Source organism: Molossus molossus, unplaced genomic scaffold (genome assembly GCF_014108415.1).
Source record: "Molossus molossus isolate mMolMol1 unplaced genomic scaffold, mMolMol1.p scaffold_m16_p_17, whole genome shotgun sequence".
Classification (NCBI taxonomy): domain Eukaryota; kingdom Metazoa; phylum Chordata; class Mammalia; order Chiroptera; family Molossidae; genus Molossus; species Molossus molossus.
This window is the reverse complement of record NW_023425352.1, coordinates 60012640-60136958: the sequence shown is the minus strand read 5'-3', so window position 1 is coordinate 60136958 and position 124319 is coordinate 60012640. Positions and strand designations below refer to the sequence as shown.

The window sequence follows — 124319 nt, the reverse complement described above, 5'->3', positions numbered from 1 at the left end:
ATACTACTTTTCCTCCCACTTTGTATGTTCTGGCTGGGCTAATCAAAAGAACAGAGACATTAACAGGAGAAAACCAAAGTTTTAAAATATGGTCATGAGGAATTCACATACGCATGAAAATTCAAAGACAGTGAGGCAACCTTGGTTATATAGGACGTTTTGGATGAAGGCGAAAGTAGGGGAACGGAGTATTTAGATTGATTTACAGGTAGGTGAGGAAGAGAGGAATATACCTGGCAGGCAAATTCTTGCTAAGCATCTCAGAAACAATGGGACTCAGGGTATCTAGCTAACAGGCACCTGCCTGAAGCCCTGTTGTTTACCATTCTTTTTTTTTTTTATCCTCACCCGAGGACATTTTTCCATTTTTTGTTTAGATAGAGCGGGAGGGAGAGGAAGAGAGAGAGAGAAACATCGATGTGAAGGGACACATCGAGTGGCTGCCACCCGCACGACCAACCAGGGTCGGGGACAAACTGCAACCGAGGTACATGCCCTTAGCGGGAACTGAACCCGGGTCTCTCTGTACCACAGGCCGACGCTCCAACCGCTGAGCCAAACCAGCCAGGGCTGTTTACCATTCTTAATTCAAATTAGGGTTAAGGCCTAATTCATCCTTAAATCTCCTTCCTGAAGCAGGTTTCCTTGTCTGAATCTCTTGGGCAGAAAATGGGGGAAGAAAAGGGGTGAGGGGTGTCAAAGTTTCTCTCTCAGTCTTGTTTCTTTCTTTTTAAAAAATTTTTCTTTATTGATTTTAGAAATAGAAGAAAGGAGAGGGAGAGTGAGAGACATCAATGAAAGAAAACATCAATTGATTGCCTCCTGCATGCCCCCTACTGGGGATAGGGTCCACAACCCTGGCATGTGCCCTGACCAGAAATCGAACTGGTGACCTCTTGGTGCATGGGTCGATGCCCAACCACTGAGCCACACTGGCTGGGCAGTCTTTTGTTTCTTAATGAACAGTTTAATATCCCAAAAAGCAGCTTCAGGGTGGCACAGTTTTAATTCCCAACCACTTCCATGAGGCAGAATAAAAGCTAGAACCCAGATGTTTGAACACCAAGTTTAGAGTCTTTTTCCGCACACAGTGTTCTCATCTAGTTAGGGAGGAGTTAACATACGTTTGTTGAAAATAAATCAGTTGGAAATCATAACGGTGAGCACAGTGGTAGCTACTGAAGGAGCCAAAGTTTTACTACCTTGAAGCTGGGGCTGAAGTGATGCATTCTTCTAGACCATAAAATCAAGATGATTTCTAAAAATCTGTGAAATAAGCCTTGCTTCATTGCTTCTCAGGGCTAATACAAACACTATTGTGGAGAGGAAGAATGAACCCCCACAACCCTTCTTTAGTTCTTGTGTTACCAGAACCCCAATGGTTGTGTTTTTTTTGTCCACCTGTCTGTGAGCACTGTCCCAAAGAAATGAGCAGGAGCTTGTAGTATAGAAAGAAAAATATAGTTTGATATTGAATTGGCCAATATGGAGATGGAGAGCTTATGTTCTAAAGACCTAATTTCTTGATGGCATATAGATTATAGCTTATATAGGGCAAAATCACAAGACAGTCATGTGTTGGGGGTTGGGGTTATGCTGGGAGCTGATTGCTCAGAGATTAGGTAATAAGTCATTTCTGCAGATCTTAAGGACAGGTCCCTCTGTCTGGTCTCATAAGAAAGTAGCCAGGGGGTCATTCTGTTAGCAGTGAGACAACGAGACCTCGGTTCTTGTCTTCTTGAAGGAAAGATTTCAATCAAGAGACAAAGTGTAGCAAAGTAAGAAAGAATTTTTTGGCCAAAGCAAAAACACACTTAGGACAGTAACCGAGGGAGGGCTTAGAAGGAGCAACAGGAGAGCCTGGGTTGGGCTGCTTTGACTCACTGAGAAGTCAGAGAGAAGGGGGCCTTGGAGATAGGTTCAGGGGCTTAGCCCTGCATGAGCTGCTGCTGTCCATTGCTCCCCTGGTTGCAAGCCTCATGGGGACCCTTAGAGGGAAGAAGGGGGAAGGGAATGGAGCTGGTGTGCTCCCCTGGGGGAGAGGGTGCACTGGGTCCTTCATCCTGAGTGTGCTTTATCTCTCTCTTGCAGTGGAAATCTTAGGGGAGGTCTCAGGGGAGAGTCTCAATAAAATATTCATTAGCTTTCCAGCTGTGCTTTTGCAGGGTCATGGTGTCCATTGATTGGTCTGGTGCCACGTCAGGGGGTTATTAGTCAATGCAGCTGGTCCTGAGGTCTGCCACGATGTCCCCTGTCTGGTTTTGCTGCTTTTCCAGGTCTGGAGCTGAAATATAACCGAGGACTAGATGTTTTCTTTAGGGAAGAAAAGGTCAGGGGGTCTAAACCGCATGACTAACAATATGAAAAGTCAGAGGGTCCAAACCCATGTGACCAGTGATATGCTAGGGGAAGGTAGGTTACCCTGGGGGTGAGGTTCTTGTTTCCCCAGTTTTGCCCCTTGCTAGGCAACACGGGCTTTCTGCCCTGGTGAGTTTTTGACCTGGCCCCTCATCCTTGCTCTGCATGTCTATCTAACTGCCTATAACAGTTCCACCTTAGGGCTCAGAAGCTGAAACATAACTTTGGTCAAGATGTTGCCTTTAGCCTGCCAGAGGTCCTGACCTTGTGACCATTAGTCAGGTCTGGGCTACCCTTCTGCTGTCTGGAGGCTGCTGATTATTCTGTGGAAAAGGTAGGACTCTCCCCCACCCCAGAGGGAGAGAGATTTCTAAAGCTAGAATTTAATCAAAGTCATAAGGACCCTCAATTTCATTTATGGATGAAGTAGTTACGATAAAATTGGAACAAGACTAAATTAACAGGAAAAAAAAACCAACATGTGCACATGGGAGAATCACAATATGATGCTCAGATCATAAAATGAGGCTCAAAAAAGTGATTGAACCAGATTCCTTCTTATTTTTTAGACAAATTTGTGAAAACCTGACAAGACAAAGAAAGTGCTCATTAGAAAGGAATCTAAGCAAGGTTTGAATATTTGTTGATGAGAAAACGAAACAAAGCTTGGCTTTGGGTAGTAAAGGAGTAATAGAGTTTGCTTTATACATGCTTTTTTGACTCTGGAATGTTCTATTTCTTATTGACTTTAGAGAGAGGAAGGGGGAGAGCGAGCGAGAGAGAGAGACAGCAGTCAGTTGCCTCCTGAATGAACCCCGATAGGGAATCGAACTAGAAACCTGGGCATGTGCCCTGACTGGGAATCAAACCCATAACTTTTTGTTGTACAGGATGACAATCCAACCAACTGAGCCACACCAGCCAGGGCTTAATTTTGTTGTTGTTGTTGTTAATCCCCACCCAAGAATATTTTTCTATTGATTTTTAGATACAATGGAAGAGAGGAAGGGAGAGAAAGAGAAAAACATGGAAATGAGAGAAATACATGGATTGCTTGCCTCCCACACTACCTTGACTGGGGCTGGGGACTGCACCTGCAACCCAGGTTTGTGCCCTTGACCAGGAGTCAAACCCAAGACCCTTTAGGTCGAGAGCTAACACTCTAACTGCTGAGCCAAACCGGCCAGGGCCAGGGCTTAATTTTTATTTAAGAGAGATAGGAAGAGAGAGAGAGAGAAAAAAACATCGATTTGTTGTTGCACTTACGCATTCATTGGTTGTTTCTTGTACATGGCCTTACTAGGGACTGAACCCTCAACCTTGGCCATATTGGGACGACACTCTAACCAACTGAGCTACCTGGCCAGGGCATGGATTTCATACTTCTTGTGGTAAGGTTGTCTCTGTCCTTCAGGAGCAAGTACACCTATCCTGGTGATTTGTTTCCAGCTTTAAGAGGAACTGAGGAAGGTCCGAGAGCTTTTTCCGCTCTTGCTGCTTTTGGTGATTTTAATTTGAAACAATAGGCCACCGTGGAATATCTTGGGGCAGCCTTCTCTGGGCCCCAACACATCAAATGAGATAAGGAAAGGTAGGTGCCATATAAAAAGGTCACATGCGGTAGAACTCTGAGTACAGAGTTATAATCTTTCTTACATTGATGCCTTCGACGGACAGTGGCTGCCCACCGCCCACGTGACTGGCCCTATGCTTGTGCCACTGGAAGAGGGTCAAAGGAAAACCCTTTGCTCTAAATGAAGGTCTTTGTCTAAGGGAAAAACAAAGTGCAAATACCTCACCTAAGAGGCTTGCAGGGGTCCCTGGTGTAAGTGAGGGGCAGGTGAGAGGATGGTCAGAAAGGCTTGCAGACTGCAAAGAACTGACTTCACTTTTTAAAATAATTTTTCTTTATTGATTTTAGAGAGAGAGAAAGGGAGAGGGAGGTAGAGACATGAATGAGAGAGAACATCAATCAGCCACCTCCTGCACACCCCACCAGGGATCGGGCCCACAACCTGGGCTTGTGCCCTGACTAGAGGAACTGCCTGGCAAGTCTTAGGCCTCAACCCTTGCAATGTCAAAAACAGGGCAAAATAGCCTTTAGGCTGGGCCTAGAGCAACCTTCTGTCCCAAAGCACTGTTTGCAAAGATAACAAGAAAGCAGTTATTGTGACTACTGGACTGAAATTAAAACACTGTTTAGAATCGACATTTCTATGTTATATTATCTGTACCAGTAGAAATGTTGGTGGTGAGTAAACTGTCACCAGGTGTTAGACCTCGGTTCGGCTTGGTACTTGAGTCCTAGCTAAAAAGAATTTAGAGCCAGACTCAAACTGTAAGAGAAAGTTTATTTAGGAAGTCACAAAAGTAAAAAAAAAAAAAAAAGTGAGCGCAGAAGAAATGGGTCCAGGAAATGAGTTTGAGAGAGAAAGTGGCCTTGAAAGATGAAAGAGGGAGGAAAGGCACCGCCTGCTCTGGAGAAAAGGGGGGTTGGGGGGTGGCGTGGAGCAGAGGGGAAGAGAGGGAGCGGGAGAGGCCTTGTCTTAAGGGCTTTTATCTGGAGGCCTCAGGGAAGGATCTTAATAGAATATGCATCAGCTTTCCAGTCATGCCCCCTCAGGGTTGTGGTCTCCACTGACTGGTTGGCACCAGGGGGTATTAGTCAGTGCAGCTGGTCCTGAAGTCAGCCATGGGTATTGCTCAGTCTGATTTTACGGCTTCTCTGGGCCTGGAGCTGAAGCAGTACTGAGGCCTACTTGACATCTGCAGGGATTAATGCTTAAGGGAGTGGTCATTAGAGGGCTTGTAGTTTTGCCGTTGCTAGGCACCAAATCAGATTGCATCTTAGCTCATCTAACATATCTGACACTTATGAACCTCTAAATTTCTAGATGGACACACTAAGGAAAGGTTAAATTTTATGATGACTTGACGTGAAATACATCTGAAGTACCACAAAACTCAACTCATCACTTAAGAATATCCACGGCAAAGTAGATCAATTTAAGAAGTGTATCAAGTCAAGAAGTATTTAAGAGACACTGCACAAGAAAACTTAAAATGCCCTGAAATCTAATAGCTTATACATGAAACTTAAAAAAAATTTATCTTTATTATTGAAAGAATAACAGAAGTGCCTCCTTCCCCCTCCCCAAATTGACAACACCCTCCTCCCTTTACCGGTTTGGTTTACCTCTTCTCATCCCCCTTCCCTCTGAGGTTTGTCAGTCTGTTTCCTACTTTCATCATACATGAAACTTGATAGAAGTATTTCCTCTTTGACAATAGCTATAAAGATTTGTGTGATATTACCAGCGGTATTCACTATTTGCAACAAAAATAGCTTACCTTTGCAAATTTAACGAAAACATCAGACCATACTGGAGGAACTGGAGTTTCTTTCTAGTTCATCCAAAGAAAACAAATACTATTAGAAAATTCTCCCCATCTACAGGTTTTTCTTTCTAACAGTTTCTTGCATCAGACCCCTACTTTCCACACCTTAAGTACCACTGTCCTCATTTGCACGTCCTAGGGATTTCTAGTCTGGATTTCTGCGGGATCTTTCTAACTAGTCCTCCTGACTCTAGTTTCGTTCCGAGATCTGTCCTTCAGAGTGGTACAGCATGCACATATGACCGTACCACTCCTCAAGAACCATCAGGGGCTCTCCAGGATAAGGTTAAGCCTCTTAACCTGACACATAGGACCATGTCTCTTTCTGTTTGTAGTCCATGTATCTATTGACTCTGGAAACGTCCAGTTGCTTGTGATCCCTCCTCACCTCCTCGCCTCCTGTGCTGTGTCATGTCCCCATACCTTCGCTCATGCTGTCTCCTTCTGTAATGCCCTTCTCTCCCGTTTTTACTTGGCAGCTCCTTCTTATTCTCCACAATACTGCTTAATTGTCTTTTTTTAAAAAAATGGAATAGAAACTCTCCGACCTCTATTTTCATGACAGTGGACTAACACATGCTGTAGTCTCTCCTCGGCTCCAGACCTCAGACATGACAGGAAAGGGAATAATTTAACATCACAGCCCAGCTTATGAGCAGCAGTCAAGAATACAGTATGGGTGCATTAGCTTTCTGGGGAGCACACCTGCACCTTTCCCCCTCTTCTCCCCCCACCCCAGGTGCATTACCTTTGCTTTTCTCTCTCCTAAGCTCCAAGGGCCCTCTTCTGCCTCTGCAACTTGTTTCCTGAGCCCACGCAGCCCAGCTGGCTCACTTCTACTACCTCTATAACTTTCTAAATAAACTTTTCTCTTATAATTAGGGGAAAAAAAGAATAAAGTGCATATATGTACTACAAAAGTGGGAGCAGAAACAAGGGCATGCATGCCCAGAGGCAGGGGAGGCCTGGAGCAAGAGGGGGCCAACAAGGTACTGATTGGTGGCTTAAACAAGCACTTCCATGGAAGAAGCTAAATGAGTTGACTCCTGCACATCACCCTAAACCCCACCCTTGCAGACAAGATGGCCAAAACAGAAGCGTCTGTCTCCAGGTTCAAGCTGCAGTAGAGAGTGAGAGACAGGGCAGGGCCCTTATGGATGGTAAAACCAGGGAGTAATGGGCAGCAGCTAAGCCCCAAAAGCCAACTACAAGAGCATCCACCCAACAGTGTATCCTGCCCATTCTGTATTCTCCCTGAAAGTAGTATGGAGCACACACTCATGAGATGGTTTTACCCCTCTGCCATCGTGAGTCATGCAAGCAGATATTTGCAGGAAATCTCATGGGGAAACATGACTTTACCATCAAAAAATTAAATATTTGTTGGAGAAACACCAGCATCACCAAAAGGAGACCTTTAAAGGAGGAAATGGAATAATAATAACTAATATTTACTAAGCATTTTTATGTCAGGCACTATTCTAAACATATTGCATATTTTAAAAAAGTTAATCTCTAACAGCAATCTTTAAAGGTGGCACTATTTTCATCCCTGTTTTACACATGAGGCAACTAAGATGTAAGTAATTAAGTAACTTGACACAAAATCATACAGCTTGGTGTGGGAAGCCGAAATTCTTCCCCAGTCTGTCTGTTTCCAGATTCCAAGATTAAACCATAATAAACAAGACCGCCAGTACTGGGCTTTGAAGTAAGTATAATTGATATTTTCAAATAAGAAAAAATAAAGCCTGGCCGGTGTGGCTCAGTGGTTGATTGTCGACCCATGTACCAAGAGGTCGCCAATTCAATTCCCGGTCAGGGCACATGCCCAGGTTGTGGGCCTGATCCCCAGTGGGGGGCATGTAGGACGTGGCCAGTCGATGTTCTCTCTCATCGATGTTTCTCTCTCTCTCTCCTTCTCCCTTCCTCTCTCTATAAAAATCAATAAAAGAAAAAAGAAAAAAGAAATGGAAGGTGAGTATAAAGGGCTCAGCCTAACCGCTGGCACACAGTGAGTGCCAGTAAATGACAGCCATCAGGGTGGCAATCAAACGGGGTGAGGGAGGGCAAGTAGCTACACCAGGTGTGCATCTCCTATTGATCGGTAGACTGCCTGAGTGCTGTGTTGACATGGATTCTGCACACATACCGTGAAGTAGTGGGGTCTGCTCTTCGGAGCCCCAACTCTCTTCTCTTTAATCCTCACCAGAAGATTATTTTTCCATTGATTTTTAGTTAGTTAGGGAGGGAGGGAGGGAGGGAGGGAGGGAGGGAGGGAGGGAGGGAGGGAGGGAGGGAGGGAGGGAGGGACGTCAATGTGAGAGAAACACATTGATTGGTTACCTTCCTCATGACCCCACCCATGGATAGAACCAGCAACAGAGGTATGTGCCCTTGACCAGGAATCAAACCCGAGACTCTTTGGTCCGGGGGTGGATGTGCCAACCTCTGTGCCAAACTGGCTAGGGCTCAACACTCTTTTCTGTGCTGTTCCTTTATTAGTCACAACATAGCATTTTGGATTATTGTTAAACTTTCAGACCTCCTGTCTGTACACATAGGCTTTTGCCTTTGAGATCTAACATAGTAAAGCAGAAAGTGCACTGGGTTAGGAGTCAGAAAATCTGACCTTGCTGTGTGTGTGACCTTGAGCATATTGTCTTGCCTCTCTGAGCCTCAGTTTCCCAACTGAAAAGGGAATCTTTTCTTTAAATTGATTTTTAGAAAGAGAGGAAGGGAGAGGGAGAGAGAAACATTGATGTGAGAGTGGAGCATCAACTGGCTGCCTCCTGCACGCCCACTACTGGGGATCAAGTCCACAACCTGGGCATGTGCCCTGGCTGAGAATCTAACCAGCAACCGCTCCGTACTTGGAACTTCACCCAACCAACAGAGCCACGTTAACCAGGGTTGAAAACAAGGATCTTAAGATGCCTTCCCTGCCCACTGTGCCCCAGGGCTGCCGTGGGCATCAACCTTCCATCAGGCTCTGAAGAGAGTGGAAGGTTCATGTTCTTACGGCATATCCCCGTGGTCTCTGCCACCATGTCTAAAACTGGAACTTCTGCGGATGCTCAGCGCATTTTCTCAGCAGAGCAGTAGGAGGGTGAGTGCTTCAAATGGGAGCAGTGGGCATTCCAAAGGCACTGACAGTAGGGTTCGTTGAATGGAAAAAGAAAAATCAACTCTTCTCCCGGCTCACCAGCAGTTGGGAAGTTAGGAGCTGGGAAAGCTAAATGTTGCCATCTGCTGGTCATGTTCTGTGGCGCAGCATTAACATTTTAATAGTTCTGCAATGCACTTATTTTAACTTAGCTGAGAGATGAGGAAGACCTGGTGGGTGGACTAGCACCCCAAGGGAAGAAGTTACAGGTCCTGAGAAGGAAAGGAGGAAGGTGTCCTGGGCAGACTAAGAGGAGGGTTTCAAGACATGGCCTTGGAAAGCCTGGCATGTGTGCCCTTCCTTCGTCTCCTTGTTTGTGAAGCTGAGGGTGGGACTCCAGATCTCAGAGGACCTGTTCTCTTCTGACATCTGCTCAGGGGAAGGGACAGAAGCATTGAAAGACTTCTGGAAGGAAGAATGAAATAAACACCTGCATAGTCTCCACCAATTTGAAGAAATAGAACCATATTGTTACCTGAAAAGCATTCTATTCTATGAATATATTATCATTTATTTACACATTCTACTGTGAATGGACGTTAGAATTGCTTCCCACTGTTTCCAGTATGTTGCTGCCTTGGACATCCATGCGCAGCCATTTCTGTCAAGTATGTGCCCAGGGGGTGGAATTATTGGTTTGTAGACTGTGTGCATTTTCAGCTTTGTGGATGATTACAATTTAGTATCCCAAGAGGTTGCATCAACTCAAACTCACATCGGAAGTGTGTGTGTGAGTCCTTATAACTCCAAACTCACTACAGGCACTTATTGTCAGATATTTTAGAGTTTTAATCATTTGGTAGGATAAAATGGATTTCTTTTTACTTTCCCCCAATGAATAATGAGCATGTTTTTGTTTGCTGATATTTTGAGTTGCTTCTGTGCAATACCTGTTTATTTCTTTTGTCTATTTTTCTATTGTTATGTCTTTTTCTTATTAATATGTAAGTGTTTTAAAATATCTTCTAGATACAACTCTATCATTTATGTATATTGTAAAATGTTTATTCCATTCTTAGCTTACCTTTCCACTTTCTTATGTGTCTCTTATCTTATCTTATTTTATTTTATTTTTTCCATCACCATTTATCTCCTTTATGCCCTTTTCCACCTCCATGCATCCCACTCCCCATCCTGTAATCACCACACTGTTGTCCATGTCTATTTCTCTTTTTTTGCTCAATCCTTCCAACCCTCACCCCCGACCCAACACATACCAGAGCTGTTGCCTGCTGTCTATGAATTTGTCTCTATTTTGTTATAAGTGTCTCTTAAAGAACAGAAGTTATTAATTATAACATAATTGTGGTAAACAAAATTCTAAGATGATCCCCACCCTGGTATAATGTCCTCCCAGCCCCCCAGAGTGGACAAAACCTGTGAATATGACAGGTATCATGCACGATCTTGGCTGTCAGTCGGATCTGTTCTGTCTTTAGAGACCACCTGCACTGCCACACACCCCTTCGTCCTCAAGCTAGCGGTGGGAGGTCAGCTCCTTCTCATGCTTTGATCCTCTGACTTTTTCTGTTTCTGTTCTCTAGGCCCAGGTTTGAAGGGATCCTGTCACTTGGTCAGGCCCATCTGGATAATCTCACTCGAGGAACTCATACTCAGTTGATTAGTAATCCTAGTTATATCCTCAAATAAGGACCTCAGTCCCACAACCGAAAGGAGCTAAATCTGCCACAACCCCACGAGCTGGGAAGAGGACCCAAAGGTTCAGAGGAGACCACAGTCCAACCAGCCTGTGTGACCTGAGCAGAGAATCCAGCAACTTCACGCTCAGAGTTCTGGCCTGTGAGCAAACAAATGGGTATTTCAAGGGGCTAACTTTGTGACATTATTCACAGGTTAGACCTTTGCAACATGTCGCCTATCTCTCACTCACTTTTCCATATTTTCCATTCTTTTTCTCGCTCTCTCTCTCTGAGCTTCAATTTTAGTGTTTTCTACTGACCTGACTCTTACTTCCCTGTCCCTTCTGTTTTGTCTAACTTGCTGTCAAACCATCTGTTGGATCCTTAACATCATTATTCTTCTCAATCCTCTAATTTCTATTTATGTTTATTTGTTTGCAGTCACTACAGGTTTCCCTGAATTCGCTCCCCCTTCTACTCCTTTAAAAAAAAAAATTTGTTTCTTTATTGATCCTAGAAAGAGGAAGGGAGAGGGAGAGAGAGAGAAACATCAGTGAGAGAGAACATTGATTGGCCGCCTCCTGCATGCCCCCCACTGAGGATCAGGCCCACAACCTGGGCATGTGCCCTGACTGGGAATCAAACCGTTGACCTCTTGGTGCATGTGTCGACGCCCAACCACTGAGTCACACCAGCCGGGCCTTTATCTCCTTTTTTAAATTGAGATATAGCTGATATATAACACTGTGTAGTCTTAAGGTGTACAGCATGTTGCTGTGATACATTTGTATATTATCATATGATTACCACTGTAGCTTAGCTAACACGGCGATTGTGTTGCATAATTATCCTTTCTCTTTTGTGGTGGGAACATTTGAGACCTGGTCCATGAGCATATACTCCAGCACTGCTGACCATGCTACCGTGCTATGTGTTGCCCTCCAGACATGCTCGTCATCTTCTGGTGGCAAGTTGTATTTAATTCCTTTAAAAAATTAATTCCAGGTGTTGGTGAAATTCTCCATATTTTCATCTGTTCTTTCTGACTATTAATCATGGTTATGTTTAAATTGGTATCTGGTAACTTCTGGTAAAAACCTGAATCAGCCCTGGCCGGTTTGGCTCAGCAGTTAGAGCGTTGACCTGTGGTCCAGAGAGACCCCGGTTTGGTTCCCACTAAGGGCATGTACCTCGGTTGCAGTTTGTCCCCGGCCCTGGTTGGGTCGTGCGGGTGGCAACCACTTGATGTGTCCCTTTCACGTCAATGTTTCTCTCTCTCTCTCCCTCTCTCTCCTTCCCACTCTATCTGAACAAAAAATGGAAAATTGTCCTCTGGTGAGGATAAAAAAAAACCCAAAAAACCTGGATCATTTGTGGATTGCTTGCTATTTTTCTCCCTCTTGGTTTTCTATTATTTGGTCCTCCCTCCTGGTAGACCAGGTGTAGGACACACTGTAGAGACTGAGGATGGCGTTACTTTCTACAAGAGATGACAGTTGTCCTCTGTCATTCAGTGAGAGCATGGGCAGACCGCCTTGCTCCAGCCAGTGACTGAGATGGTTCAAACTGGGCGTGGGACGTGGCGAGGGTGGTCTGTGTGCGGCGTTTTACACTGCAGCCCTCTCGGTCTGCCCTATTCCAGAAGCTTTCGATTCTCTCTATAAATATTTGTTCAGTTTCTTTTAATTTCTATTATGTCTTGGGATATATTTCCCTTATATTGGATGTTCTTCACCTGTCTTTTATATCTGCAATTTGTTCGGTGTCGAGGATATAAAGTGTGTGAAGGTTATGCTCAAGGCCAGGAAAGCGACGGCGCCGAGGGTGCCGTGGGACGAGCGCCCTGGCTGGGGACAGGCAGTGCTCTGGAACTGCAGGACTGGAGCCATCAGGGAGGGGCGTCGGGAGAGCTCCCCAGAGACCGCACGTCAGTTGACGTCTGGACGATAAGTAGGAGCTCTATAGAGGGGCATTTTAATCCAGATGGCCAAAATGGATGGGAGGTACCAGGAGAGTCATGAGGAGAAACAGCACGTGCAAAGCCACCGAGTCAGGAGCAGGGCAGCCTGGGACTCAGCAAACCAGGTTCGAGCAGCGACGCTGCAGGTGGTGACCGGAGAGTGCACCGTCTGGGACACTCCACTGGGAGCCTGGAGGCTACTGAGCGAGTCTGGGCAGGTGCCAGGATCATTCTGGAGAGAGAGGAAGAGAAAGGTGAAGCAAGAATGAGACAAAGGAACTGTGGAGGGGAAATCAGAAATGTATGAAGGGAAATGTCGTCAAGTTTCTGCTGCGTGAGGTGAGTTGTAATTCTCCCTCCAGGAAACATTCTGCAAAGAGTCTGGTCAAGGTTAGGAGGGAAGGAGAGGTGGAGGCCGCGTGAAGTGCCTGGAGAAGAAAGTCTTTGAAGGGCTGATGTGTGGAGAAGGAACAGACTTGTGTGAAGGTCACAGCTGCATCCTGTGGGTAGATATAGAGGGAGGCAGACTTGATTCTAATTAATTATTAGACATTTAGAAATAGGATTAATGGCTTCCAGAAACGCTGAGCTCCCCACCACTGGGAGCACACAGGCAGAAACTGGCCGGTCACCTGCCACACAGGAGTCCTGGACGAGCGACTCTGAGATCCCTAAGCTTTTGATTGAGGCCGAGGAAGAGTCCCATCCGCTTGGGTCCTCCACTCTCAGCCAATTCCTTCGGGCACCGAGACAATCATTTTTCATTCAGTGGAGGGTGTTAAGCCCCACTATGTGCTCAGACCGAGGCTTGGGGGCCCACGGCACGTCTAGAAAGCAATGTGGTAGGAGAAGGCAGCATTTTCACGGAGAGATGAGGGAGAAAGGTTGTTGATGATTCAGAGCTTAGACCCCAAGAGTAAAGAAAATTCCATCTGGACCCAGTCAGTGTGGCTCACTGGACTGAGTGTTGTCCCTGCACCAAGAGGTCACTGGTTAAATTCCTGGCCAGGGCACATGCCAGGGTTTCATGCTTGATCCACAGTAGGGGTGTGCAGGAGGCAACCGTTCAACGTTTCTACCTCTCTCTCTCTCCCTTCCTCTCTCTCTAAAAACATTAATAAAAAACATATTGAAAACAAAAGAATATTTTAGCTGGACCTGATGTTTATGTATCATTTTCCTTGAGGACTGTATTCATTAGGGCTTCTAAATGAACAGGGTCGCCCCAGTTGGGTCCCATGGAGATGCTGCAATAAAGAGGCTACTGAGAGAGGTGTGGGCAGGCTCAGGGAACAGACAGGAAGGGAGGGGCCAGCAACAGTGGAAAGCCTCTACCATCCACAGGCTAAGGGATTAGGACAGGAAACTGTGTTCCGGACTCCTTGAGAGCCGAGCCGTGGAGAAGGCATCTCCTGAAGGAGCTGTGATCATGGAGGTCACACTGCAGACGGAGACGTGTGGGGAGAAATACCCCCAGCACTCTGTCCCCCCGCCATCCAGGAGCACACTGTGCCTCCTGTGTTAACCCAGCAGGGGCCGGGGCAAGGGAGCTGGAGAGCTCGTTTGCCGGGTGAGCAGTCCCCAGGAGAGCAGAGACAGGTGGAGAAAGGCAGTGGAAGGCGTGACCAACAGAAGGACCAGCGTGAGGTCCTTTCCCTGCTCGTCCTGTGGGAGAGGCTGCAGGCTGCCGCACAGTAGCCTGCTGCCTGGAATGTGGCCATTTGGGACCAGGAAGAAGAGGGGAAACCGCAGCGTGACAGAGAGACTACAGTAAGCCTGGTCCCCAAAGCCACGCCCCAGCCCCGGCGGCTCCATCAGGATCATTACACGAGGGAGACCCCTAGCAGCGGTGGCTCGAAGCCACCAAAGTGCGCCCACTCAATCTGTCACAGCCCCGGTAGATTTTGAGGAGGCAGAGAGCCTCAGGAGGCTCTGAGAGTTCACTGCTCGTTTTTACAGGGGGCACAAGGTCTGCTTCCCTTCTGGCCAGGAGCCCAGCCCTGCCATTGCTCCGAGAACCTCTGTCAGCACAGGAGGCAGCCCTGCGCAGGCCGGCAGGCTGGGCTGGGTGACGGGGACGGCCACTCTCCGGCTCTGCCCTGCACTGGTGTTCTGTCACGGCCGCGACCTCTCCGTTCTAGACAGCTGTGGGAGGGCAGGAATGACTTCCTGCGGGGTCCTGAGGTGAGCAGGGATGGCTGCTGTGTGACGCCAGCGAATCTCCAGGGAAGCAGCAGGGGACCTTGTCAGACCCCATAGCGCGGAGGATGCCAAGGACCCACAGGAAGTGGGGAGGGAGACAGGGGACAGCGAAGAGGTACACACCCTTTGCAGGAATCACAGGTCACCCTATTTTGTATTGTATTTCATCAGGTTACAAAGCAATTCTACAGTGTTGCACGCCATCGGAGAAGTTTGGAAAAAGCAGTTTTCATTCTTGTGCACGTAGAAAGAACTGAGGTGTAGAGGGTTACACCATTTCCTGACGTTTACGCCAGTCTGCCCCTCGTTCTGGAGAGCTCCGTGTGGTTCAAGGAACACCCCCTTCTCTCGGGTGTTTTATGAAGCGATGTGTAGAAAATTCTGGCCTTCTCTGTCCTCCTTGCCCTGGGACAGAGATAAAGTCGTCAGGCGGACACTTCATAGGGACCAGGTCAGGAAGTTGGAAGCCAACCAACTCTCTCAGAGAAAGAGCCAGACTCGGGGAGCTTGTGTAGATGCTCGTCTCAGACAAAGTGCAGGCATGTACAGGATGCGTGCTGTGTGTGATGGTGGGTGGACATGGATGTGATGTGTGTCTGTGGACTGGTGTGTGGCAGGTGTGCGCACTTAGGGTCTGTAGGGGTGGGTGTGCAATGTGTGTGATGTGACGGTTGGTGTATGTGATATACTGTATGTATGTGTGTTGTGTCTGCACTGTGTGATAATTGGTGTGTGTGGGGGACATATGTGTGATGTGCAACATGCAGGAGTCTGCAGTGTGTGAGTGTGGGGGAGGGCAGGTCTGGACGTGAGTGGCCGGGACAGGACACTCCTGCCTCTGCAGCTCAGGCCCCGGCACCCACGGCCTCACTGCTTGGCTAGGTCACGCCCAGCCAGGCCGCTCCCATGTGTCCAGGGTGTGTTCTTTTGTTTTAAACAAGGCCTAATTTCTGGCACAGATGGGGATTTCCCACTGGCCCCATCCCTGCCTCCAGACTCCATCGCAGCTGCCCCAGCTCCAGCAGGACCTCCACCCACAGAAGAGCCTCGGCTGCCCAGGACCGAGAAGCTGCTCGCCAGCCTGACCGGAAGAGCCACGTGACATCTCTGTCCTCCGCCCAGCAAACAAGTCAGACCGCGCCGACGCCAGCCTCAGCATGTGGGCCTTCAGTGGGGACTCTGGTGGCCGCTTCGCCTGCTTCCTGTCAGGGAGACCCCCTCTTTCAGATCGCAGAGCCACCCTCCCCCACCTGCACTGTGACCCCCTCTGGTGGCCCCTGGTCCTCTTTTTAAAATTTTTTTAAATTAATTAATTTTTGTTACAGATGTTGCTCCTTTCCCCCCCTAGACGCCCTCCTCCCGATCCCGCCCCCCTGTTGTCTGTGTCCATTGGTTACGCACACCTGCATATAAGTTCTTTGGTTTATCTCATCCCTCCCTCCACCCCGTCCTCCTTTTTTAAATAGCACCTATCATTCTGGATAGTTTACTTCGCATTTATTATTTGTCCCCCTCACTAGAATGTAAGCTGCCTGAGGGCAGGGCTGGGGGGGGTACTGAACCCCGACATCCCGCCTGGGTTTAGGCCTATGGTGAGGGATCCTCCTGTTTACCACCTGGGGCAGCCAGAGGCGGAGGGCAGCCTCTGGGGCTGCAGATGGGGGGCCCGATGGGAGGGCATAGCTGTGGGGAGAGGGGAGCAGGAGGGAAAGGTGCTCAGTTCCTGGCCTGGGATAGACTTACTGGGGCCCAAGTCTGGCCCAGCAGGTGGATTAGTGCGGAAAGAGGCATTTTCCTCTGGGGCTGGAGGCTGCGGCTGGGGGCCAGGGTTTGGTTCAAGTGTTTCCGGGCCAGAGGGACCTGAAGGCAGGCCGGGGAAGGGGTGGGGGTGAGGTCAGTACCCCCTGGGGACAGTCCTTGCTCCAGCAGGACAGGACAGCTGGGCTCACCTGCCCTGGGCCACAGTGAGTCACAGTAGATTTAGGGCTGCACCCTCAGGCCCCTTCGCAGGGAGGAGAGGGAAGTGGAAGAGCAGCAGCTGGAACCAGGCTCCAGACCCAGCCCTGGCTCTTCCGTCTGAGAGGAGGAGGCTGACTGCCCTGGCTCTTCCGTCGGAGAGGAGGAGGCTGACTGCCCTGGCTCTTCCGTCGGAGAGGAGGAGGCCGACTGCCCTGACTGCCTCGTCTGAGAGGAGGAGGCCGACTGCCCTGACTGCCTCGTCGGAGAGGAGGAGGCCGACTGCCCTGACTGCCTCGTCGGAGAGGAGGAGGCTGACTGCCCTGGCTCTTCCATCTGAGAGGAGGAGGCTGACTGCCCTGGCTCTTCCGTCTGAGAGGAGGAGGCTGACTGCCCTGACTGCCTAGTCTGAGAGGAGGAGGCTGACTGCCTCGTCGGAGAGGAGGAGGCTGACTGCCCTGGCTCTTCCGTCTGAGAGGAGGAGGCTGACTGCCCTGACTGCCTCGTCGGAGAGGAGGAGGCTGACTGCCCTGGCTCTTCCGTCGGAGAGGAGGAGGCTGACTGCCCTGACTGCCTGGTCTGAGAGGAGGAGGCTGACTGCCTCGTCGGAGAGGAGGAGGCTGACTGCCTCGTCTGAGAGGAGGAGGCTGACTGCCCTGGCTCTTCCGTCGGAGAGGAGGAGGCTGACTGCCCTGGCTCTTCCGTCGGAGAGGAGGAGGCTGACTGCCCTGACTGCCTTGGCCTGCGGAACGGCCCCTGGGAGGCGGGGCAGCCCCCAGGCCTGCAGCCAGGCTCCATGCTGATGTCAGGAGGCTGGGAATCAGTCTCGAGGTTTGATCCCCAGTTTGGCTACAGATTGGGCAAGCCACTGCTGCTTCCTGGGACTCAGTTTCCCTACCTGGACACCCAAGGCTTATCCACTTGATGGTGCCCAGGTGGGCTTCAGGGACACTCAGACAACATTAGGCTTTTACTCCATAGACTCCACTCACTGACCAGAAGCTTCCAGAGGCTTCCGCAGGAGCGCATTCTCACCCTTTCTCTCTTTTTCCATCTTCCCTTTCTCCTCCCATCCTCTTGTCCCTCTGCCCTGGGTCATGTGACCGGAATAAAGGCCAGTCTTCAGGGCCCACCACCCAGCAGGCGCCCCAGTGAGCCACCGTGGACCCCAGGCAGTCCCCATGACAGAACTGATGCCTTATGATGGGGGAGCTCGGGTGGGATTCTGCTCACCCCGAGGTTTGAGTACTGTCAATACTTTCACTTCAAAATGCAGCCAAGAGCCCTGACCAGCTTGCTCAGCGGTTAGAGCATGGCCCGCAGACCAGAGTGGCGGGTTAGATTCCCGTCAAGGGCACGTACGTAGGTTGTGGTTTGGTCCCAGCCCTGGTCAGGGTCGCGTGAGAGGCAACCAGTCGATGTGTCTCTCTCACATCGATGTTTCTCTCTCTCTCCTTCGCATTCTTTCTGAAGATAAATGGAAAAATATCCTCGGGTGAGGATTAAAAAAAAATGCAGCCAGTGTCCAGCAATGGAGGAATGAGGAAACCCCATGTGGCAGATCCACGCAAGGGAAGGTCAGCCATGAAAAAGAGGGAATGCCGAGTCATTCCCTGATGCGACTGAACACTGGCAACATCATGCTAAGTGGAAGAAGCCAGCCACAAAAAGTCACATGTGTGTGAATCCACGTGTCAGAAACAGTCAGAGCACGTCAACCCAAAACACAGAATGCAGAGCTAGTGGTGCCAAGAGCGGGGGAGGGGAGGATGGGGAGCTGCTGCTTAGTGAGGACAGGGTCTCTTTTTGTTCTGATGAAAATGTTCTGAAACTAGATAAAGGTGGTGGTTGCACTAAATTATAACTCTAAATTGTCCATTGTATGTTGCCTGAATTTTACTTCTATTCAAGAAAGTGGGGTTGATGCACTAGCCCCAGGGTGCCTGCCCCTGCCCTCCCACTCCAGCCTCTGTGGCCCCGGATCCCACTGAGCCGTTTACAGCCTCCTCTACCCCCCTCCTCCAGAGCTTCAGCCCTTCAGTTCCAGGCCAGGTGCCCATGGACCCCACTACCCTTCATGCAGCAGGCCCATCAGCTAGCACCCCTGCCGGGCAGGAACTGTCTCCCCATTTGACAGTGAGGTGTGAGGTGCCCAGTGCTGAGACATTGCAGCTCTTGTGGGTGGCTAGACCTCAGGCCAGGCCCCTTGCACTGCCACATGTGGCCTGTCACCCCCAAAACCACTCCAGATACCCCAGCACAAGCTTCCCTTCTGTCCTTCTCCCTAAGCCCTGCTGCCAGCTTGCTGCCATATACAGGAGCCCAGGGGCACAGGCCTAGACCTCAGGGGGCCACATGACTGTAGCCCCCAGGCCGCACCCATCTACCTTTAGCCTGCGCAGTGGCTAGAGAATGTTCCAATGCTTGGGCAAGGCCAGGCTTTCCTTGGACACACACCTACGATCAGGGCTTGACTCTTCCCGCTAAGATAGAAGCCCAGGACAGTAGAGATGACAGTGCTCCAGTGTCAGCAGGAAGACCACCGGACGTGATAACTTTGATACAGTGAGGTTGTGGGGAAAGAGCTGCCACTCCTTTGCCAAGTCCTTTTGCACTGTTATCTCCCTGCAGCCTCGCCAAGGCCCCAGAAGTACAAACAACCCAACAGGAGCCTCTGCAGCTGGAATTCCTGGTTTCAGCCCCAGTTCCCCCACTTCGTCACCCTGTGACCTTGAACAAGTTACCCCTCCTTTCTGAACCTCGAGCTCCTCATCTCGAAGACAAAGGCTCTCATATCACCGGCTTATGTGACTACTTGGTTTTCAGCCTGTTTCATGGGAAGCATCAACACAAAGTAGCTTCCTGAATTACCCTCATTGCTGCAGCCCCTATTTCACATATGTCAAAGCTAAGACGCAGAGAGCTGAAGCAACCTGTCCAAGGTCACCCAGCTGGTGCGAAAGGGCAGTTGGATCCATGATTATTTCAAGCCAAAACATTAACTTTTGAAGCAGAGAAAAAGAGCAGGAGCAATTCTTTGGGTCATGGGGACATTTAGTTGGTTTGGGGGAGACCTGTGAGGACCTGAGACTGAGGTTCAGCAGAAGGGCAGGCCTGGGTAGGATGGTGCCAGAACAGGGGGGCTTCAAACCAGGGGGGCAGAGGGAGGGTGGAGTTGTTAGGAAGGCCAGGGAAGGCTGCACAGTCTCCGCAGGCAACAAAGTTGCTTTTCTCACCTAGAAAATGAGGGGATGACACCTCCTAGCAAGCAGATCCAGTAGCCAGCCCTGAACCAGAAGTAACTGCTAGCGGTGGGCAGAGGTTTCAAGAGGCCCCAGGCAAGATACAGTTGGTACTGCAGTCAGCGTTGGCCCCTCGCCAGGGTCCTGAGCCTTCCCGAGCCCAGGCGGGGTGCCCAGGAGCCTCTAGCATCTCATCAGGATGCTTGTCCAACAGCCACTTCTGACAGGTGTGGTAACTGGGGCCCAAAGGAGGTATAGGTGATTTGTTCAGGGTGCTACTATGCAGCTGCATTGGGACCCAGATCTCATTCCCCACCCAACACTCCTTCATTGCACCACACCGAAAACCTAAATGGGGAGGGACAACGGGGAGCTTCTGGGACCTCACAGTACCAGTTAAAGGTCCCATAGGCCCCAGGTTCCCTATCCCAGAATCTTACCATTAGAGGCGATTTCCCTAGTGGTAAGGGACGTTTGGGGTTAGTTTGTAAGCACAGGCAGAGACTGTGTTAGAGTCAAAGATTATCATCAAAAACATCTTAAGAGACACCTGGCAGACCCATCCACACAGTCCCTCAAAAAACCCATGAGGGCAGGTCACCCCCCAGCCCTGCCCACCCACTGTTTCTTTGGCAGGCACCAGACAAAGTAGCTGACTTGTGTTTCAAGGTCACACAGAACAGCACCTTTATGCTCACCTGAAATCACTCCCATCACAAAAAGGAACGTGTACTATGCCAGAGGCTGGGGACCTGTCCGAGGGCGGCACACTTCCTCCTATCATACAGTATGGGGATCGTGGGGTCTCCTGCACCAGCTAACTCAGTCTCATTCCTAGCCACACATGCTCAGCTGAAATGGCTCAGGTCCAGGGCTCGCATGGGGCTCAGCGTCCAGGTGGAGGTGCTCCTGAGCTGATAGGACTGGACTGGTCTTTACTAGGGACATGGTTGAGGGGGAAAAGCATGGGTTCAAAAGTCATCAGAACATGGGAACTGGGTTCAAGTCCTGGCTTAGCTAGATCATATTTCTGTGAGGAGATCAAGCTTCTTGTCCTCTCTTATTCCGTATCCCCTCTTTGTCAAAGAGAAAAGCAAGAGAGTTGAGGATAAAATGAAACAAGTTTTTCATGTAATAAGTATTGTGCATATACGTGTACACACATACACACACACTTATACACAGACATACATGCATACACATACACATAGACACAGACACACATGCATACACATACACACACAGACATACATGCATGCACATACACATACACATAGACACACATATACACAGACACACATGCATACACATACACAGACACACTCCCATCTGCTAGGTGGCAGGTATTGATGGGGACGTGGAAAGGGCGGTCCCAGATCTGATGCCTGGAAGGTCACACCTAACAGTACCTTTATGTAGGAAGACAGCTGTAAAAGCCATTTAGGGACCTGGGTGGGGTGCTGCGGAACAAAGAGGCTCCACCCCAATTCCAGTCCTGCCCCCACACTGGTAGAGGTGTCTTGGGAAGCCCAGCCAGCCAGGGAGCAAAGGACAAGAACCCAGACATCAAAGCTGGGGCCGAGGCTTCGGCCAAATGAAGAGCAGCAGGAAATGTGTTTACGAGTTGAAAGGCCCAAGAAACTGTGTGTATCTGAGCTCCCTGTGGCTTCAGAGACCTGGACTGAGAGGCTGGGAGCCTTCTGGATTCGGTCCAGACCCCTGGCTAGCCCTGCTCCACTGTCTATTTGGCTCATGTTGGGGGAAGGGAGGAGAGAAAGCCAAGGCAGGGGAGGGAAAAGCACGCAGCTGTTCCTGAGCCGAGGGCCTCAGAAATTCGAGCTGCTACAGGCAGGAGAGGGCCTCTTGGAAGCTGACTTCTGAGGCACTGTCCCAGCCTCACCAGCAGCCCCGGGATTAGCTCAGCAGCCTTCTCTGAGCTCTGAACATCTGCAGCTGGAGTCCACCTCCCTCTCTCCCAGCCCCATAGGGCAGCCCTCGTAATGGGGGGAGGGAAGCAGACAGCTGCCACCTAGACTGGGGGCAGGAGGGGCCCCAAATGGCCTGAGACTCAGGGATTAGGACACAGCAATGGTACAGGAACTGCCTGGGGCCTCATTCCAGGAATGCTTTCCCCTTTCCCCATCTTGTGAGCTTGAAGGAGATGGGACAAGAAGTAAAGGACCACTAGATCCCAGGGAGGCGCTGGCCGCTTTATCTGGTACTTGTACCTATCTCAAGGTTGGACTCATTATTTCCATCCTTCATTTGAGAAAACGGGTTCAGAGAGATTAAGTAACTTTCCCATAGTAGCCCAGTAAGTTAGTAGCAGGGCCAAGATAAAAACCCAGGCCAATCTAAATTAAAATCCTGAGCCCTCTCTTTATTAGGTCAGAGGGAAGCCAGGATGGGGCTGGCCTGCCCAAGGCGCAGGTCACGACTGGCTGCGTTACCAAGGGAGAGCCCTGAAAAGGAGACTTTGCAAATTGTTCCCGGACCATCAGGTCCAGTTCCCACATTGCATGCTGTCCAGAAGAAAAGATCAGGAGGAAAGTTGACTAACCAAGTCATAGGGGGCTCGGCTGAAAACACCAAGGGTCTCTAACTTAGAGAAGACGTAAAAGATGCTGAGTTGCCGCAGGCCCTGAGCAGGCTTGTTCTGTGGCACCGATTCAGCCAGATAGTTTAGTTTTTGCTGCAATAATTACGATCCCCAGCCCTGGCCAGTTTGGCTCGGCGGTTGGAGCATCGGCCTGTGGACCAGAGTCCTAGGTTTGGTTCCCGCTAAGGGCACGTAACAAAAAGAAAAAAAAAGAAAAAAAAAAAAGACTTCCGGTCAAGATGGCGGGCAGGTAAACGCGGTAACGCGTCCTCCCACAACCACATCAAAGTTACATCTAAACTACAGAACAACCATCATTTAAAACTGCCTGAAATCAAGCTGAATGGCAGTCCTACAACTACGGAATTAAAGCAGCAGCCACATCCAGACTGGTAGGAGGGCGGAGGAGACGGGCTGGTCCCACACCCACACATGGCGGATAAAAATCAGGAGGACACCTCGACTGGGAAGGTCCTCCCTGAGGACTGAGGGGTCCCCGTCCCACACCAGATGCCCCACTCAGGGTTCCAGTGCCAGGAAGAGAATCCCCATAACTTCTGGCTGGAAAAACCAGCGGGAACTGAGGCTCAGGGAGGCTGAGGCAGCTGGAGCCCCAGGCAGCTCCTTAAAGGGCCCGCGCACGGACTTATCGGACTCTCTCCCTCTGAGCTTGGAGGGGAGGCAGCTCGAGGGGCGCCAGAGAGATACAGGGAAGGACTGAGCTGTTTGGCACTGAAGCGAGGGCTGGAGAGGGGGCTTTCTCTGGGACAAACGTGCTGTCAGAGGCCTTTGTTCCTTTGGTGAGCCCTTCCCTGGGACAGCAGACAGCTGCCATATCTGGGACTCCAGCACCTGGCTCACACTGGTTGTCCCGCCCTGCTGACTCCCTGAGGCCCCACCCCGCCCCACCCAACTTTCAGGCCCACCCAAGCTGTTGCCACTTGCTTAAACAAAGGATTGACCTGTCTTGGATCCTGCTTCAGGTTATTCCTAAATTCTTTCAAACGAGCAGCATCTGGTCTCAGCTAGCCCCATACCTCTCGTTAAGTAATACACAGAAACAAACACAGGCAGGCAGCCAAAATGAGGAGACAAAGAAACAGGTCCCACATGAAAGAACAGAACAAAACCCCAAGAAAAGAACTAAGCAAAATGGAGATAAGCAACCTAACAGATGCTGAGTTCAAAATACTGCTTATAAGGATGCTCAATGAACTTAGTGAGGGCCTCAAGAGCATAAAAAAGGACCAGTCAAAAATTATGGATGCACAGTCAGAATTGAAGGAGGCATTAACTGAAATAAAGAATAATTTACACAACTTCAATAGTAGAGTACGTATATCCAAGAAGCAAACCATCGATTTGGAATATAAGGAAGCAAAAAACACCCAATCAGAACAGCAAAAAGAAAAAAGAATCCAAAAAAATGAGGATAGTGTAAGGAGCCTCTGGGACAACTTCAAGCATGCCAACATTCGCATCTTGGGGGTGCCAGAAGGAGAAGAGAGAGAACAAGAAATCGAAAACCTGTTTGAAACAATAATGGCAGAAAACTTTCCTAACTTGGTGAAGGAAACAGACATACAAGTCAAGGAAGCACAGAGAGTCCCAAACAAGATGAACCCCAAGAGGCCCACACCAAGACACATCACCATCAAAATGCAAAAGGTTCAAGACAAAGAGAGAATCTTAAAAGCAGCAAGAGAAAGGCAGCTAGTTACCTACAAGGGAGTTCCCATAAGGCTGTCAGCTGATTTCTCAAAAGAAACTTTGCAGGCCAGAAGGGAGTGGCAAGAAATATTCAGAGTGATGAAAAGCAAGAACCTACAACCAAGATTACTCTATCCTGCAAAGCTGTCATTTAGAATCGATGGACATATAAAGATTTTCCCAGACAAGAAAAAGTTAAAGGAGTTCATCACCACCAAACCGTTATTATATGAAATGATGAAGGGTCTTTTTGAAGAAAAAGATAAAATATATGAACCAACAAAATGACAATTAATACATATCTATCAACAATGGAATCTACAAACAAAATGAACAGGTAGAACAGAAACATTCTCATAGATACAGAGAACATTTTGTTGGTTGCCAGATGGGAGGTGGGTTGGGGGAATGGGTGAAAAAGGTGAAGGGATTAAGAAGCACAAATTCATTGCTAGACTGACAAACCTCAAAGGGAAAGGGGTTGGGGGTGGGTGGGAAGAAATAAACTAAAGAATTTATATGCATAACCAATGGACACAGACAATAGTGTGGGAAAGGCGGGAGGGGGGCGGGAGTGCGGAGGAGGGGGCCAATGGGGGGAAAATGTGGAACATTTGTAATACATTTTACATTCAACAATAAAGATTTTTTTAAAAAATTTTTAAAAAAAAGAAAAAAAAATTACAATCCCCAAATCTCAGTGGCTTATACAACCAAGGCTTATCTCTTGCTCATATCATATGTTCAGCACAGGTCAGGAGAAAGCTCTGCTTGTTCTAGTCACTCGGGGATCCAGTCCAAGTGGGGTTTCCTCCATACGTGAGTTCCCCAAACTGCAGCGTAAGAAAGAGAACTGTGCACTGGCGTTTGAAGCTTCCCCTTCCACTGGCTGAAGGAAGTCACGCAGTACTCCTGAACCTCAGAAGGCCATGGAACTCGGTCCCATCCAGGGCCTAGAAGCAGATGGAACCATCTGATGGGAGTACTAGCGACTATCTCAGGGCCCAAAGGGGTAACTGGGGCTACATGTGAAAGTATTACAAAGTTGACTCTAAGTCCCTTTAGCATGAGCTTCCCAGGGAAATAGTGAGTACCTGCCAGAGAGGTGTGCAAGTCAAGGCAGGATGGATATATTGCAGGAAGGTGGTGGAAGAGACCCCACCATCACTGGGGTGATGGGAGATGACGTGTGTGGCAGTAAAAAGCAGTGGTGGTTAAGGGCACGTGCTGTGGAGTCAGAGGTCCCTGTGTTCAAATCCTGTTCTCTTATTAGCTGTCACTTTGTGAAAATTACCTAACATCTCTGGCTCCAGTCTCCTCCTGTTATGTGGGGGTAATAATAACCCCATAGGATTGTTGTGAGGATTAAATGAGAAACGATACATAAAACCCATAGGACACCATGCTGGCACATGGGAAGCTCTAATCAAGTCAGTTGCTTTTGTTGTTCTCATTCCTACCCAAGATCCTGTGATCTGCCTCTCCCAGAATCCTTGGCTGCATCCCTTCCTGGGCCTCTCACATCCATCTCTAAGACATTAGTCAGCGGCCAGGGCAGAGCTAGGAGAGTTCTATGCACTGGACAAGGAGGCTGCTTTTTCCACAACTGTCACGTGGTTTACAGAGGCAGGGTGCTTTCTGGGACTTTCTCTAACCTCTTCCCCAGTATATTTCCCTTTCCTCTTGCCTCCAAGCCTGACTGCAAAGCAGTTACCTTCTTTAGCTCATCCCCAAATCTTCCTTGACAACAATTAATGTAACTGCAGTCTCCATGATTTTAAAAGCCTCTTCCACAATGTCATATTAGTGGACCTCACAGTATGTAGTCTTTCTGTTGTCTCTTGATTTATCTGCTTTATTTTATTTTTTTATCCTCACCCGAGGACATTTTTGCATTCACCTTCAGATAGAGCGGGAAGGAGAGAGAGAGTGAGAGCGAGAGAGCAAGAGAGAGAAACATCAATGTGAGAGAGACACATCAAGTGGTTGCCACCCACACGACCCCAACCAGGGCCAGGGACAAACTGCAACCAAAGTACGTGCCCTTAGCGGGAACCGAACCCAGGCCTCTCCGGTCCCTGGGCTGATGCTCTAACCGCTGAGCCAAACCGGCCAGGGCTTATCTGCTTTATTGAGGTTTGGCCATATGAGATAGGAGATGACTCTATCTCCCCTCCAGCTTTCTCCTGGTCCAGCCAGGTCACTGGTATTTGCTTCTTGGTTGCTATTTCTGTAACTCTAATTAATATGTGTGACCTTTAGCTGTAGACATTATCCCTCAGGCTCCACACTTTCTGAGATAAAGCTATCTGTCTCCATGAGTTCTAAAATGATCACTTTAGAGACATCAGGAGGAGATACGGCAAAGTGAGGTGGTGTGTTTCAGAAATAAGTGCTGTAGGGGCTTGATGAGGAGGAAGTTAAGAGAGGCTTTCTGGAAGAGGGAGGGTTTGGGCTGAGCCTCATCCACTTACTTTTTGCCAGGCAGCTGCTGGTCAACCTGCTCTCTGGGACTGCAAGCTTTGACCTGCAGTACTACATCTGGACGCCAGGGGGAAGACAAGAGGCTTTGCTGGAACCCTTGCTCTGATGGAAAGAAGGCCCACTGAGCTCAGGCGGGGAGCTGACTAGGTTCTCAGGGCTCAGCCCTCTATCCCACAGAGGCTTGAATCCACGAATATGGTCTAAACTGTAATTTTCAGGCCTTCTGTCCATTGATACCGACTCACCTGCACTCCCGGTTCTCAAACTGTGGTCCCTAGACCCCTTGTATGGGAATTAGTTTGTAGACATGCAGATACCTGGGCCCTGCTCTAGACCTCTTGTCAGGAGATGGGGTCTGGAATCTGTATGTTAGCACTTAGCTCACGTTCCTCTCATAAACGGAAGAGACTGAACCTCAGGTTTGAGACTCCATGATTTTAGCCCATCAAACCTCTTCCCCCTTTTCTCCCCTAATTTCCAGAGCAGTTTCTGTAATTTGGGGAAACATGGCATATCTGATTCTTGGATAGTCATAGTTCATGTCACCATGTTAAAAGTCCTGTAAGGCCCTGGCCAGTTTGGCTCAGAGCGTCGGCCCGTGGACGACAGAAGTGTCGTGGGTTCCATTCCTGGTCAAGGGAATGTGCCTGGGCTGCAGGTTTAATCCCTGGCCCTGGTTGGGGCGTGCAGAAGGCACAGGAGGCAACCAATTTCTCTCTCTCTCTCTCTCTCTCTCTCTCTCTCTCTCTCTCTCCCCCCCCTTCCTCTCTTCCTCCCTCCCTCCTCTCTCTTCCCTCTCTCACATTCTATCTAAAAAAAACAAACAAAAAAATCAATGGAAAAATATCCTCAAGCCTAAACGAACCCCACATTCTATCTAAAAAAAACAAACAAAAAAATCAATGGAAAAATATCCTCAAGCCTAAACGAACCCCAAAAGGATTCCTAGATCTCTGTAGCAGGGCTTTTCAGGGCTACAACTTCAATCCCCACCTCCCTAGTATTGCATTTTTTGTCACTTCCTGGATTCTTAACTCTAACCATCTTAGTGTAACAAAACCTCTTCCTTCCATTCATTCTTGAGGAGAAGTGTAGACACAGGCCCCTCTAAACAACATCTCCAAGAGAAGAAAAGGCAAGATTCATTCCAATCCCCCAGAAGTTCAACTCATTCCATAGCCTGAGCCCAGCAAGTGAGCTTGGTCCCTTCCCAGTTCACCATCTCATCAACCATGCTGCCTAATGCTGGCCACCAGCTCCCTCATCACTGCCCTGGACTGATCTCCAAAGCAGCGAAGGTCAGTGCATGTGCTCAGAGGGAACCAAAAGTCACTGCATCTGAAGTCGGACCACCTGGATTTCTACTCTCCATCCAGTTAGCCCCGTGGTTCCCATACTTTTTATTTCAAGTGCCTGTAGGTAACTCTCAATTTGTAGGGCCAAATCAAGTTCCCAACTTCTAAGCTTGCCAAGAAGCCCATTAAAATAGTATCTGATCTGCCCCTGGCCGGTTGCTCAGTGGTTAGAGCCCTGGCCCGCAAACTGAAGGGTCATGGGTTCCATTCCCAGTTAAGGGCACATACCTGGGTTGCAGGATCAATCCCTGGCCCCAGTGGGGGTGGTGTGGGAGGCAACCAATCAATGTGTCTCTCTCACATTGATGTTTCTCTCTCTCTTTCTTCCTCTCTTTCCCTCCCTCTCTTCCACTCTATCTAAAAATCAATGGAAAAATATCCTCGGGTGAGAATTAACAACAACAACAAAATGATCTGATCTGCACGTCTTTTTTCCCCAAAATGTAGTTTCTGAAGTCTTTGAATGGGAATAAGTCGTCATTTTATAAAACAATTTTATTACAGATTTAATTTTATTTATTTTTATTAAATATTTTAGAAGCATTCCTCTTATTATGTTTTATATATGTTTTTGATCCTGACCGAAGGGTGTGCTTAGAGAGAAGAAGGGGAGAGAGAGAGAGAGAGAAACGTCAATTAATTGCCTCTCGTACATGCTCCAACCTGGAATTGATCTTGCAACCCAGGTATGTGCCCTGACTGGGAATTGAACCGGCAACATTTTGGTGCACAGGACAATGCTCTACCAACTGAGCCACTCTGGCCGGAGACAAATTTTAATATCAATATTTTTACTTTAATGCCAAATAAGAAAGAGAAACAAACTGTCCAAATAAAGAAAAGTCTTCTAAATTAATAAACTTAACTTTATGGAACGTTCATTATATTGTCCTCAATTTTCCTATTTTGCACAAACAAATGAAAAACTCACCACAAACAGCTTGTGTCCTTGGGCCAGAGTTTGGGGAGCAGGCCGTGGACGCACCTGGTTGGAGCACAGCCCCAGCTGTGCTGGGGTTGCAGTGCTCAGGTGGTGTCGGTGTTGGGCTTCCACTACATATTTCACGAAATACTAAGACCTGACATTTTAAATGAAAGGAGGTATCATTGCCATTGTGTTCTATATTGGGTCCTGGTGCTATTCCAAAGATTGAGAGTCTAAGAAAATGATACCCTCTGTACCCCTAGTGTCTACTGCGAAGGCAGAGATGGGCTCAGCGTCGGTGGACAGTGTTAAGCACTGCCCTTTGGGCAGCATGGTCAGGATGGTGCAGGAGGGAACCTGCGTGGTGGGGGCGGTGAAGAGAAGAGCGGGGAGTGTGCTCTGAAGAAGATGAGCCCCAAGAAGGTAATGATTTGGCCTTCTGTCTCTGAAGGACTGGCCCAGGCAACTGTGAGCTGTCTGTCACTCTGAGACCCTAGAGAAAGGAGCTAGGCCCAGTGGCAAGAAAGTACAGAGGCAACTTCAAGCTTAATAGAGGAAAGAAGTTCTAGCAATCAGCGATGCCTAAATATAGAAAGTGAGCTTCTCATTATGGCGTACAGAGGTTGAACGGTCATTAGTCTGGGAGGTGATGGAAAGGATTACCACATTTAAATGAAAATAATAAAATTAGCCCTGGCCGGTTTGGCTCAGCGGTTAGAGCGTCGGCCTGCGGTCCTGAGAGACCTGGGTTCGGTTCCCGCTAAGGGCACGTACCTCGGTTGCAGTTTGTCCCCGGCCCTGGTCGGTTGTGCGGGTGGCAGCCACTCGATGTGTTCCTTTCACGTCGATGTTTCTCTCTCTCTCTCTGTTCCTCTCTCACCCTCCCACTCTACCTGAACAAAAAATGGAAAAATGTCCTCGGGTGAGGATAAAAAAAAAAAAAGAAAATAATAAAATTAAATTAAAAAAATAAAAACAGCCCTGGCAGGTTTTACTCAGCAGTTAGAGCGTCGACCCGCGGACCGGAGAGTCCCGGGTTTGGTTCCTGCTAAGGGCACATACCTGGGTTGTGGTTTGTCCCCAGCCCAGGTTGGGGTTGTGCGGGTGGCAACCCATCGATGTGTCTCTCTCACATCGATGTTTCTCTCTCACTCTCTTCCTTCCTTTCTCCTTCCCACTCTATCTGAAAATAAAAAAATGTCCTCAGGTTAAGATAAAAGAAAGAAAATGAAACCAATAATTTTTAGATTACATTACTTGCCATCTAATAAATAGTTTTGGTACAACTGAGTTTTAAAATAGTTTTAAGAGGTAGATGAGAAGTATTCTGACTTCAGGTTCAAGAGGGCAGATTGAGGGTGCACAGCAGCGAACACCAAGCAGAAGCTCCAGCCCTTGTGGGGCTCACAGTCTAGGAAATGGACAGGTTTTATATTACCCTCCAGACACTGGAGAACTTGAGAATAGGGTAGACTAAGACAATGCAAAAAGAAAGAAAGGCAATCATAAACTCCAAGGGGGAAAAAGACAAGAAAAACAATGAAGGCAATGTAATTATAACATACTATTGATTACGTTGTAAATATTACATAGTTATAAGAATATAAACAGTTTCTTATTTTTGAAAAAACTTATCAACAAAGCATAGAAGCTTAGTGATGATTAAAAAGAGAATGTAGGCCCTGGCCAGTTTGGCTCAGTGGTTAGAGTGTCGACCTGCAGACCAATGAGTTGTGGGTTCGATTCTGGCCAAGGGCATGTACCTCGGTTGTGGTTTGTCCCTGGCCCTGGTCGGGTTGTGTGGAAGGCAACCAGTTGATGTGGCTCTATCACATTGATGTTTCTCTCTCTCTCTCTTCCTCTCTCTCCCTCCCACTCTATCTGATGATAAATAGAAAAGTATCCTCGGGTGAGGAATAAAAAATAAATTTAAAAAGAGAGAGAATGTAAATGTTAACACTCTTGATGATATAAACATAAATGTATAATAAATGTATACTTGAGTTAGAGGTGAAATGAAATAAAGACAGAGGAGTTAATTGTCGGATCCTCATACAGGCTTGTTGAGATACTGCACTGAATTGTTAAAACAAGGACTAGAAATGTAAGTACATGGTTTAAATGTTCAAATGTAACCAGTAGAAGACATATCTAAATAGATGATAGGTAGGTAGGTAGGTAGGTAGATAGATAGATAGATAGATAGATAGAACAGGGCTGAAGAGAAAGAGGAAGGAATTTATATGAACAAAATTCTCATTTTTGTATACCATGGAGTCAATAGATTACCTAAAGTTGGTAAATCAAGAAATAGATCCATAGCATTTTATTTGGAATTACAGAGTCTAACTACCTAAATAGGCAAAAATACAACTGGCTAAATGAGTTTAGCTTGGGGAAGTGAGTCAGGGTAGGGAGGATTGAACCAAGAAACTTGTTTTTTATTACACAAATGTATGTAACATTTTTTGATTTTTAAAGACTACAATGTCATTTATTATTTTTATGTTTTAAAATCTACCTTCTCCATTAAATAGAAGCTGAAGAGGGACTAGGAATAGACACCACATATTGTGACACCAGCTCCCAAAAACCTGAGCTTCTTCCCAGAAAGTTTCTTCTATGACTCTGACTCACCGTCCATTCCTTCATAACCCTGACTCTTTGGTCCTTCCCCTATACTCTGTCCCTGCCTCTACTATAATGTTTATTTAAACATTTGGTTATCCATTTGTCTGTCCATCCTGCTATCTCATTTGCTAGACTGTGAACCCCTCAAGGCAGAGGTTTGGTCTGGTTTGACACTGCCCCTGCTCCCACCCCGGTGCCTGCCCCTGGACATCAGAAGTGTCTGGGGAATTTGTGAATGGGTGGAGTGCATGTGTCTCTGCCTCTAAGATTCTGGGCTGGTGGCCCAAGGCCCCAAAGCCTGGCCACAATCCTGACAGCTGTGAAAGAGTCGCTTTATTAGGTTCAAACTCTTCCCTAAATGACTCTCCTACCCCTAGCCTTCTTATTCTGTCACCCTCCTGTTTTCTTGTTCCTCTGCATCCCAAGGCTTATCTGCAAATCTCAGCACTGCCAAAGGTATTCTCTAAGAGCCAAGTGGAGCCTTCCATCTGGATCGAATTAAATCGCTGACAGAGTTATGCCCCGAGTCAGCAGGAGCTAGATAGAGGGAGGCTTTGGGGAAGGGCTCGGACCTTTTCTCCTTAAAGGACCTAAATCAGAAGAAACACAATGTGCCATAAGTGGTAAATGTTGCCCAAAGGGCTGGGAGCAGGGAGATGGACAGATCCCCAGGCAGGTTCTCTGTGCCTGGGGCCTTCTCACCTGAGAACAGGAGGGGTGATACCTGCCACATGGTGGTGGGGCTCATCGAGACGACGCGGGGGGGGGGGGTGCCCAGAACAGCACTGGACCAGTGGGTGCTCAGTGTTCCTTCCTCTCTAGTTTTGTTTTCTTTTTCTTTTCCCCTATTTTAGTTTTTTATTTTCATCACAGTTATCCATGGGCATAGTTAAAGTGGCAAATTATTCTTTTGTTACAACAAAAAAACATTTTCCAGCCTGTCCTCACTATTTATTTTTCCCTAGAGGCAACCACTTTCAACTCTTTTTAAACATTCTCTTGGCATTTACTTCCATATTTCAAAATAAATTGCTTGTATTGATACTTTTCAAATCCACCTATTGAAGAACATCTTGGTTGCTATTAGTTTTTGGCAATGATGAGTAAAGTTGTTATAAACATATGTGTGCAGGTTTCTGTGTGAACATAAGTTTTCAACTCATTTGGCTGAGTACTGAGGAGCATGATTGCTGGATCATGTGGTGAGAGTGTGTTTAGCTTTGTAAGAAACTTCCAGACTGTCTTCCAAAGTGGCTGCACCATCTTGCATTTCCACCAGCAGTGAGATTTCCTGTTGCTCCACATCCTCGTCGGCATTTGGTGTTGGCAGTGTTTTGGATTTTAGCCATTCTAATAGGTGCATAGTGTTCTTTTCATTTACAATTCCTAATGACATACGACGTTGAACTTCTTTCATTACTGCTATCTGTAGATCTTCTTTGAGGAGGTATCTGGTCAGACCTTTTGCCTATTTTTAATTAGGCTTTGTTTCTTATTGTTAAGTTTTAAGAGTTCTTTCTATATTTTAGATACAAGCCTTTATCGAATGTCTGTTTTGCAAATATTTTCTCCCAGTCTTCAGCATGTCTTTTCATTCTCTTAATCTACTGAAATTTTATTCCTATTATGAGTTGAATTTCTAAGAGCTCATTTTTGTTCTCTGGATGTTCTTCCTTTGAGTTCCTTCTTTTATGTTTCAGGGATGCAGTAAGTCTTCTCATCTCTCTGAAGATATCCGTGACCATTTTTCCTGGAGTCATCTTCTCCCTGCACAGCTTCTGTTTCTTCCAAGTTGCTTTTATTTCTTAGGATAAGCTTTCCTTAAACAAGAGGCGGTTTTTGGCTGTCTTCTTGTCTGAGAAAGACACCAAAGATCTGCCTGGATGCTCTGTGTGTGTGTCCGTGTCTGAGTGCGTGGTGACTGTGTGCTCCTTTCTGGGGGAAGCGGGCCGAGCGTTTTGTTGGGGAGCCTGCCTGCAGTCCTTGTCTGGACCTGCTAAGCCCGGCTGCGAGTGGTTTAGGATTTGAGTGGGGAGGAGTACTGGAGGTTTGAACATCTAGCACATACACTTCCATTTCCTCTCTATTTTTAATACTCCACACATCTGTGCCTGGTGTCTTCCTGTCTGGATAGCTTCATCTCATCCTAGATAATGAATCTCCAGGCTGCTGAGGCGGAGAACAGACAGGTCCCCAGCTGTGTGGTGAGGGAGGGAATGGATCTGGGGGTTAAACTTATTAGGCTTTTCTGGGCATTATATATATGGAGTTTATTCCAAAGGGAAAATTTCACTTTTCCCAAGCATTTTAGTATTCTATGAGGACAACATCTAACAGTTTTTCATGTTATTTGTGGATTTACATTTTAAAATCAGAAATGGTGCCCTGGTTGGTTTTTCTCAGTGGTTAGGGGGTCGGCCTGAGGACCAAAGAGTCCTGGGTTTGATTCCAGCCAAGGGCACATGCTTCGGTGGCAGTTCGTCCCAGGCCCCAGTTGGGGTCGTGCGGGTGGCAACCAGTTGATATCTCTCTCTCACATCAATGTTTCTCTCTCTCTCCCTCCCTCCCTCCCACCCTGTCTGAAGATAAATGTAAAAATATCCTTGGGTGAGGATTAAAATAAATTAATTAATTAAATCAGAAATGGTGATACTATATGTATATGTGTTTCCACTAATTTCCACTAATTTCTTTTAATAAAAATATAATGAAGTTATTTTCTGTCATCCTAAGATAAGATTTACTAAAATTTATATTTTTCTGTCATTTGTTCATCCAAAGTTCCATTTATTACCCTTAATCTGTACTTATAATGAAGGAACTTGGACAAAACACTTTTATTAGGAAGTATTTCTATATGTTTTAGTTGAGTAGATTCTTCAAGGTATTCTGGCTAGCATTATCTACTTATTGTTTCCGTGTCTTTATTACAGATACACTTTCTATTGAGTAGTCATGTCTCCTTAGGCTTCCCTTAGCTATGACTTTCTGAGGCTACCCTTGTTTTTGATGACCTTGGCTGTTTTGAGAGTATTGGTCAGGTGTTTTGTAGAATGCACTCCAGTTGGGATTCACCTGATGTTTCTCTCGTGATTAGACCGGGGTCATAAGTTCTCAAGAGAAAGACCACACAGGCAAAGTGTCATTCTCATCAATTGTCAAGAGCACATAATACCAGCGTGGCTGATCACTGACAATGTTTACTTTGATCACCTGACCGAGGAACTGTGTGTGAGGTCCCTTCACTGTAAAGTGACTCTCTCCTTGCTTTCTGGACTACAAGATGCTCCAGGCTCATTTGTATATTTTTCTGCACGAGGTTCTAGATTAGCAGTTTCTCCAAGTAGTCCTGGGTTCCTTTTATGGACAGTGTTATTAGGAACCAAAATCCAAGTGCTGTGTGCTCATTGATACTGGGATGGTGTTGCATCCAGGCTTGCTCAGTCAATAGAGCAAAAAATATATGTGTGTATATTGTCATGTGTGTACACATGTCCATACATATTTCCAGATGTAACTATCTATATGGTATGTATATCAAGCTAAATATATGTTATACTGTTGCCTTCCATTCTGATTCATTAACAAATAGTACATCATTCTAGCCTCTTCTCCTTACTTATTGGTAACCTCCCTCCAACAGTGAGAAACCAGGCTCCGTCCATTTACCTAACTGTCCAGTTCCATGACACGTACATAGCAGCGTCAAAATTGTTAATTAATTTACTCCTGTGAGGAATAAAACTAGAGTACAGTGATTATGCACAGCTTCCTTTGCTTTAGTCTACAGGCTCCATTCGTTTTTAAAGTTATTTAGGGCCCTGGCTGGTTTGGCTCAGCGATTAGAGCGTCAGCCTGCAGACCCGGGAGTCCTGGGTTTAATTCCCGCCAAGGGCACATACCTCAGTTGCAGTTTGTCCCCAGCCCCAGTTGGGGTTGTGCAGGTGACAGCCAATCGATGTGTCTCTCTCACATCGATGTTTTTCTCTCTCTCTTCCTCCCTCTCTCCCTTCCACTCTATCTGAAGATATATATATATATCTCAGGTGAGGATTAAAAAAAAGTTACTTAGGTCAATACCTTCTCCCCCACACCTCCAGTCAGGTTTGTTCATACATTTGTAATACAGTGAGATAGTTTGGTCATGTTATGCGTTCCACCATGGGATCTGATGACCTCCTAAATGACTTATTTGTTTTGTCGTTGTTCTTCTTTATTAATTAATTAATTAATTAATTAATTAATTTTTGTTACAAATGTTTCTCCTTTTTCCCCCATTGACACCCACCTCCCTAATCCAATACCCCCTTCACAGTATTGTTGGCTATGTCCATTTAAAAATTGTTTGCATATGTTAAGTTTCATTCTTTGTGATATCAAGTTCTATGGGTTTTAAAAATGCACCCTTATAGTAGCATACAAAATAGTTTTATAGCCCTAAAAAAATCCCTTATGCTATACCTACTTAACCCTTGGCAATTACTAATTTAAAAATTTTTTTTTTTTTTTTTACTTTCTCTGTAGTTTTGCCTTTTCCAGAATGTCATATATTTGGAATCATATAGTATAGAGCCTTTTCAAACCAACTTCTTTCATTTAGCAATATGCATTTACAATTCATCCATGTCTTTTCACAGCTTCGTAGCTCTTTTTTTTTTTTTTAAATCTTCACCAGAGGACATTTTTCCATTTTTTGTTCAGATAGAGCGGGAGGGAGAGAGAGGAAGAGAGAGAGAGAGAAACATCGATGTGAAGGGACGCATCGAGGGGCTGCCACCCGCACAACCAACCAGGGCCGGGGACAAACTGCAACCGAGGTACATGCCCTTAGCGGGAACCGAACCCGGGTCTCTCTGTACCGCAGGCTGATGCTCCAACTGCTGAGCCAAACCGGCCAGGGCGCTTCGTAGCTCATTTTTAAAATTACTAAATACTATTCAATTCTATGGGTATATAATTTTGTTTCTTTGTTTTGTTCATTCACCTATTAAAGGGCATCTTGGTTGTTTCCAGTTTGAGATAGTTATGAACACAGTTGCTGTACACAGTTGGATGCAGGATTCTGTGTGGGCCTAAGTTTTCAAGTCAGTTGGTCAAGTAAACAGGCTTTGACCAGTCGTTCTTCTTTTTGGCTCCACCTTCACACCACTTCTGGGGGAAGGGTTGTCGCCCATTTCCATGCCTTTCGGGATTCTGCACTGTCAGCCAACTTGCTTCCTGGCTTTCTACCTGCCTGTTTATGACTCAGCTTTCTTTGCTCTACTAAGTCAAGTTACACTCTTAGGTCAGCTTTCTAGCCTGGACAACTATGTTGTATAATTCTCTCTCCTGGTTCATTATTTTTGTGGGTTTACCTTTTCTTGACCTTTTGCTGTCATTTTGGAAAATGATGGCGTAAAAGCTAATGTCAGTGTTCAACCCACCAAGTTCACTGAGAAGTACCTCCCCTTCCTTTCTCAGAGGTGGAGATTTGATCTCCGGGGATGGAGCTCGGGAGCCCGTGTCTGTAAGGCCCTGGGTGCTGTGACTCCCGTCGTGTGAGAAGAAGACCCTCCGCTTCAAATCTTCGCCAGACAAGGCCTCAGTCCTGACCTTTTGCCCTGGACGAGCCCTTCCTTCGGGCTCTGAAGGCCCGAACCGATTGAGAAGGGAGGGGCATTGGCTTAACCTTCTGAGCGGGAGGCCTCAGTGCAAGGTGGTGTGTGGCTCATTCCAGGGAAATGACACAAGTGCTGGGGCAGAGGTCGGGGCAAAGAGAGCGCAAATTCCGTCAATAAATGTGTGTCTGGCCCTGGCCGGTTTGGCTCAGCGGTTAGAGCGTTGCTGTGGACCAAAGAGTCCCGGGTTCGATTCTGCCCAAGGGCACGAACCTCGGTTGCGGTTTGTCCCAGACCCCAGTTGAGGCTGTGCGGGCGGAAACCAATTGATGTGACTCTCTCACATCGATCTTTCTTTCTCTCTCTCTCTCTCCCTTTCACTCCATCTGAAGATAAATATAAAAATATCCTTGGGTGAGGATTAAAACAATAAAACAAAACACGTGTCTTTGGCACATCTATCCTCGCCTTCCTAGCAAAGTCCCGCAGCAAACCTCCTGGGGGCAGTGACAGAGGTGGTGAGGTTCAGGGTTAGAGTCACGAAACTGAGTGAGTGGTCACTGAGCAGAATCACCTCCTCTGACCACCCCCTAATACCCTTTGCCTTATCTCTTTCACTACCCAGAGTGCCTTCTCCCGGGGCATTCGTCAGTTCAGTGCCCTCTCTTGCAGCCTGCATCCTGAGGACTCCCCAGGTTGTGTCCCCAGCCACCGTCCCCTTCCTTCTCTAGCTGGGCAGACACGCTCTGCCCTGATGTCCCACCGATGCCCCAGCCCTGTGTACTCTGCATCACACATTCCTCTTCGGGTCCGAGCCCATCATCTGTTCGGGGTTTCTTAAAGATTCTCCGTGTTTCTGGTTTACTTCTATAGCTTCTCCTCGTTTCTGAAAACTGTCATGTATTTATTTGGTGCTTTTTAAATACCTTTGGTATAATCGTTTAGGTCTTTGGGTGGGGGCAAGACAGCAGTGTGACTTGGAACTTGGAAGAACATGTATCTCCTTTCCTGGGCTTCACTTTGTTTTTTTAGAGAGAGAATGGAAGGGAGTGAGAGGGATAAAGAGAGAAACAGCAATGTGAGAGACACATCAAATTGTTGCTTCCTGCTCGCAACCCAGGGATGTACCCCTGACTGGGAATTGATACCTCAACCCTTTGGTGCATGGGCCGACACTCTAACCACTGAACAACATAGGCCAGGGCCCTGGGGTTTATTTAAAAAAAATTTTTTTTTCTTTAATGATTTTAGAGAGAGAGGACCCGAGAAGGAGAGTGATAGAAACATTGATAGAGAACACTGATTGGCCGCCTCCTGTATGCCCCCCACTGGGAATTTGGCCTACAACCTGGGCATGTCCCTGACCAGAAATTGAACCGGCGACCTTTTGGTACATGGGTTGACATTCAACTACTGAGCCACAGGGCCGAGCCTAGGTTCATTTTTGAAGGACTTTATGGTATTCCTTCAACCCAGAGTATCTCAAGATGAGTAAAAGTCTTCCTTCCTTGGAGAATGATGTCTCCCAACCTCTTGCATCAATCAGGGTCTCACAAGCACTTGGCAGTGTTTCAAGTTTATTTTGACCGTTATTTTTTCTCCTACATTATTAGCTCATCTCTCACTTGGTTAAGAACAGATCTTGGGTTTCCCCTTTGCAAAATACACTGGAAGTTTGTTCCCATGGGAAGGATGGGATGAGAATTTGCTTCCTAGGATGACTGCAGAGCTGTTTAACTGATTACCAGGGGCTTATGCAATGTTCTCACTGTCCCCGGGCCTGCACCAGTAAACACTTACTGCTTATGGGGTGGAGCCAAGTGCCTTGTCCCGTGACTAAAGCCATGCGGCGTCTGTGGCATTGGGTGGTGAGGCCGAGGCTCGGTGGAGCGACGTCAGGAATGGGGCTCTGCAGCCAGACCACCTGGGTTCCGATCTGACCCTGCCACATTCTTGCTGTGAGACGCTGGGCTCCATGCCTCTGTGTCCTCCTCTGTGAAGGGTAAGTGACAATAATAACAGTATAGGCTTCATAGAGTTTTTGTGAAGATTAAATAAAGTAATAAGTGAAAAGGGCTCAGAACAGTGCCTGGTGCTCAGAAAGTGCTCTGAAACGGTCAGCCGCCCAAGGCGGACCCTCCTCTCCCATCAGACCAGGCCATCCGTCCCCTCCGAACTTCTGCTCCGTAGTCTTCAAGGGCACAGATTAACCCCGGCTTCCTTCTCCTTTCTCTCTCCTTCTTCTGTCGTCAGTGATGAATACCATTTTTTTTTAAATTTTATTTTTGTTACATATGTTTCTCCTTTTTCCACCCCCGTTGACACCCTCCTCCCATCCCCACCGCCCCATCCCCAGCTTTGTTGTCCATGTCTATTGGTTATGCATACATGCATGTAAGTTCTGTGGTTTATCTCTTCCCTCCCCCCAACACCTCCTCTTCTGAGGGTTGTCAGTCTGTACCCTACTTCCACGAGTGATGATTACCATTTATTGAACATGTGTTACATGCTAGTTACTTTTCAAGTGTTATTTTTTCAAAACTCCCAACAACCCTGAAAGACTGGTAACTTCACTCCTGCTTTGTAGATAAGGACACAAAGCCTGAGAGAGGAAGAGTTAGTGGCAGGGCTGGGAGTTGTTCCACCCTGTCTTCCACGGCAGGCTGTCTCTCCCTTCCTTATGATGGAGCATCCACTGTCTGACACCCCAACTGGCAAGGCCAAGCTTAGGGTTCTCACGTGGTGAGTTAAATAACCCATGATGATGTTGGTTGCAAGTAACAGAAAGCCCAACTCAAGCTGGCTTAAACCAGAAAAGGAATTCGTTGTTCACAAAAATGAACTGTTTAGAGAAAAGGCAGTCTTCAAGCGAGGGTGGACCTAGTGGTCATCAATGTCCCTGAGGACCACGTGGGTTGTCCTCCTGCCTGCCCTCTTCCATGGTCCTGGTGTCACCCTCCCACTGCCTCCACGGGCCCCAGGACGACTGTCAGCAACGATCCAGGTGCTTTAGGCTAGATCCCCCACATCCCGGGGGGGGAAGGGGGGTTGTAAGAATAAGCCGCTTATTTGGGAAGCAATCTGAGGAAACAGTAGTAGAAAAATGGGTGGGAAGCTGCAATAGGGAAGGGAAATAGTGCTTAGAGGGTCATGTAGAGAATAACCTTGGCGAACTAGAGCAATCCCATGGAGGAATTTTGGGGAACGATGTAGAACCATGTATCAGAGTTATCTCAGCAATCTGGGGAGCAGGCAGAGTGTGCTCTCGCAACCAGAAAAAGCCTCAGGTCAGAAAAAAAAACCACACACACACACACAAAAGAACAAGGGCTAGCAACTGGAAATGGAACAGGGTACGGAGAGGGCACCGAGTACATCTGTTATACCGAGTGTGTGCTTCCTCCGTCATGCCCACCGGGGGAGGGAGCAACCCTTCCCACAGCAGTCACACTTTGGTCTTAGACTGGACTCTGGTTTGCCTGGGCCCACACCTGAACCACAACCCATGTCCAGGTGACTCCTCTGCATGACTGCCTTAGTCTTCAGTCACTGCCCACCCATCAGCCCTTCACTACGGCAAGAGATGGGGTCATGCTGACAGGGCCTCCCACAGCCTCCCAGGGTGGAGGTGGGGCCAGTCCGCCAGGACTGCATGGCAGCTGTCCCGGAATGCTGGGGGGTGGGCAGGATGCCGGGAACAAACGGCAATGCTCATCCCGTAAGTATTCCCTGGAACTAAAGGGATGGAATGGAAGTCAAGCTTGGGAGAGGAGGACAGAAGCCTGGAAGCCGGAGCGAGGAGAGGACTTTGAAGCCAACACTGCCTGACCCACCGGTGCACTGTACTTGCCTTTTCACCTGCCCTCCAAGGTGACCCTCGGTCTCAGCTCATCACCTCCAGTGACAGGGGCCCACTACTCACAGTGTAACCCACATGAGTTCGAGAGACATTTCTAACATTGGGTTGGAATCCTCCTTTCTGTGTCTTCTCTGGGATTTCCAGGACACATCTGCTTCCTCTGCCCTAAATCTCAGTCTTACAGGAAGTGTGAACAGTGCTTGCAATTCCCTAAGACTTCTCTGGAACAAACTGACCCTCCCAGGCCTGTCTCCTCGGCGGTGGTGGCCACAGTAGGGCCCCAAAGTCCAGAATGGGGTCAGGGGGAAATCTTCAGAGCAGGCACCTTGGAGCTGGTGGAGCAACAGATGCGTTCTTTGCCCAGAAGCATCGGCCAGGCTCCAGGTCAGAAACAAATGGCCTCAGTCACAGGGAGGAGCCCCAGTTCCCTCATGGATGTGTTTATTTGGAGGAATGATCTCCCAGACATCCCAACACTCCGCCCGCCTCCTACCCCAGCAGCTCCCAGAGGAGCTCTGAAGCATCTGGCAATGGCCATGTGCTCTGTAGCTATAGTTTCTGAGGTCTAGGCTGCTCCCATCTGGCCACACACATCTAGGCTCTACACCCAGCCCCAGCCCTGACCCCTCCCCCCACCTCAGAGGTCTGCAAAGGGTGAGGTGTACGCAACAATGGAAGGAGTCTGAACTAGTCAGAAGTCCTTCAATGAATGTTGCTGCTCTGGGATGGGTGTCTTTGCCTCTCAGCCTCAGTTTCCCTTATCTGAAAAACGGGAGAGAACTCATTTGCAGAGGTGCTCTGGGGTTGTGAAAGTACCGAGCACAGACTGGGCTCCTAACAAGTGTGTGCACTATGGTGCTTTATTGGTGAAGGCCTCCCTTGGCAGCCCCCCGATTATCAGAATCTGTTGAGATGGTTACTAATCTGCTGCAGTAACCCTGCAACTTTGGAGGCACCAGATGGTAACTCTTCTGTCATGGAAATGCTTCCGAACTCTTGCCTTCCTCCACGATGCCCTCACGTATTATTGATGCAACAGAGTAGTATTCCTATACTGTCCCAATCTCCAACTTTTATAGACCCTACAGAAGCTATCTGTAGCTCTGTCTCCCTTCCTTCTTCTTGGGAACAGTCCTTACCCCACTCACACGTCTACATAGAGAGCACCTTGCTGGATTACGACCCTTTCCTGGTCTCTGATGGCCTTATGTCCTTCTCCATGACCTAAGCTGGGCTAAACAGAGTTCTCTGAGATTCTTCATGTTGGAAGTAGAAAAACCCTTCCTTCTCCGAGGTGCTGGCCACCGCGTGGAAAACACCAGCTTATCGGGAGAGAAAACCTGGCACAGAGAAGCAGGAACAAATGACAGCATGTTTGAATCCACGGGTCAGGTGTTCTTGAGCCTGTCTGTCCCACTGCGTAGTGTCACTAACCATCTGTAGCATACAAAGGTGTGGCCCAGCCTCTTCTGAGGTCCAGCTGATTGATAGAGGAATCTATCCAGAAGCGAAATTGGTCTGATCGAATGTGTATATCCTAGAGCTGGAGCACGAGGGTCAGGGGCGGATATTAGGGGAGCTCTAGAGGCAAACAGACAGAGCCGTTGGGGCAGTCATGCGGGTTCTTACATAAGCGGAGGCAGAGCTTGGAGCATTGACAAGAGGGAGGCTGGTGAGGGACTGCCTTGGTTCCCGACAGCTCTCCCTCCCTGTTTCACTCCCCAGTGCTGCCCGGCCTGCCCTCTGCCCTCGGGCAACCTGAACTATTCCTGCATGTATCTGATGTCTTCCCTCTGCTCAGCCTCTTTGAGAGGCTCCTTGCCCATGTCCCACACTCCGTTTCCTCAGCACAGCCGCAGATGGAGGCCTAGACAAGTCTGCGTTCACCCACAGGGGGCTGGACAGCGGGTCCCTACTGGACCTGGGAATTCACACTCGGCTTTTAAAACAGCGTTCAGATGTACAGTAGTCCTCCCTATCTGTGGTTTTGCTTTCCATTGTTTCACTTACCCGCAGTCAACTGAAGTCAGAAAATTTTAAATGGGAAATGCCAGAAATAAACAATTTATGCATTTAAAATTCACACCATTCTGAGTAGCATAATAAAATCTAGTACCATCCATTTCTGTCCCGTTGGGGACCTGAATCCCCACTTTTCCAGTGTCCCCACGCTGTCTGTGCTACCTGCTCGTTGGTTGTCTTGGTTATCAGATTGACTGTCATGGAGTCTCAGGGCTTGTGTTCAAGTCACTCTTTTTTTACTTAACAATGATTAAAGTGCAAGAGTCACGACATTAGAAATTCAGATAAGCTAGAAGGAAGCTGTACGTTGCCTCCTTCAAGTGAAAATACGTGTTTTTAGGGAAACACATAGTATGTATAGAGTTCAGTATTATCCACGGTTTCAGGCATTCACTGGGGTCTTGGATTGCATCCTGTGGGGATATGGGTGAACTACATGCATGAATTCATCCATTTAAAGTGTACAAGTTAGTGTTTTTTAGTGTATTCACAGAGTTGTGCAATCATCACCACTAATTCCAGAGCATTTTCATCATTGCAAAAAGAAACTCCACACCCATTTTTTTTACAGCCCTCCTTAGTCCCTGGGAACTCCTAAACTGCTTCCTCTCTCTATCTAGATCTGTCTATTCTGGACACTTCATATAAATGGAACCACACAAAATGAGGTCTTTCGTGTGCGGCTTTTTTCATGTCATGGAATGTTTTTAAGGTTTATATTGTATCATGTATTATTACTTCGTTTCTCTTTATGGCTGAATGATACTCACATTTTGCTTATCCATTCATCAGTTGATGGATATTTTGGGTGTTTCCACTATAGGGCTATTGTGAATAGTGCTACTATGAACACGTGTACAAGTATTTGTTTGAGTACCTGTTTTCAGTTCTTTTGGTTGCACACCTAGGAGTGGAACTGCTGGGTCATATGGTAATTCCATGTTTAACCTTCTGAGGAATTGCCAAAGCTGTGACGTTTTATATTTCCACCACCAATTTCTCCACATCCTCCATTAACACTTGTTATTTTTCTTTAAAAAAAAAATCTATTGGTAGATATATAGATGATGATAGATAGATAGATAGATAGATAGATAGATAGATAGATAGATAGATGATAGATATAGTGCCCGTCTGGTGTGGCTCAGTGGATGGAGCATTGTCCCATAGACCGAGAGGTCCTGGTTCGATTCCTGGTCAGGGCACATGCCCGGGTTGTGGTTTTGATCCCCAATAGGGGGCGTGCAGGAGGCAGCCAATTGATGTTTCTCTCTCACATATATATTTCTATCTCTTCCTCTCGCTCTAAAAAAATAAAGCAATAAAAACATATTAAAAAAATAAAATAAATACTCATCTTAGTGGCTGTGAAGCAGCTATACTCTGTGGTTCGGTTTGCATTTTCCTGATGACTAATGATGCTGAACATCTTCTCATGTGCTTATTGGCCATATGTATGTCTTCTTTGGGGAAATATCTATTCAGATCCTTGGTTTATTTTCAAGAATTGTTTTTTATTTTTTTTTTGTGTGTCTCTTTATTAATGAGTTGTAATAGTTCTTTGCATATTCTGAACACAAATTCCTTATCAGATATATGACTTGCAAGTATTTTCTCTTGGTGGTTTCCCTTTCACTTTCTTGATAATGCTATTTATTTATTTTGTTAATCCTCTCTTGAGGACATTTTTCCATTGTTTTTACGTAGAGTGGAAGGGAGGAGGGAATGAGAGAGGAAGAGAGAGCGAAACATCGATGTGAGAGAGACACATAGCTTGACTGCTTCCTGCACAACCCTGACCGGGTCTGGTGATAGAACCTGCAACCCTTCAGTCTGCGGGCTGACACTCTAACTGCTGAACCAAACCAGCCAGGGTGATAATGCCCTTTAAAGCGCAAAAATTTTAAATTTTGATGAAATCCAATTTATGTATTTTTGCTCTTGTTACTTACGCTTTTGGTGGCATATATAAGAATATTCAGAGTCTTTTACCTTAAGTTTAAATTCCTTCCATCTGTGGAGTTCCAAATTTTACCTGATGTTTGCAAATGTCTTTTCTGTTAACTTCAGAAAGTCTACATGTCTCAAATTATAAATTCCCAGCGGCTGTGACCAACTCTGAAAGACAAGTGCACGCTGTGAAATTAATTAAAGCTTTAACGATGGCTGTGAAGATGACCCAGCGATCAGTAAGTCCTTCTTTGGGTCTGACCACATATTGCAGATAAATCCATTTCCCCTTCACAGGTTCCGAGGGGGACTTTGATGTGAAGACTTCACAAAAGGGGAGGACACTTAAACACAGCGGAGGGGTCAGCAGTGGCTGACCTGCTTGGAGCTTGTCCACTAGCAGTTTCCACTGGGCCTGGCTTCCACCGAGCCAAGGGCAGCAGTTTGTGCTGGGACAGTGGTGGGGCTGGGAGTTGGCACTGCCTCTCCTACTCCAGGAGAGAAACTGCTTCCTGGCAAGATCGAGTCTGCAGCACTGGCAGCTCTGGCGAAGGGTAGGAACATGGGCGAGGCCGGCAGGTGCAGGGCAAGAGGAAGGTGCCCTCAGCTCCTGGTCTGCAGAGACACTGCTGGGGCTGCAGCTGTTTTGGTCAGCTCTTCCCTGTGGGAAGCTTGTCTCTGGGGATCTTCCTCGGTTCTGCCAGGGCAAGCCAGCCTTGAACCAGGCACACCTTCTGCCCGTGCACAGGGAACCACAACTGCTCAGCTCCAGATCTCAGGCTGCCCACACTCACGGACTTTGGCAGAACTCACTAGAACATTCTGATCCAGCATCACTCAGAGAGCTCCTACTGTGTGTCTATGCCACCACGGGGATCTCACCCAGGACCTCAGCACTGAGCTTGGCACGCCGTGGGGGTTTGGGTGGGAGTCCAATGTCCCTGCTATACTCCGAGGCCCTGGAAAGAGCCTGGGTTTTTATGTCAAACCAGTTCGTATGTTGAATTACCATTTAATTCAAGTGTGATTTGGTTAAGTCACTTAACACCTTCAAATGTTGGCCCCACATCTGGGGAACTGATGTAACTGGTGTCACAGGGGGGCTGTGAAGCAAACGAGGGGAGGCATGCACGGGTCTAACGTCTGACAGGATGGGCTGACAAATGGAAGGTGCTGTAACCATTTACTGCAGAGCCGGCTTCCAGCACTGGTTTTGCTTTAATCTCCTAAATGGACACCTCAGCCCAGCTCTCTCCTGAAGTCTCTTTTTTTTGTCCTCACCTGAGGACAGTTTTGCATTTATCTTCAGATAGAGCAGAAGGGAGAGAGGAGGGAAGAGAGAGAGAGAGAGAAGCATCAATGTGAGAGAGACACATCCACTGGTTGCCACCCACATGACCCCAACTGGGGCTGGGGACAAACTGCAACCAACGTACATGCCCTTAGCGGAAACTGAACCCGGGACTCTCTGGTCCACGGGCCGACGCTTTAACCGCTGAACCAAATCGGCCAGGGCCTGAAGTCTTGAATATGCTGTCCATCCCAGGCCTGTGCACCTGGAGTCTTGGGGTTCCCCAACTCAGCAAGCCGGTGCGGAACTCCTCGTCTCCCCTGAAAACGAGCTTCTCTGCCCATGTGTGCAGTCTCAGGGGGCCCTGGCCAGCCAGCCAGCGACCCCCGCTGGAAAGCTGGGTGGCACCTACAGCTTTGCTCTTCCACGTTCCCCAAATCCACCAAACCTCTTTGACATTTTTGGATTGTACCCTTTTCTGTCCCATGACCCATGTGCAGTGAGGGACCCCATCCGTTTCCTGGGACACTGGGGCATCACACACTCCCTCTCTGTGTCTTCCTGATGTCTCTTATACCAACTCCTGCAGGCTTTTGACTCCCTCACCCCCACAGACTGTTCGCACCAAAGTCTCCTCAAGCCGAATCAGACAATCCCAGTGCTCAACCTCCCTCGCCCACTGCGCTTGGCAGTGGACCTCCCCTTGTCCTGAGATGCCTTCTTTGCTTGTCTCTAGGACACTTCTTTTGCCTGCTTTCTCTCCTAACCCGCAGGCTGCATCCCCTCAACCTTCCTCTCTGGTTCACCCTCATCTCTATAACTTCTAACTGTTGATGTTCCCTGGAACTCATTTCTTTCTTTTTCTTTTTCTCCAAATATTTTTAAAATAGATTTTTAGAGAGGAAGGGAGAGAGCGAGGGAAACATCAATGAGAGAAACATTGATCAGCTGCCTCCTGCACGCCCCCTACTGGGGAACGAGCCCAAAACCCAACCAACTAAGCTACCAGCCAGGGCTGGAGCTCATTTCTTAACTTCTATTTTCCACCTATACTTACTCGACAGATGACCTCTCCTGCCCCATGGATTTCAATACCATCTCTATGTTGATGATTCCCACCTCTAGTCCAGTTGGGTCTCTTTAATTTGTATCTCTACCTGCCAACTTGATATCTCCATTAGAATGTCGAACAGACATCTCGAATGAACCATATCTGAAGCTGAGCTTCTAATTTTTCCCACAGACTTACTCTCCTGCAGCCTGTCTTTCCCATCTCAGTTAATGGCAGCTGTATTTTCAGTTGCTTAGGTAAAAAACACTTGGTAGTATCTCTCATACTGCACAAGAAATCTGTCAGGGAGTTTGCCAGCTCTATGCTCAGAATATATCCAGAGTCCAAGCCCTTTCCACCACCTTGCCAGCTAACAAGCATCTTTTGCCGGGTTTGCCACAGTGGCTTCTGAGCAGTGTTCATGCTTCTGCCTAGCCTGCTTCTAAGTATAATTCAGATTATGTCACTCCACTCACAACCTTCCAGTGTCCCTCTACATCACACCCAATAAAAGCTACATTTCCTCTGTTTGTTTGTTTTCTTTATTGATTTTTTTTAGAGAGAGAGGAAGGGAGAGGGAGAGAGAGACAGAAACATCGATGAGAGAGAACATTGACTGACCGCCTCCTGCATGCCCTCAGCTGGGGATCAGGCTCACAACCTGGGCATGTGCCCTGACCAGGAATCGAACTGGTGAACTATTGGTGCATGGGTTGACACTCAACCACTGAGCCACACCGGCCGGGTGCCACACTTCTTACAGTGACTCACAAGGCTCTGTGTGGGACCCTGTTTCCTCTTGAAACCTTATCGTCTTTACTTTTCCTCTTGCTCTCCTGGGTCCTGCCCCATGTCTCTTGAACATGGCCAGCCTAGCCCCACCTCAAAGCCTCTGAACTTGCTGCCTCCCCTCCCTAGAATGCTGTTCTTCCAGATATTTTTACTCCCTCATTTCATTTGGGTCCTCGCTTGTCACCTCCTCAGGGAGGCCTACCCTGACTGCCCCATCTAAAATATCAACTGCTGGCTTCTCTTCTCCTCCTTTCCTGCTTTATTTTTTTCTCCTTAGCACTTATACTTCCTAACATGTTATTTCTTTTACTTATTTGCTTGCCACGAAGCTAATTTTGGGTGTCAATTTGACTGGGCACCCAGAGACTTGTAAAATAATGTCCTGGGTGTGTCTGTGAAGGTGTTCTTGGAAGAGAGGAACATTTGAATCAGTAGATGGAGTAAAGCAGACTGTCCTCCCTAATGTGGGTGGGCCTCACCCAATCCAATGAAGGCCAAGGAAGTGCCCTGGCTAGTTTGGCTCAATGGTTAGCGTGTTGGTCCACAGACCAAAGAGTCACAGGTTCAATTCAGGTCAAGGGCACATACTTTGGTTGTGGTTTGGTCCCCGGCCCTCGTCGGGGTCATGCAGGAGGCAACCAATCTATGTGTCTCTCTCACACTGATGTTTCTCTCTTTCTCTCTCTCTTCCTCTCTCACTCTATCTGTGAGATAAATGGAAAGATATCCTCGGGTGATGGGGAATAAAAAAGGCTAAGTAAGTAATACTTCTCTCTCTCTGATGGGACACTGGTCTTCTTCTGCCTTCAGACTCAGCCTTGGACTGGAGAGAGAGAGGGAGAGGGAGAGGAAGAGGGGTATATCTCCTATTGCTTCTGTTTCTCTGGAGAATCTGGACTAACTAATACACTCATCTATTGTCTAAATTCCTTTATCAAAATGTGAGCTTACTAAAAGATTAGGAAAAAAGGGACGTGAGCTTGCCGAGAGCAAAGGTTGTGTGTGTTGTGGACTCTTCTCGCACCAGTACTAAGACAGCACCTGCACAAAGCAGCACTCAGCGAAGCTGTGGCCAATGACAACTGCCCTCCGGTCTCTGCTGCTGGGCTTCCCCGCCAGCCGAGGTCACCTGCAGCCTCTGCGTCCTGTCAGGAGCACACGCCAGTCAGGCCATATCTTCAACCAGGAATTGAGTGGCCTCAGACTGTACAAATGTCCAATACCCTGTGACAGTCCAGGCCAATCCAGAGAAGGCTAAACTTTTCTAGACAAGTGAGATGCCAGGCTAATGGGACCCATGGCATGCTGGCAGAATGACAGAGATGTACCCTGACAGGGACAAAATGTGGGGAAAGAAGAGAAGGTGGGAGTAAGAGGAGGTGGGTGAGGAGGCCGGGAGCAGCTGTGGTCACAGAGCGCTGTTTGCATGCACACGGTCAGCGGCTGGGCATTCTGGGCGCGTGGCCAGAGGGCGGCCGGGACGTGAGGCTGGGCGTCAGTGGAAGTGAGGTCCCCGGAAAGGAGGCTGTGAGGGAACTGAGAGGGGCAGGGTGGTGAAGAACCCCCGTATGGTTTCCTGTTCGCTCCGGAAGTGAAATACGCATTATGAACTTACAACCACACGGGGGAACTGGCATGAGCCTGGCTGCCCTGAGCACACTGAGACACAGCCATCCTGACACCCAGGCGCGCGGCTGATGGCAGGCCTCCGGGCAGAGCCGTGCCGGCGTGGTGCGCAGGCCTGCGGGCCTGCAGGGCGCAGAGCACGGAGCGGGGAGAGGTGGCAGGCCACGAGGCTCACCTAGTGGGACACCAGGTGGGAAGCCTTGCTGTGGAGGGTGGAGGACACAGACCCCACCTCCAGACCTGGCGGGGGGTTATTAAACCAGACGATGAGATTTGTTACCCCTCATACATGAGTCACACTTTTTGTACTTTCCCAAACATTATTTTTCAGCCTCAACACTTTCTGAGAGTTATCTACTATGCTTCCCGTTTTCAGAAAGTGAAACCCCGGCGGAGTGTAGTTTAGGTGACTGCCCCAAGGCAAATCGAGGAAACCCCTGAAATAGGGGTGCTGCATGAGATACAGGGCACCCAGTTAAATCAGAATTTCAGATAAACGCAAATAGTTTTTTAGTATAAGTATGTCCCAAATATTGCAACAAGATAGATGTACTAATACTGAAAAAAAATCGTTTATCTGAAATTCAAATTTACGTAGGCAACTTTGTTTTTTGTTTTGTTGAGCTAAATCTGACAATGCAGAAGGAAGGGTAGCAGGCCAGAGTGGCTGTGGGAACCAGGGAGCCCTGTTTGTGGCCCAGGGGCTGGGAGAGCAGGCCAGATCCAAGTCCGGCGGAGAGGAGAGTGTCAGCCAGAGGAGGGTGGTTGGAGTGGGAGCAGGACCCTAAGCCGGCAGTCAGCCTGTGGCCACGAGGGTCAGTGGGTGACTATGAATGGCTTTCTGACACTCACGATCAGGTGGAGCTTGGAGTCCACAAAGGGTGCTCACATCTGTCACTTTAATTGGGTCCTCCAGCTTTGAGAAGCAGGCACAGCACAGACCCCTATGCCCAGAGTGCTAACAAGGATGCCCAGGTTCAGGGAGGTTTTGTTGAGGTTCTGCAGTTGGACTCACAAAGGAAATGGTCTTAGAAAAGGGCACCAGCTCATGCAGAAGCCATGGCAAACCCTGCAACAGGTCCTGGAGAGCATGGTGCCACTAAGGGGGAGGGGACTCAGTCAGAGAGGGCCGGCTTGGAGAGAGAGCAAGGGAGAGGCGTGGAGAAGAAAATGACCAAAGCTCAGGATCCACTAGTAAATCATTAGCCTTTGCCAGAACACAGAAGCTGTGGACTGTTCTATAAACTATGAGATGAGATAGAGTGCAGCAAAATTAAAATAGCAAAACTAAAAAGAATAAAGGTGTCAACCTCTCTGCTCAAGCCTGATCTCCTGCAGGGCCTGAGGTGGCCTCAGCAACAGAGCCTTTGGCTCCAGACTGGGAAGCCCAGGGGCAACAAGGGACAGTGGTGTGAGGCAGCTGAGGCCCTCAGTGACCTTCTGGCATCTCATCTCTTTGGGCCTCACTCCTCTGCCACAAAGCGCAGGGGTGAGTGAGCTGAATAGCAATTCACAGATTCACAGTGTAGGTTCTTCAGAGGAGCTCGAGAGACCCTCAAGCTAGTTTCCAGTTGTCAGGAGAAAATGAGTGTTGCCCCAGGTGCTGGGGTCCGTTCATTCATTCACCAGCATGTCCTGATGCCCTACTGTGTGCCAGGCAGCTTGCAATGTGCTGGGCAAGGTCTCTGCCTTTATGAGACCTACATTCTGGGGAGTGTTTGGTGGAGGGGGGAAGACAGACGATAAATAAGTGAACACGTAAACAAGCAGGGAGGAACCTCTGTGTTGAAGCCTGAGTGATCTGTGCAGCCAGACAAATATTTGGGGCTGGGTGGCCAGGCAGTGGAGCTGACCAGGACAGAGACCCTCAGGGGCAACCAAGCTGAGGGGGTTAGAAGAACAGAAAGAAGGCCAGTAACTGGAAAGCAAGCGAGTGAAGTGAGAGGGAGAAGCGGGTTCTGCAGGACCATGCACAGGGCAAGGACTCTGGGCTTTTTTTGAGTGTGGTTATTTCAGGGTTTTGAGCAGCAGTGTGATACCATCTGACAGATGTTTTAAAAGCTGGTTTAAGAAATTCATGTTGAGCCCTGGCTGGTTTGACTCAGTAGTTGGAGCGTCGGCCTGCAGTCCAAAGAGACCTGGGTTCAGTTCCTGCTAAGGGCGCGAACCTTGGTTGCAGTTTGTCCCCAGCCCTGGTTGGTCTTGCGGGTGGCAGCCACTCAATGTGTCCCTATCATGTCGATGTTTCTCTCTCTCTCTTCCTCTCTCTCCCTCCCACTCTGGCTGAACAAAGGATGGAAAAATGTCCTCGGGTGAGGATAAAAAAAAAAAAAGTCCATGTTGAGGACACTGTGCTCAGTGAATGAGCCAGGCTCAGAAGGACAGATACTGCATGATATCACTAGCTCATAAAAGCAAAGAGTGGAACAAGGATTGCCAGGGCTGGGAGGATGGGGACAGGGGAGATATTAGTTGAACATTTCAGGTGTACAAGATGACTGAAGATCAGTGATCCCACTTCTAGGAATATACCCTAAGAGGCCTGAAACACCAATCAGAAAGAATATATGTACCCCCATGTTCGTAGCAGCACTATTTACAATAGCTAAGATCTGGAAACAGCCCAAATGTCCATCAGTAGACAAATGGATAAAAAAGCAGTGGTACATATACACAATGGAGTACTATGCAGCTGTAAGAAAGAAAGATCTCTTATCCTTTGAGACTACATGGAGGGACATGGAAAGTATCATCCTAAGTGAAACAAGCCAAACAGAGAAAGACAAGTTTCATATGATCTCACTTATTTGTGGAATATAATGAACATAACAATCTGAGGAATGGGGTAGTCCCAGAGACGTGGAAGTGAGGTACAGACTGACAATCCCCAGAAGAGGAAGTGGTGGGGGGAGAGATAAACCACAGAACTTACATGCATGTATGCATGAACAATGGACATGGACAATAAAATTGGGGACAGGGCGAGGAGGGAGGGGGAGGGAGGAATCAGTGGGGGGAAAAGGAGAAACGTGTAACAAAAATAAATAAATTATTTAAGAAAAAGATCTACCCTCTCAGCATATTTTAAAATATATAATACAGTTTGCTAACTACAGGCACTTTGCTGTACAGTAGATCTTCAGTCATCTTTTTTTTTTTAATTAATTTTTGTTACAGATGTTTCTCCTTTTCCCCCCACTGATTCCTCCCTCCCCTTCCCTCCCTGCCCTGTCCCCAGTTTGTTGTCCATGTCCACTGTTCATGCATACATGCATATAAGTTCTGTGGTTTATCTCTCCCCCACCACCCCCCTCTTCTGGGGATTGTCAGTCTGTACCCCACTTCCACGTCTCTGGGACTACTCCATTCCTCAGACTGTTATGTTCATTATATTCCACAAATAAGTGAGATCATATGATACTTGTCTTTTTCTGTTTGGCTTGTTTCGCTTAGGATAATACTTTCTAGGTCCCTCCATGTCATCTCAAAGGATAAGAGATCTTTCTTACAGCTGCATAGTACTCCATTGTGTATATGTTAACACAGCTTTGTTATCCATTCATCTGTTATCCATCATGATGGACGCTTGGGCTGTTTCCAGATTTTAGCTATTGTAAATAGCGCTGCTACGAACATGGGGATACATATATTCTTTCTGATTGGTGTTTCAGGCTTCTTAGGGTATATTCCTAGAAGCGGGATCACTGGGTCAAATGGAAGTTCAATTTTTAACTTTTTGAGGTAACACCATATTGTTTTCCATAGTGGCTGCACCAGTCTGCATTCCCACCAGCAGTGGGAATAGAGTCCCCTTTTCTCCACACCCTGAGAGGGTAGATCTTAGGTTAAGTGTTCTCTCTCTCTCTCTTTCTCTCTCTCTCTCTCTCTCACACACACACACACACACACACACAAACACACACACACACAGAGCAATACATGTTATATCATGACCAGGTATACCAGGGATGTATACAAATGTAAGTTTTTTATAAATGAAACAAAAGTATCACAAAACAATAGATATTTTATACAATGCATTCTGATAGTCTCAATTCTTTTATTTCAGTAAAATAAAAATGAGATCATGACCCATTAAACTGATTTCACAACCCACTCATTGATTGTAACTTGTATGTTGCACTGCTTTTAGAATGTCACTCTGGCCCCTGCATGTATATTGTGGGAGGGTGGTGGGAGGCAGGAGAAGCAGCTGTGGCGGGGGGTGTTGCACAGATCCAGGCACAAGAGGATAGGGGATTGGACTGGGATGTTGGAGGTGAGGACAGAAGCAGGTGGGCAGACACGGGCTATCTAAGAAGCAGCAAAGATAATAATGACTTAATAAAGAGTTAGATGCAAAGGGAGAGAAGGAGAAATAATGGCTTGGTTTTATGCTTGGGTTTCTGGGGAATGGTAAAGCTGATTATCGGGGCAGTGTTAAGAACATTACACATATCCTTTCAATGTTCAAGATAATGCTACGAAACAGGTGCTATCGTTCACGATCTTCGTTTTACAGAAAAGACAGCGAGAGGTTACTTGTCCTTAGTTAACACAGCAAATGCTAGGTCAGCCTGATTGCAAAATACAGCTCTGTCAAGGAAGAGGTACTCAATCTCTGACAAGAATGAATCTTGACTCAGAAAATGACATTATATTTACAGAGTTGAAAAACAAAAGCAGGATTCAGGTCATAAACAGTGCATGCAATTTTTGATCTGCTTTTGTGGAAAAAATTATATATCTATATCTATAGATAGATACACACATACACACAGAGTAAAGACTAGAATGATGAGTATAATAGAGCTTACACTGGTTAACACTGGCTGGTGGGGTTACAGGTGGTTCACATTTTTGACTGATAATATGCAGCCACTGTTAAAGATTTTTCTTTGAAAATAGGAGACGAACTGAGACAGTGTTCTATGCATTTAGTGTATGTGGTACGGACGCATGAGATAGGTGAGCTGTGTGTTGTACTGGAATCCTCAGAAGACATGGACTCTCATCTCTACCTGTGATTGTCACTACCTGTGACTCACTGTGTGGCCTTGGTTGAATCTCAAGCCCCCTCTGGACCACAGGCTCCTCAGACGAGGATCTTAGGGAAAGTGCCTAGAAGCAGTGGTGTCCTGGTTAATATTTAGCAACCAGCTCAAAATGCAATTCTTGATTCGTAGCATTAGCTGATTTTCGTGGTATCAATACTCCCACCCGTTTCCAGTTTGCACTTCGGGGACAGACAGAGCCCGGACAGGGGTGCGCAGCAGCACACTGTCAGAAGCCTCTCCACCACCGACACGACACATAGATCGCCGCAAGAGCGTAGGTAACAGCGAAACATAACCAAATCATTAGAATGTGATGACATTTGAATATTTTTTTACCTTTGTTTTTAATATATTTAATTGCAATCTTATATAATTTAATTTTTAATAATGACTGTGTTTAACTGGCAGACAAAATCCCTAATAATTTAGCAATCGGCTCTTAGAAATCTAGACACACCACTGCCTAGAAGTTTTTTGGACTCGACAGGCTGAAGGTCTGAGAGTAAGGAGCTAGGAGCCCAATGAGGCCACTGAAGGTGGGAACTGAGCCCAGCCCCCGCTCCTTGGCCCCACAAAGCGTCTTGGCCTGAATCACAGTATCCGGAGAGAAAGGAAGGGGAGCAGGAGAGAAGTCTCCAACCAGGAAGACCTGTAGCAGGAAGGGCTAGCAGCATCAGTGTAATTGTGGGAGCTGTTTTTCTTCGTCTTGTCAATGGCAGAGGCCAGGGAAAACAACGCCCCTGACAGAATATCACTTCATGAGCCGACAGGAAAACCCCCCACGTGTGGGTCTGTGATGAGTTGGCCAGTCTGGATGGGCCTGGAATCCTTTCCCAGCCCTGAGCTCTCGCGTCTGCCTGCCTCTGCTCTTTATCTTCCAGCATGTTGATTACACAGCTGTGGGCCTCAGCTTCCCCTTCTCTGAACCGGCCTAGTGCGCTAGGTCCTGGAGACATCGGAGGGACTAGCTACCTGTCCTTCACTGTGAAGACCACAGCAGAAGCAAGGCCAGCCTCTGGTTCCTTGGCTTCTGGGGTCCTGCATGGGGGCCTGCTAGTCTCCATGTGGTCTTCACTTTGGGGAGCTGTGTAGGTGCTGAGCATATTACCTCCCGTTAGCAGATTTGAGAACTGAAGTCCAGGGAGGTCAGGGAGCCTGCCACATTGTCAATAGAAGTAACTACACACACATTTGGCCAAATAAAAAGTCAGAGATTAAGTGCGGTATCATCTTCATCTTGTCAATGGCAGAGGCCAGGGAAAACAACGCCCCTGACAGAATATCACTTCATGAGCCGGCAGGAAAACCCCCTCGTGTGGGTCTGTGATGAGGGTGTGAACTCACACGACCTCTTGTGCTGTGAATCGTTTAGGTGTGTCTTGGAAAGGTGAACAATCACGTCCCCTACAATGCAGCAAATGTGTGCCAGGAAGAGTCCTCGCTGCACTGTTACAGAACCATCAGGAGCAGAGTGGCTGAGTAAACTGTGCTGTGGTCACACCGGAACAGAACACAGCTATCTAAAGGAATGGATCAGAGCGGCACCCCTTAATAGGATTAAACTTCAGCAGTATTTTATGAAGTGAAATAAGTGAGTCGCAAAGATGTCAAGCATCGATACTCCTTTAATAACATTGAGCAACAAGTCAAAGATCTATACTTTTCGAATACACATATATAAGACAAAGCTATACAAATAGGAAAGCAAGGAATGATCCCACATGGCGATGACCTCTGGTTGGGGAGCCTGGGGAATCGGGTGGGGCAGATCTCATAGGTAGATAGGTTGTTGTCAAGGTCTGAGTTTTCATGTTGGCTGGTTTGTTCATAGAGACTTATTATATTAACGAACAAACAATTAAATAAATAAAAATATTGCCAACCAGGTATTATGGCTTTCCATGAGTCTGGGCTGAGGGAGAGGGGGAGGTTGGCCTTGGAAATCAGAAGACTTGACTGCTGCCACCAAGTCGTTTTCAGAGGGATGATTCCAAAGCTCAGAACCTGAAGCCATGAAATGTTCCTCTCTGAGCATCAGTTTTCAAACAGATAAAATGAGGTTTGGGGACCAGATCATCTTCGAGCCCCTCTGTTAGCTGAGCTAGAGCAGGCTCTGCTGCCTAGGAAACAAGCCCGGTCTGTGGCTGACCACCAGAAGGTGTTTCTAGCTCACCCTGCGTCGGAGAGGTCCTCCTGACAGCTCCTGACCCAGGGGCCTGGCCTCTGCTCTCTTGGAGTCTTTCACTCCCCCTCCCCCACCAGAATGAGAGATGGAAAATGTGGAGAACACATAGCTACTCCTGCTGCCTCACTGGAGACACAGTGTTTCTACACACCTTCCTCTGGTTGAGAAGGAGTCCCATGGTCCTAGTCCAACTGCAAGGGAAGCTGGAAAGAGGACCGAACAGTAGCTCTCGCTGCCAGCACCCTGAATTTCTACAATTTGACCATATTTGACAGTATCCTGTCTCTGAGACTAAAAGCCACGATGGCTTTCTGAGTTTAATTCATTTATCAGTTCAATAAGCAAACAGAGGGCCTGTCTGATTCAGCACTGGGCCAGGCGCAGAAGCTCGCGCTCCAGTGGTGGTGCTGGGAGGGAAGGGTGTGAGAAGGGAGGACTGACCATTTCACAAACACCATAATACTAAATGAACACCCCATCGCTGAGAATAAAAGAGAGAACGTCTAATAAGTGTCTGTGAGAATGGATGTCAGAGTTGTAATGACAAAAGGCTTCTTGAGAAAGTAATTTTTTCAGCTGGGTCTTGCAGGGTGAGAGACTACCAGCAAAACTAAAAGAGGATACTCTTCCTGGCAGGGAACAGCATGTGCAAAGGCATGGAGGCAAGGAAAGCCTTGCTTGAGTGAGGAAAGACCAGTAGTTTTGTTTCATTAGAGGGTAGGGATACCCATGTGATGTGGGACTTGAGGGTAGGTTGTACCTACAACTAGGGTAGAAAGACAGTCAGAAGTCAGGGACAAAGGGCTGAATGTCATGCCCCATGGGTGTTGGGATTTAGCCAATGGGCAAACATAGTAAGATTCAAAGCAGGCAAGGAAGACCAAGGAGTAACTAAGGGGCAATTTCAGCTCCTCCCAAAGTTTCCATTAGCCAATGTCCCTGCCATACTTTGATTTGGGTAAGACTTTTCTCATGGAGGGAGCTCTGCACACTCAACTTCAGGGTTTCTTAACCCCATCTTCCAAACAGATGCCCATAAGCCTAAAGACATGCGTATTCCAAAACCAATCTCCCTTGTCTCCCACAAGAGGACAGGCTCAAGTCTGACCACTGGTCCTGAGTGTTTCGGCGTCTTTCCAGCCCTGAAGGCCTGGGATCTCTCCAAAGGTTGAGGCTATTGATAAAATTATATGGCTTGTTTGTTTGTTTTTAAGAAAAGTGGATATGAAATTGGAAGGAAAGGAGGAAAGTCACTCCTTCCCACAGCTCCTCCCCATCAATTTTCTGAGGGCTGTTCCCTGGGGATTAGGGTGGAGGGAGGGTCTGCTAGGCCTGTTCTTATGAATCCTAGGACTCAGAGGTCCAGGGGCTCCTGCCAGCTTGCCCCAGGCCATGCATAAAGACTGGGAGCTGAACCGTGGGCTTCTAACACCCAGTGTCCAGCCCCTCATGCCCACCTCACAGTGTCCAGCCTCAAAACTAAGCAAGCACTCTCCAAGGGCCTTCCAAAGGCCAGGGTTTCTGGGTGTCCAGTGCTTTCCTATGTCCTGGGATTCAAGTAACCGTGGGCAAATTTTACACAAGAGAAAACTGTCCAGCAGAGGATACTCAACTTGCCAATGTCACACAGCTAGGAAGGGGAACCACCTCCAAAAGCCCAGGCATTTTCTACAACTCAGAACCTGTATGGAGTGGCTGGCTGAGTTTAAGATTCATGGTTCTCTCCACCTTTGTGGTTCTCCTATGGTCAAGAGTCTAGGGGTGGGGCTGGACTGGCCAGGCTGTTCCTAAGGTTTCACCATCGGAGCACTGCACCAAGATATCTGGGGTTAGTGGTGCTGAAATCAAGCTAGCATCCACCAAGTCGTGTGACCTGGCAACAAGGAGGCCACAGCCATGGGAAGAGGAGGTGCCTTGTGTGTGAGTGTGTGCATGTGTGTGAATGGGTAGGTACACAAAAGTGCCTTCTGTATAAGATTTGAGCCTGGAACTGAAGGCAACTTCTTCTCTAATCTGCACCCAGTCACCATGTAAGGTAGAAAGTGTCCTGGGAGGGTGGGTGTAAGTCAGGGACAGGAACTTGTTTTCACCTCTGGGTCAACTCCACCCTAGTGGCAACGCAGATGGCTGTGTAGAGAAGGAATCCGAAGTCGCCTGGGAAGGAGCTCTGTGTTCATTGATTTGTGTCCTGGGTAGGAGATGGGCAGTGGCATTTGCAGGGCGAATATTTGCCATTTTGCCATCACTGCTGTAATCTGATACCTTCTGTGTCAACACACAGCCAAAAGGAACCCAACACCTAGTCTTGGCCAGAGGAGAGGGAGACCCCTGCCTCCCAGTGTGTTTTGCTGTTTATTCTTGAGGCATGGAGCGGGGGCAAGTTTATTGCTTATTCACAGCTGGCAAAGCACCTTCCTGTTCACATCCTCATCTGACCCCATCAGTCACTAATTGAGAAAACTGAGGTTTACGGAGAGGGCAGAGACATGCCTAAGGCCACTCAACCAAATTTCTTTTCTCCAAATCCTGTCTTCTCTCCAGTATCCCATTTTGGAGACCACAAGGTGGACAGAGTCACCAGAAAGGGAAGGGGGGAGGGGCTCAAGCCTCACCTGGGAGTTCCCTCCCACCTGCCGTTTTGAGGACAGTGCTGCCACACCAGGAGACTGCAGACCAGGACCAGTGAAGGGAGTTAGGATGTGGAATGGAGTAGGAACAGGTGGCTTAGCCATCAGGCTTCCTGGGTGACTCTGGGCAAGTCCCTTTCCTTCTCTGGCCGTGGTGCCTCCTCCTCTGCAAAGTGAAGCTTGGGCAAGGCCTCTGACATTTTAAATGCAGAGTTTGGCTATGGCCCACTCTCCTGGGCCTACCACCCAGGCCTCTGATGCGCATTGGGTCACTCTCACCCATCACCCTGCCCCCATTCTACAGGCGGTGCTGTCTCAGGAAATCCCGAGGGGCCAGCTGAGGAGCTACCTCAGGTCGGTCAGCTGCTATCCAGGCAAACTTCCTGTAAGTTGCTCATATTTATTGGTCACCCACTGGGTACAGAGTGCATGTGATAGGCAGGTGTAGTGAGCAAGGGGAGGGAGAAAAGTACAAACCCAGAGGAGCCATTTAGTCTTCAAAGGGGTACTCCCCTTTGACCATCCCTCCACCACACTATTTAACCACTGACCTAGCAAACAGTTTTGGATTATTTACTATGTATACACTAGGCCTTGTGTAGGGGACAGGGTGGTGGGAGTTGTGTAAGGGACAGAGGTCATCAGTCTGGTCAGCAGGTATCACTCTGGTCATCACTCTGAGGAACAGAAAACCCAGGCCACTGTCTCTCTAAGCAGGTGTCAGACTCATAGTCTCAGGCTGAGAACCATGACAGAAGGGTTTTGTGTGGCTAGCACTTTAGTTCACAAGCTCCATCATTACCTATTTATTGCCTTATACTTGGTGGTACTTGCCTGACCCCTAAAGCAGGTTGAATTTGCAACCTATACTAGGACTGCCTTTGAACTAACGGGACTACCCTCGCCCAGAAAAGTGGGAGGCAGAGACAGAGAACTGTAGCTGGAGTTGGGTGCCTCAGGGGCTCCTCTGGGCCCCCCAGCTGCCCGCTTGTACAGTTGGAAGATGCCCCCTCTCTGAACAGCAGTTTTCGCTATAAAATCCAGGAAACGTCTAGATCAGTGATTCCAAATTCTATCCATCATCATGCCCTGCCCTTAACCTCAAAAATAGTAGCAGAGTTCCAGAGATGACCCCAAATATTTTAAAGAGAAAATGATTATCACACATATTCCTAACAAATGTGTACCTTCTCTTTAAACAAATAGGTTCAACACTGTTTTATAATATAAAGGGTACTGTATAGATGTTTCTCTGATAAATAAAATATTAAGATATGATTGGTATTCGAGCTATGGTTTGTATCAATAATTGCAAATCATTTGATAGACAAAAATCTTTAAAAACATGGTCAAATAAGACAGAAAAAATCGAAGGCGTTCTTGATGACATGGTGCGACAGAGCTTCGCTGGTCATGAAGTCCTTTCAGGTCCGCCCACCGTTCCGTAGATGCAGAGCGTGGTTGAGATCCTCGCGGAGGGCTGTGGAGGGAGCTGGCCTTTATGGAGTATGTTCTGATTACCAAGCTCCAACTGCTAAACTCACAAACATCCTGAGACAGGACGGTGACTGTCTCCATTTGACAGGTTCACTCATAGAGGTTAGGTGCCACGCCCAGATTACTTAGCTGGAAGGTGGTGGAATGGCACCAGAGCCAGGTTTCAGGTGGGAGAGGTGACTCAGGTCCCCTCCAGGACCTCTGACGCTAGTCCCAGAGTGAGAGGGCCGCAGGGCTTTAAGGTGAGTCAGGTGGGGGCGGGGGCTCACTCCAGGCAAACTGGGACTAGTTGGGTTGTCCTGGGACGTGGTGGTGGTGGCATTCGTCTTCCGAGTTCCCTCGGACCAAGTGGTGTCTTGGCGACCGAAGGGCACGGCAGGTCTGGGCGTGGGGGGTGGGTGGGGAGGAAAGGGGCAAGAAGCCAGGCTGGCCCAGAGCAGAAACAGGAGAGGGAGAGGAGGTGTGGGGAAGGAGAAGGAAGGGGGCGGGGAGTCCTTCCTCTGGGGCAGGAACCCGGGCCCCCCTTGGCAGAGCCGGCCCGCAAATCGATTCTGCAGATGGAAGGAATTAAGTGGGAGGGGAGGGTCCTACGGTGATAGCGAGAGGAAGGAGGGCGAAATGTGTGTGTGTGTGTGTGTGTGTGTGTGTGTGTGTGTGTGACGGGAGGGGAGGCAGAGACTCTTCAGACTAGACGGAAATAGGAAAGACGAAGGAGAGACACGGAATGAGACAGAGCCACAGAGAAAGACGGACAGAGACAAGGGACACCGGAGCTATTAGTCTGAGCGAGTAAACAGAGTGTGAGAAAAGTGGGGAAATAGGAAAAGAAAAACGGGTGAAAATGAAATAATTGGAGAGGATTTGGAAAGAACATGAGACAGAAGAGAGTCGAGAGCAGAACAGAAGAGCTTGACCAGTACCGGGCCGGGGCCGAACTGAGCTCCCGCAGGCTCCCCGGGACAGTCGGGGGCGGGGGCGGGTAGGCCCGGAGGGGGACCGCCCAGGGGCGGGCCAGCATAGAGCTATATATTTAGATGAGCCTTATTTCCCTGCTCGCCCCGTCCCACTGCTTCATATTCACGAAGACAGCCAATGGAGGGTGAGAACGGTGCCAGAAGGGGCGCGGCCTCCGTGGGCCCCACCCCTGGAGCGGTCGCCCAAGGGGTCAGCATTGAGTAAGATAGCGGATCGCCGCGCGGGGAGAGGCGGGCGGCGCGAAGTGGGCGGGCCCAAAAGTTTCCTGCCCAACTTTCGCTGTCTCCTTCCTCCGCCCGCGCGCGCTGCGGCAGCAGTCGGGGGGAGGCGGCGGCGGCGGCGGCGGCGGCTTCGGGCAGCGCGCGGGGCGCAGGGCGCGGGGCGATCGCCGTCGGGGCACGGGCAGCGGGCAGTGGGCGCAGGCTCCCCGGTGCCCGCCCCTCCGCTGGAGGTGGGGGGCGCGATCGGGCTGCCGGGGAGGGGCCGGCGCCGCCGCAACAAAATGAGCCTGCTGTCGGCCATCGACACGAGTGCCTCGGTGTACCAGCCGGCCCAGCTGCTCAACTGGGTCTACCTGTCGCTGCAGGACACACACCAGGCGAGCGCCTTCGACGCTTTCCGGCCCGAGCCGCCCACCGGCGCTGCGCCTCCAGAACTGGCCTTCGGCAAGGGCCGCCCAGAGCAGCTGGGCTCGCCCCTGCACTCCAGCTATCTCAACAGCTTCTTCCAGCTGCAGCGCGGAGAGGTGGGTGCCCCTGCGCGCCCCCGCCCTCCGTCGACCGCGCGGGGCCTTTTCCTATCTGCTCCACTCCTCCTGGCCTGGCCCGGCTCCGTATTGCCCGGCCCTGCTTGGCTTGGTTGGCTTTGCTCAGCTCTGCCAAACTCGCTGCCCGAAGTCCCCGGGGCGCCTGGAGCGCGTCACCTCCCGGCTGAGCCCAGCCGGGAGCAGCTCTGGCGCGGGCGGGGCTCTCCCGCCCCCTGTCCCAGCCCCCGGCGCCCGGCTCGAAGGGGCCTGGCGGGGGGTGGGGGTGGGGAATGGCTGGGCGGGGGGCTCTGAATTCGCTCCAGACAGCCCGGGTGCGGCCAGGGCGGGGAGCCCCTTCCAAGTGTCCTACCCACACCCAACGCCATCCCCTTCTTGGCCACCGCTAGCTGAGACCAACAGTGCAGATTCTGCTCCGGGCTCCTCTAGAGGGGCCTACAATCTTTTCTCCTTCGACCTCGGTGGTTTCCGACCCGAAAGACACCCTGGAGAGCAGTGACTCTCCCAGAGGGCTTTTCCTGCTGTTCGCACACTGGGACCCCCAGATACATCCTCCAGCTGCTCGCCCTTCCCCAGCCACATAGGAAGTGGTTTTTGAGGGCTTGACCCCACAGAATGCGCTGTCCCCCACCCTCCCAGCCTGGAAGGATATGAAAGGGAAATCCTCTTGAGCTCTTGGGAGTGGGGCTAGTAGGGGGAGAGGTTCCAGCTGCCAGTGCCTTCTCCAGAAACCTGGGCTGGCTGCTTGCAAAGTCTGCTCTTGGGTGGATTCAGTTACAGAGTCGGAGGGGCAGTGCATCTTCCCCAGCTAGATAAACACACAGATTGCCAGGAACTCCCAGCCCTTTTGAGGGTCTTCAGAGTCTTCCTATATACCACTCCTCTCTCTTCAACTGGACTCCCGCTCCTCCCCCACTCACACTCCTGCTTCCTTGTGAGCTGCAGACACCCTCTGTGGTCTTCACTCACTCCCCTCTGGCAGCTCTCTGTACAAGTTCAGGGGGAAGGGGTGTGGGAGAGGACACACATAATTGTCATTTTCCTTCTAGACTTGAGCACACCAGTAAGTGTAAGGAGAGTCAGAGGTCTGAACATTTGGCGGAGAAGGCCTGTGTAGGCTCCGCTGCATTGCAGGTGAATGGTGAGATAGAGGGCCACCCTTTCTGGCCCCATCATGTGTTCAAATGTGCCATCATTGACTAGGGGAGACATGGACAGATAAAATGCTGGCCTCAGGGCTAGAGGTGGGCCAACACCAGGCGAGCTGAGAGGACTGGTTGACCTGTGTTGGGCTGGTTGGGCACAGCTAAAGGAGAGGAGCATGGAGAGGCAGTCTTTGGTGCCAGGAGAAAGAATTTGTATGCCAAAGCTCTTTGTAAACTGTAAAGCACTCTCCACACGAGGAATTATTCTTGGCTGGGAATCTTTCTTTTTTGTAAGAGACTTTGCGGTCTCTTCAGGGAACCGGCTTCAGGGATCAGTGACTTTAGGGGACAGTTTGTAGGGTTTTTCTTCAGTGCGTGGGTCTTCTCTTACCAAACATTTGTTGAGCTCCGTGTAGGTGCCCGGGGATTCATTCACAGACTCATGGGGCCCAGATCAGAAGACAGACAGGACGATATAGTGTGAATGGTTGGGTGATTTCATGAGAGTCCTGTGGAAGCCCTAAGGAAGGAGGGTGACTGTGATCCACAGGTCAAGTGGGGGTCCCTAATCAGCCCCTACTAGCCTTCCTTGCCCCCGCCCCGTGGTGGCCTTGTTCCCTTTCTGCTGAGAGGGACTGGAGATTCGGGCCATCAGGAATCCCCTTGGGAGGTCGATGGTGTGCTCCCTCTTGGGCTCTCTGGCATCCAGGGATCCAGCTGGGTCTCTGTGAGAACTGCTCCTTGTCGCTTCACTGCTGCTTACCTCAATTTCCCCACAAAGAGGCGCATTCCTTCACTGGGGCTCAAAAAGCCTCTCATGACCTGACTTTGGGGAACCCCCTATCTGTGGGCCTCAGTTCGCCATCTGTTAAATGTAGGGGAGGCAGTGGGACTCTCCTGTGCTGCTAGGCCAGTGGCTTCCTTCAGGAGCGGGAGGCTGTGCCTGCTGACGTCCAGAAGGCTCTCCTGGCTCGGGCTCACTCACTCACCTCCCAGCTGCTTCGACTCCTAAACCCTCTCGAAGCCCCAGCTGTGCTCCTGGGGACAGGCCTTTCCTGCACCTAGGACTTAGCAGTGACCTAATGTGGCTTCAAAATAGCAACTGACTGAGAAGGCAAGAAAAAATACTCCCACCTGGATGCTACCAAGGGGCTGGTTGCAGAGAAAGCAGGTTGTGTGTGGGCCGGAGGGGACTCTCCGGAGGAACCCAAGGATCCAGGAGCGTCGCCATTCTATGCGAGGCCTGGCAGGCCCGTTGGCAGTGCCTGTGAATGTGACTTGCATGCTGACCACTGACCACGGCCTGTCTGAGCCAGTCTCTGTGCCAAGAGCCCACCCCCTCCTGCACCATCCCCAGGCTGCTCCCATCACAATAGCAAAACACCATGAATGCAGCTGGGATTTGGACAGGGGGGTTGAGGACATGGGGGCACAGAAGCCCATTGTGCCCTTGGAACCTCAGCTCTGGAAGCTGAAGATAAGCCAAGGGTTCTGAGTGGAATGCTGGCCCTGGAAGCAGAGAGAGGGAACGAGATGGCAGAGTTCATACGCAAGTGCAGGAGCAATCGGGCAGGGGGGTGGGGGTGGATGCTTGTGGGGTTCCTCAGCTTCTCAGCTTGTGGTGAGGGTGCCAGACCAAAGTAGCACAGGCACTTTGGGCAATTAAAAAAAATTTTTTTTAATTCTAGAGAGAGAGGAAGGGAGAATGAGAGTGGGGGGGAGAGAGAGAGAGAAACATCAATGTGAGAGAAAAACTTTAATCAGTTGCCTCCTGTATGCAGCCCAACCAGGCCTGAACCTGACAGGGAATTGAACCGGTGACCTTTTCCTGCATGGGATGATGCTCAGCCAACTGAGCCACACTGGCCAGGGCTGGGCAAATTTTTTGTAATAGGGCATCTGGGTCTAGAAACTGGGCCCTATGAACCTTGTTTCAACCCATAATCTGTGACAACTATATGTCTTTGGAGAGACTCCTGAGGCCCTTGACTTAGCACCATCTCTCTCCAGGTACCCAAGGAAGGAGCCCGTAGAGGAGGTGGGCGCTGGGAGGCATGGGGTCTTCCCTGCCAGGTTTTGTTTGGAATTTAAATTCATAGCAGTGTGCGTCCTGTGGGACTCTACTTCCAGAAAAGCAGTTACCACCTTGTTGAGCATTAGCTCTTGTGCCCCTCAGAGGGATGCCCAGAGACCCTCCTGGGTTTTCCCTGTACCCGCTCAAGGGGAGATGTGCCTCTCCAGGTCAGATTAGGGCAGCCATTTGCTTTCCCTCTTGCTCCAGGGACAGATGTGGCCTGATGGTAAAATAATGCTTTGTGGGGGTTGGGGGAAGGGCTTTGGAGTCAAATGCATTTGGAGTCAGATGCATACTCTCCCCCCCTTGGAGACACACAATGCCCTCTAGCACAGTAAAGGCTCTGAGAGGTCCTGCAGTACAAAGTCTATTAACCTTTCTTCAGCCCAAGATTTTCCATACCTATTTGGAGCACATTTTTGGCACAGAACACCTACCAGTGTTTGTCGGAACATCACAAGCCCAGGAGATGTTCCATAGAGGCACACTTCTCCCTTGTTGGTTAGTTCCAACCCTTAGGAGGCTCCTCCTGGAGCTGGTAACCCAGGGGCCCTCCCCAGGTTCTAGCACTGTCTTCTGCAGCACTGAAGACCCCTCCTCTTCACCACATTGGCCTGCCCATGGGAGACTTCAGAATAGCAGCAAAGGTGTCATGAGACTTAACAGATAGGGCTTCAACAGTTCTTCATAGATAGGGCTCTTAGAACCCTGGGAGGAGCTATGTGGGGTCCTGTTTTATTATCATTATTATTTTTAATCCTCACCCGAGGATATTTTTTCCATTTATCTTTAGATAGAGTGGAAGGAAGGGATGGGGGAGAGAGAGAAACATCTATGTGAGAGAGACACATTGACTGGTTGCCCTTGGCTGGAATCGAACCCATGACTCTTTGAGGTACGTGCCCTTGGCTGGAATCGAACCCATGACTCTTTGGTCCGACGCTCTAACCGCTGAGCCAAACCGGCCAGAGGGGGAGTCCTGTTCTAAAAGGGTCCCAGGTGGCCCTGGTCAGTTTCTCAGTGGTTAGAGCGTTGGCCTGAAGACTGGGGAATCACGGATTCAATTCTGGTCAAGGGCATGTACCTCGGTTGCAGTTTGGTCCCCGGCCCGGGTTGGGGTTGTGCGGGAGACAACCAGTCGATGTGTCTCTCCCACATCGATGTCTCTCTCTCTCTTCTTTCTCTATCTGATGAAAGAAAAAGGAAAAGCCCTGGTCGGTTTGGCTCAGCAGTTAGAGCGTCGGCCTGCCGTCCAGAGAGACCTGGGTTCAGTTCCCGTTAAGGGCACGTGCCTCGGTTGCAGTTTGTCCCTGGCCCTGGTTGGTCGTGCGGGTGGCAGCCACTTGATGTGTCCCTTTCACGTCGATGTTTCTCTCTCTCTCTCCCACTCTATCTGAACAAAATATGGAAAAATGTCCTCCGATGAGGATTAAAAAAATAATAATAAAATAAAAAGAAAAAAAATAAAAGGGTCCCAGGTGTTGACAATCTTCTGAAAGTTTTGATGTGTGTCACCTGTGCCTCCACAGGTACAGATGAGCCAAGGGGTCACATGACCATTGTGGCTGTGTAGAACAAAGCCACATACCTGTGTGAGGATGGGAGTTTGCCTCACTGAGACTAAGGGTGGGCTTCAGGAGCTGACTTTGTTCCCAGCAGCCTTTGCTGTCTGTGTGGGTGGGGTGGGGGTGCTGACCCAGGTCATGGCAGGAATGACTGTTCCAGCCCAGCTGGGAAGCTGAGCTCTGACTCAAGCAAGGAGGACTGTCATTTGAGGGCCTGTTGGCTGAGGTGGCCTGACCCTCCCTCCATCAAAGGAACTGAGTGGGCCTAGCCCCAGAGGAGACCACCCTTCAGGGACTTTGAGTCAGGTGGGAGTGAGGAAAGCAAGCGGCACTAGCGATGACGAATGAGCAGTGGCAGAGCCGGGGCTGTCAGCTCCAAGTGGAGGGCCCCGTGGAGAAGGTGGCTCTCGAGGAGCAGTCCCTTCCTCTTGGCCCTTTTCTCGTAGCTCCCACTGACAGAGGAGAAGACAGAGGCCTGCTTTGTCACCCAGCAAGGCAGAGGCGAAGCTGGAGCTAGAACTCTTGTGTAGTTCCGTCCCGTTGTCTCTGTGGCTCGTCCTCCGGGCCCTGGGTTGGCTCTCACCTGGGCCATTCTGTGGGCTCCACTGCCTCTGATCCCAGACCTTTTTAGGAGTAGTGGCATTGGTCATGGGGACTGGGTTCCCTGCTGTGCCCCTGCTCCAGCCACTCCCCAGAAAGCCAGCACGGGGCTCCATGGGGTGTGAGTCCAAGGGCAGCCTGGCTTAGGAGAGGTAGAGGAGATGGACACTGAGCGGTTTCCACACTTTGGTCTCATCATCACCTATGTGTAGCATCCTCACTGTCTGAAAGGAGAAACAATGGCTCTTTAAGAGGAGGATGAAAAAACAGTCAGGAAATTGGTGGCAGACCCAGGGCTCCAGCCTAGTTCTCAGGATGCTTGAACTGTCGTGTGTGTGTGTGTGTGTGTGTGTGTGTGTGTGTGTGTGTGTGTGGCATAGTCTTTTTTTTTTTTTTAATTTTTTTTGGTATGTGCCCCTAGCGGGAACCGAACCCGGGACTCTCTGGTCTGCAGGCCGACACTCTAACCGCTGAGCCAAACCGGCCAGGGCCATAGTCTTTTATTCTGTCCTCCTCTGACCACACTGGTGTACTCAAGGTTTCAGAAAACACCAGGCAGTCCCACTCCTCAAAACTTTTGCACATGCTATTGCCTCTGCCTAAAATGCGGTTCGCTGCCCTTGTACAACAACAGACTTCACATTACTTCTTTATGGCACAAGCCCGTTCTCTGAGAGGTTTTACCTGGCTATTGTGGGGAGCACACCTCCTCCAGCTTTTCTGATCCTCCAGTTTCTGTACGTGACAGAAGAGGTGTACATGCTTCTGGTAAAGCATGTTTCAAACACTGGTCTTGCCATGAACGTGCATCTCTGTGTCTCTCTCGGTAGCACTGTTGTCAGCATTCTGAGAGTAGGAATGTTGGCCTTTTCCACTTTGCTGTCCTAGCATCTGATGCTTAGTCAGTGCCCAGGACACACTAGGTGCTCAGTTAACGTTTTCTAGGGGGATGCGTGGGAGGATGACTTGAATTGCACCTCCTTCTCTTTTCCTCTCCCAGATTTGTGACTGTGAAAGCTCTCCTCTTAGCCTTTTGTTTCATCTCACAGAAGGAATGTTTATGGAATCTTGATTAATTGGAAAGAGGTGACTTGGGAGACGGTAAAAACTTGTCCGTAGAGCAATCCCAGCAGAAGCTTAGGAATGCTAGTGGTTCTCGACCTCCTTTGGTTATGAACCTCTTGGAGAATCTGAAGATGGCTAGAATTTCTCTCCTTACTACAATGCACAGAGCACAGTCTACATGCACACACAGACACACATGGTTGTGCGTGATTTCGAGGGGATTGTGGCACTCTCATGTCAATAATGAATTCCTAATTAAGGCCCCTGCTATTGAGACTGCAAGCCTCAGTGGGACCCCAGACTGACTAAATATTAGGGTCCCTTCTAGTTCTCAGATTCTGATTCATGCTTTCTGTTTTCATCCAACAAATACATTCTAGAAGTGAGAGGCAGCCTGGTCCCCAGTTCTTATGCTGTGGCTGGACTGAGGGCATATGGCTGTGAAACGTGAGCAGCTGTCACGTGACTGGTGACTTGGGTGGGAGTAGGAAGAAGTGAGTGGGGATGGGTCTCCCATGTGTCCTCTGTGCCTTGTCCGGCCGCCTCTGCTCCTCCACCTCCTGTCCTTTTCCCATGTCTCTCTCCCACTCCTCCCTGCCACAAAAACACGTGGACTGCTTATTTAAATTAGAGTGTTTCATTGCGCTCTGGCTGTGTTTGGAGAATTGTGTTTTGCACATTGTGGGTGAATGGACCTCCAGGAGGCAATGTCCTCCTGGGCCTGGCTGCAGGTGCCAGCTCTGCCACCTACCTGACCTAGAGGTCAGCTTCGGACTGTGGAAACAAACAGGAGCAGAGCTTCAGTCTGACTGCGGCTAGGGAAGCATTTCCTCCAGGTGGGGCTTCATTCTCCCATTGGCCAACTCCTGGCCTTGACAACTGGCGCCTCCTCCTCTCCGGGAGCCCAGCCACATCTGCCTCTGCTTGTGAGTACAGGCTGTGTGCAAGCCTGCGGGCGTGCACTCGACTCTGGGTCTGGAGCCCCGGGTAGGCCTTGGTGGTGGAAGTGCAGAACCCTTGGAGAAAGGGCGGAGTCATTTGTGAGATAAGTGGTTTCTTGTCTCAAAGAAAGTGTGGGCACTATGTGTACACTAGCATGCGTTTGTGCACACGCCTGTGTAGGGGAACAGGGGAGACTTTTGGGATAAGAAAGCAGTGTTCAACTAATGAGAGAACTGGGGGCTAGCATCAGGTTCTCCCTCCAGGTCCATCTCCGGCCCGCGGGGCAGGGCTCATCATTGCTTCTGCCGGTCCCCTGGGATGCTGCCCTTCTCATTGCCTAGCCCACTGCCCTGTCCTTCACCGCAGGTGCTGCTCCCGCGTCCCCGGCTACCCTGCCCCTCTGCTCGGCACTGCTCTCTTCTCCCTCTGAGCTTCTGTCCACCTGCCCTACTTCCGGCCTGCCCCCCTGCTGTGCCCTCTGCCGGTCCTGCAGAGGTGGGGTGGGGTGCAGCTTGGCAGGCTGAGTCAACACTGGACATTTCTGCCTCTGTACCCCAAATCCCTCAGCAGAACCACCAACCTCAGGGCCCAAATCCCTCATGTAGCCCAGAAAAGCTGGTGCCTCATCTTGCCTTGCCGAGGGGCTTGGCAATATGGTGTCGCGAGGCCTCTGTGCCAGGGAGAGTGGTTCACAGCTGGCATTTTCCTCTGGCTCCCCTTCCTGGAGGGGAGCCAAGCCTTGGAGGCCATGCGGTGGCTGACGCAGAACAGGCCCACAGACCTGGGTGCGTGCGCATCTACTGTCAGCCACATGCTGGGGCGAGTCGCTTGGCCTCTCTGAGCTTCAGTTTCCAGCTCTATAAAATAATGCCGAGAACTAAGGAAGGGAAAGGATCTTGTCAAGTGTGTGACACAGGTAGGATCAGAATAAACGCCAGTGTCTCCCCGCCTAACTTTCCCCAGCAGCCAAACCGGGACCTTGGAGAAGTTCCAGCAATGGACAGCAGTCTGATACTCTGTCTTTAAGATGTGGTGTGGGGATCCCTCACTTCCTGCTAGCTGCTAGGGTCACTGAGCTAGGGAGAAAGGACAGGTGTTTTTTCTCCCCAGCCTGGTGATTTGGGCCTAAATAGCCCAGAGGCTTCTGCCCATCACACTAGAGGGCTGCACTCAACCAGTGCCCAGAGCAGCTTAATCTGGGGTGAGACCGCCCTCCGACAGTCCACAGAAACTCAGAGACCTCAACCTAAATCCTTCAAGGTGTTAAGGCATCCGATCCCTCTTCTGTCAAGTGGGACTCCCAGGCTCTTCCGTCCCGTGATGATCTGTTCCCAGAACTGTCCCAGGTGTAAGGAGCAGCTGAGTCAGCTATGCTCTGGATTGACAAGGGGGGCAGCATCTTTGCCTTCAGAGCTGCCCAGCTTTGTGGAGACATGAGGTGGTGTCACCTTGCAAAGAGATTAGAGAGACTTTAGTCTCTTTCAGGCAAGGGGAGTCATGGGGTGGTTCCCACCCTCACCTATAGCATTGAGGGACAGGGCTAGGGCAGGAAGGCCCAGGAGGTCCTGGAGGAAGCTGGGGCCTCTGGGGCCAACAGAGCCTCAGAGCACTTGAATCTGGGCTTTTCACACCATCCTATGGAGTCTGAGGCCTGAGTAAGAGGAAGGGGTGGTTTCAAGGCCCCACCACTGGAGTTAGAACCAGATTAGGAACCAGGTCCTGGAGGAGGTTTGGATGGACACAGAGAGGGCCTCCCAGGGGTGGACAGCAAGCGCAGAACTGGAGGTAGAAAAGCAGTCGCTCCGTGGGACACAGAGGGGCAGCTTGGCTGCTGCAGAGTTAGGGGCTGCGGCCCAGGTTGCCCTCAGCTACAGACGGCAGGACCTGGAACAGAGGGCGCCCTTGTTGATTAAGTGCCGTTTGCATGCTAGGCTCTGGGGCATCTTTCAGTTCCTGGGTGTTGGACCTGAAGAAAGTAGGTCTGCGGGGATCATCTGCCACCTTTCCTGCTGCACTCGACATTGTGCACATGGGAACCAAGAGGTCAGGCCCCAGCTCTGCAGCCAGAGGAGAGGAAGCTGCATGTCCTGGCCTCCACCCCGTCCAGTCGCCACAGGCCATGGAAACATCTGAGAGGCCGACTCACCTTTCACCTCCATGGCCCGAGCTCCTCCTGGGGACTTCTTTGGATAGGAAACAACTTGCTGCCCCGCCCGCCCTTTGCAGCACTGCCCGGCAGGACTCCTTGTTCTTAGGCCTGGCTGTGTGCCCCTGCCTCTCTGGGCCTCAGTTTCCCTACTATGACAGTGAGGTTTTATCAGCTCACCACTCTGTCTTTTCAACTCTAAGGTGGCCACATCTTGAACTGGGGCTCGAACAGCTGTGAGGGACAGGCCAGCACTCTGGAGGCGGGAGTGAGCAGCGGAGCTCGGGCCTCGCCCCTCCGACCAGGAGCTGCTCTGGTGGCAGGGGCCCAGCTGTGACCCTCAAGTGTCGAGCTGCCAGGGAGAGGGCAGCCTGAGGCCTCTGAGCAGCGATACCAGCAGGGTCGCCGTGGGCAGGGGAGCGTGGCCGCAAGATGAGGGACAGGTTTTCAGGGTGTAATTAGTGCACTCTAGGTGCCTCCAAACTTCCCCTTCCTCTTGACGCTTTGCTGCCAAACAGTCCTGGTGCCTGTGGACTTGCTTAAATCTCATCCAGAAAAGAGAAAGGAAAGAAAAGGGGGAAAAGAGGGTTGTTATTTGTGAAATTGCATTTCCCAGCCATGAGGGTGAGTCACACATTTGGAGCTTCAGGTTTTGTGTTTGGATGAACTTTCCTCTGGGAGGCTGGGGCCATGCTGCCCTCCCTCAGGCTGGGGGGGGGGGGGTTGGGGGGGGAGGCCTAGAGTCTATCTAAGGAGAGACCTTGGCAGTGGAAAGTCGGGGTGCTCCGCCAGGTGAGGCTGGGTTGGTTGTATCTGAACTGCCTGGGGGAGCTTTAAAACAGCAGCTTCAAGCTGGGTGGGGGAGGGGCAGTTAGTGCTTAATGGGAACGGAGTTTCAGTTTGGGATGATGAAAATTTCTGAAGATGCTTGGTGGTGGCATAACTATGGGTGTACTCAACGCCACTGGAGTGTACACTTAAACATGATTAAAATGATAGATTTTATGTATGTGCAGTTTACCACAATAAAAAGTACAGATTCCGGGTGCTCCATCCCAGGCGGCTGCTTTGGTAGGTTTGAATTGGGGACCAGAAAACTGTTTGTTAAAAGTTTCACAGGTCATTCAATACAAGTTGGAACATGCTCGTCTAATCTGTACAATGGGGACAATGACTCATAGGGTTGTGAGCATCAGCAATCTTAGTATGTGTCAAGTTTTCAGGGCCTGGTACATAGTAGGTGCTCAGTTATGATCTCATCCCATTTCCATCGGAACCCTTCCATACCCCTTAAGTTGTTCAGTTTTGGCGCTCACACATCCAGGGGTGGGGCGCCCTCTGCCTCTCAGGATGGACCACCCCGTCTCGGGCATCTGCGAGCTGGCGCATTGCCCTCAGACTGAATGCAGGTCTGTGGCGTCTTCCACCGGTGCTGGGTTGCAGGGTAGCACCGGCCGTGGTAGAGCAGAGCAGTCATTAGGAGCCTTCGAGTTCCGTGCCCAGGACATGTCGCCTGTGTCTTTCCTTGCAGATCCTAGGCTCCAGTCTGAACCTACATGCGAGGGAACAGAGGCCCAGAGGAGTCACACCGCAGGGTGTCCAGGGAGTCAGGAAGAATGTTGGCACCCAGAGAGTGCGGGCTGTGTCCTCTGGACGGGGAGTGCCAGACCCCAGAGATGGAACATATAGGGAGGCTGAGGCATAATTGTGTGAGGGGTGGGATCTGTCCTGATTGGGGGGGTCCCTGATCCACTGGGGCCAGGTCTTAGCTCACCTCCATCCTCTTCTCACACGGAATGGACGGTCCCCACCTTGGGCCGCTGTCTGCCCCATCTTCGTAAGAGAGCCTTAGGCGACTTCCTCTCAGGGGCTGTCCTCACCCGTCAGCTCGAGGCTTCCCAAGAACAAGACCGTGTCTCTCCATCAGACCCAGGCTCCCCACGGGCTGCAGCTCATTCCTGGAGTTCTCAGGCACCGGCGCTGGGGTCAGGGGATGCCCACGCCCATGCCCAGGTTTGTCATTGAGCCTCCTGAGGAAGCTGCCTCTCTCCAGCCTTGGCCTTGCCTCAGGAAAGGGAGCCCATGGCCTCACCGCAGGCCCCACCTTTACTAAATTCCAGTGTGCCTGTGACTCCTATAAATAGAGGGTGTATATACCAGGAGGGGCCTGGGCCACGTCTGCTTTGAAGCCAGGCGAGACATCTGGTTCCTGTCAAGTGGAGGTGGCAGAGGTGAGAGAGGTGGGAGAGGGGCTCCTTCCTCCCTGAGTTCCCGGAGAGCCGGCCCCCTGGACGCCGGGCGCAGTCTGCACGGCCGCTGCTGGAGGCCAGGCACAGCGCTTTCGGTCTGCTCCTCTGTGCGGTAGAAACCACGCTGCAGCCGACATTCCTCTTACCAACGGAGGAAACCGAGTCAGCTCCGAGATAAGGGACTTGTCCACAGTCACCCCACCAGTGGCAGAACCCCAAACCTGGCAGGTGGTTTTTGCTGTACCTGCTTATCCCCTGGCAGTGCCCAAAGAAGAATTAATGACAGTAATAATTAACGTTATCATCATCACCACCAACCACCCTTTACCCAGCTGCTCCTGAGTGCTGAGCAGGGGATAAGTACTGTGCCTTTGGGACCTCATGTGAGTCTTCTAGAAGCCCTAGGAGATAGATATCATTAGTTTTGTCTTCCAGACAGGGCACGGTGGCCCATGGACACACAGCTAGAGTTAGGATTGGAACTCAGGCTCCAAGAGGCCAGAGCCCACGGGCAGCTGCAGGGTCACTATGGATCTCGTGTGTGAATGTCGTGTGTGTGCGTGCGCGCGTGCCCATGGACGTTTCCCCGAGGTCCTGGCTGCGAATGAGTTGCCCAGGCCTTCCGGAGCCCTCACAGCCTCTGTCCTCACAGGCACTGAGCAGCAGCGTGTACAAGAGCGCCTCGCCCTATGGCTCCCTCAACAACATCGCCGACGGCCTCAGCTCCCTCACCGAACACTTCTCTGACCTGACCCTCACCTCCGAGACACGAAAGCCCAGCAAGCGGCCCCCGCCCAACTACCTGTGTCACCTGTGCTTCAACAAAGGACACTACATCAAGGACTGCCCCCAGGTAAGGCGGCCTGGCCCAGGCGGGGCTCACGGCCCCTACTGCCCCATGGACCAGCTTCTGTGGATGGGGCAGGTGCGGCAGTGCCACCACCCCACCCCTTCCATGAGCAAGGGGCCCTGTGGCCCTCTCTGGCGTTTCTGAGACAAGCATGGCTGGTATGAATGGGACAGAGACCCAGCTTGGACCTGCACTAGCTAGGCAGCAGTCTGGGTGGGGGGCCCCAGAATGAGGTTCCGGACCTTCAAGTCCCTGCCCGTGTTCCTGCCAAGGTGGGTCCTGTTACAGTGAGCAGGACGGGGCCAGCAGCCTCCCAGCTCTCTCCCGAGACCCCCACTCCTCACACTCACAGGGAAGGAATGCAGGCTCTGGGCCAGGAATCTCGGTGTGCGCCCCCTCCCCCCGACCCCACTTTTACCTCCTCTGCATCAGGCTTCCCAGCTGCCTGGAGGGAGAAGGGGGCCTGTCCGGACTCTGCCCCCTCCCCGTGGGTCTGGGGAAGGCACTGCGGGGCAGGAGGAAAGGGGCCAGGAGGTCGAGGGTCTCCCCGAGTGCTCTGCGAGAGGGTGGGGCCCCAGGGCAGAGGCACTCGCGGGAGCCCTGGCTCTCTGACAGCCACGGCCTTGGAGTCCTGGGAGAGCAGCAACAGTCGTTTTAAATCCGGTATGAGATTATCAGTGATTTTTCCCTATTATTTTTTCATATTTTCCAATGTTTTTATGATGTGGTACTACTTTATTTTGTATGTGTAATGGAAATGGAATCCTGTAAACTCAGAAAATCCATGTTGTCTCACCCTCCAGATGTTGGGAGCCGAGGGCATGGCTGGGTGGGGCTGGGTCCCTCCAGGACCAGCGGGGCTGAGATGTGCTTCTGGCTCAGCACGCCCCTCACGAGAGGTCATGCCACGCCTTCTGTCCTCACTGCCTAAAGGACACCAGGCACAGCCGCATCGGTGCTGCCTGGGAGCTGGTCGGATATACAGAATCTCAGGCCCTCCCAGAGCTGCGTTGTAGTCAGACGCCACCCCACCAGTGATTCATGTACACCAGTGGTATTGGCCTCTCTCTACCCCTGGGCAAGAGAGACCCTCCCTGTTTCCTGAGTAGTGGGAGCTGGCCCACTGGTGGCTGTTCTCCGGATCTGCGCTCCAGTGGGCCCTGTCTCCCCCTCAGTGTGCAGTAAGCCGGGGCCTTGAGCAGGAGATTTCAGCAGACGGTGCGGTCTCACCCTCTAGGGGTTTTCTGAATAGGACAAAGGGTAAATGAGCAACTAAGGGCCCAGTTAGTCTTCAGAGTTGTGTCCGTGGCCCACCCAGAGACAGCACCTCCTGTGTCTCCTCAGCGAGCCCCCAGCAGAGGGGTTCTCTGCTCTCGGTCATTCTCAGCAACACCTCAAAAATGTACCTCCATCCTTTCCTGCCTGCAGCTTGGGAGGTAGGCAGAGCAGGACTTGGCCCCACTGGAGAACACGGGCGCTGTGTCAAGTGCCCCCCCAGCATTATCTCACTCAGTGCTCACAACTCCCCGTCGCGTAAAGTGCTTTTATGAGCCTCATGTGACTTGATGGGTTGTGTGAGTCAAGAACTACACAGGGTCGCCCTGGCTGGTTTGGTTCAGCAGTTAAAGCATCGGCCTAAGGAACAAGGAGTTGAGGGTTTGATTCCTGGTCAAGGGCACGTACCTGGGTTGCAGGTTCGATCCCCAGCCCAGGTCGGGGTTGTAAGGAAAAAAGAGGGCTTGGGTGGGGCTGCAGGTTGATGGCAGGAGCGTGGCAGACCCTCCCACAACAGGACCAGAGGTGGTGGGCTGGTGAAGGGGTGTGTGAGTGTGTGCCCACACTGCCCTCTGCAGACAGGGCCAGAGCTCCTCTCCAGGTGGGACAGAGGTCCCTGTGCTCAGTGCCCCTCACTTTCCAGTGCAGGGCTAACCCTGGCTCTTCCTTTACGTGAAGGCCAGCGCATTCCCTCATCCTGTGCAGGGCTCTTAACTCTGGCAGAAACGGGGACAGCACCATTTGGCAGTTGCAGAAACAGTCTCAGAGAGGTGAAGTGCTGAGGAGAGGGCAGACGAATATGAGCACCCCGGTCTTGGGACCTCCATGCTCTTTGCCTCCCTGAGCACCGTGCCACTCCACGTGACACACCATGGCCTGTGGAGCCCCAGTTTCTGCCTCGAACAGGTAGAGGCAGGCCCTCCTCTGGCCCCGTCACAAACCTGTTCTATCTGGGACTCATGCCACCCCAAGGATCTCCCGCCGTCCGTCACGAGAGGTGAGAGGGCAAAGGCTTGAAACATTGATTTCATCTTCTGTAAAATGAGGCCGATAAAGACACTGACTCATAGGATTGTGAGGATCCAATGAAATAATGCATGGCCAGTGCTTAGCACAGTGCTTGGCACGCAGTGGGCACTCAATGAATGTTGGCCAGCATTAGTCTTTCTCCCTTGGGTCACAATGGAGAGTGCACCCTCCTGGCAAGGTACTAGGCATTTTGGCAGGCTGGAATTTAATTGGATGCTCCCCACCCCTCACCTGACCACAGGCTCAGGGGCAGGGCTGGGCTAGATTCCGCTCTGTACTCCTCACTATCAGATTGCCATGCCAGCCCCAGAGACCACACACAGCAGGTGCTCAGTGCAAGCCTTCCTGAAAGAAGGGACTTGTAAAAAAGGTTTTATAAAACCTGGAAACCTTTGCTCAAATCAAATATTATAAAGAGCTCAGAATATATAATATTTAAAAGTGGATTGCTCATTTTGGTAATAGCTTTAATGAGATAATTTACTTACCATATAATTTACCCATTTAAAGTGTACAATTCAGTTATAGAACATTTCATCACCTCAAAAAGAAACCTTACACTCTTTAGCTGTCACCCCTTATTCCCCAGCCCCCAGGAAACCACTAGTTTACTTTCTGTCTCTATAGATTTGCCTATTCTAGACATTTCATGTAAATAGAACTATATAATATGTGGTCTTTGTGCCTAGATTCTTTAGCTTAACATACTGTTTTCAAGTTTCATTCATGTAGTATCATTTATTGGTTCCATGATTTGAGAAGTATTCCATCCTGTCTCTTTTCTGGAATATTTTGTGAAGAATTAATGTTAATTCTTTTTTAAATGTTTGGTGAAATTTATCTATGAAAGCATCTGAGCTTGGGCTTTCTTTTGTCATAGATTTTTTAAATTACTAGTTCAATCTCTTGTTACAATACTATTCAGATTTTCTATTTCTTCTGGAGTCAGTTTTTGTAGTTTATGTCTTTCTAGGAATTTGTCCATTTTATCTGCTATCTAATTTATTGGCATACAGTTGTTCATAATGTTATATTATAATTCTTTTTATCTCTGTGAGCTTGGTATAAGTGTCCTCATTTTTATTTCTGTTTCTTATAATTTGAGTCTTTTCTCTTTTTTACCTTCTAGCTAAAGTTTTGTCAGTTTCGCTGAAATTTTCGAAGAAAGGACCTAGGGTTTAGTTACTTTCCTCTATTACTTTTCTGTTTTCTATTCCATTATTTTCCAGTCCAATATTTTAAAAATTGTGGCAAAATTCATATAACATAAAATGTACCACCTTAACCATTTTGAAGTGTACAGTTTGGTGGCATTAAGTACATCCACAGTGTCATTATCACTGCCGTCCATCCACAGAACTCTTTTTATCCTGCAAAACTGAAACTGTCCCCATTCAGCAAGAACTCCCTCTCTTTCTGTCTCCTGGCCACCTGCACCATTTTACTTTCTGTCTCTGTGAATGTCACTACTCTAGGAACCTCTTATAAGTGGAATCATACAGTATTTGGTCTATTGTAACTGACTTATTTCACTTATAATGTCCCCAAGGTTCAATCACATTGTAGCATGTGACAGGATTTCCTTCCTTTTTTTTTTGTCCTCACCCGAGGATATGTTTTTTATTGATTTTAGAGAGAGAGGAAGGGAGAGAGAGAGACATCCATGTGAGAAACATGGATCAATTGCCTCCCGTATGCACCCCAACTGAGGATTGAACCCTCAACCTAGGTATGTGCCTTGACTGGGAATTGAACAAGCAACCTTTTGGTTCACGGGACAATGTTCCAACCAACTGAGCCATCCAGCCTGGGCGATTTACTTCCTTTTTAAAGGCTGAATAATATTTGTGTGTGTGTGTGTGTGTGTGTGTGTGTGTGTGTGTGTGTGTGTGTGATTACCACATTTTGTTTATCCATTTATTCATCAGTGAACACCTGGACTGCTCCTACCTTTTGGCTATTGTGAATAATGCTGCAATGAACATAGGTGTACAAATATTCTTCTGAGTGATTGCTTTTAATTCTTCACTCTAATCCTTATTATTTCCTTTCTTCAGCTTAGGTTTCTTGAAGTGGAAAGTTAGGTTATTGACTTTACATCTTTCTACCTTTTTATATGTTGCTTCATTATAACATTGATGAGATGCCCTCAGAAATTAACTCCTGTTTATATCAATTAGCCTACAGTAAAATTGGTTTTGTTTTTCAAGTTTCACTTCAAGTCGCAGAACCTATCAACGGTGTTAAGTGAGGACTTACTGTAGATGTTTACAACTATACATTTTCCTCTGAGCTGCATGTATCCCATAAGTTTGGGCATGTTGTGTCTTCATTCTAACTTGTCACAGGGTATTTTCTGATATCCCTCTCTCTTCTTTGACCCATTGGTTACTTAGGAGTGTTATTTACTATCCATATATTTATGTGTTTCCCAGATACCTTTTTTTTAATGATTTCTCATTTTATTCTATTGTGATAAAGAACATACTTTATATCATTTCAGTGCTCCTAACTTTTTTGTGATTGTTTCATAGCCTAGCATGTAAGCTGTCTTAGAGAACAGTTCATGTGCACTTGAGAAGAATGTAGTCTGCCGTTGTTGGGTGAAATGTTCAATAGATGTCTGTTAGGTCTGTTTGGTTTATAATGTTGTTCATGTCTTCTGCCTTGTTGATGTTCTGCCTACTTCTCCTGTCCATATAGTAAGTAGGAGTACTGAAATCTCTATTATTGTTTAATTGACTCTTTTTTCTCCAATTCTGTCAGTTTTTGCTGCATGGATTTTGGTACTCTGTAATTAGGCACATCTATGTTTAAATTTGTATTTCCCTGATTGATTGATCCTTTTTATCATTATAAATTGCCCTCTTTATCTCTAGTAACATTTTTTTTTGTTTTAAAATCTATTTTGTCTGATATTAATGTAGCCAGCTTTTTATGGTTGCTGTTTACATGTAGATTTTTTTTTCCTTTTAGTCTGTTCAAATCTTTGAACCTAAAGCATGTGTCTTGAAGATAACAGACAGTTGGATCTTGGTTTACTTTTTATCCAATCTGACAATCTCTGCCTTTTGTTTGTATAGTTTCATCCATTCACATCATCATCATTATTATTATTTTAAATCCTCACCCAAGGATATTTTTCTATTTATCTTCAGATTGAGTGGGAGGGAGGGAGAGAGAGAAACATCAACATGAGAGGGACACATTGACTAGTTGCCTCCCACATGACCCCGACCAGGGTCAGGGACAAACTGCAACCGAAGTACATGCCCTTGACCAGAATTGAACCCGTGACTCTTTGGTCCACGGGTGATGCTCTTACTGCTGAACCAAACCAGCCAGGGCCATTCACATTATTGATAATGCTATTGTTAATGCTATTTTGAGATATGCTGTTATTAATATAGCTGCATTTGGATCAGCCATTTTACTTTTTGTTTTCTAAATTACTCTTGTTTTTTCTTATCTTCTATTCTTCTTTACTACTTCCTTTTGCATTAAATGATAATTTTTTAAATATAACATTTTAACTTCTTTAATGATTTTTTTTTCACTATTTTTTAAAGCTATTTCCTTAGTGGTTGCTTCAGGGCTTATTTTAAACATCTTAACTTATCAGAGTCTGCTTCAGATTCATAGTAACTTAACTCCAAGGAGATGTAGGATTATTACTCTTATATAGCTCTAGTCTCTTTTCCTTGTTTTTAATAGCATTATTATTATGCATATTACATATTACATCTACATATGTTAAAAATTCAGCAATACTTGTTATAGCTATTACTTTATATAATTTTATGTGTTTTAAAGAAGCTGAAAGAAGAAAGGAAGGCAGTTATATCTATTTATCTATCTATATATGTATATCTGTCTCTCTATCTATCTATCTATCTATCTATCATCTATCTAATCTCTCTATATATCTACATATATACATAGAGAGAGAGAGACAGAGCTAGAGCTTTTGTCAGATTAGCCTTCTTATTTCCCGTTTCTGGATCTCTTAATTTGTTGCTGTAGATTCAAGTTACCACCTGGAGTCATTTTCTTAGCCCAAGACAGATTCACACCCACCTGCCTCCTCTGTGCTATTATTGGCAAATATATTACATTTCTATATGTTATAGGAAAAATAGTATAATTAGATGTATATTGTTTTATCAGTTGCTTTTTACATCAGCTAAGAGAATAAAAAAAGGAAATATTTATTTATACTGTCTTTTACATTACATAATCTTCTTATCAGTGCTCCTTGTTTTTTTTCATGTGTATTTGTATTACTGTTTTTGTCACTTGCTTTCAACACAAAGAACTTCCTCCACTATTTCTTGAAAGATTGGTGTGCTAGCAATGAAATCTTTGTTTTGTTTTGTTCTTATCTGGGAATGTCTTTATCTCACTTTCCTTTTTTAAAGATAGCTTTGCTGGGTATAAAATTCTTGGCTGATAGTTTTTATTTTTCTTTGAGTACATTGAATATGTTATCCTACTGCCCTTGACCTCCATTGTTTCTGGTGAGAAGTCAGGTGTTAATATTATTGGAATTCCATTGTAAATGATGTGTCATTTTTCTCTTGATACTTTCAAGATTTCCTCCTTGTTTTAGTTTTCAGCAGTTTTACTATAATGTATCCATTTGTGGGTCTTTTCATAATTATCCTACTTGGAGTTCTCTGGAGCTGCATGGATGTGTAGCTTAAAGTTTTTCATTAGATTTGAAAAGTTTCCAGCCGTTATTTCTTTGAATATTTTTTTCTGCTCCTTTCTCTTCTCCTGTGGAATGATTTTTAAATGGTCTAAGTGTCTTTAAAATCTTAAAAGGTCTAACCGGGAGTGGAATGTGCAGCACCATAAGCCAGCCCTGCCTGGCTCCTGAAGCTGTTCATGTAGCCCCTGGGCTCTGAGGAAGGCAGCGATGAAAGTGCTATAAAGCATTCACTGCCAGTGCCCCAGGTCGGGCAACACGGGAACCAGGAGATGGAAACCTATTCTTTTCCAACCTTAAGGATAGGATAGAAGTAACCAGAGCTCAGCTCATCAGATGGATGGGGCTTCTCATAGATCCCTGGGGCAATCTTGGGAGGTTGGGTTCTGCAGGAAGACTGGGAGACCCTGAAGCAGAGATGGAAGATGCTGGAGACAAGTTTGCAATTTTGCTGAAGGGCAGCCCCTCTTGTGGAAAGAGGCTGTGCCTGGACAAGGGGCTCTTCTCCAGCCAATGTCAGGACTGGCTCAAGAAGTCTAGGGAGCCAAGAATGTCTACCATTCAGTTCTTGAAAAGCTTGCCTCTATTGCTGTCTGCACACAGTGTGCCAGGCCTCTAGTTCAAGGGTAATAATAACATTAACAACAATAATAATAGTTTCTAAGCATTGAGTTTACCATTGAGTTTAGTGTGTGATATGTATTAGCTTATTTACTTCTTTCAAAAACTCTTATCAGTCGATTGCCAGATGATAAAACTGAGGCTCAGAGAAGTTAAGTGACTTGCCTAGTCACACAGTTAGTGAACAGTTGGAATTGGAACTTAGGTCTTCTTGATATCAGAGCCCATGCTTTTCAAATTAGGTTCTATTATCTGCCTTTGCATCCACACTTGGCTCTCCACTATCTTTCTCAGAAAGTCGGAGCTTTTTAAAAAGATGGGTTGTTGGAAATAAAGAGGGACAAAGACAGTGTGGGCAAAGGCCACACAAGGCCTGGTCTGGCCAAGTCTGTGTGTCCAGTAGATCCACCATTGGTCCAGCTCCAGGGTGTCTGCTGTCCCAGTGCCGTCAAGGAGGCCAGGGGTGGTTTGGGGCTGCCCGCTGTAGTGGCTACAGAAATCCCAGGTGGCTGTAGGAGTCATGGCTGCTATCTGTTGGGCCCACCTGCCTGGGCATCTCATGTTGGCCTCCGCACATCAATTTGGCAGGACGATGAAGACCTGGGCAGCAGTACCTGGCTCTGAGCCAGGCACACTCGCCTGTGTAGGTATGTGGGTTTGTGCCCAGAACACACAGTCTGTCTAGGATAGAGCCAGACCCAGGACTCACTACAATCCCCCAACCCTTCCTGAGCTCCTACTGTGTACCAGGCCTATGCTAGACAAGGCCCTACCTCTGTCCACAGTGGGACATACAGAAACACTGTTGGCCATTCAGGGTAATCAGGACTACTGTTGAGGTTAGCAGTGAGAAACCAGCTCTGCCTGGGAGGCCGCAGAGAGGAGGAGTCTGGGACTGGGGCAGGGAAGTCTTCCAAGCAATTGTGTATATAACGGGAGAATTGTGGGCCCTTGGTGACAGCTGGCCCCTGGGTGCCTGAGGGGAGGAGCAGGAGGTGTGGCCGCAACAGGTGGTGAAGGGCCTGTGTGCCAGGCTGCAGAAACTTGGACTTTATCTGGAGGAAAGGGAGAAGCCATCCAAGGGTAATAGGTGACATGCTCAGATTGGCACTTTGAAAGATCATGCTGGTGGCAGGTTAGAGGCTGGGGGAGGAGGCAAGACTGCAAACAAAACCAATCCAGGAACATGGATGGAGGGTAAGACCAGATGCAGGGCAGGGTGAGCAAAGGCTGGAGGTGAGGGGAGAAATTCTGGACACTATGAGAATGTAGCATCTGTGGGGCATGGTGACCATGAGGCGGAGAGGGATACGTGTCCAGGAGGGCTACAAGCTTTCTGAAGTGGCCACCTAGGCAAGTGGGGTACTGTGAACTGGAATACAGTTACACCTACCTGAAAAGATAGGCTCTCCTCCATTTATTCATTCATCTAGTATTTATCGAACACCTATTATGGGTCAACATTTAAGGATGCCACAATGAACAAACCAGGACAGGTTCCCGCTCTCTTGGAGCTTACCTTCGGTTGGCAAAGTGAGATGAGAAGCACAAAGTGACAAGAGAAGGAGATTCCAGATAGCCAGAAGTGTTCTGCAGAATAGGGGTGCTTGACAGAGAACTCCACGCCGACTTCTCCAAGACGAACAGCAGGCCCATGATTTGCTTAGGGCCCACACAAATGTTTCAATGTTTGCTTATTTTACAGCCAGAAGAAAAGAATAAATATCATAATAATGGACCCAGTCTATTGTCTTTATATCAGTGAAGTCATAAAATATCATTTTTAACAACTTTTTATGAAGGAACAGGCCCCAGGAGTTATACTGTGGCCCCGAAGAACATCTGCAGGGTGGCACCCATGGGTGTCTCTGATGATAGGCTGTGGAAACTCCAGATGTTACCTTCCATCTAAAGGTCAGATAGGGTTCAGGGTCTATATGCCAACATAAGGATCCTGACTTAATAAAGAGACATCTTGCCCTGGCCGGTTTGGCTCAGCGGTTAGAGCGTCGGCCTGCGGTCCTGAGAGACCTGGGTTCGGATCCCGCTAAGGGTGTGTACCTCGGTTGCAGTATGTCCCCGGCCCTGGTCGGTCATGTGGGTGGCAGCCACTCGATGTGTTCCTTTCACATCGATGTTTCTCTCTCTCTCTCTTTCCTCTCTCTCCCTCCCACTCTACCTGAGCAAAAAATGGAAAAATGTCCTTGGTTGAGGATTAAAAAAATAAAATAAAAAAAAGAGACATCTTGTTGAGGTCAAAGGAAATGGCTTCAAATGTATAACCCAAAGACTAGAGTTCAAGTTCCAGCCCTGCTTTTCACCAGTTGTGCGACCTCGAACAAGCCATGCAGCTCCTCTGGGCCACCTTTCCTCATCTCCAAAATGTATCTGCAATTTGGGGTCAGTGCTTCCTGTCCTGATGGCCCACTCAGCATCTCTGCAGGAATAGAGACTGGGATGCAGATGGGCATTACATTCAGGTCCTGGCATCCTTTCCTTAAGCCCTCTGTCCACCCTTCATGGCGGTCAGGCTCAGCCACAGCCAGCCTGGCAACCAGCCAGCCTGGCGACCAGCCATCAGGTGCTGAGCTGAAAGAAATTCTCTAAGTCCTCAGCCTCCACCACTCCCAGTACATCCTTGGGGGGGGGGGCAGTTACTCCTTTGAGGAAGGTTTGAGGGGTGTTGTCACCTGTGCCTCCTGTGTTCAGCTGAGAACAGGGCACTGTGACGGGTCTGGGGAGGGCTTGAGCCCAAGGGAGCTACCATTCCTGAGTCAGCATGCCCAGGGCTGCTAATTAAACCCAGATGTCAGACAGAAAACAATCGTCACCCCCACCCATCTGGCGGCTCGGGTTTCTTGGAGATTGCAAAAGAAGAAGAAAAATAGAGCTGGGAAAGAATCAAGTCCTAGAACAGCTGAAACCTTAGCGGAGGGACGTAAATAGTTTCAGGGTCCCGCTGGGGGCAGGGCAGGAGGCAGGGGAAAGCAGACTGGTCCAGACCCCGTTTCTGTGACCTCGGTCTCTCAACACTCTGGACCCCACTCCTTGCACCTCTCCCCAGGTCTGAGCAGGCTGGTTCCTGCGGAGTGTCCTAAGGAGGCAGGGAGGGCCTAGGCCATCGGCCAGTCTGACCCCTGCCTGGGGTTTCCAATTTCCCATTCCAGGGCTGACCTCACTGCAGGCCTGGGTTTCACTGGACCAGAGTGGCAGAAGCCTGGGGAGGTGACAAGCAGAGCGGGACTGAGGGTATGTAGGATTTCCCCTGCAGAAGCTGGGGCCAGGACTGTTGATTGGTTCAGACCCAGCAATGGACCTGTGGGGAAACAGGATTTCTCGCAGCCCAGGGTCAGAAGTGCATGATGAAAGAGCAATAGAATGAGGAAGGAAGGAAGGAAGGAATGGGTGAGAAGGGAGGGAGGGACGCACAGCGTCCTGCTGTGACTCCGCTGGGGAAGGACTGGGCCCGCCTGGGGCCATGGCAGCTGTCGCCGCAGGGCCTTCCTCCAGAACCTGGGGCTGGCTCCCTGGGCCAGTGCTCGGTTCAGAACCTGGAATGTTGCAAGTGCTCGGAGAATGTTAACTGGGATGGGTGTTGCTGGGATAGTGTGGTGAATATTGGCGTTGGCGAAGTCCCCAAACCGAGTGTGGGCCTTTCCCGGGCCTGCTCTCCTTGTGATGGGGTGAGGTGAGCACAGCCCCGAACCAGCCCACCTGGACGCAGCCCTGCTCTGCCTCAGACTGACTGGGGGCCTTCGGAAAATTAAATGTCTCCAGGTCTCAGTTTCTTCCTTTGTAAGATGAATATAATAAAAACCTACCTCATGGGAAGTTGGGAGGATAAACTAGTTATTTTATTACCTTTTGAAATCCTCTCCTGAGGACGTGCTTACTGGTTTGAGAGATGAGAGAGAGAGAGAGAGAGAGAGAAAGAGAGAGAAATATTGATGTGAGAGAGAAACATCAGTCAGTTGCCTCCTGCACACACTCCAACCAGGAATCAAACCCGCAGCTTTTTGACGCTGCACCAGGCCAGGGCAGAGTCATTTTATACGGAGTGCTTAACAGAGAGCCTGGCACCTCATATACACTGCCTGTTAGCTGTTGTGGCTGTTAATAACTGTCATTATTATTATTATGCCTCAGCTCAGCTGGTTTGAGAAGTTCCAGAGATGCTTCAGGGCTGTGGGGGTCATCAGAGGGGGCTCTGGCCCTGCATCCCACCCTCACCCCACAGGGGGGGCTGCTTGGGGATGGGCTGCAGGGAGGCCATGTGACAAGGCTGTGCCATCTAGGGCAGGGGCAGGCTCTGATGACTTTGGGTCACTCAGGTTGTCTTAAAGGGCGAGGAGGCAGGGACTAGGTCCCAGAGGCTCTTCTTGGTGCAGGGTGGGTGCTCCAGGAGCGGGGGCGGTGGGGCATGGCTGGAAGGTGCCCAGTGCCACCTGTGGGCTGTCAACTCCCCTCTGGCCAGGCAGAGGGACAGACCTGCCAAGTGCTCACCCGGGCACAGACAAGTGAGAGCAGCTGCAGGGTGTTGGGGGGCGGGCACGGGGCATGGGGGCTCACTCGGCAGTCCTTCCTGCTGCCCCAGACTAGCAGGAAGAGTGCTAGAGTGAACTTTCACATCCTCAGCCGCCAGTTCTCCTTTCAAATGGACTAGATGGTGAGCCGGGGCCTCTGGCCCATACTTACTGGAGCCCCTAGGAATCTTGCTGTATTGGTTGGCCTCACCTTCTCAATCCTCTGCCCCTGGACCCTGAGGCACAGGGATGTTGGCAGAACCTGGGGGCTAGGACTGTCCCTGACACTTGAACCACCTGCAAGACTTAGTGGATGGAGACCCAGAGTGGAGCAGTTGTATCCTTGGGCTATATAGCTGCCTGGAGTCACCTTCACCTGGCAGCCTTCTCTGATTTCACCTGTCCTCGAGCTCAAAGGAACTGTCTTCCTTTGAATGGCAGAAGGACCCCATTCACTCACTCCTTAACAACTCCTGCCCACGGCCTCCTGTAGGCCACACTCTTGCCCTGAGCCTCTCACACGGCTTGATTTCTCTTGGAGTAGCTCAGGGCAGCTCTGCAGGCCCCATGGAAGGTTCTGACTAGGTCATTTTCTGCTCCCCTCAACCTCAGTGAAGACATGAGAGCACAGAGCAGACAAGTCTTCTTGAGGTGGCCTCAGACCTCACTTGTGCCCTGTCCCACCTATGTCCTGATGGATGGTGCACAATTTCACCTAGACATCTGTGAAATGGGCTCACCACCTTGTAAGGTGTTTGTGGGAAGTGTGTGGGCAAAGCAGCTGACTCAGTGCCTGGTGGCCAACAGCACTTAGTAAGTGGCAGCTCCCTTGCTAATATCCTTGCCAGATGGCTGGGCCCCCGAGCCCTATCAGCCCTCATTTATAAAATGAGGATCAGGAGCTTGGCTTTGCAAGGTTGGTGTGAGGTAGATGAGAATCAGCTGGGATGCCACGACACTGAAGCCTCCTCTTTTATTTTCCACACAGGTGCACATGTGCACCTGCACGCACACACGCACCTGCACGCACACGCACCTGCACACCTGCACATGCACACACACACACCTGCACACACACGCACCTGCATGCACACATGCCTGCACGCACACACGCACCTGCATGCACACACACACACACCTGGGGCTCTCCAGCCACTGTGCTTTTGCCATCTCCGCAGCCTGCAGTGCCCTTCCCTAATCTTATCCTCACTTACCCCCCTCCTTCAAAGCCCAGCCTGAACCCCCTACCATCAGGACACCTTCCCCAGCCATCCCAGGCCCACAGGCTGTGCTCTCTGAACCCCGCTGTTCATGACCAGTGCCCCGACCCAGGACCTGGTTTGAAGGCCTTCAAGGCCTCTCACCTTTCCTGCCTCCCTATCTAGTCCCTGGAGGACAGGAGATGCCCCCGCATTGTGTGAGCTCCACTCTGCACTGCCCTGGTCCTGGAGTATGGCCCCAGCCTGGGCACCAGGAGCTGGTCCCAGCTGTTTGCCATTCGAGTTCTGAGCTTTCCCATGCCCCAGAACTTGGCCTGTGCTGTGCCCTCTTCGGTAATTCAGTCTCATTTTCTCCATCTCTTCCAAGCCCAGACCAAATGCACTGTCTCCGGTGGAGTGTCCCTTGTGTTCCTACACTGTCTTGCTGAGCCCTGCCTACCCTGGGGCTGCTGCTGGTACAACCGTTTCTCCTACTTCCTGAGGGCCCATCCCAGGTAGGGTCTGTGTCCACTTGGCTGGCAGAGGGCGCATGGGCTTTGGAGTCAGAAGACCTGTGCTTTTGTCCAAGGCCTGCTCCTCAGTAGCTGTTCAACCTTGGCAAAGTCGACACTGTCTTTGAGCCCGATGCCCCCTAGTGTGTAAAATGGAGTCACCCATGAGGTCCAGCCATCAGGGCCTCTGTGAGGTCCCAGGCGATGGAGCGAGCACACTGCTTTGAAAACTGTGCCCCCTGCCCTGTGAGTAGCCAAGCTCAGGCCTGCGTACACCAGGTGCTCGCAGAATGTTTGCTGACATGACGAGAGGGGAGCAAGTGAGGGTTTAGGGCTTCTGGGGCGGGTGTGAGCCAGGGGGCTGCCATGGCCCCTGCCCTCGTCTGCCGGGGTGTCTCACAGGCATACCTGTGATGGCAGTGGTTTAGAGAACCCACTCACGGCGTCTGGGTGGCCCCTTCCCAGGATGAGGGTGGACCTGCCCTGAGTCTCTCCTACACCTGGTGGCTTTGCCTAGGACAGGAGGTGGCCCAGCCTCCGGGTTCGTGGACTCGACAACACCAACCTGGCCTGCATTTAAGAGCTGGGCTTCCTTCCCCTCAGGTTCTCCCATTCTAAGGTTTAGGCTGCTGAGAAATCAGGCCACAGTCCTGGGAAGGGTTGCCGTGGTGTAGGCTGGGGAGGCCAGAGAAATGCTTGGTCTCCTCCACCCCGTGGTCTCATTGGCTTCTCACTCTAGCCTGGGCCAAGTCTGCAGTCCACCTGCCCACCTTCTCTCTTTCAATCTCCCTCCCTTCCTTTCTTCTTACTTTAATTTGTTAAGTAACTTTCCCATGGTCACGCAGCTGGCTAATAGCAAGCAAGTCCATCTGACCCCACCCAGCGCCAGGATTTCCCACTGCCCCTCTCGGCCCACAAGAGCAGACCCCTGCTCCGGCCCAGGCAGAAACCGGGTTGCAGGAGGAAGTATGCCCCTGGCTTTCCTCCCCGCCTTGCATCCTGGCGCTTCTCTGGCTTTGGCTAGGGAGGGAGGCTTTGTGCAGGAGCAGAGTGTCTCTCATTCCACAGGTCGGGGTGATGGGGAGGAGGGGCCGAGCATGATGACGAAGGGTAGAAGCTAACAGAAGCCCACGCTCCTCCACTTCTTGCTGAGGAACATGAAGCTCAAACAGGGCCATGTGTCCCCTCCTCCCACAGGCCTTCTGAGCTCTCCCCATCCATTCATCACTGTGTTCCCAAAGACCCTCTCACAACCAGCGTAGTACTTGGTATTCTCTTTTGACTATGATCTTGGGGCGGGGGCGGGGTGAGGTCAAGAAGTCCACAAAGTCACCAGCACGGTGCCTGGCATGTACTGAGTGCTCAGCAAATGTGAGCCACTGCCGCTGCTTCGATGCCGAGCCTGGGTCGCCATGCACCCGCTGCAGAGCTCGGCCCGTCATGTGGAGAAGGTGTTCACAGCGCAGCAGCGACCACTCTCAGGGAGTGCTGGCCATGCCCTAACCCTAACCCACCCCGACACGCTGAAACAGAACCAGCACTTTCACAAGCTCCCAGGTGACTCGTGGGCACGTGACAATTTGGGAAACACTGGCATAAGGACTACCTGGGCTCCCACTTCTCCATTCCCAAGGCTTCTACATTCCCGGGCCTTCTTTCCATAGGCCAAGGGTTCTTGGCTGGAAATTCCCATCTCTCTGGAGGAAACATGAGGCCCAGCAAGACCCCTACCCTGTTTAGCTGCTTAGGAGCTGTTGGCACATCAGATTCAAAATGGGACCAGGCATGGCTCTGGCAGCCCCTGATGGGGCCCATCCCATTTGTTGGGAGTGATGCTCCTGTTGGAGTCAGCGAGACCAACCAGACCTGCAACAGGCAGGGAGAGGGGCACCCTCACCCAGGTGTAGAAGGTGAGGATTTCCTCTGAGCAAATCAAGGGCATTGTGCCCAGATTGTCTTCATCTTTACGCACAAGGGCAAGGGGCTGAAACGACAGCTGGAAGGTTTCAAATGAGATATAAGAAGGAACTTCCTAACTGATCGGAACAAGCCAGCCAAGGGTGCTGAGGGCTCCCATTGCCTTAAATATGTGGCCATGTCGTGTGAGGCCAAGAGACAGAGCCAGAGGGATTTCCAGAGGTTCTCTGCCTTGAGACCATTTAGACCTAGAGAGGCTAAGTGACTTGTCACAGAAAGCTAGTGACAGCTGGCTTATGACTCCCCAGGCCTGGGACCTTTCTTCGTTACAGGCCTCCCTAGAGGCTGGGGATTGACCTTGATGACCTTCATCGTGCCCCTCCAGACACCCTTTGAAATAACCTGAAGGGCCTGAGAATGTGGGTGGGCGAAGGAGGGTCTGGCTTTGTGAGCCTAGCAGACTCTAGGTGACTCACTCTGTCCTGGCCCACTTGGTCCCCAAGACCCCAGGAACACCCCTGGAGCAGGGGGGCTCACAGGTGGATGTAGTGAGTTGGGGACAGGGTTCCTGGAGCCAAAGGGGTCCAGGCAGAGGAAACAAGTAGCAAGAGGCCTGAGGGGTCTGACCTTGGTCTAGAGGCTAGGGACCACTGCTGTGTGTCCTCGGGCCAGTTACATGCATTCTCTGTTTCCCCATCCATAATATGGAAGAGAGTTTTACAAGATCAGTGATTCTCAACTGGGGCGTCACATAAGAATCACCTAGGGACTTTTTTAGCTTGGTGCTAGAAATTCTGATTGAGTACATCTTATGTAGGCCTGGCCATGGGCATTTTTTTTTTTTTTTTTTGGCTCTCCAGGTGATTCTGATACATCTTTGCCCAAGTTTGAAGTGCTGTGGAGCTCAGGCAAGTGTGGGGAGGGCTTCTGCACGTGAGCAAAACTGTCCTTCTGAGGTCCTGGGAATGCAAGACTACAGGTTCCACGAGACTCGGAAACTGATGTTCCAGGGGGTCCCACTTCTGACGCCGTCTGATGTTCAATCCCAGATTTCTTAGGTTGTGGGATTACGACGTTTTATTGTTCTGACAAAATAGATTTCCTGCACTGAACAATTCTGACATTTGGTTGTTCTGAATTTTCTGAGTGTGAGCTTTTGTAATCATTCCTTGTCTAAATTGTGTGAGCTTCCTGTTTCAACGTGCTTTGTTGTTTTCTGAGATGAAGGTTCTCCACGTCCGTGATTCTAACATTATTATTATGGATTTTACAGACTCTAAAATCTAAGCTCATATGGTGCTAACGTTTTAAAACATTCCCAGTTCAGCAGCTCTGTGATCTATCACTCCATCCGCGCAGTCGGCCGCCAGGCCTGGAGCCTGGCCTTTGCCTGCTCAAGACAAGGTGGCGATTGTGCAAGCTTGGCTGTGTGCCCCTCTCCGCTTGGCCTGGACGGCCTCTCTGGGGGTCAGAGTGGGGATAGGAGAGCGGGGACCCCACAGAGCTCTCTCCACTCTGGCTTTTGCTCCATCACTGTGGGTAGCGGGGTGGGAGTCAGAACAATGATGGGGCCTGTCTGCCCGCACGTCGGAAGGGCAGTGGGTTAGACGTGGAGCAGCACCGCTTATCCACCCGTTCCCTGGCCCAGCTCACAGCAGAGCTGTCAGGCCCAGAGTGCTCATTTTGGCTCAGGTGTTAGAGTCTGTTGCATCTAAAGCATTTCTCCTAAACACACATCCCAATTCCAGACGGAAAAACTGAGGTCCAGAAGGAGAAAGTGACTTGCCTGAGAGAGCTGTTGCTCGAACCCAGGACTCCTAAGTGTCCAGCGACATCATGGCGTCGTCCAGTCAGTCCTTCTCAGGCCTTTCTTTTCGCACAGAACCATCGACCTTCTATAGGACCCACCTGACCTTTGAGTCTCCCTGAGGTGAACGGGACCAGCCCTGTGACTCAGGATCACAGGAGCCTGGTGCATTTCACCAGGCCTGGGGTGGGCTCTCCCTGCCCCTGTGGCCTCCTCCGGCCAGTTTCTGCTGGCCATGCCACAGTCTTCCGTTGCACTCCCCCAGACTGGCACCCAGATGCTCCAGAGCGTGTCAGGCTCAGAGGCCACAAGGCGGAGGGTGGGCTGGGATCAGTCAGGCGTGGGGTGAGGCCCCCCACCTACTCACCATGTGACCTTGAGAAGTCCCTTCTCCTCGCTGGGCCTTTCCGTGCTGGGGGCCGGTGGATCAGAACCCCCGTTACTGTGAGGATGAACTGAGGTCCTCTGTGGGCAAGCCTGAGCAGCTGGAGGCCAGCCTCTGCCCACTTCTGACACACAGCACGGAGCCCTCTCTGACCAGTAACTCATGTTTGTTGAAGGAGACCGAGTGGGCTTATTTATATTTGCTGAGACACTAAAATTTTGGATTTCACAGACTTTCTTGAGTTTTCAGAAGTTTGGCAAGATAAGGAAGAAAGCACATAAAGGCCTTGGACATCCAAGATTTCAGGCAAGTGTCCATATACTGATGATGAGGGTTGAGGTCTGCTATTGCCTGAGTTACAGCCATGTGTACAGGACGACACTCCAACCAACTGAGCCTCCCAGCGAGGGCTCATGGAATTATTTTTAATAATTTTGAGAAACCCAGAGCTGCCCGTGTGGCTGACCAGCCCTGGACCTACTGAAGCTTGTAGAGGTGTATTGCGGGAGACTGCACAGCCATGCACACAGCACCTGTGCATGAAGCTCCAAGTGCACACACTGCACGCACAGCCCTCCCTGATGTGCTGGTGCGCACACTCACGGGAGGCCCCTGCCGCTGCACGCTGCTGCCAAGCTCCAGGGAGCCGCGAGATGGTCAGGAGGCTCAGCCAACTCCCCTCCTTTAGGGTCTGGGGACAGGCTTAGAGACCTCTGCTGCCTCGTGGACCACGTCTTTCCCTGTTGACTTAAAATAGAGCTGGTAGGTGATCTTAAAGTGTGTGCCCATGAGAAATAGCTGTGTGTGTCGTTCCTTGTAGTCCTTGCCAGCCCGGGTGTGTGTCTGCAGCCATGTGCCTGCCCAGGCCTAGTTCAGTGCACAGACTCAATGGCACTTTGTGGGCAGAGCAAGGAGGCTTTGCCCTGGGGCTTCCACAAGCCCAGGTCTCCCAGGTAGGTCCTTCCTCTCCTGCTGCTCTGGCCTTCTGGGCTGCCGGGAGCAGGCAGGGATGGGATAGACAGTCAGAGACCAGTAGGGGCACATGTGGATGAACTCCAGGGACTGGGGATGGCTTCCAGGGAGTTTGCCTTGGGTCCCTGTACCGAGTACTGCCCTGGTGTCATCCCCTAGGGAGAAAGGTATGCCCCCTGAGCACACATGTCAGGTTAACCAGCCCTCTCCTGTGGCATGGCAGCTCTCGGGGAGCATGGCGGGGTTCCCAGGCTGAGCAAGTGGCTCCAGAAGGTACAAGAAGAGTTGTCTGGAAGGGGGCCACCCTTCCTTCCTCTGCATCTGCTTCAGAAGGTCCCCTGGCACTGGACTTGAATCCAGGAGGTCTGAGCTCTGTCCTGCTCTGCACAGGCTGTGTGAAGCTGGAGGTCCCCTCCCCTGGAGTCCCTGGTAATTAGTCGCCTGCATGTGAACCTCGGGCTGAAAGCAGGGGCGGGGACTGTAGGTCCAGGTTATGCGTGTAACTGTTCTCATCCAGCATGTATTTACTAAGCACGTACTATGTGCCAGGTATTGTTCTAGGAACATGAAAGAGAAGGGGAGAATTCAGCTCACATTCTGTTGGCTGACACACAGTAAAGAAATGCAAACAGAGACGCTGTGGTGTCAGGTCTTGTTCAAACAGGGTCACCCGGCAAGCCTCTCTGAGGAAGTGCAGCTTGAACAGAGACGAATGAAGCGGGGAAGTTATGTGGAGGTCTGGGGAAGACCTTCCTGGCCGAGGGAACAGCAAGAGCCAAGGCCCTGAGGTGAGGCAAGGATGTGCTTGGCCTGTTCGAGGAAGACAAAAGTGACCAGGGTCACTCTCCTGACAGCTGCAGCTCAGAGGGTGCACGGGCTGGGAGCAGAGGGGCTGAGGCACAGGGCTGAGCACGTGGCCAGCACTGCTGCCCCTTCTCCCGCCTCATCCCCCAGCTGGGCAGCCCTCCTCTGGGGGACATAGACGGGTGCTTGTCTTAAGAGCCCCTCTCCCCTCCCCCTGCCTCTCCGAATACTCGAACACTAGCAGGGAGGACAGGAAGTGTCGGCCCTCGCTTCCCAGCTGCCTGGGTGGGACACCACAGAGCTGGACTGGCCTGCCCAAGGAGGGACAGAGGCCCCATTGAGCGTGCTCTCTGAACCAACAGGGACAATAGCCACAGTGAAGACCAGGACATGGGCTGGCATGCTGTCCAGGAAGTCACCAGGCTGCTGCCTGCCCCCCTTCCCATGCCACCCCAACTCTTCCTGACTTTCTCCTCTCGCTACTTATTTCAGGCTGCTGGTAATGTCCAAAATGGTCACTTTGTCCTTCACCTCCTCCCCAGAGGCTCCTGCTCTGTGCCAGACCCATTGTGGGTCTGGGGATCAAAGAGGAGTCCTACATGGTCTCTGTCCCTGGGGAGTGGCTTAGGGAGGAGGAGAAACACACACAAACAGAGATATACAAAGTGCAGGGGGTTGGGATGGGGGGATGTCAGCTGGGAGGCTTGGAAGGGAAGGCTTCCTGGAGGAGGTGTCAGGATTCTAAAGTGCTTCTGCAGGCAGGACCATGCTTTGAAGGCACAACCATGTGACACAGGCAGAGCAAGATTAGTGGCTGTGACAGGCCCAGAGGTGAAAGAAGCAATGGCCCCTTGCTCACGGCAAGCCAGGGCCCATTCCCGGACTCGAACTCTGCATCTCCAGCCTGCGTGCGTTCCACTTGGGAAAGGAGCATTTGCACCAGAAGGATCTTTAGGAATCACCTAGGCAGGAATGCTAGCAGGTCAGGTGTGCCTGTCATCCCTGTCCATGGCCATGGTGAGGTAGGCATCATCAATCACGCCCTTCTGGCCTGTTGAGCTAGGAGACAGCTGCAGGATCTTCCTCAACACTGTTCTGGGAGCAAGCAATCAGTGTGGACACTCGGCCTGTCCTGGTTCTATTCCCTCCCCTCTCTGACACACAGGGAAGCTGAGACCCAGGCAGGGAAAGGACTTGTCCCAGGCCAGTGTGTTGGAGCTGGAACAGGGGGCAGGGGCAGTTCAGAAACCCCCACCTTAAAGAAGTTGAAGCTGTGAAACTTCCGAGACTGGGACAGAACCTGCAGTGTAGCTGCCCCTCTGAAGAACGGATTCCCTTTAGTGTCTGTGGTGACACCCAGTTCCGTCAGAGCCCTCATCACTTTATTTGAATACAGTACTTGTTCTTTTCCTCACTGTCCTGACTGTAAGTTCTTGGGGCCCAAGCTTCCATCTGTCTTGCTGGTTACCCTGCTCCAGTGCCTTGTGAATAGTGGACACTTGATACCGAGTGCTGAGGGCATGAGTGGAGACCAGGCAACAGGAGGGTAAGTGCACACGGTGACTGTTTCTCAGCCCTTCCTACTCCATGGCTGGTTGTTTGCGCCCCTCCCCCCCCCGACAGTGGGACCCCTGGGGGGCAACATAAGCCCAGGCACCCAGCTGGTCATGCCAATATACAGCGAGCAGCCAGCCCAGGTGGGGTGGTACTTGAGCTTCCTTGGGGGAACCTAAGGCCCAGGGAGGCACAATAATCAGCCTGGAGTCTTGCAGGCTGAGCAGGAAGCTATGCCGGCTGGGATCTTCTGACTTCTGCCAGGTTTCTGGGCACCCAGCCTGGCCACCAGCCCCCACTGTAGCTCAGGGGCTGACTTTTCCTGACAGCTGGCCCCTTGGGACCTGTGTGTTCAGTGCCAAGGCAAACAGTTGTGGTGGAGGTGGGGGCTGGTGGAGGTGGGGGCTGGAGATGCCTGCAGGCCATGGCTTCCTTTGCTCTTCAGAACAGACAAGGCTACAGCCCCGAGCCCCGAGCCCCGAGCAGCCAGGCTCCCCACTCCCTTCATTGTTCCTCGTGATAGTTTCCAGATGCCGAGGAGTCACAGGTTTGGGGCTGGTCCGGGAGAGCTGGCCAGCCCTCCCCCAGCACCCGGCCACCACCTCCACCACCACCAGTCTTGCTTTTAAAGAAATGGCCCTTTCTCCCACCTCAGGTCATTGCCCCACCCGAGCCCAGCGGCCTCGCTGTCCTGCATCCAGCCCAACTCCTGGAGTGAGGAGCCCTGGGCTCCACCCCCCGGCTCTGACCCTAATTCTATGGCTTGGTCTAGGCCCCTGCCTCCTCTGTGCCTATTTCCTGGCCTGCAAGAGAGCATGTGGGGAGTGGGCAGTGTGGAGGACACAGGCTGACACTCCTACTTCAGTAGTGTCTTCCAGAGCAGTGGGCCCCAAAGTGGGACCAGCAGAGTCGGCGTCACTCGGGAGCTTGTGAGCGTGCAGAGTCTCAGCCCCACCCAGACCTGGGAACTCCCAGCAGGCGGGTCCAAGGGCCCAGATGGTCCGGATGCCTGCTGCAGGGTGGGGAGCAGCCTGGGCTCCGAGCTGAGAGCCTGGGCGTCTGGAGTCGGAAGCGTGGAATGCAGACTCGGTGTCTGTGTGGCTTTGGAGGCGAGCCTTAGTTTTCTGGTAAGGAAAATGGATTGGCGTTCTTAGCGCTGTGTGTGGTGGGGTCACTGTGCTGAGTAAATGAGACAGCACAGCGCCTGGTCAGCCCGCTCCCAGACCAGAGCTCTTCTGGGGCAGACGCTCTGAGAGCGCGGGTCCCACGTCCGTGGGGCTCGGGCCTCTGCGTCAGCACTGGGAAGGGGCTGGCTCCGAACCCTGGCTGCGGGCTGTGTGCACAGGTTGCAGGGCGCACACACACGCGTTTCTTCAGCAGTGTGCAGTGGGTCCTGGTGCTGCCTGGGGAGCCTGTGGCACAGAGAGGGACACAATGAGCCCCACGGGGAGCAGAAACCAGAGGGGTCCCTGCAAGCAGGAACAGTCGAGGAAAACTTCCAGGGGAAGGTGTGGCTTCCCCTTTGAGACTAGGGTCTGCCAGACAGTGGGCCTGGCATGTGCAGAGGTGGGTGTGAGAGTGAGCTCCACCACCAGCCCCTCTCCTGTGACGGTCGCACACTCCCTTTCCTCCCTCCCAAGGCACCAGCAGGGTTATGGTCGTTGGGGCTGCCCATAGACAAGGGCCAGGGACACCTCAGAAGATCAGAGCAGCGGACCACAGAGAAGGCATATGGTGCTGTGGGAGTCAGCCAGGCCTGGGTTTGGATCCCAGCTCTGCTACTTTCTGGCTGTGTGACCTCGGGCAAATCTCCTAACCTCTCTGTGCTTTGGATTCCTCATCTGTAGTAGTTACCGTGAGAATGGAATGGCAGGCGGATGTCATGCAACAGCTGCGAAACCCTCACCGCTGGGAACCGGGGCCCAGGGAGGGGAATGGAATATCTGGGGCACCCAGATGGCTCCATCATCCTGCCTCCCACAGAGCCACACTGGGCACCCTTGCCCTTGGGACCAGTGTGGAAGGGACAGTTCTTCAGACTTTTTCAGTCCCTGGGTGAAGAAAGAAGGTCAGCTGCAGCCTGCTGTGGGGGTGGAAAATGTCATGTTTGCTTCCTCCCTGCGACCCCCTGGAAAGTCCCACCCGAGCAGCTCCTAACTGCTGGACTCCCCCCACCCCACGGGGAGGAGCATGGGAAGTCTGCTGCTCCTGACGCCCTGCCGTGCAGGGAGAGGCTCGCGCGCGCACAAGCGTGCCTGCTCACGCACACCCTCCCTCCCGTGCCCCCTCTCGGGTCTCCAGCACCACTGAGACTGTGGAATGATGATGAAAGCTGGCAGATGCCTGGACTGGCTCCCGAGAACCTCTTACCCCCTGCCCCGTTACAGTTGCACAGGTGACCTTAGACCATCCACAGCCTCCTGGGCCTCACTCAGCAATGCAGGTATCCGCCCACAGACACAAAGCCGGGGCTCAAGCCCTGCCATGTACTTGCTTTGTGACCTTAGGCAGATAACTTAACTTCTCTGAGCCTCTGTTTTCTCATCTGGAATTGGGGTCACAAGGAAGCTACCTACAAGGCAGGTGCATGACACACAGTGTCGTGTCTATGGCTGTTGGGGTCCCCAGCACTCACCGCTGAAGTTCTCCGAGACAGACAGCTTGCTTCTCCCTGTCCTCAGTGGCCAGGTGAGGAGATCGAGGCCCAGAGGAGGAGGGGTTGTGCGAGAACAGGGACCAAGCCGGAATCAGGCCTGCAGCCTCCCAGCCCCCGCCCGCTCCTGCCAGAGTGGCCCCAAACTGCTGACTTCAGCATTTCACTGGCCAGGCAGATCAGATTTCCCTTCTGGCCCTTAGCCACTCTCCACACCCTCCCCCACTGCTATTCTGAGCTGAGTTCTCCTGTCCCCTCTTCCTGGGCTGTGGCCCTCACACCCGGGTCTCACTCCAGGTGCCCCAGCCCCGCCCCCAGGAGCTGTGCAGAGCCTCCCTCCAGCCAGGTAGGGCTGGGCTGGTCATGGCCACATCTAGCCAGGTCACGTCTGACCAAGCCTCACTTGGGATGGCCTCAGAGGCAGAGCCAGGGACCAGCATCACCACCTGCATGCGTGTCCTGGCCTGCACACCTCGCCCATCATGGCACTGCCCACCTATGTCCCCTCCAGCTACCGAGGTGCTCTGAGGCCTCCAGAGGGTAGCAGGAAATAGGGACAGTCTGGTGTGGCCACAGCACGCCTCCAGGCTGGTGGGAAACGAGCGTAGAAACAGCAGTTTGTGGACGTCGTCAACTTGGGGATGGAATCCCTGCATGCAGAGGCCGGGTCAGGGCAGGACGCGACCTGAAGCCAAGTGAGTAGTGCAGACCACAAAGCCCCCTGGGAGTTTGGGGAGCCAAACCTTCTCTGGGGAGGCGGCAGAAGGGTTCTCAGCTAGCGCGTGAGGCCGGGGCGCAGAGGTGGGGTGAGCGCCCGAAGAGCAGTGAATCCTGTCTGGGATTGGGAAGCCCTTGGAGCTCGCCTCGAAGCCTCATGGCCATTCGCCACCGGAGAAATGTTTAGGCAGAGGGAACAGCGAAGGCAAAGGAAGGGCGTGGGGCGAGATGCGGCCTCTGCAGGAACTGGTCGTGTGGTCTGCGTGTATGTTTTGTAGGAGAGTAGCAGCGACTATTAGCAGATTAGCGGGGCTGGATGGGGAAGGGGCCCCAAAGCCCTGAGTGTTTGCCTCAGTCCTGTGGATGATAGGGACCCTCAGCCTGAAATAGTCACTAAGGACCTAGGTAGATTCTGCCTGGCTGCCTGGGGTCATGGCTGCAGCAGGGCTGAAATCAGAAGAGGCTAACGGACCTGGAAACCCACTCAGGACAACAGATGGTGTTCAGACTCCAAGGAGCATCCAGCTGTCTGCCAACCCAGAGTGGCTGCTACTCTTACACACACACACACACCCCCAGGCAGTAGCCGACTGGCAATGCGGTCTCTGTAGCCACAGAAGGGGAGGAAACCCAGGCATTTTGCAGTCACTGTGATTCGGATGTTTTCCCCCCGCTTTGGACTGGCCCCTCTTCCCCTCCCGCCCCTCAGCTCGGATCTGTGTGGTTTGCTAATGGAGGAAAGCCAGAGGCAGGAAACAGATAACTTAGGGAGTGGCTGTCCATGTGATTAAAAGGTCTTTGCTTTCCAAAAAGTTTTGCCTGAGAGAACTTCCAATTGCCTATCCTGGGGCAGGGTTTGGAGAGGGCTTCCTTTTGACTTCTGGGTTTCTCAGAGCCATGGACACTGTGCTTGACACTCATGGGGGTGCTGGGGTCTCTGCACCCCTCTGGGTCCTGGAAGGGCTTATTGACCCCTGTGGTTTCAACCTGTGCCCATTCGGTCCATCCCCACTGGTCTCCCCTGCCCTGCCACAGCGGGCAGCCAGCCTCGCCACACTGTCCTCGGTCTCGCTCATGCCCTTGGCTCTCACCCGCCCTACCCCCACCCCGTCCCTAATCCTGATGTCCTCTGCCTCTCGGTCTCCCTTGTTTTCTTCCTTCTAACTGGCCCTTCTCCTCCTCTCCACGCCCCCACTCTGAGCCCCCTCCCCGGGCTTTCCTGAGACCTTTTCCTGGCACTGTGAAAGCCTCCATTGTCCCTGCGCTCTGACAGACCCAGTGTTGTGGAGTCAGGATGGCATTTCTGCCGCAGCTTTGGCCTGGGAACCGGGTGGGAGGGTGCCGAGGAGGCGGGGCCTTCTGGGCCTGTGCTGGGCTGCGGCAGGAACCCAGAAGAGGGGAGGGGGTCCGGGCAGGCGCGGGGCTGCCTGTGCTCAGACAAGGGGGCCCTTGAGGCTCCGGAGGAAGCCCAGGGTGGCCTCTTGCAGTGTCCTTCCTTCCTCCCAGCAGCCCGCAGGCCTCGCGGCCCAGCCCACCTGTCCTTGGATCGCCTTCCTCTGGGGGCTCGGTGGGGTCTGCAGCTGCCTGGGCCAGGCTGCAGAGGCCGAGGCAGCCCTCCTGCCCACCTCCCGAGGCCACATTTGTGGACACTTGAGTGTAGGAGTCTTTGGAGTATCCTTCAAACAGTGCCACAGAGCCCACGAGAAGGAAAAGCGAGGGTTTTGGCACTGAACAGACTTGAGCTCAGAAACTGGCCCCACTGCTTACTGATTATGACTTCAGACAAGTCATTGCCCCTGTCCCAGGCCTCAGTTTCCTCATCTGCTATTAGGGTTAAGAGTGCTCATTTCACCCTGGCCGGTTTGGCTCAGCGGTTGGAGCGTCGGCCTGCGGTCTGGAGAGACCCGGGTTCGGTTCCCGCTAAGGGCATGTACCTCGGTTGCAGTTTCTCCCCGGCCCTGGTTGGGTCGTGTGGGTGGCAACCATTCAATGTGTCCCTTTCACATCGATGTTTCTCTCTCTCTCTCCCCTTCCCATCTCTCTCCCCCTCCCACTCTATCTGAACAAAATATCAAAAAAAAAAAATGTCCTCGGGTGAGGATAAAAAAAAAAAGAGTGCTCATGTCATGGGGCTGTTGCATGGATCGGCGATCATTCTGTGTCCCACGTTGGCCCCATGACTGTCACTCAGGAGGGCTGAGCAAGGAGTGGCCTTTGCCTAAGGTTGTGGATCCAAAAGTGTTTCTGCAGGTGTGAGCCTGACTTGGTCTTGGGTGTGGAGTGTGACCACTGGTGTCCATGACTGGCATGGGCAGCGGCTGGTGAAGGGTCAGAGGACTGGCCCTTTGGAAGGCCCCAGAGCCTGAGGGCATTCCTCATTTCTGTCATTTTTCCTTCCATATTCCTGGAATGTTCCACAGCCTCGTGGGTGCTTCATAAATCTTAGTTGAAGGAAGGAATAGCTGAGGTGGTGACCAGGGGTCGGAGGGCAGAGGTGGGTTGCATTCTAGGAGCAGCCAGTTCGTGGCGAGGCCATGCGCGAGGTGGGAAGTCAGCAGATCGCTTTGGAGTCAGCAGATCGGGTTCAAACCTTGGCTCCACGGCTGTGGGGCCATGCGGGCTGCCTGGCTCCTCGGGCCTCCGTTTATTCCCAGCAGATGCAGGGACTGTGAGTGACAGATTGGGGAGTGGGTGGCTCATAGTAAGTGCCCATTAAAGGTCAGTGTCCCAGCTCCTCTAGAACAGCCCTCACTTGGCAGATGGAGAAACTGAGGCTCGAAGACGGGTGGGTATGAGACAGCCAGGACCCAAACCTGGGTCTCTGGCCACACTCTGTGTCCTCCCCACTGGCCTGGGCTGGGAGAGACACAGCAGGGAGGGCAGAGGAGCACCTGTGGGCTGAGAAGGGGGCTCACAAAGATCCATGTTCCCTCGAAAGAGAGAAGGGCACTGCCTCTCCCAGGGAGGGCCCTGGCCTTCAGAAAGGGTCCCCAGAACCCTCTTGGACTTTCTAGGAAGGGCTTTCAAGGATGTGCCAAGAGTCCTGGGCCTGTGGGCCAGACACCCCTGCCTCTCAGCCTACGTGTCCTCATCTGCAGGAAAGAATCACACTCCTGAGACCCAGGGCTCTTCCTGTCTCCTTTGGCCAGGACCACCTCAGTGGCCCAGCTGCAGGAGAGCAGGCAGACCGGCGGGACAGAGAGCCAGTGAGGAGCCATCTGTTCCTTATTTCCTCCCCCTGCTCCCTGGCTCCAGCCAGTGCCTCTCAGCTGGATGTACTGTGGGGCTGGCCCAGAGCTCCATGGCAGAGGTGGGGAGCCACCACGGGGCTGCCGGGCACAAGATGACCTCAGGATCCCAGGAGGAAAGTGACCCTGCCCAGCGGTCAGTGCCACCCTCGTTCTGGAGATGGGGAAACTGAGGCCCAGAGAGGGGAAGGGGTGCCTCCAAGGCCACCCAGCATGCCAGCACCCATTACAGTGTCAACCCTTCCCTATTTCTCATCACCCAGGCTGGGCGGTTCCTCATCTTTGTGTGATCCTTTGCACAATACTGGGCAATTGAGAGTGGGCTTGAGTCAGACGGCCTGGGTTCAAATCCAGACTGTCACTTGCAGGTGGTGTAGCCTTGGGCAAGTCACTTAACCTCATCATGCCTCAGTGTTCTCATCTGAAGCCTGGGACTAATCTTATTTGGCTCAAAGAAGGTCTGGCCTTGACTAGACACCTACTTCTTGTGGCTATTTGTCTGTCCCAGAGCTTGGGCGGTGTGTCCAGGGCTAGGATGAGGCCGCTGCTGAGGCCCACGGCCGGAACCGGAACCCAGTATCCGAAGAGCAGATTCTGTGCATCCTAGGGTAGAACTGGCTGGATCATGATGTGCAGGGCATGGCTGCAGGTCTGCAGCAGCCCATTGTGCTGCCCCTCCCGAGCCCAGGGACCCTGGGGGAGCCTCAAGCTACCAAAGGTGACAATATCATCTCCCTGCAAAAGAGACTCACTCTGAAAGGGGCCAAGAGGAGAGCATGCTTCCCCCTAAGAGCTGACTCAGTCCTGATGGGACTTTGGAAAGCAGGGGCAGGGACATTCATGGGCAGAGTTACCAGTTAGGCTCTTATGTTCTGTGACAGGTGTGGATACTTCTCTGGCTGTCCTCAAAATCTAGGGAGCAGTCCTGGCCAGTGTGGTTCAGTTAGTTGAGCTTTGAACCATGTACCAGAAGGTTGCTGGTTCGATTCCCGATCAGGGCACATGCCTGGGTTGCAGGCTCCATCCCCAGGAGTGGGCATGCAGGAGGCAGCCGATGAATGTTTCTCTTTCACATGGATGTTTCTCTCTCTCCCTCTTTATTTCTCTCTCTCTCTCTCTCAAATCAATAAAAATATAGTTTTTTTAAAAATTGAGGGAGCAGATGGGATCCAGGAGGTAGGAAATCTACTTCATGGCTGGGGGCAGGGCAGCTTTTGAACATGAACACAGTCCAACAGAACCAGCAGCCAGAGATCACCAGTACCCTGAACCCAGGTCCCAGTGTCCACACCTGCAGGGGCAAAATGGGGGAAAGATATGAACAGAGCCACCATCTCTGTTGGGAAAGTGCAGGGCGCCCCCTTGTGGGCAGGCAGAGCCTGCAGGCCAGGGAGTCAACTAATGAACTATCATCTTCTCCATCAAAGTCATATCTACTCATTAAAGACAGCTCATTAATTAGAACAGAGTATGCTGACTCCTGGAGGCAACCTCTGAGCCCTTCTGGCTGATTTCCTGCCAGCCCTTTTCTTGCACAGTTTTTCTTTTTTACAGTATTACTCTGAAAACAGTCTATATTTGATCGTTTATCCTGCTTTCTTTATAAGCATTTTCCCAAACCCTTAAAAAATCCTCATAAATATTTTAATGGCTCTGTTGTCATCCATCCAATGGGTGTAACATCATCGAGGGAACCAGAGCGTCAGTGTCGAATGCTGAGCTTGTTCCAGTTTTTCACTGTCATAAACAATGCCATGACGAATACCCCAGAACAGCCCTTTCTTCGGTCCACATCGTGTACCATTTTCAGGATGGTTGCTCAGAAATAGATCTGCTGAGGGGAAGGAATGCTCTTTTTTTTTTTACTGTTTGAAGGCTTAGTGCCGAGTTGTACTAAGAAATACAGTAGGAAGTGTACCTGTTCAACCCTTAACCCTGCAGCATCTGAGACTGCCCCTCTCCCACCTGCCCAGTGGCCTTCACCAGCAACAAGAGTTGGAAGTGCCCTCAGAATTACCAGGTCCAACTGCCTTGGCAACCTCCTTGGTAGTTAGTTGCTCACCCAGCTTCTGCTTACATACCCCCAGTGACAGGGAGCTCACCACCTTAGAGCCAGTGGCCAGAAATCTCATGAGTTGGTGGAAAGAAAACTCTGAAGAAGAGTCCAGATGGTGTCAGCATCATCTGCATCTCTTCCCAAGATGCTGGCTTGCCTGGATGGCTCCTCCCACCCCCCACCCAGCTCTGCTTTCACTGTTCCTTGGCACAGGGCCTCTTTCCTATTCCCACGCCAGCTGCCACCTCCCACTTTCCAGGCCGCCCCTCACAGCAATTCTAGCCCTGCTTTGGAGATCAGGGGACCCAGTCCCTCCTCCCAGCTCAGTCCCTGATTTGCTATGTGTCCTTGAGCAAGTCCTTTGATTCTCTGGTCCCTAGAGGGTTTGTCCATGCCAGCAGAGGTGGTTTCTGAGCCCCAGAGAGTTTGCCCAGGCTCCTTGCAGATCTGATTCCCCAGAGGGCTATGTGTCAGGGCCTGGGTCAGGACAGCCTGGTTGGACCTGGCATCCTTCCCAGCTGAGGCGGGTGGCGGCCCCTGCAGAGCCGTCAGCAGTAACCGTTTGCTTCATGCTGAAGTTTATGAGACGAGGCCATGCCTTTCTGGGAGGAGGCTGGGAGACGGCACAGGGGGCAGAGCAGCCTTTGTTCTGTCAAAAATGCCTGCTCCCCTTGGCCCTGCCCTGTCTGTAAGCATAAACAATGTTGGGACTGAGCCCTTCCAGGAAGCAGCTCTTGCCTCAATCACCCTGCCTGCCAGGCCATGTCTCTGCTCTGACCTGCAGGAGAGCAACGCCACTGCGCTGGGCCGAGCTGGAGGCCCTGAGCCTGGTGAATTTCTCCGCTTGAGCACAGGCCTCAACTTCATGATGGAGACCCACTTGGGGATGACGGAAAAAGTGAGCCAAGTATAACCTTGTGGAAAAGCCCCCTGGGTCTAGCCTCCTGCTCTTCACACACTGGAAACTCCTTGGCAAGTCTTGATCCTTCCCTGGGCCTCAGTTGCACCATCTGGTAAATGGGTTGATGATATTCCCTGCCCCACATGGTTATGGGAAGAAGGGAATGGGGGCCTGCCAGGATGTGAAGTATAAAGCCAGGCACACGCAGTGCTTCACAAAGGTCTGCTATCTTCGTTTCTCCCTTTGTCCGGGCAGCAGAACGCAGCCTCTTCTGTCTGAGTTCCCACCCGAGAATCCCCGAAGGTGAAGACACTAATGCTGCTCCCCTTTCACTCCCTCCTCCACCACAGCCTAGGAGCGAGCTCACTTCCCCCTGGGCCTCCTTCCCGTCTTTGGAACTTCCCTCTTATGATTTGCACCTATTGGTCTCAGCCCTAGCCTCCTCATCCCCTGGAATGTGTCTGCTCCCTCTCCCTGCGCAAGGCCCAGGAGAGAATCACACTGAAATCGCTGACGGTGACTGAGCGCTCGCAATGTTCGACCACCTGGCTGAGACTTTCCTGTGCGTGGATGCACCCATTCTTCCAACAGCCCTGGGTGCAGGCCCTTCCTCATCACCCTTAGTGCCTATGAGGAAGCCAAGAGGCTTGCGCAGCTTTAAGTGTTTCACATGTATTATCTCATTTAATCCTGAGAGCGCACTTATGTGGCAGCTCCTATCGTTATCCTTGTGAAATAACTTGCTCAAGATTATGAAGCTAGGATTTGGATCCAGAGTCTGTGCACTTAACCTTTGTGCACTACTTTATAAATGGGCAATTACCCAGGCAAACATCACTATGGAAACATCGTCTCACAGCCCAGTGCTTCTTAAGCTCGATGGCCTGTGAATCCCCTAGGCCACTTGTCAGAATGTAGATTCTGAGTCAGTAGCTCCAAGGTGGAGCCTGCGATTTTGCATTTCTCACAAGCTCCTAGGGAATGCTGCTGAGGCTGGTCCAGAAACCACAGGTGCACAGTCACCGTGCACAACCTGAGTTTAAACCTGTCTCAAACGCAAAGCCTGCACGTGCCAGGGAGGCGACACAGCGCAGGAGGCAGCTTGTCAGAGCAGAGGTGGTGTTGGCCTGAGGGGGTGGCTGCTGGGCAGCTTCAGCTGATGGACACCATGCGAATTCTGGGCCAATGTGGTCATATTTCTATGTGAAATCTCTCGTTTTCATTTTATTTTATTATTTTAATCATCACCCGAGGACATTTTTTTCCATTTTTTTGTTCAGATAGAGTGGGAGGGAGAGAGAGGAAGAGAGAGAGAGAGAAACATCGATGTGAAAGGGACACATCGAGTGGCTGCCACCCACACGACCAACCAGGGCCGGGGACAAACTGTAACCGAGGTACGCGCCCTTAGCGGGAACCAAATCTGGTTCTCTCTGGACTGCAGGCCGACACTCTGACCGCTGAGCCAAACTGGCCAGGGTGAAATCTCTCATTTTTAAATATTGGGGCAACTAATTCCACTTTATAAAACACTATGGAGCTGGTACAAGGATGTTCACAGCAACGGAAATGAATGAAGTGCTGATACATGCTACAGTGGATGACCCTTAAAAACATCACACTAAATACAGAAGTCAGGCACAGAAGGACCCCACTTATGTGAAACATTTGGAATAGGGCAATCTTTAGAGTCTGAGAGTAGGTTAGTGGGACCTAGGCCTGAGTGGAGTGGGGAGGTGGGGTAGGATGGGGAGCGAGTGCTAATTCTGTTATTGGCTACAGGGTTTCTTCGCAAGTGACAAAAATGTTTTAAAATTAGATTATAGTGATGGTTGTATAACTCTGTGAATATATTAAAAAAACATTGAATTGTACACCTTAAATGGTTAAAATGTAGAATTATATCTCAATAAAGCTATTTACAAGAACACTATGTAGGAGAAAACTGTATGTAAACTGTAGCCCTGGCCGGTTTGGCTCAGCGGTTAGAGCGTCGGCCTGCGGTCCTGAGAGACCCAGGTTCGGTTCCTGCTAAGGGCGCAGACCTCGGTTGCAGTTTGTCCCCGGCCCTGGTTGGTTGTGCGGGTGGCAGCCACTCGATGTGTCCCTTCACATCGATGTTTCTCTCTATCTCTCTCTGTTCCTCTCTCTCCCTCCCACTCTACCTGAACAAAAAATGGAAAAATGTCCTCGGGTGAGGATAAAAAAAAAAAAAAGTAAACTGTAGTTACAAATCACTGAGAAAAATACCAAACCCCAGTAGGGAAAAAATATTTACAAAGGATTTGAACTAACTGTTCACAAGGACATGTAGATGGTTCTTAAGCGCATGGGGCATATCTCTCGCAAAGACTAGAAGACATACACGTTAAAGTTACTCTGAGATTTTCTGCTTCTTAGATCGGCAACGCTGAAAGCTGCTGCTGAGGGCATGGGGTGTTAAGTTGGTATACCTGGGGGAGAGGGCAGGGGCGATTTGTCACTAGCTTAAAAAATTTAAGTGCACATACCAATTTTATTTCTAGGAATTTATCCCATAAATGCTCTCTCTTTCTCTCTTCGCACACACACACACACATGCACACACACACATGCACGCACACGCGCACACACACTGTTGTTCACTGGAGCATAGTCTGGAATAGTGGGAGAGTGGGAACCACCCAGATTCTCTGTAACAGCGACTTCAAATACGACCTGCATGTATGCGAAGACTGTACGACCGTTAGACATAGCTCTGTCTGTCCTGATGTGGGGAAAGCATATTTTATTAAATGTATCTTACATATATGTGTCCAAGATACATTATTAGGTAAAAGCATTTATACAGACCAGCATACTGCTTCTACGTGAGTGAGGGAAAGAGAGCATGTGTGTACGTATGTGCCATGTCTGTGAGTGCAGTGTCTTCCGGTGGTGAACATAAAGGAAGTGTGACTGCCTCCAGGGAGGGAGCTGGGGGCTGGAGCAGTGTGGGTCAGCCTGCGTCCACCGCGTGTGACCCAGGCTGGACGGTGTCCACGTGGCCTCTTCAATATCTGTTTGTTTATTTATTTTAAATGTGTTTTATTGATTTTTTAGAGAGAGAGGATGGGAGAGAGAGAGAGACATCGATGTGAAAAACATCAATCAGCTGCCTCCTACACGCCCCCTACTGGGGATCGAGCCTGCAACCCAGGCACGTGCCCTGATTGATAATCAAACCCAGAGCTCTCAGTCCATGGGACGACGCTGGATCCACTGAGCCACACTGGCGGGGCTCTTCAATACCCATTCAAACCACACCGCTGTGCGGGCGGCCAGCATGGGTGTACGGGTGCAGGAGCGTGTGACATCTGAGTTAAAGAAATAACTCTGAGCCACCATCGAGTGCTTTGCTCCCTTAAATCTGAAAAAGATGTGCAGCCTTCCCCACCTCCTCTGTTCTTCGGGGCCCAGCCTTGGATTCCGGTATGTGCTCTAGGGGTGACCCTGGTGTTCTCTGGATTGGAGACAGAGTGCTTGCACATGGGGACATGGGGTATGAGACCTGAAGAGGGACACTGTGGGGGCCCTAAGGGGCAGCATTTGGCTCGGTGGACCCTAAACCCCTGTGTTTGCTTTCTGTTCTCTAGGCACGCCCCAAAGGCGAGGGTCTGACCCCATATCAGGGCAAAAAGCGCTGCTTCGGCGAGTACAAGTGTCCCAAGTGCAAAAGAAAATGGATGAGCGGGAACTCCTGGGCCAACATGGGGCAGGAGTGCATCAAGTGTCACATCAACGTGTACCCGCACAAGCAGGTGAGCGGTGGGGGGGGCCGGCGGGTACCCGCACAAGCAGGTGAGCGGTGGGGGGGGCCGGCGGGTACCCGCACAAGCAGGTGAGCGGTGGGGGGGGGGGCCGGCGGGTACCCGCACAAGCAGGTGAGCGGTGGGGGGGGGCCGGCGGGTACCCGCACAAGCAGGTGAGCGGTGAGGGGGGGGCCGGCGGGTACCCGCACAAGCAGGTGAGCGGTGGGGGGGGCCGGCGGGTACCCGCACAAGCAGGTGAGCGGTGGGGGGGGCCGGCGGGTACCCGCACAAGCAGGTGAGCGGTGGTGGGGGCCGGCAGGTACCCGCACAAGCAGGTGAGCGGTGAGGGGGGGGCCGGCGGGTACCCGCACAAGCAGGTGGGCGGTGAGCCCCCCAGAGGCTGGTGTGCGGTTCTCTGCAGGGCTGAGGGAGGGTGACTGTGTCCCCTATTAGGCTCCTTCTTAAGACAAGGATGAGACCAGATGCCTCCGAATTAACTTTCTTTCTTTCCTTGTGTCATCTGAGTGGGGGTGAGAGAGCGCCTGTTGCCCTGGGAAGGGGAGGAGGATAAAGAGGCAATGTACCAAGACCCTGAGACTGCAGACCCCTGGTGAACTTTGAAAGTTATGAACTGAGGTGCTGCTGTGAGACAGAGAAGGATGTGAGGGCAGCAGGATGCTGCAGAAAACATGCGTTTTGTTCATTTATTCCTCCAGCTGACTCATGTATACGCGGCAGCTGCTGTGCCAGGTCCTGTCACAGGGCTGGTGGCCGCGGCACCCATGGGCCTGCCCTGGCGGGAAGGGGTGGAAGCAGCTGACCCAGGGAGGACCTACCCACTGCACGGGCGAGGAGGAGGGGGCGTTTTCTCTGGGACCTGAGGAGGAGAGGAAGCTAGATCCTTCACGGGTCGAGGGCAGCCGTCCCGGGAAGAGGGGAGGGTTAGCAGGTGCAAATGCCCTGACACCATGAGGCCTTAGGGTGCTCCAGGCCCAAAGCTCAGTGACGGGGAGGAAGAGCACAGGGAGAGGAGAGGGCGAAGAGCTGAACGGCGCTCCCCAGAGCCTCGGGGGCCGCAATGGGAGACTCCTGAGCAACAGGCTTTCTGCTTCACGGGAGACGATTACTCTGGTTGTGTGTGCTGATTAGTTTTGGGGTGGGGAGGGAGCTGAGAGATTGAAAATGGGTAAACCAGTGGGAAAGCTGTGGCCACAGTCCCATGTGAGCTGGAAGGGGTCAGAATTAAGACGGTGGCTCTGGATTCAACACAAAGTGTCACCGATTGGATATGGCAGGTGTGGGAGGGACAGGAATCCAGAACAATCCTACTTGGGGCTTGAGCACCTAGGTGAGCAGCCTGGCTGTGGGCGGGGCGGGGTGGGGCACAGGTGTTTCAGATCAGAGCAAGAGTTCTCTAATACACGTGCCACCTTTGAGATGCTCCTGCAGACCCAAGGCATCGAGAAGGCCGTGGGGTCCTGAAGCGCAGATGAGAAGTCAGGGCAGTTTCTGCATAACTGGGTATCTGACCTAAAGGTACTTAGGGCCTGGCTGGGGTTTTCTGCAGGATACGGACAGAGTGGAGAAGCCTTTCCCAGGCCATATGTAGAGATCCCAGCAATTCGGAGGTCAGATGGAGGAGAAGGACCGGCAGGGAGAAAGAGCCAGGGAGCATGGAGCCCCGGAGGTCAGGGGAGCGTCGTGCGAGGGGACAGGTGGCAGTTGGTACTAAGATGTCAGGTATAACGACCATGGAGGAGTGCCCTTGAGACCCAGCCGCGAGGAGGTGGTCCTCAAGCTTCATGGGCCTGCCTTTCACAGGAGCACCGCTGAGCGAAGCTGTTTGAGAACCATTAGAGCCGATGCCCTGCAGGTCAGGTGAAGGCAGACTGGGGATATCCGTCCCAGGGACCTGCTGGCGGTGGCATCCCTGGAGCCATGACAGAGGTGGCATCTTGGGCCAACCTGCAGAGGGAACACCTTTGTCCACTCTCTTGAGGAGGTTTGATTGTGGAGAGAAGCAGACACATCTGACAGTAACTGGAGTTGGGAAGGCGGCATGGGGGTGGCTGTTTCGGAGACGGAGAGCCTGGAGCACATTCCAGGCAAGTGAGAATGATCCAGAAGGAAGCATGATGCTGGGGCAAGAGGTGGTGTAGCCATTGGCACAGGGGGGAGGGGGGATTAGGAAGCTTGCTGGGTTTGATGGCGCAGAGAACCTCCTCCCACGGCTTCTGTGTTCTCGGTAAAATGGGACAGGAGATTTCCAGCTAAGAGTCTCGGTGAGGAGGAGTGTGGTGGGCTTGAGGAAGGACAAGCGATGGAGGAAGTGAGCCTACCAGAGCCTGCTGGACTGCCAGCCCAGGGGAGGTTTGGGTCATCACTGTAAACAAAGCCACCAGCCCAGTTCTGTGACTTCCTCCACCTGCGCTCACTGGGCAGAGGGGCCAGGAGAGGGGAGCAGGGTTACCAGGGCAGAGGTTTGCCCGGGGGGAGCATTTCTGAGGAAAGAAGGTCGAAGACTTGGGTATATTTAGACAATGTGGTAACGCATGGTCTTGGGTGTCAGCCTCAATGGCAGAGGGAAGCCTAAAGGGCCCTGGATGGGGCCGGGACTGGGTGGGGAGGTCAGGGAGCCAGGGAGCTGGACAGGAGTTTCTAAGGAGGACCCAGCGCAGGGGATGGTAGGAAAGAAGGTCACTATTGATGAGGCAGTGGGGCACTGAGGAGCCAGGGACGGGGAGTCTTCCCGTGTAAGTTGAGTGGCCAAGAAAAATGGAGGCAGCAGGAGGTGAAGGCGGCCACCTGAGGGAAAGGGCAGCAGGGGCAGAGACGGGGGCACTGGGAGCCCTGGGGGGGGCTCCCCTGAGTCAGTGACGCCCGGCTGAGCTCCGATGGGGAATGAGGGTCGTGGACTCGGGCTGGGGGGCACTGGCAGAGATGGGGCACTGCCGGAGAGGGAACACCACGCGCAAAGCAGGGGACAGGGCCCGCACAGAGCGTGGGGAGGGCTGCCTCAGCTGGTCGGAGGCCATGGCAGAGATCTGGTCCCTGTCCTGCTAGAAGAGTGACCAAAGGATCTCGTGGCTGAACGTTCTGTGACTTAATGACCCTGGTGCCGGCCTCCATTTCCTGTTTGCAGACTCTCTGTCCCCCACCCCAAAGGTTTCATGGTTCCCATCACCCACTGTCACACGCAGGCACACAGACTGGAAACTGGCCATGGCAGCCCAGCAGACGAGGGTCTGGCCCACGTCCCAGCGGCACTGAGGGAGAGGCCAAGGCCCTGGAGTGCCAAGACAGGCCCGATGACCCAGCAGGCGGGGCACGAGGAGCATGTCCGGGGATGGAGTCGGGGTGGGCATCTAAAGGGGCTCAGTCCGGGTTCCTGAGCTCTTCCTGGTGATTCCTGCCCAGGCCTGGGACCCCGCCCCAAACACCAGCCCACTATGTCCGATGGTCAGCACGCTCACCCGTTGGGTTGAACTCTGTTCTCCCAGCCCTTGGACATGGCTGGTGCTGTTCAGAGGGTTCCTTCTTCCCCTCACGGGACACTCTTCGTGGGGGACTCGTCAGGTCTGTGCAGGAAGGCGGAGGGCGAGGGCTGCTCCGTGTGCCGAGCTTCCTTCCCGACAGAGCAGAATTCAGTCAGAAAGTGTTAGCAGCTGGCATCCTGGCTCGAACCTCAGGCAGGTCGCCCTGCAGGGGCCATCTGCCAAGCCCCTGTGCCCCTTCTGTGCTCTGCCCCCCTCCTGTCTCTGCTCATCCCCATTTCACAGGGAGGACAAGCGTGGCCCCGAGATGCCCGACGGCCTCCCGGGTCCCCAGGTGGAAGCGGTGCCTCAGAGTTGAACCTGCCCTTGTTTGAAGACATCAGCTGAACTGCCAGGAGCCGGTCCTGAAGCACAGACCGTCCTCTGGACCCATGTGCTGGACCAAAGTCCCGCGTGTCCTAGGCAGGAGGGGCCCAGGTGGATTCCAGTGGCAGGAGAGGGCAGTTTGGGGAAGATCAAGACAGCAGTGAGCAGTAGCCAGGCACCCTCTGAGTACTGTACCTCTCAGCCACCTCATGAGGTCAGCTCTATTATGTCCCCATTTTACAGAGGAGCAAACTGAGGCAAGGGATGTAAATGACTTACCCAAGGTTAGCAGAGAAGAGAGATCAAGTTTGGGGCTGCAGGGGGCAGATGAGTAGCTTAGGTGGGGATGAGGGAATTGGGGAGGACAAGTCACAGTGGCGGGCGGGGCAGGGAGTCAGAATGGGCCAGTTCCTGTAGGAGCTCAGATGCTTGGGTCTGAGGTGCTTGGGTCTGTGCTGGGCATCTGGGAGGCTCAGTCCTTGTGACTTTCACACCCTCTGTGACCTAAACAAAGAGGCATGTCCTGTGCCCCAAGGCTGGTGGGACCCAGCTTCCCTCGGTGGCTCCAGCCTCCTAAGCCCCTGCCCCTATATTGCCTCAGCAGCCCTTCCTCGATGCCAGCCCATCCGGGCTTGTACCCCCATCCGCAGGCCAGCAAGGCCGAGTCTGCTTCCTTGTTTCTATCCTGCCAAGCTCTGCCCCACACGGCCTCCCTGGCTACCCTTCCCCCATCTCCGTACTCAGGGTCAGAGTCTCCCTGGCCCGACCTGGAAGGACCTCCCAAGAGCACCTGGCACGGCACCCCCCAGGCTCAGCCCTTGCTTGCCGAGCACGAGCGGCGTGCAGCCCGGAGGCTGAGCCCAGGGGGATGTGGACCTGAGCAGTGCTACTCAGCCAGCGTCAGGGGGCATGTGGACCTGAGCAGTGCTACTCAGCCAACTTCTGTGGGGATGTGGACCTGAGCAGTGCTACTCAGCCAGCGTCAGGGGGCATGTGGACCTGAGCAGTGCTACTCAGCCAGCGTCAGGGGGGATGTGGACCTGAGCAGTGCTACTCAGCCAGCGTCAGGGGGCATGTGGACCTGAGCACTGCTACTCAGCCAGCGTCAGGGGGCATGTGGACCTGAGCACTGCTACTCAGCCAGCGTCAGGGGGCATGTGGACCTGAGCAGTGCTACTCAGCCAGCGTCAGGGGGGATGTGGACCTGAGCAGTGCTACTCAGCCAGCGTCAGGGGGCATGTGGACCTGAGCACTGCTACTCAGCCAGCGTCAGGGGGCATGTGGACCTGAGCAGTGCTACTCAGCCAGCGTCAGGGGGCATGTGGACCTGAGCAGTGCTACTCAGCCAGCGTCAGGGGGGATGGGGACCTGAGCAGTGCTACTCAGCCAGCGTCAGGGGGGATGTGGGCCTGAGCAGTGCTACTCAGCCAGCGTCAGGGGGGATGTGGGCCTGAGCAGTGCTACTCAGCCAGCGTCAGGGGGATGTGGACCTGAGCACTGCTACTCAGCCAGCGTCAGGGGGATGTGGACCTGAGCAGTGCTACTCAGCCAGCGTCAGGGGGGATGCGGACCTGAGCAGTGCTACTCAGCCAGCGTCAGGGGGCATGTGGACCTGAGCAGTGCTACTCAGCCAGCGTCAGGGGGCATGTGGACCTGAGCAGTGCTACTCAGCCAGCTCAGGGGATGGGACCTGAGCATGCTACTCAGCAGCGTCAGGGGATGTGGACCTGAGCAGTGCTACTCAGCCAGCGTCAGGGGGATGTGGACCTGAGCAGTGCTACTCAGCCAGCGTCAGGGGGCATGTGGACCTGAGCAGTGCTACTCAGCCAGCGTCAGGGGGATGTGGACCTGAGCAGTGCTACTCAGCCAGCGTCAGGGGGCATGTGGACCTGAGCACTGCTACTCAGCCAGCGGTCAGGGGCATGTGGACCTGAGCACTGCTACTCAGCCAGCGTCAGGGGGCATTGTGGACCTGAGCAGTGCTACTCAGCCAGCGTCAGGGGGCATGTGGACTGAGCAGTGCTACTCAGCCAGCGTCAGGGGGGATGGGGACCTGAGCAGTGCTACTCAGCCAGCGTCAGGGGGGATGTGGGCCTGAGCAGTGCTACTCAGCAGCCGGTCAGGGGGGATGTGGGCCTGAGCAGTGCTACTCAGCCAGCGTCAGGGGGGATGTGGGCCTGAGCAGTGCTACTCAGCCAGCGTCAGGGGGGATGTGGGCCTGAGCAGTGCTACTCAGCCAGCGTCAGGGGGATGTGGACCTGAGCAGTGCTACTCAGCCAGCGTCAGGGGGGATGTGGACCTGAGCAGTGCTACTCAGCCAGCGTCAGGGGGGATGCGGACCTGAGCAGTGCTACTCAGCCAGCGTCAGGGGGGATGCGGACCTGAGCAGTGCTACTCAGCCAGCGTCAGGGGGATGTGGACCTGAGCAGTGCTACTCAGCCAGCGTCAGGGGGGCATGTGGACCTGAGCAGTGCTACTCAGCCAGCGTCAGGGGGCATGTGGACCTGAGCACTGCTACTCAGCCAGCGTCAGGGGGCATGTGGACCTGAGCAGTGCTACTCAGCCAGCGTCAGGGGGGATGTGGACCTGAGCAGTGCTACTCAGCCAGCGTCGCGGGGCCTGGGGCCCAGAGCCCGTCATCCAGCCCCACCCAGGCTCCTCTCACAGGGGTCTTTGCTTCCAGGGAGGCTGCAATCTGGGCCTAGGGATGAGGGCGGTGTCCCGAGCTCTGGAAGAGCTGAGAGGAAGGGTTTGGAGCCCCCACCTCCGGGCCCCCGCGGGGGAGAGGGCTGCTCTATTTCTCCTGCCCCCTGAGCTCTGACCTCCGGGCAGCCATCTCCTGAGAACCCTCCTCTTCCCCTCTCCTTCCTCCCTGCCACATCTGTTTTCTGTCAGGCTCCAGCTGAGCCCCTGCACCTCACCAGCCCTGCCCCCCACAGAAGACAACACTGTGGGGCTTTGCCTCACTGCAGGGGTGGGGATGGCCCTGGGGGATCAGTCCCAGCTGCTGCTTGTTCTGCCTCCTTGGAGGAGAGTCCCCTTGACAGCTTCCCCCAGCTCCTTCACCCCAAGCAGGCTGAGCCAGGACCCATGCAGGGGGCAGGGAGGGGCATGACAGGCTCACAGCGGGGGATGGGAGATATGGCAGGGGTGGTTCTACAGGGCTCAGCTGGCTCCTGGCCCCAGCCTGCCCAGCGCCACATACACTCAGCAGTGACATGTGACATCGGCCCTGGCCAGCACTTGCTCTTCTGTGTGCCAGGCACTACTCTAACAACTTGCATATATTAGTTTGTTTACTCTTCACACAGCTCTATCCAATAGGTACTCTTATTAGCCCAGTTTTACAGAGGAGAAATTTGAGGCACAGAGAGGTTAAGTGACTTGCTAAAGGTCACAAAGCAATAAGTCTTGCAAAGCTCTTTATGGTTATAAAATACAACAGTCATCTCATTTAGTTCTCTCTCTGTCACACATACAGCAAATGTTATTAACCTCCTTACCTCCTACCCGGGTTACTAAAGGGCAAGTTGAGGTTCTGGAGGAGAAAGGTCGTGGCCACCAGCCCTTGGCAGAAAGGTGAAGCTGCAGGCCCCTGGGTGGGGCTCCTAATGTCTTGGATCCTCAGTTTCCTCATCTGGGAGGCAGAGAGTAATCTGCCCCTTACAGGAAGGGTGTGAGGTTAGGTGCTATGACTTACATGGCAGCACTTCGCAAAGGATAAAGCGTGGGGAGCAAGGGGGTGTCAGGCCTGCTTACTCTGGCCTCTCTGGCCCCACCTGGAAGACCTGTTCAGAGAAGGGGGCCTGGCCAGCATGAAGAGGGAGGAAGGAAGCGGAAACCAGGCTGGGTTTGGTCAGGGGAGGGGAGACTTCTGTGTGACCCTTGTGTGGCCGGAAAGGGGGTACAGGGACCAAAATGTCAGTTCAAGATCAGGAAGCCTTCTTCCAGCTCAGGCAGTGAGCTGAGCCAGTGAGCTGAGCCCGCCTGCAGGGAGCTCCTGCCTCGGGCTTGCAGGCTATGCCCTTGGATGCAGTGGGTCCGCGGAGATGTCTGGGAGGGAAGGGACGTGACCTTCCTAGGCCTTGCATCTTGGAATCCTGACTTCGACTTTTATTGACTCTCTACCAGCTGGTGTTCCCCTCCCCATAACAATAACAACAGCAACAACAATAATAACCAGCATTAATAGCTTCTATATGCTCTGTCTTTTAATTCCTGATCTTCACTGAGTTGAAACAGCAATCTCCTGAGAAAAGTGTTAGAACATCCCCTTTTACAGATGGGGAAACGGAGGGTCAGAGGTCAGGTGACTTGCCCAAGGTCACTCAGCTCATGGGTAGTAGAGCTGTTGTTCCAGCCCAACCCTGTGGAGCCAAACCCTGTCTCTTATCCTCTGGCCAGGAGAACCGGTCCTCCGTAAGCCCCTTGAGCCGAGGCCGAGGTTCTTGCTTTTTCTCCAGTCCGTCCCTGTTGGCTTTGGGCCTGGAAGCACAGGGGTGGGCTTTATGCCTCCTGGATCCAAACCCTGCCCCTCACAGCCCCTACACCTATCTCCTGGAGCCCCTGCCTCTCCATTCCCAAACCCCTCTGCATGCCACCTGGGGCCAGGCGCTGCGTAGCTGGGCAGAAAAGGCAGCGCTCTTCTGAGCAGCTTGTGGTCTAATTGCAGGAGCAACATTCACCCCCAGTGTCTTTCCAGGACCATCCTGGGTCACGGTCACTGGTGTGGAGACTCCTTGCCCCACCACCAGCCTGGAACTTCCACCCCTGCCCCCCGCATATGGGTCCCAGCTGGCCCTGACCAACTTCCTCTGAATCTCCCCAAATCTGAGCAGGGGACACTCCTGCAGGCAGGGGTTCTGGGTTGGGGCTGTGCCAAGGAACTGCTCAGAAGGCGTGCCTAATAGCATCCATGAATTGTCCAAGGAGACAAGACTTTGCTGGCTTTTGAGAGCCAGGGAGGGAGCAGGGACGCTCCCCTGTGGCAGAGCCGAGCCGAGGCTGCTCAGTTCACAAACACCTGGACACCCAAGCCCTCCCGGTGCCCTGCAGACAGGATGATGGCCTACTTTGCAGATGTGGAAACTGAGGCTCCCTGAGGGCTCCCAGTGAGTGAGCAGCACTGGGAGTGTGGCAAGGCACCTCCCTGCTCTGGGCCTCTGTCCCTGGGAGGGAACAGTGATGCTCTGCGCTCACGCAGCAAGCGTGGCAGATGGTTTGCTTGGCCTGGGAAGCGGGGATTCAGGGTACCGCTGCCGCCTCTCCCAGGACTGAGGGCTCGCTTCTCCCAAGCCTGAAGAGCTGTGACCACGTCTTCAACCTCTCCTGGAGCCCTGAGGCCACACAGGAGGCACGGGAGTGACAGCAGCCAGAGGAAGCGCTGGGTGCTGGGAGTCAGGAAGTGTGGGCAGGGGTCTCCCTTGCTCTGGGCCTGGCCTTCCTTATCTGGGTCACGTCTGTGCACCTGTCTTGCCTCTGTCCTGGGCTTTTGTGGGCTTTGGGCGGTGGCTGCTCAGAGAGTACCAGGAAACAGCCAAGTAGTGTCCAGGCCCAGGCTCTGGTGTAGAACCCCAGCCCAAGGCCTCATTCTGTACCTCTGGGGACAGCAAGAGACAGGAGGGTCCCTGGTGCCTTGGGAAACAACCTCTGTGTCCACAGCACACTCTCTCCAGGCCCCCGCGTATTTGTCTCCACCCCCATGTCTGTCTCACACTCTCCGCTTCACTCTGTGTTCCTGTCTTTCTTGCTGCCCCATCCTCTCCTCACCTTGAGCCCTCTCCCTCTTTCCTCTCTGCAGAGACCCCTGGAGAAGCCCGATGGCCTGGACGTGTCCGACCAGAGCAAGGAGCACCCCCAGCACCTGTGCGAGAAGTGCAAAGTGCTAGGGTACTACTGCCGGCGAGTGCAGTGACCGGCCTGCTCCGTGCCACCTCCTGCCAGCCAGAGGGGACCCACCTCCCCGGGTTCATCCACGTCGCTGCATGTCCCCGTGTGTGGGGTGTCTTCACAGGCATGCAGGTCTGGACAGGGGTCTTAGGTTCTTGTCTCATGTGTGTTGACAAACAGTATTACTGACCAGCTGCCCCGCAGAAAGCCCAGGTCTCTGGGACTCTCTACAGGTGGGCCTGGGTCCGTGGGGGGGATGGGGGCGAGCAGAGGTCGATGCACAGGATCCCACAAAGCCTTGGGGTCCCTTGCAGGCTCACCTCCTCTAAGACTCCCTTTGGTGAGCAGCCTTGCATTGGCCACAAGTGCACGAAATGTACTGTGAATTCCAAAGCCCGTAGGGGTTGTCTCCCCGAGACAGCCAGGCCGCTGCCCCCTCCCCAGAGCCTCCCCATCCTCTCCATGTGCAGAGCCCCCCTCAGAAAGCCCTGTTTTTCTTTCCTGGTTAAGTCCCAGTCATGGCGAGCTGGCACCTGTTCTAGCAGCTGCTGGAGTGGCCTCTCTGCCCCTGGCCCACTTTGAGCCCCAAACGTGACTGCCTCTGACGTCAGTGGTATTGCACCAGGTTCGGCATTTCCCTCCTCAAAGACCCAGAGGTCAGGGGCGGGGAGGCAGAGGATGTTGGACAGTCTCCCAAGGTGTGACCTGAGCACATCAGGCATCGCCTCCCTCACCACCACCGCATGCTGTCCCCACTTGCTTGGATTTGTCAGCCCTGTGTCCTCCCCTTCTCCCTCACCGCCCATCCAAGGTCCATCCCCGGTCGCATCTGTAGGGCCCATGTGGAAGCCACTCTGGCAGGAAGGACACAGGCCTGGTGGGCTGGAGACCTAGGTTCCTATGTTGCCCTGCCGGTGACAAACTACAGAACTTGGGGAGGACTCTCGTTTCAGGCTTCAGTTTCCCCTCTAGTGAAGTGAGGGTGGCACTGGAGAGGAGAGAGCCCCTGTCGATTCTGATGTGGAGCTCAGCCCGGCTGGGTGCATCTCCTGGCGCACAGGGCTTCACTGGAGCTTCCCCAGGTCCGAATCCCACTCTACCAACCGCCAGTGGGCAGATGATGCCAGTTATCCCCGCCCCCTGCAGTCCCACCCCTGCAAAAGTGAAGAAGGATCCCCTCCACCTCACATGGGGCAACCCCAGTACACGCAGCAGAACCTCTCATTAGTGAACTGGGGACAACACTGCCCTACCTCCCAAGGGAGCAGGGTGGCCTGGGCTCCTCACATGGTCAAGGACTCTGTCCTGGCAGGTGGGGGGTCACGTCCCCTCTCCCCTGTTCCCTGGGAGGAGGGCTGTCTGTGTGGTCGGCCCATCCTTCCTTCCTCCCAGGGCAGGGAGAGACTGGTCGGAGGACTGAGTCACTTGATTTTGCCCCAACGTTATGCCTCTGTGGAAAAAATCAGACCACGAAGTGGGCCTGAAATTCAGTGTTTACCACGGCTCGAGGACACCCAGTGGTGTCCGGTGCCTTTTGTTTTCAAATGAAAATGTTTGTACAACTGAGGACTTAGAGTGAAGTGTTAACCAGGGGTCTGGGGAGCGAGTCGAGAGAGAGAGTGAGTGTCCTGGAGGCTGGGGGCTCAGTAGATTTGGGGGGTCATACCCTCTGAGCACTTAAAAACAGGGTATTTGCTCTACCTGAGCCGGAGTGCTCCGCCCTCCTGCCCACAGTGGCGGTGCCTGGCAGCGAAGCGAACACCCTCCCACCTACTGGGAACGCCGCGAGGCGCCCTCGCCAGCGTTTCCTGCTGTCTCCACCACGTCAAGGTGAGCTGGAGTCGGCCCGGCTGAAGGCCCTCTGTCCCTGCAGAGAAGCTGTCCATGTCAGTCATGCTGCGCAAGGCTAAAGATAATGTTTGCAGTGGTGGGCAGCGTGCTTTTCTCGGCTGCCAGGCCAGGCCTCAGCCCTTCCAGGGACCTGGTCCCACAGTGGGAGGTGGGCCCAGGATGCCTGGGGCCTGCCAACTAGGCTGCGATGGTGGGGGAAGCCCATACCCTGCAAGCACCTAGGCTCCAGGCTGCTGGAGGCCAGGGCCTTCTGCAGGCCAACAGGAGATGGGTTATCAGCCCAAAGTGACCTTTCAGTGGGCTTGTCCAGCTGGCAGCCATCGTCCATGCCATCTGTGCAGAGCTGGCCACCGTGGGGGCTGGGCCCTCTGCCTGAGGCAGCCCCTCTGCACTACGCCTCCTGGACTGCCCTGGCTGAATTGGGAGCTCGCTGTGGTCAGCAGAAGCCACTGATGTCCAGGCTGCTGTGCGAGTAAGTGCTCAGAGGGCCCGAGAGCCCGGATGAGGGCGTGTGTGGCTGTAGTGTGTTCAAAAGGACAATCGCTTGCAGTTGATGGGTCTGGTGATCTAGCTGGGAGATAACAGTGTTTACCCCATTTGAAGTATTCGATAGTTCTACTTGTGAATTTGTATTTATTTTGAGTTATACTTGACACAGAATTCTTTTTTTTTTTTTTTAAGAAAAATACTGTTTGTGTATTTTGGAAAAAGAATCCTAGATGTTAAAATTTCTGCATGGTTACCAGTTATTCTCACGACACTGAATTTGTTACCCTCTCTTGAAAAATATTCACAGTGGTTTTTATCTGTATATATTTGAAGGCCTTTTTAAAAAAAGAAAAGAAAAAAGAAAAAATATAATTGATTTTTGAGATTAAAAACAAACAAATAGAGGCATTTTCAAAACTTTAGAGCTTTTTGGGAGGGCAATAGAATATCAAACGAAAATTTCTGGAAGTATTTTGTAGACCTCCTTGGTGAGCTACAAGAAAATATTTATGGGTTTTTGTTTTTTTTGGTTTGATTTTTTTTTTTTTTACTCTACTTTGGTCTGTAAAAAGTATGCAACTGAACTACATTAAGAAGGAAATATTGTCTACATAGAATATTATATGAAGTTGGTACATAATTCTGATGAGGAAAAAAAAACACCTTTGCATTTAAGCCATATTGTTGCTATTCTGTGTTGTTTTCTTGGATGAAGATATCAGTATTGAGTAGCCAGCATATTATTCAAGTGCTTAGACTTATTAATATGTTTCTGTCCTGTATTTATACATATGTGTATTTGGAAAGTATTGCCTTTTTTAAGGGAAACTATCACTAGGTATGTAGTAAAAAGAGAATGGTGACTCCTTTGAGCCTCTTCGGCTGAGGATAACACAGCATTGTAATCCATTCTCTCGCACCTTCGTATTATTATTGTGTTATTATGGTTATTACTTTTGTAGGGGGCAAGGAGATGGGCCAGGGGAAGAAGGGGCATGTGACTAGCCCCTCTGTGGCCAGCCAGCTCGTTGGCCTGGGGAAGGGGTCCTGATCCCAGGGCCCCGGGGGGGAGCACAGAAGAAAGGCGGTCTTCACGGCCCTCTGGGTCTGCCATCTGAGCCATGCTCGGGGCCCCGGGCTCTTTGAAGTAGGGTTTGTCAACCAGAGCCCTCACCTGCCACCAGCATCTAATAGACTTGAATCTATTCTAAATTAATATTTAACCCAACATCACTACATTGTAGCCAGTGCAACAACTACCCCTGAAGTGTGGGAGGCGTTCCCAGGGGCTGGTGGCAGCAGGCTCGTTGCTCTCTGCTGCCAACCTCACCGTCTGACCTCTCCCACTCCCGTGGGGTGACCTGTCCGTGTCTGTATCTGTTAATGCTTGTGTGTCCAGCTAAAAAGACAAACAACCCGGGGGCCCAGCTTGGAGGGTGATGGAAAGGCTCCTGGCCTCTCCAAAGGTTGCCCTGGGATGGCATTCCGTTGTGTGCCTTATTCCTGGAGAATCTGTATACGGCTTGCCTATAGAAACATAGTCTTTTCATGCTGTATTAAAGGACTTTAAAATCAGGAGAGGCTTATGGCTTTCCTTGTTTGCATGGAGCATCACTGGGAGCTGGATGCTTTCACAGATTCTGGGGTCAAGCGGGAAGAGAGGGACTTGCGGCCACCCTTCTGCTCTCTAGGGCCTGGGTCAACTTGTCCTTGGCCTGTCTTTACCGCATTGATTTGCCTCCTCCCACCCCTCTGCCCCAAGTGGACACTCTAGATAGGGTGAGAGCCCTCCCCATGTTGGGCCCCAGACCAGGCGAGATTGTCAGCATATTAGGTCACATGTTAGCTTAGTGATGGGACTCCCGGGTGACCATATATAGGAGTGAATCTTCTTCAGAGCCAGCAGCCCTGGGCCTTGCGGGCCCTGCTCTCACTTGGCCCTCTCGCAAAGCTGGGGTTTGGGCCTCCGACACTGGGCATCACACAGTCAGCAAAGCCAAGTGCCGAGGTCTCCCGGGAAGTCA

The 124319-nt window shown here is 51.2% G+C and overlaps 1 protein-coding gene across 1 annotated transcript; it reads left to right on the top strand.

Annotated features, from left to right (window-relative positions):
* The first annotated feature begins 62625 nt into the window (after positions 1–62625).
* Positions 62626–123851, top strand: ZCCHC24 (zinc finger CCHC-type containing 24). The gene is made up of 4 exons (XM_036265987.1): positions 62626–62901; positions 75358–75558; positions 110051–110215; positions 119867–123851. The coding sequence occupies exons 1-4, from the start codon at positions 62659–62661 to the stop codon at positions 119978–119980; spliced, it is 723 nt and encodes a 240-aa protein (XP_036121880.1). The 5' UTR covers positions 62626–62658; the 3' UTR covers positions 119981–123851.
* Positions 123852–124319: the final 468 nt, after the last annotated feature.

Bases quoted from the DNA above. Each gene is read 5' to 3' on its own strand.
- ZCCHC24 (XM_036265987.1), top strand. From the start codon at position 62,659: ATGAGCCTGCTGTCGGCCATCGACACGAGTGCCTCGGTGTACCAGCCG. The intron at 62,902-75,357 runs GTGGGTGCCCCT...CTGTCCTCACAG, and splicing joins TCCAGCTGCAGCGCGGAGAG to GCACTGAGCAGCAGCGTGTA. The intron at 75,559-110,050 runs GTAAGGCGGCCT...TCTGTTCTCTAG, and splicing joins ACATCAAGGACTGCCCCCAG to GCACGCCCCAAAGGCGAGGG.